General features: G+C 43.7%; 2 protein-coding genes across 8 annotated transcripts; both read left to right on the top strand.

Annotated features, from left to right (window-relative positions):
• Window positions 1-32,857: 32,857 nt before the first annotated feature.
• NDUFB8 (NADH:ubiquinone oxidoreductase subunit B8) lies at window positions 32,858-42,472 on the top strand. Its single transcript, XM_073681432.1, has 5 exons — window positions 32,858-33,039; window positions 39,892-40,018; window positions 40,621-40,720; window positions 40,877-41,032; window positions 42,306-42,472. Exons 1-5 carry the CDS (start codon window positions 32,922-32,924, stop codon window positions 42,399-42,401), a joined length of 597 nt encoding a protein of 198 aa, XP_073537533.1. The 5' UTR covers window positions 32,858-32,921; the 3' UTR covers window positions 42,402-42,472.
• A 3,945-nt stretch (window positions 42,473-46,417) lies between these two features.
• Window positions 46,418-129,322, top strand: SEC31B (SEC31 homolog B, COPII coat complex component). 7 transcript variants are annotated; one of them, XM_073685746.1, is made up of 27 exons: window positions 46,418-46,596; window positions 55,287-55,368; window positions 55,639-55,762; window positions 57,312-57,507; window positions 57,825-57,920; window positions 58,439-58,579; window positions 59,724-59,866; window positions 61,010-61,109; window positions 67,291-67,452; window positions 68,344-68,496; window positions 72,457-72,687; window positions 74,667-74,741; window positions 81,960-82,052; window positions 88,646-88,754; window positions 94,717-94,895; window positions 95,261-95,387; window positions 96,988-97,133; window positions 97,923-98,096; window positions 102,467-102,625; window positions 105,053-105,257; window positions 114,765-115,061; window positions 116,121-116,159; window positions 117,670-117,728; window positions 121,175-121,318; window positions 123,024-123,140; window positions 126,013-126,084; window positions 127,497-129,318. In XM_073685746.1, the coding sequence occupies exons 1-27, from the start codon at window positions 46,429-46,431 to the stop codon at window positions 127,674-127,676; spliced, it is 3,771 nt and encodes a 1,256-aa protein (XP_073541847.1). In that variant the 5' UTR covers window positions 46,418-46,428; the 3' UTR covers window positions 127,677-129,318. The 7 variants fall into 7 exon arrangements, with proteins under 7 accessions (XP_073541847.1, XP_073541846.1, XP_073541849.1 ...); XM_073685745.1 differs by having other exon boundaries at window positions 117,667-117,728; XM_073685750.1 differs by lacking the exon at window positions 46,418-46,596 and adding an exon at window positions 46,609-46,753 and having other exon boundaries at window positions 117,667-117,728; window positions 127,497-129,319.
• The last annotated feature ends 14,857 nt before the right edge of the window (window positions 129,323-144,179 follow it).

Below are 144,179 nucleotides of genomic sequence, written 5' to 3'. Positions count from 1 at the left end.
TACAACCGGCAGAGACAGGGAGATCTGTTATGAAGTCCATAGCTATATGCTGCCAGGGGGCAGCAGGTACTGGAAGAGGAAGGAGGCGACCGGCTGGCAGGTGTCTCGGAACCTTGTTGCGGGCGCAGGACACACAGGCAGAAACAAAGTCTATTACGTCCTTGTGCAGGGTAGGCCACCAGTAGTGCCGGGTGATAAGCTGGAGGGTCTTTTTCTGACCGGCATGGCCAGCAAGCTTAGACGAGTGACCCCAGTGTAGTATCTTCTCCCGATCAGGTACTGTTACGAACGTCTTACCGGGAGGGAGACGATTTAGACTCATGGGGGCCACCTGCATTACTCTGGCGGGATCGATGATGTGTTTAGCTTCCTCCTCAAGATCAGACACCAGGAAGGATCGGGACAAGGCGTCAGCTTTGATGTTTTTGTCAGCCGGGCGAAAATGAAGAACAAAATCAAAGCGAGCAAAAAACAAGGACCACCGGGCTTGGCACGGGTTAAGTCTCTGGGCACTCTGGAGGTAAGCCAAGTTCTTGTGGTCATTGTAAATTATTACCGGGTGAAGAGCCCCCTCGAGCAGGTAACGCCACTCCTCCAATGCCAGCTTAATGGCCAATAATTCTCGGTCTCCTATAGAATAGTTGCGCTCGGAAGAGGAGAAGAGTTTGGAGAAGCCGCAAGTTACCATTCTCCCGGAAGACGATTTTTGGGTAAGTACCGCTCCGGCTCCAGAGGAGGAGGCGTCAACTTCCAGGAAGAATTGCTTGTTGCCGTCCGGGCGATGCAGCACCGGGGCAGAAGAGAAGCCTGTTTTAAGGAAAGAAAGGCTTCCTCAGCTTCGGGCGGCCATTCTCTGGGATTAGTGCCCTTACGGGTGAGCGCAGAGATTGGGGCAGTCCGGGAAGAGAAGTGCGGTATGAAGAGGCGGTAGTAGTTGGCGAAGCCCAGGAACCGCTGAATAGCCTTCAACCTCTCTGGTCGAGGCCACTTCTCGATGGCAGACAGTTTCTCAGGATCTATTCGTAGGCCGGTCTGAGAAATTTTGTAGCCCAAAAACGGAAGCGAGGTCTGCTCAAAGAGGCACTTCTCATATTTAGCGTAGAGGTGGTTCTGCCTGAGCAGAACCTGACGAACATCCCTCCGGTGTGTGGGGAGATCCCGAGAGAAGACCAAGATGTCGTCCAGGTACACCACTACGCAGGAGTAGAGAAGGTCCCGGAAGATGTCATTGACCAACTCTTGAAAGACGGCGGGAGCGTTACAGAGACTGAAGGGCATTACCAGGTATTCATAGTGGCCGTCCCGGGTGTTGAATGCCGTCTTCCATTCATCCCCCTGACGGATACGGACCAGGTTATACGCCCCACGGAGGTCCAGCTTGGTGAAGATTCTAGCCCCCCTCAGACGGTCAAATAATTCCGGAATGAGCGGAAGGGGGTATTTATTCTTCACCGTGATCTGGTTAAGGCCTCTATAGTCTATACAGGGACGGAGTGAGCCATCCTTCTTTTTGACGAAGAAGAAGCCTGCTCCCGCCGGGGAAGTAGATTTCCGGATGAATCCCCGGGCCAGATTCTCCTCAATATATTCTGACATGGATCGGGTCTCAGCAGCGGACAAAGGGTAAATGCGCCCACGGGGAGGAGTAGCGCCGGGCATCAGGTCGATTGGGCAGTCGTATGGTCTATGAGGGGGTAATGTCTCTGCCTCCTTTTTATTAAAGACGTCCGCATACGACCAATAAGGAGCCGGAAGACCAGGTAGATTGGCTGGAGTAGGAGGAGGACGGACAGGATGGACGGGAACTAAACATGTCTTATGGCAGTCCTGTCCACAGCGAAGGACTTCTCCGGTCTGCCAATCAAGCACGGGTGCATGTTTCTGAAGCCAAGGTAGGCCTAGCAATAGGGCGTGAGAGAGTCCAGGCAGAACATGAAAGAAGATGCTCTCAGAGTGCAGCATTCCCACCTGCAGGGTTATGGATTCGGTGAGGAGTTGGATGGGATGTGGTAAGAGGCCCCCATCCACGGCAGCGACAGATAAGGGTACAGCTAGAGGTTTGGTGGGAATGCGGTATTTCTCTACCAGAGACTGAGAAATGAGATTTCCGGCAGCTCCAGAGTCAAGTTGGGCTAGTTCAAAATAACGGTTCTCCCCGCAGATGATAGAGACCGACAGCAACAGAGATGGAGAGGGTTTACTCTTGTCTAGGACGACCTCTCTGAGCAATCCTAGACACAGGCGTTTCCCGACCTCTCCGGGCAGGAACGGATCCGGTGCTCCTTACTGCCACAGTAGAAGCAGCTCCCCTCGGCACGGCGTAACTCTTGACGGGTTTTGACCATCTTGGCCTGGTCGACCTGCATAGGCTCGGGTGAGTGCGCCTGGGGAGTAGCAGCAGAAGGGACAGGTTTCTGAAAGGTAGGGGCTAGACATGGAAACCTCCTCTCACGGGTGACCTCTTTGGCGCGTTCCTGGAACCGGATGTCAATCCGGGTGGCAAGAGTTATTAAGTCGTCGAGAGTGGTAGGTATGTCCCGACCGGCGAGTTCATCTTTAATACGGCCGGACAGACCCTCCCAAAAGACAGACACCAGGGCGTCGTTATCCCAGGCCAGCTCCGAAGCAAGGGTACGGAACCGTATGGCATATTGGCCCACGGTGAGATTTCTTTGATGGAGACGTAGCAGAGATGATGCGGATGAGGTCTTCCGTCCGGGTTCGTCGAAGACTTTCCGGAAAGCCGTGAGAAAGGCTGGCAGGTTGGACACCAGGGGGTCTCCTCTCTCCCATAGAGGATTTAGCCAAGCCAGTGCCTCCCCCGTGAGATGGGACATGATGAAGGCTACTTTGGCCCGGTCGGAGATAAACTGGTGGGACAGGAGTTCAAAGTGCAGGGTGCACTGGTTTATGAAGCCCCGAGCTTGAGCGGGGTCGCCTCTGAAGCGAGGAGGTGCAGAAAGCCGGGGTTCGGGGCAGGATGCCATGGTATTGGTGGGCAGCGGCGCTGCCGGGCTGCGAGTCATGACACTAGCGGTGGTTGCTGTTGGAGCAGTCAGAGTGTCCAGGCGAGAGTTGACATTCCGCAGATGACTCAGGATGGACTCCTGTTGGGACCTCTGACGGGACAGTTCATGACAAAGGTCCGAGAGCGAGGTAGCTTGGGTGCCACCGGGTTCCATGGCCCGAGCAAACTGTAACGGGTCTGGGAGGCGGTACCTCTGAGCAACTATACAAGGGGGCAGTCCTTGTAAGGAAGCGGGTGGCTCCCAGGGAAGACGGGCAGGTAGTCACGGTAAGTGACAGGGACAGTCTCTGGGTAGAAGGGCAGGTAGTTGCGGCAAATGACAGGGACAGTCTCTGGGTAGAAGGGCAGGTAGTCACGGCAAGTGACAGGGACAGTCTCTGGGTAGAAGGGCGGGTACTCACGGCAAGTGACAGGGACAGTCTCTGGGTAGAAGGACAGCAGGCAGGTGGCTGGTGAGCGCTCCCAGGTGAGCGGGCGAGAGTCTTTGGACGGGCAGGTGGTCACGGCAAGTGACGGCAGAGACTCCAGGTAGGCTAGCAGGCAGGTAGCAGGTGAGTGCTCCCAGGTGAGCAGGCAAGAGTCTCTGGACAGGCAGGTGGTCAAGGCAAGTGACGGCGGAGCCTCCAGGTAGGCTAGCAGGCAGGTAGCAGATGAGAGCTCCCAGGTGAGCGGGCAGGCTGGTCCATAGACAGACTGACAGGTGTTGGAAGGCAGACCGTCGGACCGCAGGCTTGCAAGCAGGTAAACGGATATCAGGCAGGTATCAAGCAGGAATCTGACAGGTGACTGGCAGGTAACTGGTAACGGGACCTGAGGGCTGAAGCAGAGTGAAGGCTTTGCAACATTTCTCGGGCACCTCCATTTTGGAGGAGGTGCCTTATATATGGTGAGGTCCTCCAGCCATTGGCCGGGGACTCAAAGGGGCTGCGCGCGCCGTCCTAAGAAGAGAGGGGGAGCGCGCGCGCCCTAAGCACAGTGGCCGGGAAGCAGCGTGCGCTGCCAGCAGAGCGGGAGGACGCCGGGCACGGAGTGGAGAGGTGAGGGGAACAGCGTCCCTGCCTAGCAGGAGGCAGGGACGCCGACGCTACAGTCATCAGAAAGGACATAGGAAAAAAAAGTAGAATAGCAGATTGTGTGATTAGAGAATGGTAGGGAATTTTTAGAGAATGGTAGGGAATTTTTAACGCAAGTGTATTAGAAAATAGCTTAGATTATGGCACTAGATAGGGATGTAGGAGGAAAATTACTTTGCCTTTGGACCATCCCCTTTATATTTTCTAGGGGACAATTTTACCATCTAGAGGGCATAAAGAAGGCATTTTAGTTTAAAAGGGGCACAGTGATGAGCATTATTATGTGGGGTCAGTAAGACAAGCCCTGTTTTTGTGCTACATAGTAGAGGTGCAGCAATAGGGACACATACAGCAGCAGCGGCTCAGTATTGGGGTATCAGCAGGATGAGCAGTTTGTGCAGGTTGGGAATAGATGGGGATAGTGCTGGAAATGTGAGAAGTCTAATGTGTCTTTGTTGCAATCTCTGCAGATAAGTCACGGCTGGAGAAGTCGTGAAGGTCGTGGCCAGATGGAAAAAATGAGAAAACTGAAGGACCGAACAGACACTACTGGCTTATATGCAGATGATATGGTGGTCTTTATGAATAGAGTTGAGAAAACTCTACCACATGTTATCTCCACTATAGACAAGTTTATTTAATGTTCTGGATTATTTATTTTTATTTTATTGACCAGTGTGACACCATATACAGGTGCATCTCACAAAATTAGAATATCATCAAAAAGTTAATTTATTTCAGTTCTTCAATACAAAAAGTGAAACTCATATTATATAGAGTCATTACAGAGTGATCTATTTCAAGTGTTTATTTCTGTTAATGTCGATGACTATGGCTTACAGCCAATGAAAACACAAAAGTCATTATCTCAGTAAATTAGAATACTTTATAACAACAGCTTGAAAAATGCTTTTAAAATCCGAAATGTTGACCTACTGAAATGTATGTTCAGTAAATGCCCTCAATGCCCTCGTGGTGTTTCAGCGTGCTACTTTGTTTGTTAGTCGTGTGAAAAACAGTTTAGATTTGGAGTCCAAACGTTGTGTATATAACCTATGGGAGCATAACATTTCCAATCTATTCTCACTGGAGGTGTTAGACATATACGCACCTTTTCGATTTCCCTCAATTTAAGCTCAATATCGGTGCCTTCTTTAGATGTGACTCTTTTAATATATGAGATTGTTGAAGGCAGACAACCTCTAAGATATGCTTTTAGGGTATCGCAGAACAGATTGATATTTTGAGGTTCTCGGTGCAGAGACAGATTAAGAGTAGCCAGGGCCTTATACATTAATAGGGGATACTTTGTAATAAGAAACGGAGCTATATATAACAAGAGGACGCTATAGACTACAAGACAAGTGTGCACTGTTTAACCCCTTTCACTTCCAAAGCTGTTTGCACGTTAATGACATGGCCAATTTTTACAATTCTGACCACTGTCACTTTATGAGGCAATAACTCTATAACGCTTCAACGGATCCCCTGATTCTGAGATTGTTTTTTCGTGACATATTGTACTTCATGATAGAGATAAAATTTCTTTGATATCACTTGCGTTTATTTGTGAAAAAAACAGAAATTTGGCAAAATTTTTTACAATTTTGCAATTTTCAAAATTTGAATTCTTATGCCCTTAAATTGGAGAGATATGTCACACAAAATAGTTAATAAATAACATTTCCCACGTTTACTTTACATTAGTACAATTTTTTAAACTATTTTTTTTTTGTTAGCAAGTTAGAAGGGTTAAAAGTTGACCAGCGATTTCTCATTTTTCCAACAAAATTGACAAAACCATTTTTTTAGGGACCATATCACATATGAAGTGACTTTGAGGGGTCTATATGACAGAAAATACCCAAAAGTGACACCATTCTAAAAACTGTACCCCTCAAGGTACTCAAAATCACATTCAAGAAATTTATTAACCCTTCAGGTGCTTCACAGAAATTTTTGGAACGTGGAAGAAAAAAATAAACATTTAACTTTTTTTCACAAAATTTTACTTTAGACCCAATTTTTTTTATTTTTGCAAGGGTACCAGGAAAAAATGGACCTCAAAATTTGTTGTGCAATTTCTCCTGAGTACGCAGATACCACAAGTGGGGGAAAACTACTTCTTCTTTTCCAAGCTTTGCTGTGCACCCAAATAGTAGGAGAGCCATTTGATTTTTTGAATGCAAAATTTGCTGGAATAATTAGTGGACGCCATGTTGCATTTGGAGAGCCTTTGTTGTGCCTAAACAGTAGAAACCCCCCACAAATGACACAATTTTGGAAACTAGACCCCTCAAGGAATTTATCTAGATGTGTGGTGAGCACCTTGGACCTCCAGGTGCTTCACAGAAGTTTACAACATTGAGCCGTAAAAATAAACATTTCACATTTTTCCCACAAAAATGTTCTTTTAGCACCATTTTTTTTTCACAAGTGTAACAGGAAAGAATGGAACCCAACATTTGTTGTGCAATTTCTTCTGAGTACACAGATACCCCATATGTGGGGGGAAACCACTGTTTGGGCACATGGCAGAGCTGAGAAAAGAAGAAGTGGCGGTTTGGGACGCAGACTTTGATGGAATGGTTTGCGGGTGTCATGTCATGTTTGAAAAGCCCCTGATGTATCTAAACAGTGGAAAACCCCAACTGACCCCATTTTGGAAACTAGACTCCTCAATGAATTAATCTAGATATGTGGTGAATACCTTGAACCCACAGGTGCTTCACAGAATTTTACAATGTTGTTCTGTGAAAATGAAGAAAAATATATTTTTCCCATAAAATTGTTATTTTAGCCCCGATGTTTTTCATTTTTACAAGGATAGCAGGAGAAAATGGATGCCAAAATTTGTTGTGCAATTTCTCCTGAGTACGCCGGTACCTCATATGTGGTCGAAAACTACTTTTGATGCACAGTGCAAAGCTCAGAAAGGAAGAAGTGCCATATTGGAGTTCATTTTTTGCTGGACTGGTTTGACGATGCCATGTCACATTGGCAGAGCCTGTAAGGTGCCAGAACAGCAGAACCCCCCATAAGAGACTCCATTTTACAAACTACATCTCTCAATGAATTCATCTAGGGGTGCAGTGAGCATGTTGACACTACACCTCACAGAATTTTATACCATTGGACGGTGAAGAAATACTAAATTACATTTTTACCACCAAAGTTTTCTTTTAACCCCTGATTTTACATTTTCACACTGGAAAATGGGTAAAAATAGCACTAAGATTTGTCACAATTTCTGCTGAATGTAGAAATACTATATGTGGCTGTACAGTACTGCTTAGCCACACGGCGAGACTCGGGAGGGACGGAGCGTTATTTGCCTCCTGGAGTGCAGATTTTCCTAGAATAGTATACGGACTCCGTATACAGAGACCCTAAGTGCTAGAAGAGCAGAATCCCCCCCTGAAGTGACTAGATTTTGGAAATTTTACCTTTGGGATTTTATCTACAGATGTGGAGAGGATATAAACTATATGTTTTTTTTCCAGAAACAAGCAGCAGTGGATATTGCTGAATGAAAATTGCAAACTGATATTGTAGTGATCAGTACGTTGTAGTGACCAGTTTGTTATGCCCAGCTCATCCTTCTGGAGACATGCACCAGTAAGTTAGGCGGGCTCTTATCGCTATAGAAATGCCAAACATATGGATGCTAACTGCGGTTTAGGCACACTGTGGGGCTCAGAAGGGAGGTGGGCATTTGGATTTTGGAGCACAGAATTTGCTGAATTTCTTTTGGGGGGGCAAGGGCCATTTTGCTTTTCACTAAAGCCTTTGTGCTACTAGTAACGTGGAAGCCCCCTATATTTCCGTTGACAGACTTGCTTTTATTGTGATCCAAAATGTTATGTAAAATGTTCCTATTTATCCTGTGCTCAACGCTGAGCACTGATATCGGGGTTTCCATTTAAATCTCCAAGTGACGTAATTCAGATGAAACTCCCGAGGGATCCATTCACTATTATGAGGCAGCAGAGTTACTCTAGACTCTGTCTGACCTCTGTTCAGCGGTGTCTTTTTTTCCAGACGTTCACTAAACTGTGGCTGACAGCACTTTAATCCATGCCTAATAAAAAGACGGACACCGTTGGATCACCGGCCAGACGGTGTTGACGGTGCCTCCATCTGCCGGGGGTTCCATCTGAATCAAGTATTTCAGAGATTTACACGGAAACCCTGGTGTAACCGTTAAGAGCAAGTGCTCTCATTATGTATTCCTATCTCTGGCCTCTGACAGGTCACTGAGCTTTCAGTGACCTGCCTACTATTTTAAATAGTGCCTTTGTAATTTGTGTGGCAAGCATAAAATTTATATACAACAAAATGGCCCCTGCCGTCAACGAATGCGCAGTAGTATCTTTCGGTTGCCAAGAGATGCTACTGCGCATGTGTAGCGCCCCGAGGGTTCGGCCGCTACAGGGGTATTGCACCTCCGTCCAGAGGTGTGATATTCCACTCCCGGGTAAGGATGGAGTATGGACCAGGGCTCAGTTAGCTGCATACAGCACACACACCCCATTTCCGAGGGACAGCTCAACGGTGCTCCCACTAGACAGAAGTGCAGGCACAACAGCATCTGTCCCTGTCTGGAGTGGGGAGGGGGGTGGAACACCCAGTGCTGTAGGGGCAGATAGGAGCTCATTGGTTGCTGGTCACCTGGGCTCATGGTCAGAGGGAGGTATAAAAGGTGGGCACCATCTTAGAACAGTGTTCAGTCTGTGAGGAGAGGAGAGCTGACAGGGAGCAGCAGCTCAGGCTGAGTGCTGCTCCAGAGGCAGGCCTAGAGAAGAGGCCGGAGCCTGAGAGGAGAAAGAGAAGTGGGCCTGGAGAAGAGGCCAAGGGAAGGAGGAGAAGACAGAACAGGAAAGAAGGAGAAGAGAGAGAGAAACAGAAGGGCTCAGGAACAAGAAGGTGGAAGGGACCCTAAGAACCCACGAGAATCCAGGGTGAAGGGTCAGGCAGATTAAGGGTACCGGATCCCAAGTTGATGGAGGAGAAACTACCCTCAGCCAAAGACCGGTCGTCGTGATCATTTATTCATGCGACACCTCATCAAACCTGCTAGGAAGGCACCATATAGGACAGCGGAGGACGGGGCCCACGTTTACCCGCACAAGTCCGCAGCAGCTGGACAAAAGTGGGTCACTGGTGAGGCAGGCCAGAGAAAGGATTAAAGGGGGTCCTGTGCCATGCTCCTGAACTGCCTGGGAGTTGACCGAGCCCCTCACCTGGTGGACGCAGCACGGCTCGGGCAGTCATTCCCTGCAGAAGTGACTTGGATATTAACCGTGAGTAAAGACCCTGGACTGCAGTACGTTGTCTGTGTGCTTTTTCGCTCCTCCGGCACTACCGATACTGGGACTCTCACCACCATCACTCCCACCATCCACTACACTGCCCTGGGGCCGCACTCTTCCCGTGGGGAGTCACATCATCCCAGCTGCATACATCATCAGCCCCAGCGGTCTGCCCTGCAGCGGCGGTTCCTAACAACCGCAATCCACGGGTGGCGTAGTCGGACATAATCAATAGCACATAACGGACTACCACTGGCCTGACCACCCTGAGCCACGGAACCGGGTTGCCACTACTACTCCCATCGTTCCCTATTGCCCGGATCCGAGTGCCCCACGGCCCAGGGGGCGAGTCAGCTTTGGCGTAGTCGGCAGGATCGTTACCAACCCGCCACAAGCGGGTATTGCGCGCCTGAAAAAAGACTGTTTTATTGTACGAAAGATGGCGCCCGCCCCAGAAGAACGAGCGCCATAATGTGCACGCCAAAAGACAACAGGAAGCCACCTCCCATCGTGGGCCAGGTCCCAGAATGGCGCCAAAGAAAGAGCCCGCCCCCAACAGCCCTGAGCACGGCTGTGGAGATGTCCATCAAGGTGGGGGCGCTGCCCCTGAAAGTGATTGTCACCAAGTTGCCCCGGGACCACCCCCAATGGGGGTGGGAAGAGAAGAAAACTGTGGGGCAGGGTGCGGTATGGATCAGTCTGGCCAGGCCACACCCAAAGATAGAGACAGGAACCAGCTCCAGCACCCTGGCGCGTGGCCTGCTGCAGGCTGAATCCCCATGCAGCTTCACGGAGCTGCTAGCACACCTCCCCAAGGAAGACCCTGAGTGTGTGCGGGCTGCGCTGGAGGAGCTGGACCGGAGGATGGTCCGGGCGCAGCGGGACGTGATTGCCGGGTGGAAAGAAGAAATGGCCCGGCAGGCCGTGATCCTGCAGCAGGAGGCGCCATCGACATCCAGCGGCACACCAGCCACCGAGGGCAGTGAAAGCAGAGCGGAGGCCGAGGACGACGTCGCGGAGGAGGCCGCGACAGCAGAGGCAGGTAACGGAGACGCCCCTACCACGAACCCTGGGGCCGCCGACCTGCCCCTGCACCCTGTTGCGGAGCCCAACGTACCTGAACCCGCCATCGACACCGTGCCTCCACCGCTACCAACCGGTTCCCAGGCCATTGATACCACCAGCGAGCCCCGCCCCACGCCGTGCCCTCTGACCCCGGGCGTGATCAGCAGACCACAATCGCAGGCCCGGTCGCAAGGCCTAGCGCCCCCGTATGCCGCCCGTCGACGGGAGTACTGCCACCAACAGCTGGAGGTGTTCGAGAGGGAGCAGCGGGAGCGGTGCATGAAACAGGAGAAGCTGCAGGCCCAAAGTGCGGAGCAGAAGATGAAGGCCCGACGAGATCCCTGAGCTGCCCGCGGTCCCCGAGTCACCGGGACTGTCGTGAAATTTCACATGGAACATGGCTGCGGTTTCATCCGAGACCCTGAGACCATCAGCGATGTGTTCGTGACGAGGAGAGATGTGGAGAGCCACCTGCCGGAGGGTCATCGAGGGCGAGATCTGTTTCCAGGGGATGTGGTGTCTTACACCCGACACCAAGGCATGAAGGGATGGTACGCCCTCCACGTCCACAGAGTAGTAGAGGAGGAGGAGCAGCACTACTCGGACTCTGAGTACCAGGAGGGCCCGGACGGGCCTGAAGATCATGAGGAAGAAGGAGCATCAGGAGGACACAGTTACCAGTGAACGGTAAAGTGGAATTGTACATAGTTACCCGTCAGGGTACAGAGAACTGTGTGGGACTGTTTCAAATTGAGTGTGGTCCCCGTTGGGACTGATATAGGACTGTGTGAAAGTTATCCCCTACATCCCCTACCAGGCTGAGGACTGTGAGCAGCCATTTCCCTTCCCAAAACTGGCCGAGGACTGAGAGCGGCCACCCCTTTGTATATAGTTGCGCTTCTTAAAGCGCCCCCTACTGGTTTTATAAAAAAGACTGCAACGTCTACCTCAAGGCAAATTTGCTGGACTGTTGCACTTAGAAGAAGAAAGAACACCTGGTCGCAAGTTGCACCGCGGCCATGATCCAAGGATACAAGAATGTGTCTTATTTAAAAAATGTTTTATATGAAGAGTTTAATATGCTGCTAGAAAATGTTTTACATAATTTTGAGACCGTTTTATATGATAAGTGACAAAAGAGTTCCAGAAGTATTAGTATGTGTTTTATAATAGTGTGACAAGAAAAGAAAAGTGTGTCCCATAAAGGGAGTTGAACAATGTCGTCCGTTTCTAAATGTAAAAAGTTTTAAAAAGTTTTGCATGTCCTGTAATCGACTGTTTTTGCTCTTTTCCAGCCCGAGGGCGTGCTGTGCTTTACCAGGGGGGAATGTAGCGCCCCGAGGGTTCGGCCGCTACAGGGGTATTGCACCTCAGTCCAGAGGTGTGATATTCCACTCCCGGGTAAGGATGGAGTATGGACCAGGGCTCAGTTAGCTGCATACAGCACACACACCCCATTTCCGAGGGACAGCTCAACGGTGCTCCCACTAGACAGAAGTGCAGGCACGACAGCATCTGTCCCTGTCTGGAGTGGGGAGGGGGGTGGAACACCCAGTGCTGTAGGGCAGATAGGGGTTGGTTCCTGAGCGTAGATAGGAGCTCATTGGTTGCTGGTCACCTGGGCTCATGGTCAGAGGGAGGTATAAAAGGTGGGCACCATCTTAGAACAGTGTTCAGTCTGAGGAGAGGAGAGCTGACAGGGAGCAGCAGCTCAGGCTGAGTGCTGCTCCAGAGGCAGGCCTAGAGAAGAGGCCGGAGCCTGAGAGGAGAAGGAGAAGTGGGCCTGGAGAAGAGGCCAAGGGAAGGAGGAGAAGACAGAACAGGAAAGAAGGAGAAGAGAGAGAGAAACAGAAGGGCTCAGGAACAAGAAGGTGGAAGGGACCCTAAGAACCCACGAGAATGCAGGGTGAAGGGTCAGGCAGATTAAGGGTACTGGATCCCAAGTTGGTGGAGGAGAAACTACCCTCAGCCAAAGACTGGTCATCGTGATCATTTATTCGTGCGACACCTCATCAAACCTGCTAGGAAGGCACCATATAGGACAGCGGAGGACGGGGCCCACGTTTACCCGCACAAGTCCGCGGCAGCTGGACAAAAGTGGTTCACTGGTGAGGCAGGCCAGAGAAAGGATTAAAGGGGGTCCTGTGCCATGCTCCTGAACTGCCTGGGAGTTGACCGAGCCCCTCACCTGGTGGACGCAGCACGGCTCGGGCAGTCATTCCCTGCAGAAGTGACTTGGATATTAACCGTGAGTAAAGACCCTGGACTGCAGTACGTTGTCTGTGTGCTTTTTCGCTCCTCCGGCACTACCGATACTGGGACTCTCACCACCATCACTCCCACCATCCACTACACTGCCCTGGGGCCGCACTCTTCCCGTGGGAAGTCACATCATCCCAGCTGCATACATCATCAGCCCCAGCGGTCTGCCCTGCAGCGGCGGTTCCTAACAACCGCAATCCACGGGTGGCGTAGTCGGACATAATCAATAGCACATAACGGACTACCACTGGCCTGACCACCCTGAGCCACGGAACCGGGTTGCCACTACTACTCCCATCGTTCCCTATTGCCCGGATCCGAGTGCCCCACGGCCCAGGGGGCGAGTCACATGTGCGGGCGCCATTTTGCTTTTGGAAAAATAATTTGGGTGCAGCAATATGGCGCCGCGCATGCGCAGTAGCATCTCTCTGCAACCGAGAGCAGGATCGCTGCTATGCCTTATAGCAGCTCAATGACGAGCTGAGATCTCAAACTGCGCATACGCTGCCTCGGGCAGCCATCTTACTGAAGACTACCGCAGGGAGAGCAATGTGCAAAGTGGGGACTCCACTCCTGCCTTGCACCACAGTCATTTTTCTTGATACCCACCGCCGGGATGTCAGCACTAGAAGGACGATGTTATTTGTTCACTCCTCAGCAGTGTTCTGTGGTGTGTCAGTGTAGTATTCTATTTCCTCAACGGTGGATCAGTAGCACACTGACTGCAGGTCCAGCAATGAAAGTAGTGATCCAGGCAGGCTCTCCCTCCTCACTGTTCAGCACCTGAGTGTCCCCCCCAGCTCTCCCTCCTCACTATGCAGCTCCTGAGTCTTCTCTCCAGCTATCCCTCTTCATTGTGCAGCTCCTGAGTGTCCCCCACAGCTCTCCCTCCTCACTGTGCAGCACCTGAGTGTCCCCCACAGCTCTCTCTCCTCACTGTGCAGCACCTCAGTGTTCCTCCCAGCTCTCCCTCTTCACTGTGCAGCACCTGAGTGTCCACCCACAGCTCTCCCTCCTCACTGTGCAGCTCCTGAGTGTTCCTCCCAGCTCTCCCTCTTCACTGTGCAGCACCTGAGTGTCCCCCCACAGCTCTCCCTCCTCACTGTGCAGCTCCTGAGTGTTCCCCCAGCTTTTCCTGCTCACTGTGCAGCACCTGAGAGTGTCCCCCCAGCTCTCCCTCCTCACTGTGCAGCTCCTGACTGTTCCCCTCAGCTTTTCCTGCTCACTGTGCAGCACCTGAGTGTGTCCCCCCAGCTCTCCCTCCACACTGTAAAGCACCTGTGTCTTCCCCAGCTCTCCCTCCTCACAGTGAAGTGGTGGATTCTGCTCTCATCAGGAGCACTGTGGGGGAAGCTGAGGAGAGCTCTCTGCACCACTCAGGCTCTCCTAACAGTGCAGTGCAGGAAATCACATCCCCACACACCACAACAAAAGGCCTCCCCCCCCCCCAAACAAAAGGATTGACAGTCTGATATTGGATGTGCCAGATCCTAATCTCCACCAGCAATCATATGTTAGCCTAATGCATATGTGGCCATTGGGTTTGTATGGGATTTATAAAAATCTCACTGCTTTTTTTTTTAAGCTGTGTAGACTGACCTGCAGTGCGATTTTGAAATCTGCAATATGTCACTTTCTTTCTTGGTAAATATTTTATTTGTGGATTTTACCCATAAACTTGAATGAGATGAGGAAAATCAGCAGATAAAAAACGCTTTTTTTCCGCAGCGGAAATGCAATAAAAGTGTATATATCCTGCACATGACTTTATCGCCATCTAAGTTCAGATAGGGGTGAGACCGTTTACATGAATTCGTTGGAATCCTGGGGGAACCGTTACTCAGGGTGACCATAGGCTGCAGCTTCTCTCAGGCACACGATAGATTCAGTTTCTGACCAGACACATCTGACAAGAGTCTTTTTCAACAGTTTAACAGTGGAATTTAATCTGAAGCACGGCCAGTGCAATTCAGGAATATTACAGCAACAATCTTCATTACAGTACAGTCTCATAAAGCAGGCACAGTAACGTTAGTCTCTTCCGTAGCATAATTCACCACAGATAAGTTCTCTTGGCAGCACACTTCTATGCATAAACAGCAGGCTTTTTCTTTACAAGGACTCACTAGTACACAGCATTCTTTATCCTGCATGGAGATGGAGGGGGGAGGGTTTGATGAGGGAGAAGATCCCTATGACAGGCTTCCTTCCAGTCCTTATCTTCCTGGCTGATAATACTCCACACTGTTAGCTCAGGGAGTCTAACTGACCTTTGTTTAGCTTCCCTCTTGACCTGAATTCTGTTCTCTTGCCTTCTGTGAGATACAGATCATAAGCCTCCTTTCTCTTCTGCTCAGGCCAGACAGTAAACAACTTCCCCACAATCCCCCTGGGGCTCTGCTAAAACACTTCCCTTCTCCTGTGACTGTGTTAACCCCTCTAGTTGCTGGATGCTTCTGGAGCACAACACTTCCTGTCTCCTGTGCTTGTGTTACTTTTAATAGTTGCTGAATGCTCTTAAAGCAACAGCACTACTTCTGCATGTCACAGTCTTCCCTCCTTTTTGAATGTCGTCCTCGACATCCGTCTTAATTGGTCAATTGGCTCAATTCTGAGACAGTGGTGAAAGTGGAATAACTTTATATACAAATTGTCATTGTGAAATTGGTGTAACGTTCATAAACATTGATAACAACCTAATGTTATGACCTTTTTCTTGTAGGATTGTTACACACACGATGCTAGGTTCAGATAGTGGCGAGACAGGTTACATGAATTCTTTGGAATCCTGTGGGAACCGTTACTCAGGGCGACCATAGACCATGTGCCGCAGCTTCTCTCAGGCACAGACACGCAAGTTGTTTCACATGCTGACCAGACATACTTGACAAGAGTCCTCATAAACGGTAGAACAGTAGCATTTAATAAGAAGTCCCACAGCCAGTGCAAGTTAATTCTTATGAGCAACAGGCTCCAGTGACAAACAGTACAGTTTGCTTAGCAGCACAGCAGTTCCCAGTCTTCCCAGTAGTACAGGACAGCACAGTTCTAATGCAAAGGCACATTAATGAACACAGCATTCTTTACAGAACAGTGAGATGGAGGAGGGGGAGGGTTTGCTGAGGGAGATGATCCCTGTGACACCATTTCTTCCAGTCCTTATCTTTCTGCCTGACAATACTCTGCACTGCTAGTTCAGGAACTCTACCTGACCTGTGCTTAGCTTCACTCCTGACTTGAATCCTTTTCACTTGCAGGGGTGCTTCTGTGAGATACAGAACACACACACCACCTTTCTCTTTGGCTCCAGCCAGATAATAAACTTCCCCACAATCCACCTGGGGCACTGCTAAAACACTCCCCTTCTTCTGTGACTGTCAACCCCTCTAGTTGCTGGATGCTTCTGGAGCACAACACTTCCTGTGCTTGTGTTACTTCTAATAGTTACTGAATGCTTTTAAAGCAACAGCACTACTTCTGCATGTCACACTCTGCAACAGCACTACTTCTGCATGTCACAGGATGCCTGTAAGAAATAAACAATTAACAAAATTAAAACAATCAGCATCTCTTCAGCTGGAGCTTTTCGTACGTCTTCAACCAGCTCTCTCTCTATGCTTTAACAGTTCATTGTTTCTACAAAGTCTTTTAAGGAAAATCAAAGCATGAAAACAAGTCTTTCCACCAGGCAACATCTTCTATACTGCTCTCGGTGGTGAATTCCACTCAAGTGGGCTTACCTGGTCCGCAGGCAGAGATACCTGTTTTCAGTCGACAGTCCTTGGCACTTGACTCGATTCACCAAGAGTCTCATACGTCAGCATCACAGGCCTCCTCACTTCGAGTTGACATCCTCCTGGTGGGTTGTTCCTCAGAGACCACGGGTTGTTCGGTCACAGAAGTTTCTTCCGCCGCACTAATTTCCCGTGCTTCCTCAGATGCTCTTGGAGCTGCCTCTGTAAGTTCCTGTACTTCTCCAAAGTCGCTTGTTTCCGCACGGTCTCGTAATTCTGCTCCTCCTGAGTGTCGATCGATCTCTTCAGGGGCTGGTGTTCGATCATCAGATCTGAATTGGACGTCATCTGTACTCCTTGGTACGAACTCTGGAGCCTCAGGACTTAGTTCACTCTCCTGAGCATGGTACATCCCTCTCCTTGCCGGTCCAAGAAATACAACGGTGTGTTCTTCTCCATCGAAACTTTGAAGGTCACTATCCACCTCCGGAGCTTCAGTCTGTGGTGGTCCCTTAGTCGATCTCGGACGATGTCGGTCTACTTCTGGGACATCTTGTTATGGTGGGAGATAATCACAGGGTAGTAGTCAATTTTAATGGACTATTCTGGTTTTCTTGTCTCCCGTTTCCAATCAGATTTCATACACTGGGCTGTCATCAGCTTTCCTCCTTATGACCACATACACCTTGTCTTCCCAGTACAAACAAAGTTTTCCTGGACTGCCTTTCTCACATACGTTCTTGAGTAGCACCCGGCTTCCAATTCTGCTCCATAACATTTTCGATCATAGTACTCCTTACTCTTGCTTTGTCCTTGCGTAACCAGTTTGGACTCTATGTTGTATGTGTAACGGGTCTGGGAGGTGGAACCTCTGAGCAACTATACAAAGGGGCAGTCCTTGTAAGGAAGCGGGTGACTCCCAGGGAAGGCGGGCAGGCAGTCACGGCTAGTGATGGGGACAGTCTCTGGGTAAGAGGGCAGGAGGTCACGGCAAGTGACGGGGACAGTCTCTTGACAGGCGGGTGGTCACGGCAAGTGACGGGGACAGTCTCTTGACAGACGGGTGGTCACAGCAAGTGACGGCTGAGCCTTCAGGTAGGCTAGCAGGCAGGTAGCAGGTGGACGCTCCCAGGTGAGCGGGCGAGAGTCTCTGGACAGGCAGGTGGTCACAGCAAGTGACGGCTAAGCCTCCAGGTAGGCTAACAGGCAGGTAGCAGGTGGACGCTCCCAGGTGAGCGGGCAAGAGTCTCTGGACGGGCAGGTGGTCACAGCACGTGACGGCAGAGCCTCCAGGTAGGCTAACAGGCAGGTAGCAGATGGACGCTCCCAGGTGAGCGGGCAAGAGTCTCTGGACGGGCAGGTGGTCACAGCACGTGACGGCAGAGCCTCCAGGTAGGCTAGCAAGCAGGTAGCAGGTGAGCGCTCCCAGGTGAGCGGGTAAGAGTCTCTGGACGGGCAGGTGGTCACAGCACGTGACGGCAGAGCCTCCAGGTAGGCTAGCTGGCAGGTAGCAGGTGAGCGCTCCCAGGTGAGCGGGCAGACGGATCCATAGACAGACTGGCAGGGCTGGTAGGCAGACTGTCGGACCGCAGGAATGTCAGCAGATAGACACGTATCAGGCAGGTATCAAACAGGAAACTGGCAGGTAACCGGCACGTATCTGGTAACGGGACCTGAGGGCTGAAGCAGAGTGATAGGCTATGCAACAACATTGCTCGGGCACCTCCATTTTGGAGGAGGTGCCTTATATATGGAGAGGTCCTCCGGCCATTGGCCGGGGACTCCTTAGGACGGCGCGCGCGGCCCCTTTAAGAGAGGGGGAGCGCGCGCGCGCGCCCTAAGCACAGTGGCCAGAAAGGAGCGCTCGCTGCCAGCAGTGCGGGAGGAAGACGCCGGGCACGGAGCGGAGAGGTTAGGGGGAACAGCGTCCCTGCCTAGCAGGAGGCAGGGATGCCGACGCTACAGTATGCCTCTGCCATCCATTCCTTCCATTTCCGAATGTACTTACGTTCTGTAAATCTCTAACACCAGAGTATCGAACATGATGTTCCGTGTTGCTCCTAACCCGTTGCATCACTCTTTGTACAGTTATAGGCATGTACCACTTTTGACAGAGAACTCTTACAGTCTTTCTTCTCATCAGCTGTTAAAGTGTGCAACATCGACAATAATGTCCAGTTAAAACGTTCCACTTGTCCATTACCCTGTGGGTGATAGGGTGCTGTGTGGGATCTCTGAATCCTACAGTATTTTCCTAGCTTGGCAAAGAGCTGGCTCTCAAATTCTCTTCCTTGGTCGTGGTGTAACCTCGTAGGGAACCCAAACCTCAAAGCAAAATCATTGAAGATCTTCTCTGCCGCTGTTCGACCCGCTTTATTGGTGGTGGCATATGCTTGAGCAAATCAAGTGAAATGGTCCATCACCACCAAGATGTATTCATAACCACCCTTGCACGTCTCGAGATGTTGAAAGTCTATTGAGACCATCTCAAATGGATACGTGATTTGGATGTTGCCCATAGGTGCCTGGGTTAATGTGTTGGGATGTTTATCTTTCAGACACCCACACTCCCTGGTCAAGCACCTATCAATATCTCTCTGCATGAAACGTTAACGGATCAAGTTTGTGGTCCTTTCCACTCCCAGGTGTCCCATGTTTTCATGGAGTTCTTTGAAGACCAACCTACGGAATACTCTGGGTAGTACCAACTCCCGGTTTTGTCCTCCTTTACAATACAGGATACCTTCTTCACTAAGGTAGAGCTTCGTCCATTCTTTAATTAAAACAAATACTGCTGGTGACTCATTGTCTCTCTCCTGTTTACTTGGAAACCAATTTTGGTCCACATAAAGTAGTATTCTACCAATTATCTGATCTTCCCATTTGGTAGTTGTTGAATAGGGGTGATCTTGTTCTGTCGCTTTTATGGTGGTTTCCACCGTCAACAGACACCACAATGGTGTGTCTTCCTCCTGATAAGCTTGTATTGCTTGGGTAGTGCTCTCAATTTCTTCCAGACTGACTTCCTCCGAACATTCTTGCATGAACTCCTCAGGCTCTAGTAGCATTCTTGACAATCCGTCAGCATCCGCATTGCATTTTCCTGGCCTGTACTTGATGCTGAAATTGAAGTCAGCTAGTTCAGCGACCCATCTCTGACCCGTTGCATTCAGTTTGGCTGTAGTGAGGACATAGGTCAAAGGGTTGTTGTCAGTGTATACCTTGAACTCTTTGCTGTTGTAGAGATAATCTCTAAATCGTTCATAGACAGCCCATTTCAATGCCAGGAACTCGAATCTTCCAGAATCTAGATAGTAATTCTTCTCGGCGTTTGTCAACGTTCTTAAACCGTAACCGATGACTCTCATTTCTCCATCTTGATGCTGATACAGGGCAGCTCCCAGTCCAACTTGAGAAGCATCACAATGAAGAACAAACGGTAAATTTAAATCAGGATATCCCAAGATGTGTGGTTTTACCAGGTAGTCTACTAGTTCTTCCAATACCTCCTGGTGGTCTGCTGTCCAGAGAATGGGCTATTGGGACAAAACGGCATTGTTTCTTTTAAGCTCGGTCCTACCTGCGTTCTTCTTTTTCTCCGTGGGTGTTGTTGTCTCTGTCGCACCCCCCAAGAGGAGGTATAGTAGGGCGGCAATCCTGGAGAAGTTCCGAACGCAAGTACGATAGTAGGAGAGGAATTCTAATATCTGCCTCTGAACCTCCGTAGTATGCTAGAAATGAAAAGTTAATTGACCTTACAACAGCTGAAGATGATTTTAAAAGGGCACTATAAAGAAGAGTACTTCAGAATTGTCTCACCGACTCATTAACCTCACAGAAAAATAATGAATCACCCCAAAGTTTCTTGTTCAGAGCAATTGAACTGAAGGATAGACTGTTTGCATCCAGAGATGTAGAAGCGGAAGAGAAGTTTGATGCTGGACTAGTCCAGAAGAAGTTCTTGAGATCATTGAGAACGGGATTAATCAGCAAAGATATCAAGTTGCAGCTGAAACAGTACCTAGAAGATCTTGGCATTCTGGACAAAGTCCTAATTGAAAAAATGAATGAGGCCGCTAGTTTGGAGTCAGAGAGCGAACAGAAGTTAAAGAAAGGATCTGCTCCTAAAATCACCAAAATGAGTCAGCTGTAGTTGGAGACCCCGGGTGGCCAGTCCAAAGATCATCATAGAGACCCTCCAGTACCACCTCCGAGAGGGAACTTTAAATCACCAATAAAAGAGAGAACCGCCAGCACTGACTGGGAGGAAGTAATAGGAGAACTGCGAGCCGAATTAATTGAGGTGAAAAAGTTGATTAGTTCCAGGCCAGAACCGGTATCCCTCAGACCCAGGAGTGGGTTCCAAAACAGAAGATGTCCGGCTTGTGAAGCGTGCCATTCATCAAATTATAGTACAGTGTGTGTCCACTGTCTAAGATGTGGTGAGGAAGGACATTATGCCAAGGAATGCCAATGGTCATAGAAGTTTGGGTTAAAAAACAGGAGGTTGCAAGTGCGGGGCGACTGGTAACATGGAGGAGGCCCCAGAAGCAAATCCAAATCTCACCAAACCCCAGAACAGCACATGAGGTAAAACGGCTGCGTCAGTACTATCCCCAAGTGTGTTCCCGTCTACAACAGCTGCAAGAGAGACAGGGGCATCAATTACTTAATGCCCAGTGCGGACGTCAAACGATGTACTACCGGGAGGATGATTCCTCGGTCAGTAAATATAGCCTCATCAGCCTAATACGTGAAAGGTGCTTTATACAGTGCCAGCTAGATGGATTCCTAGTAAAAGCACTGTGGGACACAGGAGCCCAAGCGAGCCTTTTAAATGAAGAATGGAAAAGGCGCTACCTGCCACATACCTGCCTTCAGTCGCTAAAAGAACTCTTAGGACCAGTGGAACTCCACGGCAAAGCAGTCAACTAGACCGAAATCCCCTTCATAGGCTGGGTGGAAGTCACTTTCCAACTGAGGGCCTCGAAGAACAGCAACACCATTGAGCTTTTGGTACCTTTTCTCGTGACCAGTGATCAGAAAGTGGCAGAGGATCCTATCCTGGGTTATAATGTAATCAGTGAGGTCATCACGAAACACAAGGCAGGGGCACTGGTGGTGGATGCAATCGCCACATCGCTCGCCATACCCAACGCCGTGGCGGAAAATGTGATTCATAGAGTAAAGTACAGAATACATTGGACCTAAAAGAAGTCAAGGTAAGCTGGCACCCAACCATCATCCCTGCAAACCAAAAGGTGGGGGTGAGGTGTTGAGTCCGGGTAGAACCGGGAAGAAAAGTCCAGAAAAGACTGTATGTGCCAAAAGACTTCTCAGAACTTCCAGAAGGCCTAGTTCAAGGTGAGACTGTGCTTACAATTCCTACTGGTGGGTTTGCTCGAGTGACAGTACAGGTGAAGCATACTACGAAACATGAAATTAATCCAAAGACTGTGTTAGGTCACATTAAAACCGTTAAAACGGTATATCCAGCCAGTGTGAGACCCGCCCAGGGGTCTACCGTGAATTCAGTCTCCCCACCAAGGAACATGAGTTACCCAGGGGAGGAAATTGCACGACCCACCTCGGGGTCCTGGGATACCCCAGTACCTCTGGAACACTTGTGTGCTGAAGATCAAGCATTAGCAAAACAGATGCTGAGAGAAGAGCATCATGCATTCTCCAAAGATGACGCTGATATAGGCGGTATCCCGTCATTACAGTTGAAAATCAATTTGAAAGACATGACCTCAGTAACTAGAAGTTACATGTCTGTGCTGAAACCATTACACTGTGAAGTGAAAGAGTATTTACAAGACCTAAGCAACAGAGGTTGGGTACAAAAGTCGAAGTCGTCTTATTCCTCTCCTATTGTTTGTGTTAGAAAGAAGGATGGTACGTTGCGACTCTTCTGTGATTACTGGGAACTAAACCAAAAGTCAGTACCCGATACCAAAGATTCAAGATATGCTAGATAGCCTATCAGGAAGTACCTGGTTCTCTGTCCTCGATCAGGGTAAATCATACCATCAAGGGTTTGTTGGAGAATCCAGTACACCTTTGACAACATTCATCACACCGTTTGGGCTCAGTTCAGCTCCTACAGAAAGCCAGAGGAGCATGGAGACATGTTTAGAAGGATTGAGGGACGATATCTGCCAGCCATACTTGGATGACAATGTGGTACACAGCAAAACCTTCCGGGAGCATGTTGAACACGTGAGGACCGTATTACAGTGGTATCAAAAACATGAAGTTAAGTTGACCCCAAAGAAGTGTGAACTGTTCAAAAGGCAAGTCCGATTTCTAGGGAAAATTGTGTTCGGAGAAGGATATACCATGGACCCAGCAGAAATCGCTCCGGTACTGGCCTTAAAAGACAAGCGACCCTCTACTGTCGCGGAGTTGAGGCAGATATTAGAATTTCTCTCCTACTATTGTACTTACGTTCGGAACTTCTCAAGGATTGCCGCCCCACTGTGCCTCCTCTTGGGGGGGGACGACAGAGTCAACAACACCCACGGAGAAAAAGAAGAATGCGGGTAGGACTGGGTTTAAAAGAAACAACACCGTTTCGTCCCAACAGCCCATTCTCTGGACAGCAGACCACCACGAGGTATTGGAAGAGCTAGTAGACAATCTGGTAAAACCACACATCTTGGAATATCCAGATTTCAACTTACTGTTTGTTCTTTATTGTGACGCTTCTCAAGTTGGACTGGGAGCTGCCCCGTATCAGCATCAAGATGGAAAATTGAGAGTCATCGGTTATGGTTCTAGAACGTTGACAGACGCCGAGAAGAATTATCATCTACATTCCGGAAAATTTGAGTTCCTGGAGTTGAAATGGGCTATCTGTGAGCGATTTAGACATTATCTCTATTACAGCAAAGAATTTGAGGTATACACTGACAACAGCTCTTTGACCTATGTCCTCACTACAGGCAAACTGAATTCAACGGGTCAGAGATGGTCGCTGAACTAGTTGACTTCAATTTCAGCATCAAGTACAGGCCAGGAAAATGCAATGCGGATGCTAATGGATTGTCGAAAATGCCACTAGAACCTGAGGAGTTCATGCAAGAATGCTCGGAGGAAGTCAGTCTGGAAGCAATTGAGAGCACTACCCAAGCAGTACAAGCATAGCAAGAGGAAGACACACCATTGTGGTGTCCGTTGACGGTGGAAACCACCATAAAAGCGAGAGAACAAGATCACTCCCTGTCTATTCAACAACTACCAAAAGGAAAAATCCATAGAGCACAACGGGAATATCAGATAATTGGTAGAATACTACTTTATGTGGACCAAAATCGGTCTCCAAGTAAACGGGAGAGAGATAATGAGTCACCAGCAGTATCTGTTTTAGTTAAAGAATGGATGAAGCTCTACCTCAGTGAAGACGGTATCCTGTATCATAAAGGAGGTCAAAACCAGGAGTTGGTACTACCCAGAGTATTATTTCTTCAAAGAACTCCATGAAAACATGGGACATCTGGGAGTGGAAAGGACAACAAACTTGATCTGTGAACGTTTCTTCTGGCCGTACATGAAGAGAGATGTTGAGAGGGACTTGACCAGGGAGTGTGGGCGTCTGAAAGATAAACATCCCAACACATTAACCCAGGCACCTATGGGCAACATCCAAATCACGTATCCATTTGAGATGGTCTCAATAGACTTTCTACATCTCGAGACGTGCAAGGGTGGTTATGAATACATGCCTATAATTGTACAAAGAGTGATGCAACGGGTTACTCAACCTTCTTTCTATAGTATGGACGATCACCAAGACTGCCAATCGACATCATGTTTGATACTCCGGTGTTAGAGACTTACAGAACGTATCCGGAGTAGGTTCGGAAATGGAAGGAACAGATCGCAGAGGCATACAACATAGCATCCAAAGTGGTTACGCAAGGACAGAGCAAGAGCAAGGAGTACTATGATCAAAAATGTTATGGAGCAGAATTGGCACTGGGAAGCCGGGTCCTAGTCAAGAACATACATGACAAAGGCGGTCCAAGAAAACTTTGTTTGTACTGGGAAGACAAGGTGTATGTGGTCGTAAGGAGGAAAGCCGATGACAGCCCAGTGTATGAAATCTGATTGGAAACGGGAGACAAGAAAACCAAAATAGTCCATCGGAATTTACTACTACCCTGTGATTATCTCCCACCACAATTCCCAGTAGTAGACTGACTAAGGGACCACCATAGACTGAAGCTCCGAAGGTGGATAGTGACCTTGAAAGTTCAGATGAAGAAGGACACACCATTGTATTTCTCGGACCGTCAAGGAGAGGGATATACCATCCTCAGGAGAGTGAACTAAGTCCTGAGGCTCCAGAGTTTGTACCAAGGAGTACAGATGACGTCCAATTCAGATCTGATGATCGAACACCGGTCACTGAAGAGACCAATTGACACTTAGGAGTAGCAGAATTACCAGGCCAGGTGGAAAAGGACGATTCAAGAGAAGTACAGGAACTTACAGAGGCAGTTCCAAGATCATATGAGAAAGTATGAGAAATAAGTGTGGCAGAAGAAACTCCTGCAACTGAGGAACCCGTGGTATCTGTGAAACAACCTACCAGGAGGATGTCGACTCGAGAAGTGAGGAGGCCTGTGATGTTGACGTATGAGGCACTTGGTGAACCGAGCCAAGTGCCAAGGACTATCGATTGGAAACACATATCTCTGCCTATGGACCAGGTAAGCTCATTTGAGTGGTATTCACCACCGAAAGACAGTATGGACAATGTTACCTGGTGGAAAGACTTGTTTTAGTCTAGTGAGAGAGATGCCAATTGTTTTAATTGTGTATTTCTTACAGGTGCTCTACAAGCAAGAAGTCGTAAGAACAGGTTGTTATTGATGTTTTTAAATGTTATGTCAATTTGACAATGACAATTTGTATATAAAGTTATTCAACTTTTACCACTGTCTCAGAATTGGTCAGATTGATCAATTAAGACGAAGGTCTTGGACAACATTCAAAAAAGGAGGGAAGAGTTTGACATGCAGAAGTAGTGCAGTTGTTTCAAAAGCATCCAGCAACTATAAGAGTTAACACAGTCACAGGAGACAGGGAGTGGTTAGCAGAGCCCCAGGGGGATTGTAAGGGAGTTGTTTACTGTTCTGGCTGGAGCCCTAGAGAAAGGTGGTGTGTGATCTGTATCTCACAGAAGACAAGGGAACAGAATTCAGATCAGGAGGGAAGCTAAACACAGGTCAGATAGACTCCCTGAGCTAACAGTGTGGAGTATTATTGAGCAGAAAGATAAGGACTGGAAGGAATTGTGTCATAGGGATCATCTCCCTCATCAAACCCTCTCCCCCTTCATTTCCATGCAGGATAAAGAATGCTGTGGACTAGTGAGTCCTTAGGAAGGAAAAGCCTGCTGTTTATGCATAGAAGTGTGCTGCCAAGAGATCTAATCTGTGCTGAATTATACTACTGAAGAGACAGACGTTACTGTGCCTGCTTTATGAGACTGTACTGTAATGAAGATTGTTGCTGTAATATCTCTGAATTGCACTGGCCGTGCTTCAGATTAAATTTCACAGTTAAACTGTTGAAAAAGACTCTTGTCAGATGTGTCTGGTCAGCAAATGAATATATTGTGTGCCTGAGAGAAGCTGCAGCCTATGGTCGCCCTGAGTAACGGTTCCCCCAGGATTCCAACGAATTCATGAAACCCTCTCGCCGTATCTGAACCTAGCAGCATGCGTTAACACATGACATATCAAAAAGACAAAACCGCAGCTGAAAAGCGCGATAAAACACATGTAAGAAAATGCACTCAAAGGCACAAGTAACCTAATTTAGCTAATTGGTGCAGAAAAGCTGCAGAAAATCTGAAATGTTAAAGATTCACCAAATACTCATCGTCGGAGCTTAGGCTACATTCACACATCCAAGTTATTTTTCCTCGGACAGCACTTTGTCCCATAGAGTAGAATAGATGTTTTCACACATCCGTTAAAACCATTGATCTGATTTTGAGAATTGTGACACTGTGAGCAGGTCCTATTTCTATCATTTGCGGATCAGACTCGGCCATTCTAGTCTATGGCGATCCGTGAGGCATAGATGCAGATGAGAGGCTTCACATTTGCTTCCATTTTGCGTCAAAGATTTGTTGCTTTGTGATAAACTTGAATGAAAACATGTGATCTTCCCAAGGATTTTATTATTAGCTTGGAAGCAAGGTCACCTCCACACAACCAGAAACATCTAGGATACAAGTGGGACCTTAAAGGGGATATTCAGGATTATATCATTTTTTTTTACTATGAGCCTAAAAACTAACAGGCAAGCAGTTGCTAACAGCCTGTTCTACCCGGCGCCAATCTCTGCTTTCACAGAGAGGTCACAGATCATTAATGCCTGCGATTCTGCAGCTTCTGCTGACGTCATGTCGACAAAGCAGCTGCTTCTTTTCTGCTCTGTTAACGGGGCATGACCTGTCAATATCATGGTGATTGACAGCCGGCTCCCCACAGCCTAACTGCGGGAAGCCGATTGTTAATCAGCAAGACGTCAACAGAGCAACCCGGAAGAGGAAGAGCTGCTTTGCTGACTGCTCTGAACTGGCGTCAGATAGAACAAGCTGGTAGTTAGCAACTACCTGTTATGATCTGCTACAAGAACTAAGGAAAGATAGGAAAACTGTCCCTACAATAGGACTAAGCTGATTCCCTACGATGCAGCGGGCAATCTGTTCCTTGTGAACAGACCCGCCTTCGTCCTCAGCTAGTCTGAACGCAGACCTATAGATATAAGGGAGGGGTCCCTAAAAGTACTAAGGACTGGGACAAAATTGGACACCTCCTAGCAGAAGTTGTAGCGGAGCAAAAAGACAAAAATACTTAGAGGTCCAAGGACCAAGCAAACTATACAGTCATGGCCAAAAGTATTGAGAATGAGACAAATAGTAATTTTTCCAAAGTTTACTGCTTCATTTTTTGTAATGGTAATTTGCATATACTCCTGAATGTCAAAGAGTGATCAGCTTAACAGCAATTACTGTACTTGCAAAGTCAATATTTTCCCAGAAAATGAACTTTAACCCCCAAAACACATTTCAACATCATTGCAGTCCTGCCTTAAAAGGAGCAGCTAATATCGTTTTAGTGATTGATCCATTAACACAGGTGTGGGTGTTGATGAGGACAGGGCTGGCGATCAGTCAGACATGATTAAGTAAGAATGACATCACTGGACACTTTAAAAGGAGGCTGGTTCTTGGTAGCATTGTTTCTCTTCAGTTAACCATGGTTATCTCTAAAGAAACACGTGCAGCCATCATTGCACTGCACAAAAATGGCCTAACAGGGAAGAGTATCGCAGCTACAAAGATTGCACCTCAGTCAACAATCTATCGCATCATCAAGAACTTCAAGGAGAGAGCTTCCATTGTTGTCAAAAAGGCTCCAGGGCGCCCAAAAAAGACCAGCAAGCGCCAGGACCGTATCTTAAAACTGTTTCAGCTGCGGGATCGGACTACCAGCAGTGCCGAGCTTGCTCAGGAATGGCAGCAGGCTGGTGTGAGTGCTTCTGCACGCACTGTGAGGCAGAGATTCTTTGAGCAAGGGCTGGTTTGAAGGAGGGCAGCAAAGAAGCCACTTCTCTCCAGAAAAAACATCAGGGACCGACTGATATTCTGCAAAAGGTACAGGGAGTGGACTGCTGAGGACTGGGGCAAAGTCATTTTCTCTGATGAATCCCCTTTTCGATTGTTTGGGACATCTGGAAAACAGCTTATTCGGAGAAGAAGAGGTGAGCGCTACCACCAGTCTTGCCTCATGCCAACTGTAAAGCATCCTGAAACCATTCATGTGTGGGGTTGCTTCTCAGCCAAGGGAATCGGCTCACTCACAGTCTTGCCTAAAAACACAGCCATGAATAAAGAATGGTACCAGAATGTCCTCCAAGAGCAACTTCTCCCAACCGTCCAAGAGCAGTTTGGCGCCCAACAATGCCTTTTCCAGCATGATGGAGCACCTTGCCATAAAGCAAAGGTGATAACTAAATGGCTCATGGAACAAAACATAGAGATTTTGGGTCCATGGCCTGGAAACTCCCCAGATCTTAATCCCATTGAGAACTTGTGGTCAATCATCAAGAGACGGGTGGACAAACAAAAACCAACAAATTCTGGCAAAATGCAAGCATTGATTATGCAAGAATGGACTGCTATCAGTCAGGATTTGGTCCAAAAGTTGATTGAGAGCATGCCAGGGAGAATTACAGAGGTCTTGAAGAAGAAGGGGCAACACTGCAAATATTGACTTGCTGCATTAACTCATTCTAACTGTCAATATAACCTATTGGTACTCATAATATGATTGCAATTATATTTCTGTATGTGATATAAACATCAGACAAACACTAATAAAAACCAGAGGCCAGCAGATCATGTGAAAATATAATTTTGGTGTCATTCTCAAAACTTTTGGCCATGACTGTAGAGATAGGTACAAAGTACCTGGCTAGATTAAGAGTCAAAGTAACACTGAAGTCCAGCAAAGCCAGAAGGGCGGAGCTGGAATAAATAGGCAGCAGGTCACGTGACCACAAAATAGAAAAAAACTAACAGGAGGGTTCTAACAGTACCCCCTCTTCTATGAGGATCCTCCGGACCCTCCAGGCCCAGGCCTATCAGGAAACCTCCTGTGAAACGCTCTGATAAGTCTAGGAGCAGAGACATCATCTGCCCTTACCCAAGAGTTATCCTCAGGGCAGAAACCTTTCTAAGCGACGAGATACTGCAATCTCCCTCTATGCCTTCTGGAATTCAGGATACGAGAAATTTCATATTCACCGTCTTCCACCACCGGAGGAACTGTGACAGTGGCATCCCTATCCGATACATCAGCTTTTTTCAACAAGGAAACAAGAAACACCGGATTAATCTTCCAGGAGGAGGGAACCTCCAACCTAACAGCAGACTGGTTAACCACCTGAAGCACCTTAAATGGTCCCACAAACTTCGGACCCAATTTCTTAGAAGGAATCCTCAACCGCAGATTCTTTGAGGACAACCAAACCATGTCACCAACAGTAAACAAAACCTCTTGACGTTTCCTGTTAAAATACATCTTGGACTTTTTGTTAGCCTCTTGAAGGTTACAACGTACATCAGTCCAAACTCTCTCCAAATCACCGGAAAAATTCTCCTCCTCCGGCACAGCCGACACCAATTTGGAGAACGAACCAAACGACGGATGTCTCCCAGTACAACAAAAAAACAGAGAACACCCAGCAGAAGAGGATGTATGGTTGTTAAGAGCAAATTCAGCAAGTGGCAGAAACTCAGACCACCCCTCTTGATTGTCTGCCACAAAACAACGCAAAAACTGCTCAACATCCTGGTTCTTTCTTTCTGTCTGTCCATTAGACTCAGGATGATATCTGGATGAAAATGACAAATGGACTCCCAACCTGTCACAAAAGGCACGCCAAAAACGAGCCACGAACTGAGGTCCCCTATCAGAAACAATGTCGGTGGGAACGCCATGGAGCCTGACAATTTCCTTAACAAAAGCCTTAGCGAGTGTCTTAGCGCAGGGTAGTTTAATGAAAGGAACCAAGTGACACATCTTGCTAAAATGGTCCACGACCACCCAGATGACAGTGAAACCCTCGGACACAGGAAGGTCAGTAATAAAATCCATTGCAAGATGCGTCCAAGGTGCACTAGGAACCTCCAGAGGGCAAAGCAACCCCGCAGCAGGAGCATGTGAAGCCTTTGATCTAGCACACACAGTACATTGACACACCCATTTAATGATTTCCTTCTGCCACCCAGGCCACCAAAAACTGCGACCTACAAGTCTCTTAGTCTCAGAAATTCCTGGATGACCTGCCAACCGAGACTCATGATACTCCACAAACAAATCTTTCCTAAAGGTTCTAGGCACAAACAACCTCCCATGGGGAGTGTTAGATGGGGCATCCTCCTGGGCTTTCAGAATCCCATCTACCAAAACGGAGTCCAATGCTGCTATCACAACTCCTTCCTGTAAAATGCTCTCCTCCTCCTCCTCGGTACCAACCATGGGAGAAAAGCTGCGAGATAAAGCATCAGCTTTAACATTCTTAGTACCAGGGATGTAAGTAACAAAAATTAAACCGCGAAAAAAAAACAGTGCCCACCTAGCCTGACGGGCATTCAAGCGCTTGGCAGCATCTAGACAGATCAGATTCTTATGATCAGTGAAAACCTGAACGGGAAATTTAGCACCTTCCAAGAAATGACGCCAATGTTCGAATGCGAGTTTAAAAGCCAGCAATTCCCGATTACCAACATCGTAATTAAGTTCGGTTTCAGAAAATTTTTTCGAAAAAAAGGCACAGGGATGAACCCCATCCTTGTTCTCCTGAGACAAAACCGCACCGACCCCCACCGAAGAAGCATCAACCTCGACCAAAAAAGGGTTGGTATCATCAGGCTGCATAAGGATGGGGGCAGAACTGAACCTCTCCTTGAGATACACAAAAGCTTCAATGGCCTCAGAAGTCCACTGGACCGTATTCGCACCTTTAACTACTATCTAAAGGTATGTGCACTGTTAGGCCACGTTCAGTATTCGGTCAGTATTTCACATCAGTATTTGTAAGCCAAAATCAGGTGAGGAACAATCATAAGAAAACTGTAATAGAAATGTGTCACCACTTCTAGATTTTTCACCCACTACTGATTTTGGCTTACAAATACTAATATGAAATACTGACCAAATACTGAACGTGTGACCGCAGCCTTAGGCTATGTTCATACATCTTGTTTTTTTCAGCTTTTTTTGATGTTTTTTTTATGCAAATTTGCAGCTGGGTTTTACAGTACCAGCAAAGTCTATGAGATTCCAGAAATCTCATGCATACATCATGTTTTTTTTTTTTAAAAAAGCAAGAAAAATCTTGAACAAACCTCCTGGCAAGAGATCAGGTTTTGCTGCAGAAAAAAAAACACAGCAAAACCGCAATGTGTGAATATAGCCTTAAGCCCCCGTCACACTAAGCGAGATCGCTAGCGAGATCACTGCTGAGTCACAAGTTTTGTGATGCAACAGCGACCTCAGTAGCGATCTCGTTACGTTTGACACTTAGCAGCGACCAGGCCCCTGCTGTGAGATCGCTGGTCGTGTCGGAATGGTCTGGACATTTCTTTGATCGTTGAGGCCCCGCTGGGTATCATGCATCCGTGTGTTTGACACCTTACCAACGACCTTGTTAACGACCCAGACACAGAAACACATAGGCGTGCATCGTTATACAGATCGTTACGGGTCGCCGTATCGTTGCTGCGTCGTTGGGAAGATCTGACTGTTTGACATCTCACCAGCGACCACATAGCGACGCAGCAACGATCCCTGACAGGTCGTATCGTTGTCGGGATCGCTGTAGCGTCGCTTAGTGTGACGGGGCCTTTAGTCTGACTTACCAGTAGGGGGTTAATAAGCTGATTATTATTATTATTATATGGATGCTGAGGTGTCCATTGCTCGTTTTAAATCTATATTGAATTTTATTATTTCATTACTTTAAGGCACCTACAATAAAGACTAAGGGACCGATTCCATATTGAATCTGCATCTTATTTTGTCTTGTTTTCAGCTTGTCTTCATTTACGCCTTTTTTAAAGTCTATTTTATTCGTGCCCGTCTGCTTTTTTCTATTTGTCATTGTGGTTGAAGTTTGGGGCTTCCAGATGTTTCGGCCAATTCATCATTTGCAATTTCAATTTTTCTTTAAAGTTGTGAAGTTTTGGACACTACTGGAGTTTTTTTTTGGACGTCAGATATTTTTGCTTAAATTTGGCAACATTTTAGTGGATTATGTAACTTTTTGCGCTGAAAAGTCACAAAAAAAGACAATCTTTGATTTTGCGCAAAATTCATGAAGTGCAGGCGCCATTGTGAAGAATTGGGTGCAAAAAAAGGAAACGAACACAAGACCAAAAAAAAAAGAAGAAAAGGGACTTAAACCCCCACAAATGAGGAGTCGGGAGCCACAGTGTCCTCTGCAGGTGGTGTGACCGTCACCTGCATGGCGACTTTAACTCTTGCTGAGCATAGTTTTGCTTTTTTGTACATGTAATATTTCATTAATTGAAGCAAATACAGCTAAATATGGCAGCTGCCAGAAATACTATCAAATTCTCAAACAGTCAAACAAAAAAATATCCCCCACATAACAAAATTAAAAACAACAGTAGACTAATAATAATAATAATATTCACACCTAGAAAAGGAATTCCACACAATAAAAAGTGACACGCCTGGATATGAAGCAGTTAACACACTGTAAATCGCGATACTCTTCTTTTGGTCACACGCAGCCACCGTATTATTTAGCAGGCAGGTCTTTGGTGGAGATTGTCCTTCCGTGGGATCCGTTCTTTCTGCGCCTGCGCATTGGGCTGCGGCAGACTGTAATCATGGCGGCGCTCAGAGCCGGGTTCCTGGCCGCGGTGACCCGCAGGGCTGCCCTGGCATCTCTCGCTGGGCGGGGAGCCTGTGCCGGGCGGCTCCTGCACGGTTCAAGTGTTCGGGCAGGTAGGTGACATATAGTAAGAACCAGTGACCGTCCTCCGGGAGATGCAGGCGCTGGCTACGAGTCACCTTCACAGTGCAGGTGACAGTGACAGCTCCACGGCTGGTGGGTACTCCGTGTATAGTAGTGGGAGGGCACAGAGGTACACAGGAATCCACCATCTCTAGCATAGATCACTAATCCTTATCCCCCATTTATATTTCGCGTAGTACTGAGCGTACATTGTATACAAGGGTCCCATCTTGGGATCTCTCTGGCCTCTGGGCTCAGAGAACACCCCTCCAGCCATGTATGGACTCAACACAGAGCACTGGTGACCAGAGATGAGCAGCGCTGGTGTGGAGGAGGCTGGCTGACTTCATTATAGTAGCCAAGCCAGCCCAGCACAGAGGAAGGCATGGGTCACCTGAGATGAGCAGTGCTGGTGTGGAGGAGGCTGGCTGACTTCATTACAGTAGCCAAACCAGCCCAACACAGAGGAAGGCATGGGTCACCTGAGATGAGCAGTGCTGGTGTGGAGGAGGCTGGCTGACTTCATTACAGTAGCCAAGCCAGCCCAGCACAGAGGAAGGCATGGGTCACCTGAGATGAGCAGTGCTGGTGTGGAGGAGGCTGGCTGACTTCATTACAGTAGCCAAGCCAGCCCAACACAGAGGAAGGCATGGGTCACCTGAGATGAGCAGTGCTGGTGTGGAGGAGGCTGGCTGACTTCATTACAGTAGCCAAGCCAGCCCAACACAGAGGAAGGCATGGGTCACCTGAGATGAGCAGTGCTGGTGTGGAGGAGGCTGGCTGACTTCATTACAGTAGCCAAGCCAGCCCAACACAGAGGAAGGCATGGGTCACCTGAGATGAGCAGTGCTGGTGTGGAGGAGGCTGGCTGACTTCATTACAGTAGCCAAGCCAGCCCAACACAGAGGAAGGCATGGGTCACCTGAGATGAGCAGTGCTGGTGTGGAGGAGGCTGGCTGACTTCATTACAGTAGCCAAGCCAGCCCAACACAGAGGAAGGCATGGGTCACCTGAGATGAGCAGTGCTGGTGTGGAGGAGGCTGGCTGACTTCATTACAGTAGCCAAGCCAGCCCAACACAGAGGAAGGCATGGGGTCACCAGAGATGAGCAGTGCTGGTGTGGAGGAGGCTGGCTGACTTCATTACAGTAGCCAAGCCAGCCCAACACAGAGGAAGGCATGGGGTCACCAGAGATGAGCAGTGCTGGTGTGGAGGAGGCTGGCTGACTTCATTACAGTAGCCAAGCCAGCCCAACACAGAGGAAGGCATGGGGTCACCAGAGATGAGCAGTGCTGGTGTGGAGGAGGCTGGCTGACTTCATTACAGTAGCCAAGCCAGCCCAACACAGAGGAAGGCATGGGGTCACCAGAGATCAGCAGTGCTGGTGTGGAGGAGGCTGGCTGACTTCATTACAGTAGCGAAGCCAGCCCAACACATAGGAAGGCATGGGGTCACCAGAGATGAGCAGTGCTGGTGTGGAGGAGGCTGGCTGACTTCATTACAGTAGCCAAGCCAGCCCAACACAGAGGAAGGCATGGGTCACCAGGGATGAGCAGTGCTGGTGTGGAGGAGGCTGGCTGACTTCATTACAGTAGCCAAGCCAGCCCAACACAGAGGAAGGCATGGGTCACCTGAGATGAGCAGTGCTGGTGTGGAGGAGGCTGGCTGACTTCATTACAGTAGCCAAGCCAGCCCCCTTCTGTGACCAAAACAGGAGTTAGCCATGCCCCTACTCATAGCACTTTTTTTGTTTGTAGCATAGGCCTGTTGTCAAGACTGGAGAAGATATCTGCAGAGCTTGGCACCTGATAAAATAGTAGTTGTATGGCTACAGGCACATGATCAGTATGTGTAAGCCAAAACCAGGAGTGGGTGATAAATACAGAAGTGGTCACGTGTTTCTATTATACTTTTCCTCTGATTGTTCTCCTGGTTTTGGCTTACAAATACTGATGTAAAATACTGACCAAATACTGATAGTGGGGCCGTAGCCCATAACGTACTATTTTCAGCACATCTTAAAGAAGCACTCCAATCTATATATGTCTATATATTTTTCAATTAAATGTGTGTTGTGTAAGTGTATTAATATACTCGAAGAGAAGAATAAAGGTAGCACTCACCGATATATCTGAAGAAATCCTTTATTATCACCAGTAAAGCATGCTGGCCAGTGGCTTGGCCAGCATGCTTTACTTTTATGATATAGGCTGGGTCAGAAGCACAATTTAATGAATTCATACATTTAAATTCAGTTAACACACTAAGCCTGAAATTTACATCAACGTTTGGGGCCCATACTTTGGAATTTCTAGATGTGCGTATTTCCATTGAGACTAATAATAATATAATTACAGAATCGTTTCGTAAAAAAACAACAACGAACATGCTTTTACATCATAATAGCTATCATCCCGCACATATAAAACAAGGCATACCATACAGTCAATATTTAAGACTTAGAAATATCAATAATTCTGATGCTAAATGTAAAGAACAGACTCAAGAATTATCAGATAGATTGTTAGCTCGTGGGTATCCTACTCAAATTATTACATCAGCTTGTTCAAGAGCTTGCAAAAAAACGCAGGCTGAATTATTGAAAAAAAGTAAGTTGGACCATAAAAAAGAAGAAAGGTTTATTTTGAATTTTAAATTCAATTCCATCTCTAAAGCTATCAGAAATAACTGGCACTTACTAGAAAGTGACAAGGATCTCGCAGAAACAGCATTAAAAAAGCCTATTATCTCATACCGCCGCAGTCGAAATCTGGGCGACATGATTGTCCACAACAGATTCTCGGCAAACGAAGAAACCTGGTTAGAAAAAAATATCCCAAAAGGGAATTTTAAATGTGGACATTGCTCCTTCTGCACTTTTCACAATACTGACAAAATATTGAGAATAGGTGACTTAACACACATTGTGAAGGAATTAATCTCCTATAGATCCAATTACGTAGTGTATGTAATTACATGTCCCTGTCAATATTTTTATATCGGTAAAACGATTAGATCTCTTTTTGTGCGATTTAGGGAGCATTATAACTCAATTTTATCAAAAAAGGGTTCCCCTAAATTAACACTAGGACTACTGGACTCGTGACCCCGCCTAGAACTACTGAAAGGAGTCATTTTGACTCCTTGCTTGTTTTCGTTTATTTTTAGAGTTTCATTTGTGGTTATTTATTAATAATTATATTTTTTGTAATGTATTATTATTGTGAGATCCAACAGTAATGCTTTTGATTGTTTTTTTTCTGCTTTTCTTATTTTTCTACAGAAAATAACAATAATTATAATAGACGTTTTTCAAACATTTTTTTTTATTCAAGTGCACACATATAAACAACAACTGAAGAACAAAAAGCAGAGAAAATGTAGGTGGAGGAGCATAAAAATGAAAATATGGCGCAGAATTCACCTTCTAAACATTTGGTGTTTCGCATTTTAGGCATTGCCTTTGATTTATGGCAGTACATTGCCCACACAAAGACTTACCACAAGTCTTACAATTTCCGACAGATCTATTTTTCTTGCACTTTTCTTTGATCTGGCAAAATTTTGTTTGAACCATCACTTCTGAGCATGTAGAAACTTGGGACGTGGAACCCTTTTCCCTATCTGTGACATAAGGACCACTCAACTCTCTCACAAGCGTTTGCAAAAATGCCTTGCGTGACATTTTTTGGTGGGTAATCTCCTTGAATATTATCCATGCATTTATACCCGCAAAGTCTAAGGCATTTTCAAATGCATGAACAGGCCATCTCCTTGTGCATGTTCATGTGGTATATTTTCGTGCCATCTGATCCACTACATCTACTCCATATTTTGTTTCATTGTAAAACTTTACCGTTTCTGGAGTTTTTTTAGCGGAATCAGACGCAACAACAACATCTGGATGGACGGAACTCAAAATGACAACATTTTTGTTGGGCTTTCCTTGATATACCGTAAGTGTAAAATTGTCTTCATTTCTAAACACTTTAGTGTTGTACAATTCCTCTTTCATGGATTTTATTTCTTTAGGCACTTCTCGCCTTATCTTGTTCAGTGTTCCCACGATGGTTGTTCCTTTGCTTTTTAGCTGTTTAGCTAATTTTACTGAAGTAAAATAATTATCGGTTGTAACATTGCGACCTTTTTTCAAAAACGGGTCCAATAACTTCATTACCACATGGTCAGCTAAACGGTCCTCAGCACGGCGTGTATCATCTTTGCCTAGATAAGGGAAGCCATTTGCCAGATATTTGCTCCTCTTATCAACAGCTAGCCAATATTTGTGGCCATATTTATCTGGTTTGGAAGGCATGTACTGCGTGAATGGACACCTAGTTTTGCTTGGGAAAAGTTGCTCATCCACCATTATGTATGGGCCAGGTTTGTAACACGCAATACAATTTTCAATAAACCTGTCCCACACAGTAGAAAATAGAGCAAACTTGTCCGTTTGCAGTCTCTCCGATCGAGTAGATTTCTCATCAAATCTGAGAAACCTCATAATTTCAACAAAGCGGTCCCTAGACATTGTCGCTTTGCAAAACGGTATTCCCCAGTCATTACACCAAATACTGCTAATCGAGTGACGGTTCGTGCCAGATATTCCACGAGCATAGAATATCGCAATGAATGCATCTAGCTCCTCATCAGATAGAGTTTGTTCAGCATTACACAGTAATACAAGCAGGTAAAACACAAGGAAAATGTGAAAAGTTGACATGTAAATTGAACTACATCTATATGAACATCAGGGTAAATAAGACAGAGTGAAAAAATTATGCACAAAACTTTATAGCAACATTTAGTGACAAAAGGACCTCAAAATATAGTAGGGAGTCAAAATGACTCCCTTCAGTAGTTCTTGGTAAATTTTGAAAAAAAACGCGCAAATTTTTCACCAAAATTATTTATTCTCACAAAATCTTTTTTCACATCATATTTGAGGAAAAGTCACCGAGTTTCAAGCCGGAATTCTGAAAAATGTAGTCACAGAAGAGAAATAAAAAACGAAAGGAGTCAAAATGACTCCATCAGTAGTTCTAGTGTTAATACAACATATAGTTGATTGTCATAACGCAGATCCTAATGTGTTACGATTTGCAGGGCTAGAAATAGGAAAAGATCCCTTACAAGGAGATGACCGCAACAGATTACTGTTGCAACATGAGGCTAAATGGATTTTAAATTCTGATGCCCAAGGACCATTAGGTCTCAATGAAAAAATAGATCTTTCCGTTTTTCTATAATGGTCTATGCATTCTGCACTATGTTCTATAAATTCTTATTCTATTTCTGTCACCAAATATTATTGTTGCTAAATCGCAAAAAAATATGAAACTGTTTTTAATCGCGCTGATTGAAATGCACATTTTTTAACTTTTGTCTGTAATTTACTGCCTGTTAAAAAAAAGGCAGTAATCAGGTGTTCATCACACCTGGGACCCGTTGAAGAGCCGGAAGGCAGCGAAACGGCCGTTGTCCTCAGTCTCACCCCCCCCCGCACACCCCTCGGGGTTGCTATCCCAAGCCACTGGCCAGCATGCTTTACTGGTGATAATAAAGGATTTCTTCAGATATATCGGTGAGTGCTACCTTATTCTCCTCTTCAAGTTTGATGATTACTTAATTGGTAATGCACCACCGTTAATCTGGGAGCTTACATTCTAAAAGGTGAATCGAATTGGAATAGAGGTGGTGCCGCTTTTGCTTCTCTATGCATGTGTATTAATATACTCCCCTACCACTGATCTCTCCGGGATCCAGCACGGTTCTTCTCCTTTTCTCAGTGACGTCACTCCTCTGGAGACTCCCTGGGTCTCCCTGCGCTTTGCATTTTACAGTGTAAGCCAATGGAGCATAAGAACGAGGCTCTCATTGTAAAAGAGACCTCCGGCTCACACATAGAGCGTAGAGGGAGCCGGCTAGTTGCAATTGTGGTGATGACACTGAAAAGCGAAGTAGAGCGGTGCTGGATCCCGGAGAGAGCAGGGGTAGGCGAGTATATTAATACACTCACACTACATTACATACACATATGCACATTTAATGAAAAAAAAATCTAGCGCTTATTAAAGTATAACTGTGTTTAATTGGATAAACCTGATTGAAGGGTTCCACAGTGGGAATACTTTTTACAGAGCACAGTATTTGCATGACTATTGTTCTTATGCAGTAGAAGCCCAACATAAAGTTTCTTGCTTTCAGTGTGAACACACACCTATGCATTGAACTTATATCAACATGTGCTCTGGCTCATTTTTTTTTTTTTTCAATATCCATTACTATACACAAACTCCACATTTCATGGGGATATTCAGAGCATGATTATCCTCTCCCCTATATGCAGGGCTGACTGTAAAGCAGTGAGAGGGCCTGGGGGATATTTTATTAGACAGGTAAAAGTGTTTGTGCTCTTCTTAATTTAGGGTCTTTAAGTACAAGTGAAGCTGTTATTAGAGCAATCTTTAGCACAGCATAGCTGAATTGTGCCATGACCCTGTTATCAGACGTTTTATTACACAGGGTCATTAGTTGCACCCCAACATGCTCGACTGACAGCATTAGAACTGCTAGAGGTTAGAATCGGTGGCAATTGAGGGTAAAGAGAGTCCTGGGAGGACATGAAGGAGGGTTAATGGCTGCAAACCTTTGTTGATTTAAAAATGGTTATATTGGAGCACATGGCACTGGTTTCCCTGGATATGCTACAACTGTCTGCACAATAGTTGTCCTTACGTTGCGATAACTGCTGCTCATTGGAACAAGGGTTGTCACAATTGGAAGCATATGTGAACCACTCTCTAGTATTTTGGGTTCATCAATTGCATGTGTTTTTCCAGCATCTGACCTCCCAAAGCACCTCTTACCTGGACCCTACCCCAAGACTGAAGCAGAGAGGGCGGCTGCAGCCAAGAAGTATAACATGTTATTAGAGGACTACAAGCCTTACCCAGACGATGGAATGGGGTGAGAAGACTGTGTTTTCTTGCTGGTGATATTTTACTTTTCATCTGTCTATTTGCTTTTCAGTAAACTTGATTAATACATCGGGGAATCCCACCCAAACTAATTATGACTCCGTTGGTTATTCCTAGCTAGGGCATGCCATTACTTTGATTGGTAGGTGTGCTTACATGCTGTACCCCAACCAATCCTGAGAATGAAGTGGCCATACTGCTGGTTTAGCACTGAGTAACCTTTAAAATTTCCCTGACACAATGGTGATCCAGACCATCTGGCTGTGCAGGGAACATTGAGAAAGATGCATTCTCCGAATTGGCTCCAGTACCACACTTATATACGGATGATGTGCCCATGGTAACAATAAAGGGGATGCGATGCTCTCTTAAGTATCCCTTTAAATATGTTCCTGACAATCTCTGAAAGTTTCCATTGGTTTGTTTTTAGGCAAGATGTTGAATAGTTTTTTAGTTTTGCAAATTTTTTTGGGGATAAGTGGAGCACACCTGTCATAAATTTCCATGTAACTAGTTTCTAAAATGTATTTTACTGTATGTGCCACATATAAGCCATCATGTACTGAGATTTCCTTGTATATATTTTCATAGATATGGTGATTATCCAATGCTGCCTGATAAATCACAGGAAGAAAGAGATCCCTGGTACACATGGGACAATCCTGTTTCTAGGAGAAATTGGGGAGAGCCGGTAGGTGTCTAGTTGTGGGAGGAATATGTATATTGTAACCACAGTGGACCTGTCTGCATAGTATTTAGTATATAACGTGAGGACAGATCTACATAAATATCATATTTTGTCGAGCATTTCTGTATTTTACACAGCTATTTTTTCTGTTTCTGTTAGATGCACTGGGACTTTGACAAGTTCATTCGTGTCCGAGTTGATACGTCGCCCACCCCTGCACCGTTTAACCAAATGGTTAAAGTTTTGGTTATATTCCTGATCACAATGGGTGGCTTGTTCTACATCGGTCACGTGTTTCCCTCATACTCACCCGTTGTAAGTGTCTTATAGCCAGCAAGATTATGTACAATCAGTATACAGTATAAATGTAATATAGTGTAGATTGTAAGAAATGTATAATTCAAATAATCGCATCAATTTAAGGGCAGTGGTTGGCTATTCTGCAGTGCTGGGGTCCGGGATTCCAATCCCACCAAGGACAACGTCTACAAGGAGTTTTTATGTTCTCCCCATGTTTGTGTTTCTCTGTTTTCCTCCCACACCCCAAAGACAAACTGATAGGGAATGTAGACTGTGAGCTCCAGTGGGGACAGTGATGATAATGTCTGTAAAACACTGTGGAATTAATGGCTTAAAATAAGGGCTCCGACGTAGCACACCCTTAATAATAGAACAATACATGTAGGTGGGGTTTTAAAAAAAAAAAAAAATGCCATCTACATATAGCGGAAAAGAGCATGTTGTGGATTTCAGTTAAAGGGTTAATATTGACTTTTAGGATTACTCCAGCCAATTGAAAGGATTTTGTCCAGTCCAAATAGAAAAGTCTGCAGACTTTTCAACAAATCCCTCTCCCAGCGCATGCACTTTGCGCTGAGGGGATTCGCCGGTTTTTGAGTCGGGACGGGAGGGTGTGTATACGTTATGCATACTCCTGTCCAAAGAGTGTGGTCTCGCTCCATACACTTGTATGGAGTGAGGCCGCACCCTCTAGTTGGCCACATCACTAAACGGCCTCGGTCAATACAAGTGTATAGAGCGAGGCTGCTCCCACTAGATGTGCTCTTGCCAGGAGAATGTATAACAAATACCCTCTGATCCTGGCTCAGAAACCGGTGAATCCCTGCAGCACACAGTGTGTGCCCTGGGGGAATTCATAAGTCTGCAGTCACTCTGTGTGATTTGGACTGGACAACCCCTTTAAATATCCAGTAGAGCATGGCCTATAAGGAGAGATGTTGCCTCTTAAACATGCTGTTTCTTGCTTTGTACTGATGTTTGGTGGGGTGGGGGGGATGCTTCCACTGCTGCTCTATGAGCCCAGTGTGAATAATAATAAAAAATCTCTTGCTTTTCTGAGTATATTTTGAATTGATGTCCATCCTTTCCAGACATGCACAAGTTCAAGAAACGCTCAGATGTTTTTCTTCACCCATTGCTTTCTCCTACCTTGGGAGTATCTTGGGAGTGTGGACTGTCCATGTCAGACTGGTGCTTTCCTTTTAAAACCTCATTATAAGACTTTTAATGATCACTTTTAAATATATATTATTGATTACTAATCTTTTACATGTGTCATCCCTTCTAGGCTCCCAAACAATATCCTTACAACAATCTGTACTTGGAATATGGTGGCGATCCTGATAAAGCACCTCCAGAAGAGAAAAACTATACATTCAAATAAAGTAAAACCGTGGTTCACCGCTGTTCTTTATATAATAAAGTGGTATCCTAAACAAATATTTATTTACCTGACATGCATATGATTGTATTTGTTGCAACGCAAGAACATGTATGCTATTCATTAAAGAAAGGCAATAAAGGGGATGGGATTGTGGTAGTTGGATGAGAGACATTGATTTATTTATTTTTTTTCCCAAGCACCAAAGTTTGACTCCCCATTGATTTTAATGGGGTTTGAGTACAGTTGTCTTTTTTTTTTTTAACAGAACTTTTGACTAAAGTTCTTCTGGGTACCAGTACCCAAACTTTCACCGGTACGCTCATCCCTAGTTATTACCTACGACAATAGATCCAAAGAAGGACAACTAGCCATATAGTCAAGGGCTCCCGATCCTCAGTATACAAATGGGGCCCACCTGGTTTGAATCTACAGAAGAGCTACTGTATCACAGTTTCCCCCAAAGTATTGTTTGTGACGCACCAATCACTTCCACATCAGGTGTTACCAGAACATATTGCACACCAGGGTCAACCATCAGACATAATACGGTAAGTTCATAAGGGTATGTGCACTCGGCATCTTTTTCAGAGAGTTTATGGAGCATAACCCAATTCTTCTGATAGGTGCGGCATACCAAGCACTAAAAATTCGAACAAAATAATGAACATATTGCTTAATGACTTGATGTGCATCTGTTCAGTCTTTTGAGGTTCTTCTAAGGCTATGTGCACACTGTGTCTCTTAGATTCCATCGCAGCCACTTTTCCAAGTTTTCCAAGGCAAAGTCACTTCAGGAAAACGCCAGCGTTTTTTTTTCTGGAGTGGAATTGCCATAGACTGTGCCTTCTGAAGAATGAGCATGTTACTTCTTTTAACCACTTCAGGATTTGGAGAAGTGACATAAGATGACACAGGTGCAGAAGAATGTCATTTTGACACTGCTGCGCATAATGTAAATTTTAAGGGGAGCCTTTACAGCTCTTTAAGTTTTACAGCTATCTGCACATAGTCTAATTACTTTAGGTTTTCAAAGATGTAAAATGGTAAAAAGATTTGACCTGACCATTCTTCTATCAGCAACACTGTGCAAAAGATATAGGAAAATAATCACCGGTATTTATTGAAGCGTCTTCTGCTTGAGAAGCTCTGTGGGTTCACACACATGGAAAAGACGTTGTGTGCACAGACCCTAATACCTGCTGGCGATAGACTACACGTAGATGGCCAGGCATTGCTTATCTAGGGAGAAAACGGCATCAGGATCCACTACAGGATAGCACAAGCCAATGCCGGCTGTGGGCTGGGAATGTTGTTAGGAAACAGTTCTGACATGAAGCTAATGGTTCTTTAACATATTGCACTTACTTAAAATTGTTGCAGACTTGATTGCAATGGTTTTCCCTAATAGTAACGGCCTCTTTCAGCAGGATAACGCACCCTGCCATATAGCAAACATTGTGCGGAAATGGTTTGAGGAGCATGACAAAGAAATGAAGATGTTGATTTGGGCTCTAAATTCCCCAGATCCCATTCAAGTGTCTGTAGGATGGAAAACCGTATGATCTGTGGAGGCCCCTTCTCAAAACGTGCATAAATTCACAGATCTGCTGCTGCTATCGTGGTGCCAGATACTACAGAACAGCTTCAATGAGTCAGCATCAAGGAGACATACATAATAGTATACATATACACTGCTCAAAAAAATAAAGAGAACACTCAAATAACACATCCTAGATCTGAATGAATGAAATATTCTCATTGAATACTTTGTTCTGTACAAAGTTGAATGTGCTGACAACAAAATCACACAAAAATCATCAATGGAAATCAAATTTATTAACCAATGGAGGCCTGGATTTGGAGTCACCCCCAAAATTAAAGTGGAAAAACACACTACAGGCTGATCCAACTTTGATGTAATGTCCTTAAAACAAGTCAAAATGAGGCTCAGTATTGTGTGTGGCCTCCACGTGCCGGTATGACCTCCCTACAATGCCTGGGCATGCTCCTGATGAGGTTGTGGATGGTCTCCTGTGGGATCTCCTCCCAGACCTGGACTAAAGCATCCGCCAACTCCTGGACAGTCTGTGGTGCAACGTGACGTTGGTGGATGGAGCGAGACATGATGTCCCAGATGTGCTCAATCGGATTCAGGTCTGGGGAACGGGCGGGCCAGTCCATAGCTTCAATGCCTTCATCTCCCAGGAACTGCTGACACACTCCAGCCACATGAGGTCTGGCATTGTCCTGCATTAGGAGGAACCCAGGGCCAACCACACCAGCATATGGTCTCACAAGGGGTCTGAGGATCTCATCTCGGTACCTAATGGCAGTCAGGCTACCTCTGGGGAGCACATGGAGGGCTGTGCGGCCCTTCAAAGAAATGCCACCCCACACCATTACTGACCCACTGCCAAACCGGTCATGCTGAAGGATGTTGCAGGCAGCAGATCGCTCTCCACGGTGTCTCCAGACTCTGTCACGTCTGTCACATGAGCTCAGTGTGAACCTGCTTTCATCTGTGAAGAGCACAGGGCGCCAGTGGCGACTTTGCCAATCCTGGTGTTCTGTGGCAAATGCCAAGCGTCCTGCACGGTGTTGGGCTGTGAGCACAAACCCCATCTGTGGACGTTGGGTCTTCATACCACCCTCATGGAGTCGGTTTCTAACCGTTTGTGCAGACACATGCACATTTGTGGCCTGCTGGAGGTCATTTTGCAGGGCTCTGGCAGTGCTCCTCCTGTTCCTCCTTGCACAAAGGCGGAGGTAGCGGTACTGCTGCTGTGTTGTTGCCCTCCTACGGCCCCCTCCACGTCTCCTGGTAGCACCTCCAGCCTCTGGACACTACGCTGACAGACAAAGCAAACCTTCTTGCCACAGCTCGCATTGATGTGCCATCCTGGATGAGCTGCACTACCTGAGCAACTTCTGTGGGTTGTAGAGTCCGTCTCATGCTACCACGAGTGTGAAAGCACAACCAACATTCAAAAGTGACCAACACATCAGCCAGAAAGCATTGGTACTGAGATGTGGTCTGTGGTCCCCACCTGCAGAACCACTCCTTTATTGAGGGTGTCTTGATAATTGCCAATAATTTCCATCTATTGTCTATTCCATTTGCACAACAGAATGTGAAATTGATTGTCAATCAGTGTTGCTTCCTAAGTGGACAGGTTGATTTCACAGAAGTTTGATTTACTTGGAGTTATATTCTGTTGTTTAAGTGTTCCCTTTATTTTTTTGAGCAGTGTATATCCTGACTTCACAGCTCTGCTCAATACCCAGGTCTTGTGTGACATCATGCTTATTTTTAGGCTTTACTGCAGTGGAGCACCCTGAGCATACAGTACATGAGCATGTAACCCAATGTGTGCTGATCTTGTGGGGCAGATAGATTGGGCCCCACCTCATCTAAATCACATTAAATAGAGAGAGGGTAATACCTTTACATTGGTGCGATCCCCAAATAACCTGCAGAACAACCTCTATGTCTGTGTTTGCTACATCTCATATACAGTTCCCTGTGACATATCTGACAGCTGATCTCAGACGTCCCCCATGGTTTGACACCATTATTTCTGTTTTCAGTGATGCTCACTACATAGATGCCCATATTCAGGATCTATATGAGTACTAACATCGCTCTGCTTAGTGTGAAAACATTATCCTGTTTTTTTTTCCCATTATTGGAAAACCAAAACCAGTCCTGAATTACTTCCCAACACTTACACTACCTCACTTCTTTATAGGAACCCTTGAGAGCGCCCCCTGTTAGGATATGTTCACACACAGTTCTTTCATGTGGATTTTGAAGTGGATTCGCGACAAAATCATTGGACTGCACTCGGATGCAAAAAAAAAAAATCATCAAGAAACAATTTGGAAAGGAAAAAAACGCCACAGAAAAGAAGCGTTTCCTGGAGCGGTTTTCCCTAGCTCACAGGTCGCACCTCGGCTGCGTTATATACAGGGAGCGCAGGCTGCCGGGATGCGAGCTCTGCGTGCTGTGGAGCCTGGGAACCAGCAGATGGCAGCAGCTCCTCTTCCTCCTCCCTTGGCCTTGACCCGCCAGCCCCGGCAGACAGCGCGGACTGGGCAGCGGCTGGGTGCTGTGTGCTACTACGCGTTTTCCTCGGTGCGTCCCGTTCCGGCCGCCGTAAACACCCCAGTTTGGACAAGTGATTCACCGACACCGGTAAGCCGCAGCACCGGAGAGGAGGGCGGAGTGTGAGGATGACGGGAGTTGACACCGAGCTACTTCGGAGTTCTGCTGACCACAAGTGACGTATTCCGGGCCTGGCACTGGGCTGGTAGAGGAGGGCAGTGTCCTGTACTGGTCACGGCGGAGAGATGTGAGTGCAGTGAGCCCGGCGTGGAGGGCTGTGCCAGGCACAGGAGGGCAGCGCTGCCTCCTCGGTAGGTGGTAAACATGATGGCTGGCAGGGTGTAGACATGGCATGCTGCCTGTGGGTGAGGCTGTGTCCTCCATACATGGGCACCGCTGTGCCATCAGTGGCTATAAGAAGAGCTTCTGTGCTGCTGGTGACCAGCCCCTCCACCAGCCAGGACAGGAGAGAGACCTGCCATCTGATAGTCCGGAAAGTCTGAAAATCTGGCGCTGACTGCACCGTAAAGAGGAGCTAAACCGAACTGTGGCAGCGCAGACGTCCCAGCCGGAATGGGTGTATCACCTGTACACAGGAGACGTCATAAGTGTCTGATCACCGGGGCTCCACTTCTCGGACCCCCACTGATCACAACAATGGGGGTCCCTGGCCTGTTTTGGAGGAGTTTGGATGGTCACACACATGCACTTTCTATGTGGGTGCACCTCCACCGCAGCAGGGGCCCCGGACCCCATCTAGTGATCAGTGGGGGTCCACCCTGTGGAGAAATAACAGAAAACGTTCTCCGCGAGTATAAAGATTATATGACTGTGTACAGTGTACAGGACAACACACAACCAATGTGACCGGAGTAAGGCTGCGTTCACACTTCTTTATTGCATTTTAGGCGCAATCAGACGGAGTTTATGTCATAACCAGATTCATTAACTGCTGCAAGCAGAAGCCGAGGGGCCGACTGATTATTATGGGGTCTGTCTGGGCTTTATGTGTCCATTTTAAAGAACTGAAGAAAGTGTAACATGGAGAACTTTTTCTTCTGTTCTAAAGTGACGCGTAACCAAGCCCAGGCAGACCCCGTAATAGTCAGCGGGGCCCCTCGGCTTCTGCTTGCAGCAGTTATAGAACAGATCTATTTTTTTACATTAATTCTGTTTTGTCTGTTACTAAAACTGGAACAAACGTAATGTCAGAATGCAAAGTGTGAACGCCGCCTCGTCTGACCTTGCGGTCACAAAATATAGTACATTTATTGTCAGGAGTTCACTTCTCTGCTTCTGGGGCAATGACGAGGATGTGACCTAGTAATGACTGGTTCCTGTGTAACCGCACGGCGTTCTCACCACCCCGGGGACAGGCGAACAGTTATAGCAAACTACATAGTACACGTTTTTGAGTTTCTTTTTTTATTTCATATACTACAACTTTCTTATATGGATCACGGAGGACCCATGTAATTTCCTAGCTTGTCTTACAAAGATATATGAATTGTTATGGTGCTGTCAGGTCAGACTAGGAATTGCTCCTTCCCAGTTGGAGGAAACCCCATGTTGACTCTTGTTTTGGCTACAGGGACCAAAAATTAGTGAGCACCCAGCGCTTTCACTGGGCTCTGGCTCTAGAAAATCGAGGTTACCTTTTGAGGGCTCATGCCGTATAAGACTGCATTCACACTAGTGTTACATCTGCATTGGAAAAGCTGCCAACATAAATGTGGAGGAGATGGATGCATCAGATTCATTTGACTGGTCAAATGTGTTATTTTGGCCTCTGTTGTGCTGGTATATGTCTGTGTGTGTATATAATATATACAAGAAAAAAAAAAAAAGTATTCTGTGTCAAATACATTTTTATTTTAAACATGGGAGACAGGTGAGATGTCACTGTATCCAAGCATGACGGCTGACTGGTGATGTATAGGTTGGGCAAGTCTACTGGCACGTACATCCGCCATTCGGTGCAGACACATTGTGAATGTATCCTATCCTGATATGACCTATCTGCTCCTGTACATGCCTATATTATGGACACATTGTGCCTGGTAACTCTGTATTATGGCTGTATACTCCTCACTATAAAAGCAATGCTTGTATTATTATTATCATTATTATTTATATAGAATCATTGATTCCATGGTGCTGTACATGAGAAGGGGTTACATGCAAAATACAGATATCACTTACAGTAAATGACTAATAATGATAGACTGGTACAGAGGGAAGAGGATCTTGCCCTTGCAGGCTTACATTCTTATATGGGAGAATACCGCCACAATCCAGCATGTGAGTACCCTGCCGCCTCTGGAGGCACAGTGTGGGTACATCGCGCGAGAGAGCGATATTACTGATCAGTAACGCAGAACACATCTTAACGGCTCCTATTAATGGTTGTGTGAAGCAACCAAGTCCTTTGTGAATTTAGGCAGCTTTGAGGGGGGTCCCAAGCTTGATAACCACCCCCGTGCCGGACCCTATTACATCAGACTGAGGTTACCTTCCTGGTTTGCTGATTCTTCATTGTTGACTCTGTTATCGGAGATCATGTATCCTGTAGACGGTCGACCCCCAAATGAATGTGTCCTCTGCAGGTGACTTTCTTTGTCTGGCATATTGTCAGTATGGTGTACATTGTAGCGTTCCGATTGTCTGGCGTCACCTTGTGTTGTCACTCCCGTATTGCCCACAATACTCCGGCTAGGATCCTTTTTTTTTTTTTTTTTTTTAAAATGTGTCACGAATGCCAACTTCAGAAGCTGGCAACAGTGACAGAAGCGGACCTCTGATTCTGATGAGAGGTCCGTGACCGATGGACAAGGAGTCGGGTTCCCAGTGACGACTCCTACAACCAACTGGCTGGAATTGCAGCTGTCACTGGGGAAAAGCAACAAAACTTTAATGAAACTGTGGGATCAAAAAAATGTCAACTTCTAAAAATGTGTTTTATTTATTTATTTTTACTGGATAATGTTAATGGGAAATCTTTGTTAAAGGGGTTTTGCCCTTTCAGGAAAGTGAACCCTAAACACTCTAAAATAACAGAACTCCCTGCCACTGCTCGGGACTCGGTAACTCTTGTGGTGTCCATGCCCGGCAGGTCAGAATTACTTTGAAAGCAAGAGGGGGACCTGCATAAGACTAGGCAGGTGGTGTAGTAAATGCTATACCTGATCTGTGTATAGATGTATGGTATACGAATCCCTGCTCCACACCCTACATAGGAGGATCTCAGAGACAGCCAACATAACCATGGACCTCCTGCTGTTTAGGCACCCCCAACCCTCATGCAATCTGCTAGTTACCATATACTTGTCCCATCAGCCCTTTCCTCACTATCCAACCTGCCTGTCACTGCTTGTCCCACTTAATTTTTAGGAAAACTAGCACGCGTTCTTCCTATGGCCCTGATGTTGTGCAGTAGTATTTCCTGGATGCCCCTTGTACCTTACTGTAGATTTACCTCTGATCATGAGCTGAAGGATCACAAGGATTCACGGTCTTCTGTCTCCAGATACTGAAATCACTACTAGGTGAATGGGGGGGGTTCCTTTACTTAGATTACCCAAGGGTGGCAGCCTGCGATCTGGCACGAGAATGACATGTTATGTGAAGTCATTAACCATTTAAGGCAGCTTTACACGGACCGACAGTCTGGGAAGGCACGTGCTCAGTCGTCGGCCCGTGTAAACACGACTGCTGATTGGATCATTAATGCTGACATAAAAACCCTCGTTGTCGAAAGAACATCTTTCCATGTGAACAGAATGTGCTGCCGTCAAGATGAATGGTGTATTTGCACAGAACGATCATATTGACGATTGTTCTGTCCCAATACCGTTCTCTTGAGCTCAGAAAACCTCTTTAAATGCCTCATTATTGCTTATATATTAGATAAAGCACATCATCTATATAGTGCCAGAAGCTTCTTCCTAAAAAAAAAAAAAAAAAAAAAAAAAATATGTACGGTATATATTGGTAAACTTGCTTTTTTTTCTTTAATCGGTCCATTTACTTGCAGTAGCGGTTCTGATTGAGAGCTCGCCTATTCCATAACTCGCAATGAGGATGAAGCTTAGGATGGGAAGAGCAGAATAGAACACAGAAGTAAAAAAAATGAGTGTTAAGAACCACTATGCTCATTGTACATCACATTTCCTCCTTTTGAACATAATCTGTCATTTCCGTGATCAGAACTGATCCGCTCGCTGGCTATATTCTGCTTTCAGAGCCATTTACCAGCTGAGTAGTAACGTCTGCGACTGTTCGTGGGGGTAGTCTAGGTGGTAGAGAGTTTAAGCTCCATTACTGAATGTGCTCTTGTCTAGGTCAACATATTCTACATTATACTTATCTTCAGCAGGTCGGTGTACAGTCGTTTTCTTTTTATAGCATTTTCTCCCTAACCACACCACCACAGACATAAGATTAGTATTGTTACAGCCACTTGTACCCCTGAGGAGCGAATTACTCCTATCCATTTCCTTGAACCAATTGGCTGGGTTTAACCATCTTGGCCAACTGGGCCAGTGGGGGTTCCAGTTATCATGAAATCCCACTAATATGGACTATGAATAAGAATGGTCTCATTTAGGAATAGTCTAGTAGTCCCTGATTAGGATCTCTAGTGGGTGGTGGATAATTTGACTTGTAGGTTGGGTGGCTGAAGTAAATGTGGTTGCAGTTGTTCTGCAGTGCCTTGTCTGTGCTCTCTGCCCCGGGCCTACACCTACTTTCTGAGTCCCCTTATGTGTTTCAATATGGATGCTGAGTCAGGTATGGTCCCAATTAAAAAATAAAAACAATGTCAACAATATACTGCACTGACCTCCACCTGTAATAAATGAATCCTTTAGTATAGATAATGTAATCAACAGTGAAACCTCTTTAGAGGGGTTGTCCTGTTTTAACTTGTATTCTCCATAAAACTGAGCTTTTACTGACCCTGCCCATGTCCAGCGATGCCTCTCCTCCAGTCTTTGTTGATTGGCTGCAGCAGTGGCGTCACATCTACAGTGCTGGAACCCCTTAACTGGGCTCAGTGACTGGTGGTGCCATCTACATCAGAGCTGAGGAACCTAGTGACTGGTTGCAGCAGTTATAAGCGCTGTAGACCTGATATCACCTCTGCAGCTGATCAACAAAGACCGAAGTAGCGATGGACAGACATGACTGTACCGAGGGAGGGTAATTAAAAGCTTTCTTTTTTTTTCCTGGCTCTATGAAGTATAAGAGGATAACCTCTTTAAGGCTGGGGTCGTCATTTCTCATGCGAGAGAATCAGGCCAATTATGCTAATAACACTTGGATGAAACTCCACCAGAGTTTGATCTGAGTCACCTTAGTGTGATCCGATCCTCTCGCATGAGAATCATATTACAGGTACGGAGAACTTAATTTCTCCATTCTTTGCCTGCGGATGTCAGACTCTACTTGGATGACATCCGAGTGCAGTCCAATGTGTCACACGCACATAGACTTCTCTGGGTGCACGTGATCCGATCACCGGATGCGCTCACAGCATGCTGAATCTGCATGAGAAAATAATCTCAGATCTGCACTGCCCCATAGTATAACATTGGGCCGCGTGCAATCCAATAAATCATCAGATAGCACTCGGCCGTGTTATACGTGTGTGTGAGCGAGGCCTAAATACAAGAAAAGAATATAGAGCAGCTGATGCATTAGGGCTCATTCACACATCAGTGATTTTTCTGGTACTCGAAACTCAGTTTTTTTATCGTTGTTTTTGATCGTAAAGTCATCAGTTTTTTCAGTTTCACTTGGGTGAAAAAAAATAAGTGATGGCGTTTTCTTAAGCTTCTATCAAACAGTCCATGAAAAACTAATAGCATATAGATGGCATCCAAGTGATGTCTGATTTTTTTTTTTTTTAATAAAAAGTTTGAGTGGACACCAGAGTCCATATTGGACAAGCTACTGTACTTTTGTGCGGACCACTCTGTCCAAGGAAAAAATCTGAGATGTGAACGACCCCATAGACTGTCATAGGTATGAGTGCTGTCCTTTACAAAGCATGGATATCCCTTGTACGAGAAAAACTGACGTCTGAATGAGCCCTTACGATGGGATCTATAGAAGGGTAACTTTGCGGTAATTCATTAAGCCAGAAGTTGAATTATATTTAGTTGGGGCGAAAAAAAACAACTGAATAGAATTAGTTGGTAAAAAAAGAAGAACTTGAGGCTATAGCGTACCGGGACCCAGATACCAAGTCCTGATGTTTAGTGAGAATGTCAGGTCATCATCCGTCAGATGCAGATAAGATAAAGGCCATCTCTGACTGCTGCGGCTTCTTGGTACAAGCCAGAAAAAGCAGAAGAGGTTGTGCCCTTGGGTCGTCTTATGACAAACGTGATTTATTTGAACAATTCCCTCTCTGGGGCCTATGGCGTCCTGCCTCCCAATGTGCACAGTCTCCCCGTCCCAGGTATGAATGGTGTCTGTCATCTGTGGTGGAGGATCGCCGCAGCTGCACACAGCAAATGCCAAGTTCAATCTCCATCATCCCAGCTCTAGTTGGTGACTGATGTATAGAACTGACATCTTTCCATTTACGTTCTGTTACCTTACGGGAAAGGAAAGGTTCGATAGTTTTCTGCAGTAAACCACAATGTCTCTTCCGGGTCAGTGTCCGCAGATTCTGATGCACGGTTGTGCCATGTTGAGGACTGATGCACCTGATAATTGACTATTGCAATTCCCTGAGTGTTTACGGCAAAAATTAGCAAATCGCAGGGAAACGGGGGTCAGAGTAGCTCTGGCTATTTGTGACCCATCTTGATATACATCTGTTTGCATAATTGTTGAGATCAATTTTCTGTTTAAAGGTATATTTCCAAAATTGTAAATTATCGGACATGCTGTTTTTGCTTAGGATAGTACAAAACTTGCTGATGGCTTGGGGTCCAACCACTGGGGCCTCCAGCAATGGCAAAATCCCAAGCCCCCATGTTCTGTGGATTGGGTGTGGACATGCTTGACCTGTGCTCAGTTCATTGTTTATGGGACTTCCAGAGAAAGCAGAGTACAATGCTGGCAGTCCCGTAGACCTTAAATTGAGAAGAGGTTGAGCGTGTGCTCCTCTGCCCTCTTCTCATAACCAATGGGGGTCCCAGCGGTTGCTTCCACCTACCCTTTCCCCCCAGAGAGGAGTAAGTTACTCCCCAAGTCTTCTATCCCTGGTATGGAGAATAACAGTTTATAGGCTCATACTAATAATGGAAAATGTGTGATCTCGCGTATCCTCCCAGTGACTTCATATGCGTTGTGTCTAAGGCCGTGCACCTCCACCTTCACTGACTCATACAAGTTTTGACATTTCTTTATTTTCAGATTATAGAAGCAGGGAAGTCACGCTAGTGGTTAATGTATGTACACCCTCATTTAGTTTTATGGAGGAGGGACAGATGCTGCTTTTTTGCCAATCAAAAAAACTTTTGCTCTTCTGTAACTCTAGAAGTAAATGGTAAGTGGACAATGGAGAAACTTGCCCATATAGTTTGTCAGTCTGTAGAATTTTCTGCATGTGCCGCTAATAGTCTTGTAGAAGTCCTGCAGAGAACACAAGGAATCGTTTCTCATTTGTCTGGGTTGTCTGACATTTCTGTCTGTTGGGAGGTTTGTTATCTTCTATAGCAGAGGGGGAGGCTCCTGCTGCAGCCAGTTATCTACAGCCAGCCACAGGTTTCCAAGGAGAGAAATGTCTCATATTTCTGTAATTCTTTTCTTTTATATTTATATTTTTGCTAATTTGATGTTTTTGGTGTTTTCACACTACGTTTCGGCACCCGTTCGTTGCGTCTGTCTTCCCACCCCCCTCCCCTGAAAAACGGGGTTCGGATATGTGTACCGACGTGACGTGGCCATAGACTATACGTGTGACTAATCGCCATGTGGAAGTGCTCGTACCCTGCTCCTGCCATTGAAATCACCTGCATGCTTGGCTGAACACTTTATGCCTGTGTGTGGGGTATTCTCTGTCAGGCGAAAAGCTGTATAGTTTCTCATATATCTCATATATCGTATAGCGTAAGATTGTGATCATTCTATGCCTCACAAGGCATCTTCTCCTATCTGCCATTTTGACATCTTGCTGCCCTGATGTGCCTTCTAAGACGTCACACAGATATGTCCGGAGTCTACTACCTTACTGGCACCAGAAGTGAGGGCATTCAGTGCTGTATAAGAAAGTCACCAGTCTTTCCTTTTATTCTATTCCCGCTGCTCCCCTGAATATTCCGTCTTTTATTTTTCTTTCAAGTCAAATTAGTTGAGTGATAATTTTCATGTTCTTTACCAAGGGGGTGTGGCTCACAGGCTAATAATTCAAAGCGGTAGAAACAAAACCACACCGAGTCCTGTGAGCCACGCCCCTTTGTAAAGTTTAGAAAAAATGGCACTAAATAAAAAGCCCCATATCTATTGGAACCGTACTGCAGATTTTTTTTTTTTGGGGGGGGGGGCAGATTACTCAGTGGAGTAGTGGGAATAAATTAGATCAAAAACTGGCCAGGTTTAGACCTATTGATAGGTTCTCCGTAACCCCTTTCTTTACAGAGGCGTAGATATATTTGGTTCTGACTGTCATTATGGTGGCCAGTGATGTCCATTTACAGCTCTGTGATTGTGGGGCGCTGTGGTTGTGCCATGAAGTGGTGAGCGCACAGCAGCCCGGTCCCTGATGATGAGGCCGAGGGGCCGGATCAGTTCGACATAATAATGTACATTTCTTTCTTGTTCTACAGAAAATGAAGTTGAAAGAAATCGAACGATCTGCTGTTCAATCCTGGAGTCCGGCCAAACAATACCCCATCTACTTAGCTACAGGTATGCTACAATATGCATGGCATGAGAGATCTATATACAATTTGTCTGTTGGAACCAATTTTCTTTTAGAGGAATTGATAATAAATGTTCTTAAATGTAGGAATATTCTATCTGAAAAGATGTAGTTATTTAGTGCTGTGTATCTTTGTTTCTCCTGACATTATGTATAGGTAGCATGCATGCGGGAGCATAGAGCTGTCGTTGATTTGTATCTTACAAGCGCCATAGTTTCGCTCTGAGGTGTGCAGACTTGTCAATTACTTCTCTCAGGTACATCCGCACAACAGCTTGATGCCTCCTTTAACACTAGTGCAGCCCTTGAGATATTTGAGGTGGACTTTGGAGACCCTCATCCTGAAATGAAAAGAAAAGGCATCTTCTCAGCAGCCAACAGGTATAATAACTCTGTCTTCTTTCATGAGCTTCATATGTTGTCAACCGTGAATGATGTGAAAACTAGGAGTTATCGGTATTCTTATTTGTGTGAATGCAGATGGTTAGAGAGGGGTTGTGCCATTTTCTATAGTGGAGCAGTTCTATTAATTATAAGGACTGTTTTTTTCTTATGTGCATTTAGCTCTTTCAAACACAAGTCCATCAATACCTTTATGTGGCCAGTCCCCTCCTCTATTATTGAGAAATCAGCATTTCAGTTGATATGCAAATGACTCTGAAGGGCTATTTGTAGATCTGAATCCTCTGTCACTCCAGCTCTATTCCCTGCCCAGTCCGACTCTGGCTCCTCTATCTCTGTAGCACTACTGAGAGGTGTAGCTGTAAATCCAGTACTGGAGTGAAATAGAAAACTTAAAGGGGTACTCCCATCTCCAAGATCTTATCCCAATATGTAGTAGGTGTAATAATAGTAATATTAGCAACTATCTCCAATTTGAAATGTAGTATATTTTTTCTGATTTGCTATGTCTCTTTTCCTTATGTGCAGGCATCGCAGGACCTTGGGTATCCATGGTTACGTCCACTGATAAAGTCACAGTTAGCTAGTTGCTAGTGGTCGTAACCATGGATACCTAAGGTCCTGTGATGCCTGCACATGAGGTAAGAGAGATGGTGAATCAAAAATACTATACTACATTTCTAATTAGAGGTATTTGCTAATATTATTATTATTACACTACTACATATTGGGATAGGATCTTGGAGTTGGGAATACCCCTTTAACTGCTTTCACACAAGCATATTTTAGATTAGTGTTTCATCAGTTCTTCAGAGATAATGGGGGCGATACATTAAGATTGGCGTAGTACACACTGGTCTAATGAAGCGCTTGCTGGTGTACACTGACCTGATTCGTTACGCGGCTCAATGAATCACATATGCCTTCGGCAGAAATATACGCCAACTGGTGGCTGGCATTCATTTATGGGGTAAGCTGCACCACTTTAGCGGCATAACTTATGTAATTGACAGGCGGGTGTGACCATGCACATATCCCACCAACATGGTGCTCAATAGTTGGACGGGACTGGCATTTTGCAGATGGGGAAATCATTTAAGTGTGTGTTTTCTGATCTTTGTTTGTTTTTTAAATCTGGATATATCCATGTGTGATCTGTACTACGTCAGTATTTCATTCATTTTGGCTCTGTTGTTGGAAGTGTCTGTAACCTGATCCCGCAGCTGACAATCCCTTTTCTCTGTGTCCTGCATTCTGATACCACCAGTGAATTGAGAGGGCTTGATCTGTGCAGGAGACATCAGAGGAGAGGAGGAAAGAAGTCTGGGAGAAGGAGAAATTTAGTTGAAATGTTAGTTGCTCTTCAAATACAGACCAAGCTGCTCAGCTGTTACATACTACAATAACCTGAGGAGAATAAGTTCCTTAAATATTGTTTTGTGTCAAAATTACCCCAGATTGTCCAGAATCCGTGCTCCTCTCAGTTGGTTTTGGTTTAGTAAGCTGTAGTGCCAATTCTATTTTTCAGATTCCATAAGATCATCTGGGGCAGCTTTGACGGAGATTCAGTTGGGCCATCTGGAGTGATCGTAGGCGGTGGAGATAATGGAGAGATAACATTGTACAGTACTTCACAAATTTTGACATCTGGAAAAGAACCGATTATCACTAAAAATGGAAAACACACAGGGCCTGTCCGTGCACTTGACCTCAACCCATTTCAGGTACTACAATCCTTTGATGCAAATGGTATTATTTTCCTGGTTCTTTTTTCTGTTATTTTGGCCTCTAGACCTGACTCTTCAGGTCTGCAGTGAATAGTGGATGGACTTTAGCCCTTCTGCTTGGTGCCATTTCTGTTCAATCACTTCTTTGAGTGCTTGGCCATGTATAAGCCAACCTGGCTAGACTGGAATCAGAGCTTAACTTGTCTCCAGTGTTTACACAATGATTTATGAGCCAATAAACCTTTAGGATTTCCAGTCATAAGAAATATATATATATGGCCTCTTTTAACCATTCATATCCTTTCCTCTTACAGAATAATCTCCTAGCTTCTGGTGCCAATGATTCTGAAGTTTTCATTTGGGATCTAAATAATTTTAGTGTGCCAATGACCCCAGGAGCAAAATCCCAGGTAAGCCATTAATGACGAATAGGAACATGCCTTGTAAAGAAGTCCTTTATTACATTCACTTGTGGTTATGCAGAATATGAGCGAATCGTACAAGACTATTCCTAGTCATGTAATACACCACCGAAAATGTATTTATTGGGGATGCCTAGAGCCTTATGTTGTATTTGGCCCTGACTAATTTATTTTATGTTCTATGACTGGTAAATAACGTGTGAATACAAAAAAATGTGCATGTGTTCCTATGTTTCTGGCATCTCGTAGAGACTTGAGTGTTGAGATCCCCAGCTGGAAAGAAAGGGACGTGGAGCGTTGTGCCCAGAAGCCAGCACCACCAGGAGCACCGAGGCGGCTCTGCTTTTCCTGCACCATGTCCATTTAGGTTCTGTCAATCTAACTGATATGACAAAACTTAGAAAGTTTCTGCACGTCTATCTTTATGTTGGCTATACATACAGTATGTAAGACATTCTTTCTTTTTACTTCTTGTAATGACTTAAGTAACAATATTATATATTCAGCCCGTAGAAGACGTCAGCGCTGTTTCCTGGAACCAACAGGTTCAACACATATTATCGTCGGCTCATCCAAGTGGTAAAGCTGTGGTATGGGACCTCCGTAAGAACGAACCAGTAATCAAAGTCAGCGACCACAGTAACAGGGTAGGTGCACAAACAAATATTTAAAGGGTTTGTCCGTTCTGAAATAATAAGTCTGCAGTCACTCTGTGTGACTGCAGACTTATGAATCCCAGCAGTGCACGCTTTGTGCTCTGCGGGGATTCGCCTGGTTTCTGAGCCAGGACCGGCGGGTACATATGTGTTATACATACTCCCGGCCAGGGCCTGTCTTAGTGGGTGCGGCTTACTCCATACACTTGCATTGAGCAAGGCTGCGTCCCGTCTAGTGATGTGGCCATACAGTGGGTGCGACCTCGCTCAATACAAGTGTGAATCCTCTCTGCGCACAGGGCAAAGAGTGACTGCAGACTTAATATTTTAGAACGGACAACCCCTTTTAATGAAATACTTTTATTTTTAGTCTGTACTGTACATGTTCATACACACAATGTTTCTCTTTTTCGTTACATGATTATGGGGGTACCCATTTTACCTGCAACAGAAACCTAATTCCCAGCGGGCACATAAACGTCAGATATTGACTCATTGACTTGTATGGGAGATGGCTGTGGGCTCTCTCTAGGTATGGGAGATGGCTGTGGGCTCTCTCTAGGTATGGGAGATGGCTGTGGGCTCTCTCTAGGTATGGGAGATGGCTGTGGGCTCCCTCTCCTTCGGGCTCTCTCTATGGACATGATCATTGGGCAGGAGGTGTGCAGGGACTCCTGAGCTGTCTCCGTCACCTATTGTCAGTGCTATGATTCTGCCATCTTGCCCTTGGCTGGTAATGAGATGACTGGTGGCTAATATACTCCAAAGACATACTCATAGGGAATGTAGATTGTGAGCCTCAATGGGGACAGTGCTCATAATGTCTGTAAAGCTCTGTGGAATTAATAGCGCTATATAAGTGAGTAAAACAAATAAATAATATCAAAACCAGATCGCATCTAGATAATGGAAGAAGAGAAAATCAATGATGACATTTCTTTTTAAGTCATGCCTCTGTCTAACTGATCCAAATTTCTTCTCAAAGTCTAGGAGTACCAGGGGAGTGTTCAAAATTCATGTAATCAGACACCCTCTACGTGGATTAAAGGGGTTGTGAGGGACTTTTAATTTGTACCTTTTTCTGTCTGTACTCATGTGCTGAAGTTCAGAATTTTTCTTTCTTTCCTCCTTCTAGATGCACCTTTCAGGGATGTTGTGGCACCCGGAGATAGCGACTCAACTTGTCCTCTCATCTGAAGATGATCGTTTACCAGTTGTTCAAGTTTGGGATCTTCGATTTGCTAGTTCCCCGCTAAAAATATTGGAGAATCACACAAGGTAAAGATGAATTGTGTCCTCCTTCCTGACGGTTGTACAGTGCTTCAGTTTTCTCACTTGCTCAATTGCTGTTTCCTTGGTTAATGGGAACTTTTCACTAGATCCATACCGCCCAACCCACAGGCAGCACGAATGAGAAGTCTGGCTGAATGATTGCTGCTAGGGCTATTTTACTCTGAAACGCTCTGGTGTTTTAGAGACGACATTGCTTGAGGAGTGAGCCGGGGACCATAGGGACAGACTTGACTTCTCCAGCGCTGGTCCTGGCCGGCTTCTCTCCGCCCCACTCCAGGTGATTCACAGGTCTCTCTCATGTTTTTACATGGGAAGAGACCTGCCAGTGGTGCCGGAAGAAGCTGGCTGGAGGCAGCATTGGACTAGATTCCTCTTTATAGTCCCCGACCGTCTCTTTAAGCCTCTTCATTTCTCTGAAATGTCTCCATGTTTCAGAGAAAAACATACCTGGCTGCAGTCGTGCAACCAGGCTCTGATTTCATGCTGCCCGTGGTTTGGGCACCATGGATTGACTGACAGGTTCCTCTTAATGTTTGAAATGCAATCCTCTATTCCCTGGGCAGGAACGCCAGCTCTATCGGGAAGACCACTGATGGGTGAAATGAATAACATTGCTTATCTTGGTGCAATAACACTTGTGAAGGGGTAGGATATGTATTAGGCGGCAAGTGAACAGTCATTTCTTGAAGTTGATGTGCTGGAAACAGGTAAAGGGTAAGTGTTAGGATGTGAGCGACTTTTATAAGGTGATATTGTGGTGACCAGACAACTGGGACAAAGCAGGACTTGTGGGATGTTTCCAGTATACAGTGATTTGTGTTTATAAGAACTGGTCCACAGTGATCCAATGACTAGATCTATGTTTTTCAAGGCTCATTGGCATCCTTCAGGAATGAAGACTAACCCATTTGGCCAGAACCCGCAGATGACTACTTTGCCATAAATTGCTGAACACGTTATTAGTGGCTTTGATTGATAGAAAGGTGTCGGAGCATGAAGTGCTTCTCCACCTGCTGCGTAGCTGCAGACCTGTCAGGGGGTCCGTGCTGACCTCTTTCCACAGCCCATACCGTGGAGCGTTACATAAACTGCAGCTGTTTACATTGGTATCATATTTTCTCTCTATAGGGGTATTCTGTCCATTTCCTGGAGTAAAGATGACCCAGAATTACTTCTCAGCAGTTCTAAAGACCATCGCATACTTTGCTGGAATCCAAGCACTAGTGAGGTTGGTAAAGTTTCAATTCTACACCTTTATCTTATATAATTTCATGTAAGAGGGGATATTCCCTTCGAAGCTCATATTTTCAGTGTGGCACACAGAATAGGAAAGGTTTAATATAGGTGCCATTGTGTTTGTGGCTATACATAGAAACTAGATGTGAGAGATATAAACCCCCCCCCCCCCCCCCCCACAAAACTGCTCACCTGAAGCCTTCTACATATAAACCAATGCCTTACGTGACTTGTTGCAAGGAACACTTCAACTCTGATGGACAACGATGGGAAAATGTGTGCCCGCCAGCAGCTCCAGGTGACCACCGCGGTAATTTTGTTTCTAGAAAGCCTCTTTGAAACAGCCTTTTAAAGAGTAACTGAAATAGATAATTTTTTTATACTTATTATTTTGATATAATTATCATTCAGGCATTGCAAAGCTGTGAAATGTTATAATATACTTCATTACCATATTTGATCTCCTTCCAGGCCCAGATGCCATGCTGCAGTGCTGTTTTCTGAAATAAACTAATCTGAGCAAAGTCTTGTATGCATATAAATTAACAAATACAGCTGTCACTCGCCCTCCGAGGTCCAGCAATGCCCCTATGCTCCTGCTTCGGTCTTTACTGATTGCAGTGGCGACATCATGATCACAGCACATATCACCGCTGCAACCAATCGACAAGTTCAGCTGTTTGTTCTGGCTATATTGTCAGTCGCGGAGCTCAGTGACTGGTTGCAGAGATGATGTGTGCTATAGTCTAGATGTCACCGCTGCAATCAGTAAACCGGAGCAGGGTCAGAGAAGCATCGCTGGACCCAGAAGGGTGAGTAACAGCTGTATTTGTTACTCTTATATGTATACAAGCCTTTGCTGAGAAATAGTTTATCCAAGAAAACACTTCGGCTGGCTCCACAACGAGTAACTGTATATATTGGGTATGTTGTCCTTTGAATCGTATGGCAATATGTACTTTTACTTAAAGGGAACCTGTCACACTGTACATGCAGTCTGATCTGTGGACAGCACGGTATAGAGAAGGAGAAGCTGAGCTAAATGATATATAGGTTTGTGTGAAAAGCTTCAGTGTAACTCGTATTTTATTAAATGATCTTGCTGGTGTCCTTATACACGAGTCAATTGGGTGGTCCTACTAATGATTGACAGATATCTCTGTATGCACAGTCGTGCAGGGAAGACTGCCACTCACCAAATAGGACCACCCACTGGACTTGTATGCATACATACACCAGGGATTTCAGTGAATAAAATACAAGTTTTACTGAAACTTCTCCCACAATAATGTATAACAATCTGGCATGCTCCTTCTGCTATATAACATTCTGCCTGCAGATCTGATACCATTTTCATGTCAGGGTCCCTTTAGGCAATCTATTGCTCAAATACTGAAGAAAAAAAAAACTGTTTTATTCTGTATGCAGATTAGGCTGAAGTGCTTCTAGGTGTGATCGGAGCACTTCCTGAATCTCTCTGCCTTCTTAGCTCTCTTCCACACCTTCCTCGTGGTTTTAGGAAGAGGTTTGCCACACCCAAAGCTTTATTTGCATTTGAATTAAACGTCAGTTTTTTTCAGTAATGGAGCAATGAAGGCTTAATTAAGGGTACAGATTGACACGTGCTGATAGATCCCCTTATAACTACCCATTTAATACCCCCTGTTCCAGTGATGACAGCACCAGGACTCTCGACGTTTAAGTGACATTGCTTACAGCTCACGTGCGGCATAACAGTCAGTGGCTGCTATTGGGCTGCAGCACGAACACCTCCCTTGCACCTCTGAATTTCGTCCAAGGGAAGTGTGAGCGTTACAGCCCATTAGTGGCCTCTGATTGGGTGCAGCGCATATGTCTTTTAATAATGTCACGTGAGCGCCAGGTGTGGTCCGGTAGAGGAGACAATTTTTTTTAATTTTTTTTTATATTCCTTCCACTTTTACATGAATCAATTTGAAGAGGACCTGTCATTTGCTCCAAAAGGTTTGTTAAACCTTTAAAAAATCCCTGATCTCCCTTGATTTTGCCATTTTGTGCTCAGTCTCTGCATTGCAGAGATATTCATTCACATTTTGTTTATTTTGAAGTACAGTATGTGAAATCTCTGCTTTGCAGTCAAATTGGATGTTTCTTCAAAGTCTCTCAGTGGCCATCTCTTTCACCTCTCCCAGACGCTGCCAATAACAGCTTATCTAGCAGTCTCGTACTTTGCCGAGCTGTGATTGGCAATGTTTGAGAGGGAGGAGTGATGGTGCACACCCCCAGAGAAGACGCTGAATAAATGCCCAGTTGGCCTGTAAGCAGGGATTTCACATCACTTCACTTCTGAAGAAACAAATGTGAATAACGCAGCACAAAAGGAAAGAGCTACAGAATCGGGACCTCAGGGATGTAGTAAAGTGAGGGCAAAAGAAATAAAAACAAAGTGCCAGAATTGCATTTTTTTTTTTTTTAATTAGTTGTTCTGGCTCTGGGAAGAGGGTTGGGGGAGGGGGGGGAACTGAAGCTCAGAAATTGCTAGTCCTAAAGGGGTTAATTACTTTGAAAACCTACATATTAATATACACTGCTCCAAAAAATTAAGGGAGCACTTAATCACACATCAGCTGAGGTTTAGGAAAAGATACAAATTGTAAATCTGTGTAATTTATTGAGAATAAAATAACATTTTATTGGTCAATAGAAACAAAAATAATCAACCAATTGAGGTCTGAATTCAAAACTATTCTGAAAATCAAAAAAAAAAAAAAAGTAAAAAATTGAAATTGCCGGATCCAATTTGCTTTAATCCAATCAATGAAACCCATAATGTGACAATACTAATATAGTACCAGAATTTGGTATCGATAATTCACCATAATATACAAATAAAAACAGGCGAAATATATATAAAAAAAAATATTTATTAACGAAGAATTGAAACCAATATAACGTTAATGATAAGACTGCCAGCAATATGGTGGCATATGGTGGCATAAAGAAACTATAGAAATGTTGTAATAATATCACATGACCACTGGGGGCACAGTGCCAACATTGGAGCGTTGGCGCCAGTCTGGCTGGTAAGTATATTGTGGGGTTTTTTTTTTGAGTGATGAGGGGTTGTCCGGTAGTGGCATTCCTTAGAGGAGTATTGAGCAGAATCTCGATAAACTGATCCCCAGAAGACCTTTTGAACATAATCCCTGAATTGAAATTAAGAACAATTGAGTTGAAGCTCAAAAGGGCAAAAGTAAAAATTTGGATTATTATTATTATTTATTTATTTTTTTTAAACACGCAAAGAATTTAAATAGCTAGTAGGATATAACAATATGGGCACAAATCCAATTCAGTATCAGTAATGACTAAGGGAGCTGTATGAACTGTGGGATAATAATAATAATAGTTTATTTTTATAGCGCCAACATATTCCGCAGCACTTTGAAATCAGAAAGGAGATTCTGTAGTCTATATCCATCAGGCTGCGGAAGTTCCTTCCTTGATGGAATCTCCTTTCGGCTCGGGTTACTCACTGACATGTGTCGCTTGACAGCAATTCTCAGAATTTTCGCGCAACAAAAATTATCTGTGCAACCTGTCTGCGATTCTCTGTCGCACAACTATTTTAGGGCTGTGAAAAATAAAAAAGGGCCAAATTGCAGAGAAGTTGCATGTGCCTTGCTTTGCCGTCTGTGACAAATGAGACGCATGTGACTTGAGACTAGCGATGGTCCCAACATATTTGGAAATTTTTTTGTGACGCCATACAAAATTATTATGGGCAGCACGATGGCTCAGTGGTTAGCACAGCAGCCTTGCAGCACTGGGGTCCTGGGTTCAAATCCAACCAAGGACAACATCTGCAAGGAGTTTGTATGTTCTCCCCGTGTTCGCGTGGGTTTCCTCCGGGTTTTCCCGTTACCTCCCACACTCCAAAGACATACTGATAGGGAATGTAGATTGTGAGCCCCATTGGGGACAGTGATGAAAATGTTTGTAAAGCGCTGCGGAATATGTTGGCGCTATATAAAAATAAATATTATTATCATTAGATGCAATGTTGCAGTGCGACACTAGCCTACCTTACTATATGGCAAGAAGAGTTTCTAGATGGACCTATTTATAAAGAGCAGCTGTAATAGTCAAAAACACAAAGGTCCTTCAAGTTATATGGGGAGGTACTATTGGAAAATGTTTAACTCCTATTGAATGAGGTCCTAAGCAATGGTTCCTTTCCAGTTTTGATGTCAGAAACTGTGATTATGAAAGCTGTTAACAGCCCTGCAGTCATGTCGGCCGATATGCCTCATAATCACTGGTGTAAAACCAAGTTTTGAAATTTTTGCAGAGACCTTATCATGAGTCAGAGTCAATAGGCCATACAAATTGAAATGGTTTTATTCCGAGCTGGTCTTCAGCCCTCAGTATTTGAAGGTTTTTTTTTAAAGTGTGCAGACATGGGGCTGAGGGATTGTGAAGGCCACTGTTCACATAGTGCAGCAGTTTGACTTGTTTTCAGGTCTAGAAATTACCTGCCCCAAATCTCTCTCCTTTTTCCTTTGGAAACTGTGGTGAAACATGCACATTCTGAACTTGCCGCTATTGCAACAGTTTCAAATACATAGGGATCAATGTCTTTCAAGTAAGATTCAAGTAAGATCATTGAATAACCTGGCTTCGTCCTATGTAAATTGACTTTTTTTTTTTTTACTTGGAAAAAAAAAATGTTTAGACTGAAGACATTTTTACCTGATTGTAACAGAAAACATGGGGTTACTGTTCCAAAAATGAACAATGTCTCAGTGTCCGCCTCCAGTAGGCGTATACTCCCGAACATTATGCACGACAGAGCACACATTGACTCAGTCGGCGCCATTATAATCAATGGTCCTGTCGGTGCTTACCCCCGAATCTCGTTTTGTTGGTTGGGTTTGGACGAACAAATGAGGTGAAGAACGCAGTGTGAAAGGGCCCTTATCAGGATTTGGGGGTCATCTTTTATTTTTCCAAATTTGGTCTAATTCCAATACAAAAAAGTTTGGTGTGGGCAATGGCAGGAATGAGGAACTGTATATCTGCATGATAGTGTTCCAGGAAAATTTCAATGACAATGACCCAGGAGTTTTTTAAGGCAAAGTGGAATATTCTGCAATGGCTGAGTCAATCACTACATCTCAACCCCATCGAGCAGCTTTTCACATGCTTAAGGCGGAAAGACCTACAAACAAGCAACAACTGAAGTCTGCTGCAGTAAAGGCCTGGCAAAGCATCACAAAGGAAGAAGCCCAGCGTTTGGTGATGTCCATGGCTTCTAGACTTCAGGCAGTCACTGCCTGCAAAGGATTTATTTATATTATGCACTTATATAGCGCTATTAATTCCATAGTGCTTTCCAGACATCATCATCACTGTCCCCATTGGGGCTCACAATCTAAGTTCCCCATCAGTATGTCTTTGGAGTGTGGGAGGAAACCGAATAACCTGAAAGAAACACATTCAAACACAGGGAGAACATACAAACTCCTTGCAGATGTTGTCCTTGGTGGGACTTGAACCCAGGGCTTCAGCGCTGCAATGCTGCTGTGCTAACCACTGAGCCACCGTGCTGCCCTATTCTTTACAAAGTATTAAAAATGAACATTTTATGGTAAAGTTAATTTGTCTAATTACTCTTGAGCGTCTGGAATGAGGAGGCTTTGTAGAAAATTGTATATATAACATATATAATGTGTGTGTATGTAGATATGTACATCTGTATGTATAATATGTACACGTATATTTTTTTGCAAAGTTCGAAATGCATAGAAGCACAAAAAACAGTTTTCCAATGTATCCCTTAAGATGGGTGAGTGGTTGAATGTAGCATACGAACAGGTTTTTGTTCCCTTTCGATCTCTACTCCTCGCTTCCTCCACCCTGGGTCTTATTTGTTGGATGGGGGCTGAATGGTATTGGGTAATGGGAAACAAAAAAAAAAAAAATATAGGAAATGGAAAGTAAATGTACTATGTTTGTAATATTAATACCTATAAATGCTTAACAGACCTGGGTATTAATACAGTTTATGTAAGTAAGAATTCATAGAAATCTTAGTCTAATGCGGAGACTGTATACAGTAAGAACGTGGTGTCTTCATTTGTGACCTTTTATAGAATGTCAATTCTAAAACCTGATTTCCTTTGTAAATGTAGGTGGTATACGAACTGCCGGTCAAAAACCAGTGGTGCTTTGATGTCCAGTGGTGCCCCCGCAATCCATCTGTCTTCTCTGCTGCCTCTTTTGATGGTTGGGTCAGTGTGTACTCCGTCATGGGTGGAAGCCTAGAAGCTCAGCAGAGGAGCCAAGCTGAAAGGGTACGTCCGGAAGTGCTTCTAGAAGAATATAAAATGCCGTTTGTGACAATAGGTAGCCAACCGCTATATTGGTGCAATTGATTTGCAGTAGCCTGCCCAGCTGTTTCATCAGTAATCTGTGGCTGTTGGATAGGAGGACCTGAGGACCGCCTCCTACTCCCTGGCATCTGTGGTTTTTCTTTTGATTAGCTCTCCATCGCCAGACCGGTTAATGAAAAGAACAGCCATGCATACTAGACATAGTGTAGTATGTATGTAGTAATGTAATGTAGTGTAGTGTCAGTGTATTAATATGCTCATCAGTTTCCAGTGCCACTGCGAGCCTCTTCTGAGTCGCGTGACTTCTATTCTGACCAGCCGGATCACACTGCGCTCTGTGAGAGCTGGAAGTCACGTTTCCAATGTCAGCCTATGGAGTCACATTCTGACGCTCCATTGACTTACCTTATAAAAGCCACTTTTGGATCACGCACAGAGCACAGGGTAATCCAGCTAGTCCAAAGAGAAGTCCCATGAGTGAGAAGAGGACTGCAACAGTGAGCGAAACCTGGGAAGACTGCAATCTGTGAGAATATTACCGCACTTAAACCACCCTACACAAAAGTATTCACAGGTTTAGAGAATGAAATAAAAATAATGGTAGTGCTTCTTTAACTCTAAAGGGGGGGACTGATTTTTCTCATGAAGAGAAAGCGTAATGGGGATAAAAATTTCCAGTTGTGACAATCGGTGCTGGTCCCAGCGACAGCCCTCTGATCAACAAGAGATATAGATAGATTGTATCTATCTCTTCTTTACATGGCCAGTTTTGCCTACCATGACAACCCTTTGAAAATACAGGTGGAATGTCAGATCTTGCCTTTACTTCTTGCCTATAATTTTTTACCCTAGATATCATCTTCTTTCAACAACCTGGATCCTTTTGGGACTGGACAACCTCTACCTCCTCTCCAAGTGCCACAGCAGGCCACACAGACCACTGTTATTCCACCCCTGAAAAAGCCCCCTCGCTGGATTAGAAGACCAGTTGGCGTTTCCTTTGCGGTGAGCTGGTGTCCTCATACAGCAATAGTTTTAGAATTATTTGCTGTCCGGTCACTGTACTTTGTACTACGCAGGTTTTATAATCCCTCGTGATCATTGAGGTTTGATCTGTTTCTATGTGAAAGTAGCGGCATTCTTTATTTATTTTGGGCATATCTTTTGCAGAATTTTCGAGTCCTATGTGGTCTTTGGACTTGCTATAGAGCCACAATAATAAAATATACTTAGCTTTTAAGAGGGTGTTATGCACTTGTGATAATTTAACTAACTAGTTAATTAAATTATTTAGCATTTGATAGTTGCCTGCTTGCCTGCGATCTTCCCCTGACTCCTTTCATACACTGGGCTCAGCTGAACACTCCTGTGCCCCTTCATGAGAGAGACGCTGCCAGGCATCTGACTGCAACTTATGACCAGGAGAAAACAAGATTCTGCCTTTGTAATTCAGCAGGCCATATTCCTTCTCTCCCACACGCCCGGCCTCCCAATGTCTTCTATGGGGGAAAGGAGTTGGGAGTCCCCCCCTCCACATTAGTCTGTCGGCCAATACACGAGGGGTTGCCTAGACTTTTTAGTCTAATGTGTATGGGGTCTTTAGACCTTTATCCACTAATTTGTATACCACAGTGTATAAAGAGATCTAAAAAAAAAAACACATGAAAGAGACACATGAGGGACTGATAGTGCTGTGGAGGGCTGAGCCGACTGACTGAACTTTTGATGATTATTATTATATATTTCTTTTTGTCACTTAATATTGAGAAGAATTGCATATGTTGACCAGCTGCTACTGTTAGTAAATGTTACTACAAGGCTTATTGTTCCATGGACTTGTAGCTGATAATCCAAACTATAAAGTGTATAAAAGGCAGTAAACTTAATTCAGCCCCTGTTCCATAATCAACAGCTACCTCTATACAGTAAGGTGCACCCATGGCACCCCACACTGTATGAGGTATAACACAGTTCCCCACCAACTACTGACTGATAAAAAATAAATAAAACTACTCCCCTCATCCAATGCAGTGCTCTGGTCTGGGCAGCGTGAGGACTGAGGCTCCGCACAGCAGGCTCGATCTAGTGACATCATCGCGCCTTCTTTGCTGAGATACTCAGTCGCACAGACTGAATGGTGCACTAGGGATTCATTCATCCACTCTCAGTATTACCATTGTATTCACCTGTATCTGCGTCCTGAGGATGCAGAAACCACTGCAATGTAGACTCTGGGCAGGGGTAGGTCGCTTGGTGCGGTACACCACTGTTTCTGGCCTTTGGCTGTCCCAGGCCGGATAGGAACAGCCATAGGGCTGGATATGGCCCGAGGGAGAGCGGCTCTCCATCCATTTATTTGTAAAACCAACTGATAACAAACTTTTACTGTACTTCAGTAGCCAATCTATCAGAGTTAGCAGAATTGTTTCCAATAATTCCCAAAAGCAGGTCTGTTTGAAAAAAATATGTGACCCAGGGCTATCCATGTGAAATATTGGGTAAAGCCGTAACCCAACAACCACTGAGACAAGTCAGCTACCAGTCGTCCATACATGACACCCGAGGCAGATGAGGTGGACTGCATCTATATTTCTGGATTTAGAATAGCTATCTGAATGAACTTCCCTTACCAAAAATCTCACTCAGTATGTCATGTTTTGCACAATCTTGCATATTTAGATGTTGGATGTGTTACCTACTTTCTATAAATTATGTGCATATATTCCCTCCTCATGGAGATATTTTCCTATTCAATCCTTACACAACCATTTAACGGTTCTAAACTTAGGCCGTATGGGCCCAGGGAATGTATGGAGCGAGCTTGGGAACTGGGCCCGTAGAATGGCCGGTTGTTTCTGGCTGTGTTGTACAGCCGGTATCTGCCTGTAACAGCAGTGACCAAATCTAGCTCCGATCTCTGCTGTTTATACTTTTAAATGCTGCTGTCCGACAGTGTCAGAGACATTTCAATGACTGGTTTACTGTGTGTGTGCACCGACTCCCATCTTCCCCTTCCACAATGCTATCTCTGGGTGCTGATGGGTTGTCACTGCAGACGGGGGTGCTTTGAGGCTGCCATGTTGGTAATTCTTTTGAAGCTCAGCCTTTGGCTGGACTTTGCAGGAGAATGCTGATTTAACTCTCTACTGCAGGGATGTCACACTCAAATACACAGAGGGCCAACATTAAAAGCTTGGACAAAGTCGTGGGCCAACTTTGATATTTATTAAAAAAAATGTCTACAATTGAGGAAGTTTTACTTTATCAAATATAACGATGAACCTTTTCATATGGAAACCAACTTAAAGGGTTGTCCCACAAACAAAGTACATTTTAATTAATAGATCTTAGCATATTGGAATAATATATGTTATGTAAGTGCAGTAAAAAACATATGGCCTAATTTAAATAAGTGATAACAAAGGATATAAAATCTTGAATAATGAAGTGTGATGCAAACAAAAGTTCCTCCTTAGTACCCTCCACACGCACGATATGATGACACTACTGTTCCCCCCTCAACCTCCCCGGCAAAGGATAGTGACCCATCACAGTATGATTCCCCAACTGTTGTTATCCCCTCACAGTATAATGGACCCCACATAGTGCGCCATACAGTATAATAGGCCCTGCATTGCCTTCCATACTGTATAATGGGGCCCACATGGTCTCCATACAGTATAATGGGCCCCACATAGTCCTCCATACAGTATAATGGGCCCCACATAGTCCTCCATACAGAATAATGGGCCCCACATAGTCCTCCATACAGTATAATGGGCCCCACATAGTCCTCCATACAGTATAATGGGCCCCACATAGTCCTCCATACAGTATAATGGGTCTGCATTGCCTTCCATACAGTATAATGGGCCCCACGTAGTCCTCCATACAGTATAATGGGCCCCACGTAGTCCTCCATACAGTATAATGGGCCCCACGTAGTCCTCCATACAGTATAATGGGCACCACGTAGTGCCCCATGCATTATAATGGGCCCCACGTTGTGCTCCATACAGTATAATGGCCTCACATAGTGCTCCATACATTATAATGGGCCCCACGTTGTGCTCCATACAATATAATGGCCTCACATAGTGCTCCATACAGTATAATGGGCCTGCATTGCCTTCCATACAGTATAATGGCCCCACATAGTGCTCCATAAAGTATAATGGCCCCGCATGGCCTTCCATACAGTATAATGGCCCCACGTAGTGCTCCATACAGTATAATGGCCCCACGTAGTGCTCCATACAGTATAATAAGCCCATTGCCTTCCATACAGTATAATGGCCTCATATTACAGTATAATATATATATATATCAGTATAATGGGTATGCATTGCCTTTTATATAGTATAATGGGCCCCACATAAAAAATAAATACTCGCCTGTCCTTGTTCCCCTGCAGCGCCGGTCTCTACAGTGCATCTTCTGATCCTCTGCACTCTTCGGCACAGTGGGCGAGTAGTAATGACGTCATCGTGCCCGCTGCACCGAGACTTCAGACACAGAGGGAGAATGATGGCGAAGTTAGTGTCAGCTGACGTGCCCTCCTCAATCATTGCTTTTAACTGTATTGACATCCAGTTTGCTGATACAGTTGAAAGTGCAAAGCCTGGTGGGGGGATATCATTGCGGGCCCTGCCCAGTGTCTTGGGCCACATATACTCACTAGATTTAGCCCGCGGGCCAGAGTTTGACATGTGTGGTGTAAGTGATCAAATGATCGGATGGCAGGTTAAAGTCTTCTAAGGGGATTGAAAAAGTAAAAATAAAGAAAATGAATGTATTAAAAATATTGTAGACGTATATAAAATTTTGTGTCCTTAGACTTGATATTGGATCTTTTTGGTTAATAATATTGTATTGTTTCACAATCACTGAGTAATGAGTAATTCAAATATAAATATTTTCAGCAAAAGCTAAACGTATGATCTTCTTTTTCTTTCTTCCTGTCAGTTTGGGGGAAAGTTGGTTACTTTTGACTCTCCCACAGCTGTTGCACAGCAGACACATGAGCCCACTCCTCGCCAAGTGTGCATCAGTCAGGTGACCACGGAGAAGGAGTTCTTACTGCGATCTGATGAGTTACAAGCTGCGCTGCTGTCCGGCAATCTCCTGGGCTTTTGCCAAAGTAAAGTTCAAAGCTCTTCACACGCTTTCGACAAAAGTATCTGGAATTTCCTCAAGGTATTGCATTTAATATTTGCCATCAACAAAACAAATGTATGGGTGTCTCTGTATGTTCTGATTCTTATATGATAACGGGCCTCTGTAAGTCAGAACATCAGTGAGATACCCCAACAAGCGAGCATAATTGTAGACCTCAATAAGCCCCTGGGTCTGTGCAGCCACCGGGAACATCGCATAACCTGGTCATCCAGCTGTGCTGGACCCTCGGTAAGCAGCCATGGTCAGAGAGTGTCTTTAATTTTTTTTTTTCTGGTAGGAGTAATAGTGCATTCAAAGTGTCATGCATGTTCTTCTATACAGTATAAAAGCTGGTATGCTGACACGTCACTGCCCCGTGTAAGCCAAAAGGACACTTGTATTCAGTCTTCTTATGTTGGTCGCTTGTGTTTATCAGGTAGCAGTAATGCTTCTTGCATATTAGATTGTACATCCAGATAAAACGAAGCATCACACTACCCAAAGGGTTTTTTCCAAAAACAAGTTCGCCCCTATCCATAGCATAGGGGATAACTTTCTGATCGCTGGGGGTCCAACTGTCTGGATTCCCATCAATTCCAAGTTTAAGAGCGACATCCACTCCATTCATTGCCATTGGGAGTTGCTGGAGAGAGTGGAGTACAGCGCTCTGCTTCCCCTGGCAGTCCTGTAGGCAATGAGTGCAGTGGAGGTCGAGCCAGTGCATCTCCGCTCCATTCAAAAGAGCCCCATTTTTGGGATTCTAGAGCCCCCATCACTGGAAGTTCCATTGGTCAGACACCTAGCAATCAGTAAGTTATTACATATCCTCAGTGTAGGGGATACATTTTTTTGGGGAGGGGAGAAAAACCCATTAATTTTTCCAGTCTACAGATGTTTGGTGTGAATTCATAGCTTTGTGTACTTTTGCTGTCCTGAGACATGGCATTGCTGATTCTATACTTCATCTTTTCCACCGCCTATAGAGAACAGCAGCGCTGTCCAATCCTCCAACGTTCTCAGATCTGCAGGCTTTTAGTCTGCACTGTCATTCAGGGGTTTTTAGCTTTTGGGCTGACTCGTAAAGAACATCCACATTTTCTAATTAGTTTTTAATTGCATGGCACTGTCAAAATAAAAAAAAAACAAAAAAACATTCCATTTATATTAATTACAAAATAAAAAACCCATATGTGCCGGAAGTATTCCTTTTGAATGATGAGAATATGTAATAAACTCAATAAAAATGGTAATTTTGTTCTAGGCATAGTTAGATAGCATTTATCATGCAATGCCTGAAGTCAAAGGTCTGTATCTTAGCTGTGTAAGTAGTTTCTCCGATTATGTTGTAGTGTGTGAATTCCTTACAAGATGCAGCACTGATAACTGTACCGTAATTGTTATGAACTTTGTACGGACTGGATCACGTGAGTAAGACAGATTTGTATCCACTTGCCGTAAGCTATAACGTTTCCATTGAATGAGTACTATAAAATATCTTAAACTGTAAGGAAGTAAGACCAAAGTATATTGCAAAATTCACCCCTTTAAAAGTTACCCCTGACTCCTTTCATCGATGAAAAAATAAAAAGATCTTTGAAGAAGAGGAGGAAGAACAATGTTTGCTGAAATTATGATATACTTTTAAGGGCCTGTGCACACGTTGCGGTTTTGTCACTTTTTTTCTGCGCAGATTTGTCACAATACCTGAAGGGTTTCCTGATGTCAGCATAGTGAATGAGATTCCTGAAGTCTCATGCACACGTTGCTTATTTTTGACCTGCAGATTTTTATTTGCGGCATGTCCATTCTTTCAGCGTTTTTGCTGCAGATTTTACCCATAGTAGAGTGGGGAAAAATCTGCAGCAAAAACGCACCTATTTTACACTGCTATTTTCCTGCCAAGAGATGCAGAAATTTCAGCACCGCATCCTTAACTTGTGCACATACCCAATAGTTTGTGGATATACTTATGACATCAACTTATCATTAACTCATCCTGACGACTTGTTTCATTACAGGTTAACTTTGAACAGGATGCAAGGGAAAAATTCTTGAAATTGCTTGGCTATAGCAAGGAAGAGCTGCATAAGAAGGTCAGGTTTACTATGTCAGACAGATGATGACCACAGTAATTCTTATGTTTATTCTATTGGAAAGAAGTTTAGAAAATCTGCTAATGCCTAGATGTTGGTCATTAGGCCAATAGCGATCCCTCAAAATTGATTTGTAAACTCTCAAACTTAAAGGGGACAATAAATTAAAGTGTTTTCTCTAGAAAATTGTCATTTAAATAGTTTGAAAAGTCAGCAAAACTTTTTTGCCACTTTTGGCATTTTCACACTAGTTTGAATCAACTGGGGATGTGCCGGGGCAGGGCATGGCTATGACGGCTTGTCAAATTCATTAAAAGCTGAGACGTTCCTGAGTTTAGTAGCATTTCTGGCGAGCCACATGCCACTGAGTAGATATACCGAATTCAGTGTGGCGTACGCCTTTTTAATGAATTCAGCGCATCATACTCCTGCAAGCCCTTTATTAAGACTGACGTGCACAATGCCAGTCTTCATCAATCGCCCCCATAGTGTCTGAAAGTTTATTAATTGACATTTTAAGATCCAAAAATCCTCATTTTCTCCAACAGCAGACGTGTAGGCACAGTCTGGCAACCTCTGTGTACATTAGGCGGCAGACAACTACAGTTGTGCTCAAAAGTTTACATACCCCGGCAGAATGTTCCCATTCTTGGCCTTGTTTCAGAGAATATGAATGCTAACAAAAAAAACTTTTTCTCCACACATGGTTATTGATTGGGTGAAGCCATTTACTGTCAAACTACTGTTTTCTCTTTTTAAATCTTAATGACAACCAAAAACATCCAAATGACCTTGATCAAAAGTTCACATACCCCAGTTCTTAATACCGTGTATTGCCCCATCTAACATCAATGACAGCTTGAAGTCTATTGTGGTAGTTTACCATTTCTCAGATGGTAAAGCTGGCCATTCTTCTTGGCAAAAACCCTCCAGTTCCTGTAAATTTCTGGGCTGTCTAGTATGAACTGAGCACTTGAGGTCTCCCCAGAGTGGCTCAATGATATTGTGGTCAGGAGACTGAGATGGCCACTCCAGAACCTTCACTTTGTTCCGCTGTAGCCAATGACAGGTCAACTTGGCCTTGTGTTTTGGATCGTTGTCATGTTGGAACGTCCAAATACGTCCCATGCGCAGCTTCCGGGCTGATGAGTGCAAATTTGCCTCCAGTATTTGCTGATAACGTGCTGCATTCATCTTTCCTTCAACTTTTACCAAGTTTTCTGTGCCTTTGTAGCTCACACATCCACAAAACATCAGAGATCCACCTCCGTGCTTTACTGTAGGAATGGTGTTCCTTTCATCATAGGCCTTGTTGACTTCTCTCCAAATGTAACTTTTATGGTTGTGGCTAAAAAGTTCAGTATTGGTCTCATCACTCCAAATTACCTTGTACCAGAAGTTTTGAGGCTTGTCTCTGTGCTGTTTGGCGTATTGTAGGCGAGATAATTTGTGGCATTTGCGCAGTAATGTCTTTCTTCTGGTGACTCGACCATGCAGCCCATTTTTCTTCAAGTGCCTCCTTATTGTGCATCTTGAAACAGCCACACCGCTAGTTTTCAGAGAGTCCTGAATTTCAGCTGATGTTATTTGTGGGTTTCTCTTTGCATCCAGAACAATTTTCCTGGCAGTTGTGGCCGAAATTTTTGTTGGTCTACCTGACCGTGGTTTTGTTTTTACAGAGCCCCTGATTTTCCATTTGTTAATCACAGTTTGAACGCTGCTGACTGGCATTATCAATTCCATGGATATTTTTTTGTATCCCTTTCCTATGTTATACAGTTCAACTACCTTTTCCTTTAGATCCATTGACAATTCTTTTGCTTTCTCCATGATCACAATCCAGAAACATCAGTGGCTGGATGAAAGATGCAAGAGTCTGTCTGGATCTCAGAAACTCACTCAGCTTTTATGCACACACACTGATTACAAGAAAACAGGTCACAGGTGAGGATGTTACCTTTAGTAGCCATTCAAACCCATTTGAACCCAAATTCTGTGCATGTTATCAGGCCAAAATCACCAGGGTATGTGAACTTTTGATCAGGGTCATTTGGATGTCTTTGGTTGTCATTAAGATTTAAAAAGAGAAAACACAGTAGTTTGACAATAAATGGATTCGCTCAACCAATAACCATGAGTGGAGAAAAAGTTTTTTGTTATCATTCATATTCTCTGAAACAAAGCCAAGAAAGGAAAATTTCTGCCGGGGTATGTAAACTTTTGAGCACAACTGTATGTATATTGTACACACCACTGCATGCGTGAATAGAACGGGTTACTAAACAAGAATTTTGCTGAGACTTTTTCTACGGTGATTGGTGGATCCTGCGTAATCAGCTGTGTATAGAGGTCTTATCTGTCATTGTAATCCTGCTTGTGATAATTGTAAATTTTTGTTGTTTTTTTTTAATACAGAATGTAATATGAAAAAAAAATACATCTAACAGAAAAACCTGATTTAAACGGTCATTTTCTCATGATTCATTCCCTTTAAAATCTCCTTTTATCCGTGCCCGCTCCCATAACCATGCATGCTTGGTAAAGCATTCATGTGTTTTCATCATGGAGAAGAGACCAAACCTCTGGCAGCTACAAAAACAAGGGATTTGGTGTAGTGAGATACAACATGCCGATCCTTCATTCCCCAGAACATCTGCCATTGGGAGAATCACCAAAACCAGTTAGCGTCTCCTACTCTAATATGCATGGGTCCATTTACTGGCTGGAGTGTTGCATTGACATATGTTTATTGCCTTCTGAATGCTTTTCCATATTATGACCCCCATACACATTATGACAACTATCTCTCCCAACTCCCCCTTACCTAGGAATGGTCGCTTGGTCGTGCATTCCTTTGTTCTCTATGAGAGAGCTGCTGTCAGAAATCTGTGTGGCTGCATTTTGTGTCTTTACCAAAATACAGGATTGAATGTCGTAAATCCAACAGGCCGGATCCCCCCATCCTTATGGGACTGTCAGACAACATTTGTGGGTTCGGCTGATTTTAGTCCTAAGTGTATATCGGTCTCTACCCTATACTGTATGTCTTGCTCAGTGATGGCTATATTTTGTGTAGCTATAGCGGTGTAATGGGATCACTTTCTGTAGTTTATTGCTGTCACTAACCAGGTCAGGACTGTCTGTTTCATTCATATCACTGTCAAATTGGGGAAGAGTATGCCTGTGCAACTGTTTTGAATCTCATACTTTGCACTGATGAGGGGTAACTTCCTGAAACACACTGCTTGCAAATTGAGATTCTGGTTTGGCTTTTATCCTATTGCAAGGTTTGTCAAAGAGTCAATATTGACTTTTAGAATCACTACTTCCAATAGGTGGAACTCATTCTAGTCCTCTTCACACTGAAGAGACAATTTGCATATTTATTTTCCCAGAGGAGCATGCATAGCTTATAAGTCTCCTCACTCTGACATGCCAGGCCTGGCTTGTCACTCTCCACAAGGAGAACCTTACCCCTTAGACCCAAGAATAAAGGACAGAATTAATCATGGTTTATTAGGAATTAGATGATACCAACATTAATTTTGAATAATTTGCACACTAGAGCCTTTATCATGGGAATGTTTTATAAGAAAATAATTTGGTGTCAATTCAAGTTACTTTTTTTCCCCATATCACTATCCATATAAAGAATATATAATCTTGCAATTTTCACACTAGCCACTGTGACTATTGATAATCTTTTCTGTAGAGATCACTTTCCAGTAGTCATCTCATTGTCATCACAGGCTAGATTAATTTATAGAGAGAGATCACACAGAATCCACCACTCAGAATAAGTAATGGTCAGAGCTCTCTCCTCTTCTGTCACTGCACAAAGACCTCTGCACAGATCACAGAGCATGCCTAGAAAGCTGTGCTCTAGAAGTCAATCTCCGGGATCTGTGTGCCTGCAGTAAGGCTCACCTCTGAAGGCTATTACCAGATGCTCAGTCAGGGCAACTGCAGCTTAATTGTGTATGTAAGATAGGGTAAAAAACTGATTAGGAAATATGTATAACCATTTTGTTTTAATTATTTAAAAAGGGAACGTTCGCCTATAAGATTTTATTTCTTTTAAGACTTTTTTTTTTTTATGGCAGTAAAAATTGTCATTTGGTGTATTGGATTTAAATCTTCCTCTACATTGACGCCTGTATTCTTCAACATTGACAGCTTGAACCCACTGGGATATACATATCAGTGTCCTGAGGAGACCACAAAGGACAAAAATAGGCCCATAAATTCTTTAGCCTGGTCACACGGCTAAGTTGCTTTCTAGCACAGCATCATCTATGAATGAGAGAAGGAAACCCAGTACTGCTGCTATTCATCAGCACAGCACTTTCCTTGCATGACCGTCCAATGTGACTGAATATAGGTGCAGCTGAAATGTAGGGACTGAATGTATGTGGATTCCTCTAGGCTTTAAAACATCATTGACTGCCTGGTTGACTCAAATAGTAATGGATGCTTAAAGGGATTGCAGCACTTTTTCCATAATGATTGAATATCCTTGGGATAGGTCATCAATAACAGACTGGCACCCAGCACCCCCATGATCGGCAATTATCACCGTACAAGGTGTAATGGATGCTGTCAGTGTTGCAGACCAACCTCAATTGAAAAGAATAGGAGCTGTTCCGTAGCATCAGTTGGTGGCAGTAACTCCATTAAAGAAGTTGTCCACTACTTTATTCCCCCACCCCAATGTATCCACCGGGGCCCCTAAGACTTCTTGTAAATACTGTCTGTTGCTGATAATGCCTTTGAGCAGCGCTATCGGTGGCCGTTCACAGGCATCACGTGACCCCGCGCTGACGTCACGACAAGTGAGGCGTGACTCAGCGCTCGGGTCCCCGCGGTGGCTGCTGGGTTGTGGGAGGGGTTACCCTCCGCGTCACACCCAGCATCCACCGCTCACTTTCCCAATGAATGGGGAGAGGCAGAGTGCGCGGTGGATGCTGGGTGTGACACTGGGGGAGTATCCTCGCCCACAGCCTGGCATCCACCGTGGAACCAGGAAGATTGTGACCTCCGGCTGCTGCCAGCAGTTGTCGTGACATCAGCGGATGTCAGAGTCGGCTGAAGCCGGGGGTCATGTGATGCCTGTGAGTGGCCAGTGATGGCGCCGCTCACAGGTATTATCAGCAATAGAAGGTACAGTGCCGGCAAAAAAAATCTTTACAAGTTCAATGAAACCACAAGATCTTAATATTCAAGTGGATTCAAGTGTTTTATTGTGGATATTTTATTACAATTAGTATTTTGTCATGTCACCCTTACATTTTATCACCATCTGCAGTCGTTTAGGCATGGACTCAGCAAGGTTGGCTAAGTATGTGGAGTCCATGTTTACCCACAGTGTCTTCAGCACCTCCTTTAGATTGTTGATGTTGCTGGGTCGTGTCTCTTGAACCTTGTTTTTCATTAAATTCCAGGCATTTTCTATGGGGTTAAGGTCAGGGGAATTACCTGGCCACTCTAAAATGTTAATGTTATGGTCACTGAGAAACTTTCTCACGGCCTTGGCTTTGTGGACAGGGGCTCCATCATGCATAAAGTAATCACACTGATGTATGACCCAAAAAGTAAGCATGTGTTCTTCCAAAACAGTAATATAATTGCTTGCTTTCATAGTTACAATCTTGGGTAGGAAGTACAAACCTGCCCTGCCCATGCTTCCAGTGAATGCACCCCACACCATCACACTGTCAGGGTGTTTAACAGTCTTAACTGTATATTTTGGGTCATACCGTGACACGGTACTCGGACGACGCACAAGCTTTGAGCCTCCCCTGACCAGCCTGAAATTGCTCTCATCACTAAACATCACTTTCTTCCACTCTTCAGATGTCCAATCTTGATATTTCTTACAAAAGGCAAGCCTTTTCTTCTTCATTGCTGCTGTGAGCAGGGGCTTCTTTGCGGCACGGCAACTTGGTAGACCCAGGTCCTTCTGCAGGCGGTGACGAATTGTCCTAGTTGCGATGTTCTGGAGGAGCATAGGGTACTTGTTTTTTAGTTCAACGGCAGTTATAGAAGGATGTGACATCACTTCACGCTTCAGAAGCTTATCAGTCCTTGGTGAAGTCTTCCTAGGTGCGCCAGAGCCTGACTTCCTCTGCGGTACCATCCCAGGAGGCAATGATGCCACCGACTGCTTCAGTTGATAAATTGCTTCTCTTGACACTCCCAGATCTCTAGCTACAGCAATCACCGAATCCCCCTTCTCGAGCAGAGTCAAGGCACGGGATTTCTCTTCCATTTTAAGCTTCTTTCGACCCATTGTGGGAGATAATAAAAGACTACCTAATATCAAAACTGGCTGAGCTGCACATAACAACCAATCAGAGTGCAGCTTTCGCTTTACCAGAGAAGTGAAAACTGAGCGTTGATTGGTTGATATTTGCAACAAAGCCAGCTTTAATATTAGACAGTTTTTTATTATCTCCCCCAATGTGTACACTTAGAAAATCCACATCATAATTTCACTGCGCAAGTGTAAAGATTTTTTTTGCCGGCACTGTATTTACAAGAAGTCTTAGGGGCCCCAGGGGGATACATGGGGGGGGGGTGGGGGGGAATATAAAGTAATGGACAACCCCTTTTAATATAAAGTAATGGACAACCCCTTTTAATATAAAGTAATGGACAGCCCCTTTTAATATAAAGTAGTGGACAGCCCCTTTTAAGTGTTAATTTTTTATTTATTTTTTTCAAATAAAGATCAGGATTTAAAACATATTTTTTAAAAATACATTTAATAGAAAAAACGGAATAAAAGGTTATCCACGACTTTTACATTGATGGACTAACCTTAGGATAAGCCACCAATATCTTATTAGTGGGGTTGTGACACTGAGCAGCTCAGTGATCTCGATGATGCAGTACCCGGCAGTGGCCACTATATAGCTGATGGCGCTGTGCCGCTCCACAACTGAGCACTTCAGGAGGGCACTGGGAACAGCTGATCGGCTGGAGTGCCAGGTATTGCACCCTTACCTGTTCGGTATTATTGCTTATCCCAAGTATAAGTCATGAATGTAAGTCTTTTGACCACCCCTTTTAAGCAGCAGGTCATTTTCTAATGGCACGCTACCTGAATTACGATATTGTCTGTCTGCTAAATAGCAATTTTCTGTATAAAAGTTTTATCTACTGTAGTATCCAGATGTGCCTATTGTGCAGCGGCTTGAAGTGACTACTTTATTTCAGATATCCATTGCTTTGGGGGATGGTTGGCAAAACAAAATTAGCCCATCAGATGGAGAGGATCTTATACAGAGTATCCAGTCTGTGTCTAGCCAGGTAAGATCCCTTTACTATAGCATACAGCGAAGACTTTTTCCGATAACAAAAAATGAATGATGGCTTGCTATGTGTTTTGCATTTATAGTTACATTTTGTAAGACCGCTATTTTTGAGACTTAAAGGGTTTTTCCCACGAACAAAAGTTAATTTTAATCAATAGATCTTGGAATAATAATAATTTCCACAATTGGATGTTTAAATAAAATGTTCCTGTGCTGAGATAATCTTATAAATGTGCCCCTGCTGTGTACTGTGTAATGGCTGTGTCTGACCATACAGGGACATGGTCTGATTATACCACATCTCCTGGGCAGGGGAGGAAGGAAAAGAGAGAACACAGACATTACAGCACGGGATCACAAATGATTCCTTCTTTGAAGTAAAACATTGTTTAAAAACAGGCAGGGAAATATTTTACCTCACAAAAATAATCAGCTGTGATCCCATGCTTTCCTGACTGTATCCTCTTTTTCTCTCCCCCCCCCCCCCCCCCCCCCCCCTGCCCAGGAGCTGTGGTATGATCAGACTATATTACTGCACGGTCAGACACAGCCATTACACAGTACACAGCAGGGGCACATTTATAAGATTACCTCAGCACAGGAACATTTTATTTAAACACATCAATTTGTGGAAGTTGTTATTATTATTCCAAGATCTATTGATTAAAATGAACTTTTGTCCATAGGAAAACCCCTTTTAAGGATATGTTCACGCAGCGCATTTTTGCACTATATTTTTTCTTTCTCAAAGGAAAAACTTGGTGTATATTTCAAACATTTTTTTATGCTTTTTTTTTTGTTTGTTTTGTTTTACTTTCATTTTTTTAAAGTATTTATTAGTGTTGAGCGAGCACTAAAATGCTCGGGTGCTCGAAGCTCGGGCCGAGCTCACCGTGATACTCGGGTGCTCGACCCGAGCAACGAGCCCAATGTTAGTCTATGGAAGACATGAGCGTTTTTGCGGCGGTACCCCCGGCAGTCTGTAGAAAGCCTAAAAAGTGCCCAAAACGATAGTGACAGTGCTCAAATGACATGGGGACAGCATGGGGATCGCCCCAGGAAGCATGTCTGACCCCCAGGTCACTGCTGTCAACAAGGTGGTCAGAGGTATTAAGCTCACAATAAAACGTTCAAAAACGAAACTGAAACGGTTTTCCTGTGAAATATGTTAAGGAACATCCTTTCCAGGGTAAAGACTTGTGTATAAGGTAAAATAAATAACCAAAAGCGAAAATACTCCTCCACACCTTGGGCTATGTTCACAAGTAGCATTTTTTATGCGTTTTTGTACTTTTGTACTTCTTTCAACCGTGACAAATGCATTCACCGGGAAATGTCATTTTAACATTTTACAACCTTATCTGGCCATGTGCTGTGTGACACATGCATACAGTGCTGAAAAGACATGGGAACAGCATGGGGAAGACCACTGGAAGCATCTCTGACACCCAGGTAACTGCCTAAAAGTGTGCCCATCAGAAGTGATCCTAGCCGCATCCGAAGATGGAGACTTGCAACTATCCCCGTGCAAGTCCTTGTCCTAGGGCAGTGTTCAATTGTACCTCCCCCATTCCTTGCAATGCAAGCGCAAGTATGCAGCCTGCCACCCACCCACCCCCAGGCTGCAATACCGTACTGCTTGCTTGCACTTGAAATTGGGCCTTTTAGGCATGTGGAGGCGGAATCTGGCCACCACGTCATGGCTGCGTCGGCGGCCTGGTATCCATACTCAGTCCCCATCTGCCCGGCGGCTGGGTGTCCACGCTTGGTCCCCAGCCGCCAGGGGGTGGCCGGGTGTCCACACTCGGTCCCCAGCCGCCAGGGGGTGGCCGGGTGTCCACACTCGGTCCCCAGCCGCCAGGGGGTGGCCGGGTGTCCACACTCGGTCCCCAGCCGCCAGGGGGTGGCCGGGTGTCCACACTCGGTCCCCAGCCGCCAGGGGGTGGCCGGGTGTCCACACTCGGCCCCCAGCCGCCAAGGCGCGGCCGGGTGTCCATAAACGGTCCCCAGCCGCCCCTATTTGTCCCGGTAACCTTCCCCACACTTTACTTAGCCTGGCCTGCTTTAGGGCAGCATTGGCCGAGCCCACCAGACAACCAGACTCCTCCCGTGGGCCCAGGCTTCTCCATCAGGGGAGTTGAGGGTGCCAAGGTGAGGAGCATGATGATGATGATAGAAGTTAGCATCTGCTTTGTTTTCTTGGAATGCAAGCGTAAGTGTGCAGCCTGTGACCCACCCACCCCCAGGCTGCAATACCATACTGCTAGCTTGCTTACACTTGAAATTGGGCCTTTTAGGCATGTGGAGGCGGAATCTGGCCACCACGTCATGACTGCGTCGGCGGCCTGGTATCCATACTCAGTCCCCAGCCGCTCGGCGGCCGGGTGTCCACGCTTGGTCCCCAGCTGCCAGGGGGCGGCCGGGTGTCCATAAATGATCCCCAGCCGCCCCTATTTGAAGGACAGCCTAACCACAAACACGTGGACAAGTGAATGTGGCCAGGTATGGTCCATCTCACTGACGCCTTCACACTGGGTTAATATTGTGGAAGCCGGGACACAGTGGGACACTGGGATGCAACAGGTCCTCCAGACATAGAGGATTGCGGGTCCTGGGTCAATCAGGCTTCAACACAAAGTTCAGAAGGTAGACAGCAGCAGTGGTCAGCCTCCTACACAACGAGTAAATTATTCATGATCATGAGACCATCCATCTCCTTAGCTTTCTGTTCCTTGGAATGCAAGCGCATGTATGTAGTAGCGGCCAGGCCTGAGGTGGTCAGCGTTTTGGCGCATATCCTACCTCCTCCGAGGATTGCTGGATGTTTTCCTGCTACTATCCCAGTTCTATGACTCCCGTTAAAACAAAGCTTCAGGTGATGAATGATGGATGAGGTGGTGGCAAAGGAGAAAGAGCAGGAGGAACAGGGACCATTCACATCAATATCAGGCCAGTCAACCACACATGTCTTGTAGGATATGTTTCTGTACCAAAAGGAGCGGTTCGGCTACACAGTTATAGGGCATACAGTGAGTGCAATGCCTACCAAAAATTTCGAGGCACTCCAATGCCCCTTGGAAGTGACATGGAGGTCAGAGGGCCTTAACTAAACCGTTTTTTCCATTTATAGCAACTGGGTCTCCTGTACATTGTTGGCCTAAGCAGTTAATGGAAGGCTTTCCAAAAATTATGAGGAACTGGAATGCCCCTTGAAACAGACGTGGATTACAGCGTACTAAAAACCTTCTACCCATTATTGGGGAGTGGGTCTCCCTTAGTGTTCGCCTATGCATTGAAAAGCAAAAGCTGACTAAAATTAGGAGGCAATGCAATGCCCGTTGGAAGAGTCGTGGAGGTTAGAGGTAATTTAAAACAACATTTCAGTGCCCTTTGGAAGAGCTGTGGAGTTCAGAGTGGTTTAACAAGACGGTTTTAATGCCCCTTGGAAGAGTGGTGGAGGTCGCAGTGGAATTAAAAGACAATATCAATGCCTCTTGGAAGAGTGGTGGAGGTCGCAATAGCTTAACAAGACAGTTTTAATGCCCCTTACAAGAGCCATGCAGTACAGCATATTAAAAACATTATTCCCATTATTGGGAAGTGGGTCTCCCATAGTCTTTGCCTATGCCTTCCAAGCAAAAGCTGCCAAAAATTAGGATGGAGGAACTTGCAATGCTGGCAACATGGACTACAGTCACCCTGGTGGTATAGTGGTGGTGGAGGCTGAGGATAAGGAGAAGAGCAAAAAACAGCCGAAATGAGGAAGCGTATACCCATGTGTGGGTGTGAAGCGATGCATGGGAATACACCTCCCGAAATAACACCGTGGATTTGACTTTGTTACTCTGCTGTCATTTGGTGGTGATGAGAAGTCTGGCCCAATCCAGCCCTTGTTCATTTTGATAAGGGTCAACTTGTCAGCATTGTTAGTTGACAGGCGAGTGCGCTTATCAGTTATAGTTCCCCCAGTGGCACTAAAAACACGCTCCGATAACACGCTAGCGGCAGGGCTGGCCAGGACCTCCAAGGCGTACAGAGAGAGTTCATTCCAAGTATCCAGCTTGGATACCCAATAATTAAAAGGCACAGAGGAATCACTGAGGACGCTAGTACGGTCGGCAAGGTACTCCCTCACCATCTTTTGAAACTTTCCACTCCTTGTGAGAGTACCCCGCGCCTCAAGGCCGGTAAGCTGGGCGGGTCTGAGAAAACTGTCCCAGAATGTTGACAGTGTTCCCCTGCCTCTGCTGGATTGGAGTTGCGTCTCTCTCGCTTGTACGCCTTGGTTGGTCAACGAACTGTGACCTCTGCCGCTAGCGTGTTCAGATGGGAATTTTTTTTAACAGTTCTGCAGCAAGGGCCTTCTGGTACTGCTCCATTTTTGTAGACCTCTCCACCTCAGGAATAAGAGAGTGAAAGTTCTCCTTGTAGCGGGGGTCTAAAAGTGTCACCAACCAGTAATGACAGTCACCCAACATTTTGACAACGCGAGGGTCACGGTTAAGGCAGCGTAACATAAAGTCAGCCATGCGTGACAGACTGGTAACGGACGAGACTTCCGTGTCCTCACCAAGGTGACGACTGACCATGCTCTCCTCCCTCCCTTCCTTCCTTCCTTCCTTCCTCCTTCCCTCCCTTCCTCCTTCCCTCCCTCCCTCCCTCCCTTGGTGTTACGGGGAACTGTTGCCCGCCTTCTGTGTGCGGCCACCACACTGCTTCTTCCTGCCTGTTGGGGTGCTCTGCCTCCCTCCCCCTGTGTGCTGCTGGCCTCGCTCTGCGTGTCCTCCTGCCACGTTGGGTCAGTTACTAGATCATCCACCACCTCCTCCTCTTCCACTTGCGCACCACGATCCTCCTCACTTCGTGGCAATTGTGTCTCGTCATTGTCCACCTCTTGTGACAAAATGCCAGCGTCGACTTCCTGTGGCCGTGGCATCGCTACATGGGATCTCCTCTTCCACCACTTCAAGCGGAGCAGGCAAGGGGCCCAAATATGGAAATGGACCAGTGAACAGCTCTTCAGAGTGTCCAAGTGTGGGATCACTTGCTGTCTGACAACACTTGGCATGGTGGGAGGAAGGAGCATCAGGGTGAGGAGGAGTATGCGGTCGAGACTCATGGCTACTAAGAGTTGACCGTGTGGAAGACAGACCGGAGGTGGTGGTGCCCAGGTAACTGGAAGTATTATCTGCTATCCAATTAATAACCTGTTCACACTGATCAGTTCGCAATACTGGTGTTGTTCTGTGCTTCCCTAGTGATTCGGTCAAGACGTGGGAGCGAGAAGATGTGGCTGTTGGTTGTGGCACATTTTCACCTTGGCCACGGCCCCGTCCTCTACACGCACCGTCACCAGAACGTCCAGTTCCACTTCCCTTGCCATGCGCCTTGCCCATTGTAAATGAAGTAAAATAGCTTACACTCGCACTATCAATGGAAAAAGGGTAATAAAAAGGAGATTAGAACCGTGGAATAGGAAAACCACAGTTCTCTTTCTCTGGCCTACACCAGAATCTTTTAAACAGATATATTTGTGACTGAACAGTCAGGGAGACACTTATTACTTTTTTTTATATAAAAAAGGGCAAAAGCTGGATAATAATGAGATTTGAACTGTGCAGCTGCAAAACCAAACTTCTAGGTATCTGGCCTACACCAGACTCTTTTAAACAGATATGTTGGTGTCTGAACAGTCACAGACACACTCAGTTTTTGTTTTTTGTTTTTTTTTGGGGGGGGGGGGGGGAATACCAAAAGGTTAATAAGACGCGTATTTGTACAGTCTGACTGAGGGAAAAAAAAAAAGTACAGGTTTAGATGAAAAAAAAAAAAGTTTTTTTCCTGGCTCCTGAGACCGGAGGATAAGTCTAGCAATTTGACCAGCAGGAGCACACAGGACTGTAATGCAGTTTTTGCTGGTTTAACCACCGCATCTCCTATACAGCCTGCCTGCCTGATATCTGGGATGGATATTTAGTCCTGAGAAGGACTGTTTGTTTGATCAGGCAGGCTTTAGAGACCCTACACTACCTATTTCGCACTATATATCTCTCCCTAACTCAGCAGCACTGACCCTACACTGTCTGATCCGGAGCGACTGTTTCCAAGATGGCGGCGCCCGGTTTTAAATACTCGAGGTGACGCTGTGCGGCCAGCCAATCACTGTAATGCCCACAAACAACATGGCTGCGGCATTACAGTGACTGGCTGGGCGGAGACCCGAGCTCCCGCCCGAGTAACCCGGAAATGCTCGGTGCTCGCCGAACATCCCGAGTAGCGAGATGCTCGGGCGAGTACCGATCAGTGTCGAGCATGCTCGCTCAACACTAGTATTTATTTGAATGGCTAAAATCCGCTGTTAGAATTGACATGCTACGTTTTCGCAAAAAATGCAGCAGGTCTCCAAATACATGCAAAATTAAAGGAAGGGATTTTAAAAATGTCATTGATTTTGCTGATCTTTTATAAACAGCATTTTTTACCCACAATACATTGCATAAAATACAGTTTGCGCCATGAGTCAACATACTCTTAGTTAATGAAAAAAAAAACTAAATTTGTCATATTATTTATATATTGTTGGTTTAGGCATCAAGCAGTTTTACTGGGCAAACTGGGTCCTCCTCTTCCTCCTCCATGGAGTTTTTTAATCTCCCTCCTCAGGAGGCCACCAAGTTTGATATCCCTGTAACATCAGGTATGTACAAATGTTACCATTCTTCGTTTTGTACCAGTTTTAGTGCAGATAAATACTTCTAGTCATTGAATGACTTGTCTAAAATGAGATAAAACGGTTTGCTTCTCTTTACGCAGAAACTATATCACATGTGACAATGGCTATAATTCTGGTATTGCTGGTTAGCCCGATTCATTTAAATGGACTGGAGTACTGTTTTGTTCTGTGAGGACAAAGGACTTTATATACTATGTATTCAATATGGATGGCTTGAGTATTAAAAAATTAAAGCCTCTATATATGGCTGTTATCAGCTATAAAATAACAGTTTTTTTTAATGGGACTGTCCAATTAATTCACATGTCTCTAGTTTATATGGCAAGATTTGGAAAATTAAATTGGTGAAATTGTGAAAAATAAGCAAGTTGCGTTGCTACTTGATAGTACCATGGTATAGGTTATCTCCAGGTCACAGCAGTCGCTCACCATTCAGAAGGACCGGGTGGACAGCAGTGTGAGCACTTCTTACCTCAGAAACCCTTGTATTTCCAGTTTAAGATGAAGGGGACAAGGTAGACTGCAGTGTGAGCAGCCTCTTCTTCTTACTTAAAAACTCCTGGTATCTCCAGTAATAGATCACATAGACAGGGTGGTCAGCAGTTTTAAACAGGCTGGACAACAATGTGAGAAGCCTCTTCTTACTTTAAAACTCCTGGTATCTCCAGTATTAGATCAGATGGGGTGAATGGCAGCACAAGCATAACATTGACAATTAAATTTTATTCTGAACAATAATGCAAAAGCCCTTAAATTTTATCAACGCAGGTGCTCAAACTGTTTTCCATTACAATTTGCACAGCTTTGAAGTCTGCCTCTTACGCTTCGACAAACTTTTTTGCACAAGTCTCTTTGGGTATTAATTTCTTGAAATGCATCTCTTATGTAATTTTTCAAATCGCTGACACTTTTTGGTTTTCGACTATAAACTTTGTCCTTGAGTACTCCCCAAAAGTAAAAATCCATGGGGGTCAAGTCTGGTGAACGTGCAGGCCAATCAAGTGGGCCTCTTCGGTCAATCCATTTATTAGGAAATGTTTCATCAAGATACTCGCGGACTACTCTTGAATAATGTGGAGGGGCCCCATCTTGTTGGAAATAAAGGTCATGTGAATTAGGCAGTTGCTGTAACTGGGGAACAACTTGATTCATTAGAATTTCGAGATACTTACCTCCTGTGACTGTTCCATCAAAAAATATTGGTCCTAAAACACCAAAACTTGAAATACCACCCCAAACATTGACACCAGGCTCATTTAGTTGTTGCTCTAATGTTAAATGCATGTTCTCATTATACCAGTAAATACAATTATGTCTGTTAATATGGCCGGATAATTTGAAAGAAGCTTCATCACTCCACATAATGTTATCTAAAATTACTGGATTTTCTCCAATTTCGTTAAGCATAATCTCACTAAATTGCAGCCGCCTGTCTGGATCATCCTCCAATAAACCATGAATTAGACGTGGGCGATAAGCTTTCCACCCAATAGTTTTCAGGATTCGCATGATAGAAGCTCGTGAAATTCCCAATTCCAAAGAAACGCTTCTGGTGGACTTTTTTTTGGATTTGGATTTTTTAAAATTATTTGCCATTATGTGTTATCTGAATTATCTGAAAAGAAAACAGATTTGGGGGAGATCTATCTGTGAAAACTAGATCTGTGAAACTGGCTCAGTTGCCCTTAGCAACCAATCAGATTCCACCTTTCATTTTCCAAAGAGTCTGTGAGGAATAAAAAGTGGAATCTGATTGGTTGCTAAGAGCAATTGAGCCAGTTTCACTTTACACCATGTTTGATAAATCTCCCCCTTCATAACCTTATTACACTTTCTGTCCACCTACTTTTGGACCACCCTGTATAATAATCATCAGCTAACATTGGGGTCATAGTTGCCTCTGTGCCACGAATTGCCTTGAGTTACTTACAAATCTGCTGCTGCTGTTGTTGGCTCTGTTGCTGGCGCTGTTGAAGCTGTTGCATCAGCAGCTTACTTGTCTCCTGTTGTGCCAGCTGTTGCTGCTGCCGGCTCTGGACCAGGTGCTTGATTAGCTCCTCCATTTTGTCTGACTGCTGTTCTATCTTTAAAGCCGCCTTCACCCAGGACATGCAGTCTGTCCACAGCCATCACACTTGCTTCCTTCCTTGGGATCTTACCTGCACTTCTAGCACCAACTGTGGTAGATCGGCTCACTCAGCTGCATATAAAGGTAGACACAGGAACACTGTCTCTTTAAATCTGGAGCTAACAATTTCAGTGTTACACATCTTCCCTCCAGTACTTTGCTGATGGATAGATAGATATAGACTCACATATATGTGTGTGTGTGTGTGTGTGTGTATGTATATATATATATGTGTATATATATATGTATATATATATAATATATATTACGCGCACACACACACACACACACACACACACACACACACACACACACACACACACACACACACACACACACACACACACACACACAGTTGTATAGTGTATAACATGTATGCATTTACATAGGTTTATCCAATACAAATGTTCATGGGAGTGCATCTTTAACCCCTTTTAAGCCCAAGGCGTATTAATACTCGTCTGCGCCCTGGGCTTTAAGAGCCTGACCCGTATTAATACGTCATTGCGATCGCGCACGCACACAGGCTGTGCGGGCGCTATCGCCGCCGGGTGTCAGCTGATTATCACTGCTGACACCCGGTGCTATGTGCTGGGAGCGTTCCCGCACCGCTCCCGGCACATTAACCCCCACAATGTTGCGATCGAAGTCAATCGCAGCATTGCGGTGGCAAGGGGAGGTGATCTCAATACTCACCTCCTCTTCTGGCCTCCAGCGCTGTCTGCCGCGGCTTCCCGGATGTTGCCATGACGACCCAAATAAAAATATAATGTACCCATCAATAAATATTATTATGAAAAAAACAAAAAAAAACAATAAAGGTACACATATTTGGTATCACCGCGTCCGGAACGACCTTGCCTATAAAACTGTCCCACTAGTTAACCCCTTTAGTGAACACCGTAAAAAAAAACAAAAACAAAGCAAAAACCAATGCTTTATCATACCGCCAAACAAAAAATAGAATAACACGCGATCAAAAAGACGGATATAAATAAAAATGGTACCGCTGAAAACATCATCTTGTCCCGCAAAAAACAAGCCACCATACAGCTCCATCAGCCGAAAAATAAAAAAGTTATAGCTCTCAGGATAAAGCAAGGCAAAAAAATATTTTTTTGTATAAAATAGCTTTTATTGTGTAAAAGCGCCAAAACATAGAAAAACGATATAAATGTGGTACCGCTGTAAACGTACGGACCCGAAGAATAAAGCTACCTTATAAATTTTACCACACGCGGAACAGCATAAAAAAAATTAATAAAAAAAAACAATTCCTGAATTGTTGTTTTTTGTTTATTCTGACTCCCAAAAATCATACTAGAAAGCGATCAAAAAATGTCACGTGCCTGAAAATGGCACCAATAAAAACTCCTCCCGCAAAAAACAAGCCATCACATGACTGTCGGCCAAAATATGGAAAAATTATAGCTCTCAAAATATGACGATGCAAAAACTAGATTTTACAAAAAAAATGTGTCTTTTAGTGTGTGACAGCTGTCAATCATAAAAACACAATATGAATCTGGTATTGCTGTAATCGCACTGACCCGAAGAATAAAGTCGTCTAATCACTTATACCGCACGAGGAATGGCGTAAAAAATACTGGGTTAGGTTTAAGGTTGTGTTGGGGCTAGGGTTGGTTTGGGATTTTTTTTCAAAAGTCCAAAAAAAAATGACGATATGGCGACTAGTGTTGAGCGCAAGTGCTCGCTACTTGAGTTTGCATCGGGTGCTCTGGTATGCACTGGGTATCGTGGGTGCTCGAGTGACTTGCTCGAGTCTCAGCCCCATATGCTTTGTGGGCAAAAAAACCTCGCGGGGATTGCCTGCCATGCACGAGCAATCCCCCCATGTTTTTTTTTGGGTGTCTAATAACCGTGAAACATGCGGGCGGGGACTTGAGCATGTCACTCGAGCATGCACTATACATGGTGCATACCTGAGTACCCGATGCACACTCAAGTAGCGAGCACTTGCGCTCAACAGTAATGACAACTTATTCAATATGATGACCTAATGTTATCAAATTCTGTGTCGTACCTCTGGATTCAAAATGTTCACTATACCCCTTGATAAAATCCTTGAGGGGTCTAGTTTCCAAAATGGGGTCACTTGTGGGGGGTTTCCACTATTTAGATGTATCAGGGGCTCTCCAAACGCGACATGGCGTCCGCTCTCGATTCCAGCCAATTTTGCGTTCAAAAAGTCACACAGAGCTCCTTCCCTTCTGAACTCTGCCGTGCACCCAAACACTGTATTTTCCTCACATATGTATAGGCGTGCTCAGGAGAAATTGCACAAAAGTTTTTGGGGTCCATTTTCTCCTCTTACCCTTGTGAAAATAAAAAAAATTGGGGCTAAAACATAATTTTTGTGGAAAAAGTTTGATTTTTTTTTATTTCCACGGCTCCATGTTATAAACTTCTGTGAAGCACTTGGGGGTTCAGGGTGCTCACCACACATCTAGATAAGTTCCCTGGGGAGGTCTAGTTTCCAAAATGGGGTCACTTGTGGGGGGGTTTCCACTGTTTAGACACGTCAGGGGCTCTCCAAACGCAACATGGCGTCCGCTAATTATTCAAGCAAATTTTACATTCAAAAAGTCAAATTCATTACATTCAAAGCTCCTTCCCTTCCGAGCCCTGTCGTGCGCCCAAACAGTGTTTTTTTTTCCCACATATGGGGTATCTGCGTGCTCAGGGGAAATTCCACAACAAATTTTGGGGTCCATTTTTTTCCTGTTACCCCTGCGAAAATAAAAAAAAATTGAGTCTAAAGTAACATTTTTGTGAAAAAAGTTAAATGTTCATTTTTTTTTCTTCCACATTCCAAAAATTCCTGTGAAGCACCTTAAGGGTTAATAAAGTTGTTGATTGTGGTTTTGAGCACCTTGAGGGGTGCAGTTTTTAGAATGGTGTCACTTTGGGGTATTTTCTGCCATAAGGACCCCTCAAAGTGACTTCAAATGTGATGTGGTCCCTAAATAAAAAAATAAAAAAAATAAAAAAATGATTTTGTAAATTTTGTTGGAAAAATGAGTAATCGCTGGTCAACTTTTAACCCTTATGGCTTTATGAAAAAAAAATAAATTTGGTTCCAAAATTGTGCTGATGTAAAGTAGACATGTGGGAAATGATTTAAGGGCATAAAAATAAAAATTTTGAAAATTGCAAAATTTTCAATATTTTTGCCAAATTTCAGTTTTTTTTCACAAATAAACGCAAGTGATATCGAAGAAATTTTACCACTATCATGAAGTACAATATGTTACGAAAAAACAGTCTCAGAATCAGGGGGATCCGTTGAAGCGTTCCAGAGTAATTACCTCATAAAGTGACAGTGGTCAGAATTGTAAAAATTGGCCTGGTCATTAACGTGCAAACCACCTTGGGTTGTAAAGGGGTTAAAGTGAATCCGTCAGCAGGTTTTTGCTATGGAATCTGATAGCAGCGTGTCACTTACTGGGCTGCTTGCTGTAGTTTTGACATAGCTTTGACAGAATCTCTGCTGTAGATGTAGCTTTGATCAAATTGCTGTTTGGCATTGTGGCACAGTGTACAGGAAGCTGCAAATGAGTGGTGGGGGCGGGGGTTACACAGATTAGCCTGACTGCTGTGCACATGAGACCTAGTCAGGCAGTGATAATCCCTGGAATCAGGGTCTCAACGCCTACATTTTGCTGCTCTCAGATTAAATGGCAAAAACCTGCTGACAGATTCCCTTTCACTATATTTGGAAAGTTCTTTATAATCACGTCTTTCTTTCAGCTGCATTCTATTCTGTTACTCTTTCAGACACCGATGGCCTGATAACTCACGCACTGTTATTGGGAAATTTTGAGGCCGCTGTGGACTTGTGCTTGAAGGATGGTCGTTACGCTGATGCCATCATATTGGCTAATGCTGGAGGGGAGGATTTGCTGAGAGAGACCCAGCAATGGTACTTTGCTCGTCAGAAGAATAAGATCACTACAGTAAGTAGACTATCTCGCCTTATAATAGATAATAACATTCCTGCAGTGAATTAATGTTCGCTCCTGTCATCACATGCCACAAAGCCCAAAGGCTTCTATATGTAACTGACAGCAGATGATATCTAAGTCCTAACTGGATGACAAAAATGCTAGATAGCCGCCTCCATGCAGGAGAAGTAGAGTCCCAGTTACTGATGGTCTTTTATTTGTGGGTTCTACATAATCAAGTGGGAGAGATGCAATGTATCCTAATCGGAGTTTTGCTCTTTAGTCGCAGTAACGTTACCCTAGTAATAACTACTCCATATTATGCAGAATTATTAAGGAAAGGCTGACTTACATAATGCGGTCTTGTCTGTCCGCAGCTCCTCTCGTCAGTAGTCCAGCACAAGTGGAAGGATGTGGTTCTCAGCTGTAACCTGCAGAGCTGGAGAGAAGCATTAGCTTTACTGCTGACATATTCCAAGCCAGAAGAATATGCTGAGCTTTGTGGTAAGCGGCGGGATTGCTGCAGTTCTTCATTGCTTTGCCTGCATTGAACTTTCTAAAATCTAAAACTGGCCAAATATTAATAAGTTATTACTGTGAGGATGAGATGCATCATCATATCCAATTAACATACTGATATATTGGACTTTTTTTTTCTATTTTTTTTTTTGTGGCAGCTACATTAGTAAAGGTGACAAGAAGTGCAGCCATAATGGTTGTCACCTCTTTACTGGCTTCTCCAGATGTCATTTCTAGTGTGCTAGTTATCTCTGCAGTGTAGGGAAGAAGTCATCTTTACTATACCTTCATCCTTGAAAGCTTATTGGGGCTATTCTATGATGAAATCTGGGCTGTGGAGTCAGTAAGCCAAACCTCCGACTCCTCAATTTCCCTGACTCCCAGCTCCACAGCACTGGTCACTACTGAGCGTGTACATAAAGTGCAGCACAGATTCATCTCAACTAAAACCGAGATCCTTAGATCAGGAACAGAACAGACATTTATAGGGCATTTCATAACTTTCCCAAATTCTCATGAAAAAATATTGAGCACATCCTGCATTGTACTACTGTACCTAATCTATATATATAATCGTCTTATCCCGTCTGTCTGTCTGTCCAGGAAATCCCGCGTCGCTCATTGGTCCGGCCGTGTCCAATCAGCGACGCGGGATTTGAGAAAAAGATGGCGGCCGTTAGCGGCTCATCTGCAGGACGGAGGTCAGCGGCGATGCAGCCGGGAGATGAGGCGCTCATCTCCCGGCCGCTAGCAGCAGAAGTATCCCGACCGGCGGCGGCGCCGCCGCTGACCTCCATGCGGCTAGGGTGTCAAGGGAGGACCTGGGAGCGGCGGTTGCCGGCGGCGACCAATCAGCGATATTGGCGCCAAATTTAAACACCCCTCTGCTGATTGGTCGCGGCCGGCAGTCACGACCAATCTGCATTATTGGCGCCAAATTTAAACACCGCTCTGCTGATTGGTCGCGGTTGCCGTTAGAATCGGGCCACCATCAAGTTAATTATATATTTTAGGAGTCTGAGTCTGTCCAGTTTATACCGACTCAGACTCCTCAGCCTTGGATGAAATGGTTATTTAGGTGGTTAGAGCAAAGAAAGCAGCAGTGACTATTACCGTCCCAAGCAACTCTCACTTTTCTGACAGGTGTGCATGATCCACAGGTGTCAGCACATGACTCTGATGCGAAAATGACAGCTCTGGACTGTGTCTGATAACCCCTTTAATATTCTTATTACGGCGCCCCCTGCTTTCTTTTGAATGCCTTTCGTGACGTCCACTTACATCAACCTCCTCTTCCACGTTTTATTGTCAAGTCTCCAGGAACCGTTCCATGCCTGTGATCCAAGTGTTGAGGCATGTGTGACCACCAGCACTGGACACATTAGTAGATGGTCTAAGAGTAGAAAGAACAGATCAAATATAGCAAATATATAACAGCAATGTCTAGACACCGGAGCATTTTATAACCATTATTCCAACTGAAAACTTGGTATGCTTTGCCGTGCGCAAGTCACAGTAAAATTTAAGTTTCCAAAGATGTGAACTTGTGCCGAGTCTATGAACTATGTCAATTCTTTGCTTATAGATGCTCTTGGAAACCGCTTGGAGTCAGAAGGAGAAGGGAAGATGTCCTCGCAAGCTTGCTTGTGCTACATATCCTCGGGTAATGTGGACCGGCTGACGGAGTGCTGGGTCCGAAGCCATGAAACCTCAACACCTCTTGCACTACAGGTAAGAGAACTGGCTTTTAGTTGTCAGAATTAACATTTGTTTATGTGAGGATACAGTAATGGTTTTATCTGGAGATGTGGCGTAAAGGCATGGGCACATACCCGTATGTGCCGCTAGTTTGATCGCGTGCCTGTGGTGTGATGTCCACATATGAAGTTTCGCTTTTTTTTTTATACCTTCTGTACATAATGAATGACATCCGTATTGTACATCATTCAAAAAATTTGACAACAAAGCTCATTTACAATAGACATTCACCCAAAGTGCTCATGTTGGCTTTATGCAGTATTTCTCAATCAAGTTCAGATGGAGACGCTTCTGGGAGCAAATCCAACACACACCTACTGATTTGTTTACGGGGCACACCCTCGTCAAGGAAATTTCAGGCATGAAATTTGATGCATGGACATTTTGGGCTTTTGAGAATTATAAGGGTTAATGAGAGACCCCATTGGACACACCTTGGCCCCGAAGTTCATTTTTAAGAAACTTTTAATATTGACCACTTGCCTGTGTGCACAGCACCGAAATGAAGTTTCTGCAGAAAATAATGCCCCTTGGTATAAATGTGTGTAGCTGATTGAATCGAGTAGATTTAATACAGGCCAAATTGCTAATTTCAGCTTTCGCGAAAACCTATTGACATTTAATTAAACAATAATGAATATAAAAAGAGGAATTAAATCTAAAGTCACTCTGGTTATTCTGCTGGTAAGATAACACAGCTATTAAAATGAAGAAGTGACATTTTTGATCACTTAATTCTCTGCCTGCTGCTTCTTTTTGTAGGATCTAGTGGAGAAGGCCATGGTACTAAAGAAATCTATTGAGCTCCTCAGAGGGTCTGTACTGCCACCACAAGGGCCTGTGTTGGCAGAGAAGGTCGCACAATATGCCAGTCTTCTGGCATCTCAGGGGAACCTTCCTGCTGCCATGAGCTACTTGCCCAGTGACACGGAGGAGGTATGTTAATATCTTATATGGATGACTTGGTGAATAGATTGTTAATTTTTTCATCATGTTACAATTGTTGTTCTACCAGGAGAACTCCTGTGGACATAATATTGGGGGTCCCCTGCTTGGAGAGCCTCTAACAGGTTATCACTTGCATTGGCTGGCCACAGATTCTGTATACTAAAGGATTTCTTGTTGTGAAACATCCCCTTAATCACTATATGTTGATTTTGTTTCCTGCACTATTGTACATAACAGGCATTACTTAAAGAGAACCTGTCAGTCTATTCCTGCTGCCTAAACCACCGGCTGCATGGATCAGAGCCTAGCTGTGTCATTGCAGCCACATTGTTTTTTTCTTTTCTGAAGTGCTCCACGTGCTTTAAAAGAGAAAATAATTTGAAGAATCCGCTGGAGGCTATAAGGAGAGATGAGACTAGTTCAGCGCAGCTCTGGTTGGCTTCTTCCCGTACTGCTCTAGTTGGCTTCTCCCCGCACAGCTCTGGTTGGCTTCTCCCCACACTGCTCTAGTTGATTGACAGGTCTCTCCCCGTGTATACACACTGGAGATCTGTCTCCAGAGAACTCAGCATCAGCAGGGAGAGGGGCCACTGAGGAGCTGTCATTCAAGCTAGGTGGGTGATGATTGAGCCTAAGTTTTTACAATGAATTTTACATTCATGCTAATATGGATTTTTAAATTACCTTATTTTTTGGACTATAAGATGCACCTAGGTTTTAGAGCAGGAACATAGAAAAAAAATGTAAGCAAAAAATGTGGCCATGATGCCCTGTTAAGGGGGAGGGGGTCTGCTGCTGACACTGTTATAGGGGTAATGTCCCCCAATTCTGTTAACATCCCCAATCCTTGTATATATGGCCCCCTCCTTCCTGTTATACGTGGCCCTCATCCCCATCCTGATATGCATGGCACCCCTCATCCCCATCCTGGTATGCATGGCACCCCTCATCCCCATCCTGGTATGCATGGCACCCCTCATCCCCATCCTGGTATGCATGGCACCCCTCATCCCCATCCTGGTATGCATGGCACCCCTCATCCCCATCCTGGTATGCATGGCACCCCTCATCCACATCCTGGTATGCATGGCACCCCTCATCCCCATCCTGGTATGCATGGCACCCCTCATCCCCATCCTGGTATGCATGGCACCCCTCATCCCCATCCTGGTATGCATGGTAACTTCATCCCTCTTCCTGGTGTGTATGGTACCTTCATCCCTCTTCCTGGTGTGTATGGTACCTTCATCCCTCTTCCTGGTGTGTATGGTAACTTCATCCCTCTTCCTGGTGTGTATGGTACCTTCATCCCTCTTCCTGGTGTGTATGGTACCTTCATCCCTCTTCCTGGTATGTATGGTACCTTCATCCCTCTTCCTGGTATGTATGGTACCTTCATTCCTCTTCCTGGTATGTATGGTACCTTCATCCCTCTTCCTGGTATGTATGGCCCAACTCATGCCTCATCCCTGTATATATGGCCCCCTCTGGTATGCTTGCCACCCTCTGATCCCCGTCACGCTGCACAGAAAAAAACCCAAACAATTATACTCACCTCCTCTCTCCTCCAGCGCTGTGTTCCGCTCTGTGCCGGAATAGTCACTGCTTCCCACGCCGGGACTGCATGGGGAGCAGTGACCATTCATTCTCCCTAATAGCGCGCACGCTGTAGCCGCAGCGCGGCTTCTGCTGCGCTTGACGGTCAGTGTGCCTGCTATTAAAGGCCATGAATATTCACCACACCCATGGGCATGGGGAGTTGTGAATATTCATTTTCTTTAGTAGCGGGCACAGTGTAGGCTGCAGCAGGCGACTGCTGCCTCCTGTGCACCGCTACTCCGCCACTGTCTCTTCCCTTACATCCCCAACCACCCACAGCCACAGTATCTATGTACAGTACAGACCGAAAGTTTGGACACACCATCTCATTTAAAGATTTTTCTGTATTTTCATGACTTTGCACACTCTTGGCATTGTCTTGATGAGCTTCAAGAGGTAGTCACCGGAAATGGTTTTCACTTCACAGGTGTGCCCTGTCAGGTTTAATAAGTGGGATTTCTTGCCTTATAAATGGGGTGGGATCATCAGTTGTGTTGTGCAGAAGTCAGGTGGATACACAGCTGATAGTCCTACTGAATAGACTGTTAGAATTTGTATTATGGCAAGAAAAAAGCATAAAAACGAGTGGCCATCATTGCTTTAAGAAATGAAGGTCAGTCAGTCCGAAAAATTGGGCAAACCAGTTGCAAAAACCATCAAGCGCTACAAAGAAACTGTCTCACCTGAGGACCGCCCCAGGAAAGGAAGACCAAGAGTCACCTCTGCTTCTGAGGATAAGTTTATCCGAGTCACCAGTCTCAGAAATCGCAGGTTAACAGCAGCTCAGATTAGAGACCAGGTCAATGCCACACAGAGTTCTAGCAGCAGACACATCTCTTCAACAACTGTTAAGAGGAGACTTTGTGCAGCAGGCCTTCATGGTAAAATAGCTGCTAGGAAACCACTGCTAAGGACAGGCAACAAGCAGAAGAAACTTGTTTGGGCTAAAGAACACAAGGAATGGACATTAGACCAGTGGAAATCTGTGCTTTGGTCTGATGAGTCCAAATTTGAGATCTTTGGTTCCAACCACCGTGTCTTGGTGCGACGCAGAAAAGGTGAACGGATGGACTCTACATGCCTGGTTCCCACCGTGAAGCATGGAGGAGGAGGTGTGATGGTGTGGGGGTGCTTTGCTGGTGACACTGTTGGGGATTTATTCAAAATTGAAGGCATACTGAACCAGCATGGCTACCATAGCATCTTGCAGCGGCATGCTATTCCATCCAGTTTGCGTTTAGTTGGACCATCATTTATTTTTCAACAGGACAATGACCCCAAACACACCTCCAGGCTGTGTAAGGGCTATTTGACCAAGAAGGAGAGTGATGGGGTGCTACGCCAGATGACCTGGCCTCCACAGTCACCAGACCTGAACCCAGTCGAGATGGTTTGGGGTGAGCTGGACCGCAGAGTGAAGGCAAAAGGGCCAACAAGTGCTAAGCATCTCTGGGAACTCCTTCAAGATTGTTGGAAGACCATTTCCGGTGACTACCTCTTGAAGCTCATCAAGAGAATGCCAAGAGTATGCAAAGCAGTCATCAAAGCAAAAGGTGGCTACTTTGAAGAACCTAGAACATAAGACATATTTTCAGTTGTTTCACACTTTTTTGTTAAGTATATAATTCCACATGTGTTAATTTATAGTTTAATGCCTTCAGTGTGAATGTACAATTTTCATAGTCAAGAAAATACAGAAAAATCTTTAAATGAGAAGGTGTGTCCAAACTTTTGGTCTGTACTGTATATTGGTCTATAATACGCACCCCCCATTCTCCTCCAAAATTTTAGCGAAAAAAATTGCTTTTTATAGTCCGAAAAATACAGTAAACATCATCAGGTTTAAGATTTATTTAATAATGTATTTAGTTTGTATTGTGAAAACTTGTGATAGATCTCCTTTAATTAGTCACTGGCCTACAATGTCTAGTTCCCCTTACCATGGCTGCAGGATTATTATTTACTCAATTTATTGTTTTTTCTGTGCAGCGTGACAGGGATCAGGGGGTGCCAAGCATACCAGGATGAGGGGGGCCATATATACAGGGATGAGGCATGAGGGGGGCCATACATACAGGGATGAAGGGTGCCCATACATACAGGGATAAGGGGGGCCATACATACCAGGAAGAGGAATGAAGGTACCATCAGTTTGGTAGAATTGAAGTGTTCGAACGGCAAAACCGTAGCACTTAGAGTTGCTATGGCTCCATAATATTGAAGGCAAGTTGTGTGATATGTCATCCAATGCTGCATGCTGTGATTTTATTTTAATCCAAGGTATACAGACATATCATAGGGCCGGCCCATAGTCGTTGCTCTATTGTGACTCCATTCCAATTGTTTGTCTTCATACTAATCTTTCTTTAATAAATGCACTTTAGTGTAAAGCAAACAATATCAATCTATATCAATGTGCCTGTAGACATATAATGGCCAGAAGCCAAAAAAGTGTCACATGTATTTTAACTGTACTTCAAAGCATAGTTGATGATGTACTCAAGTACCGTTCCCAGCACAATAGGTGGTCTGGAAAATAGCACTGTACCCCCCACCACCATACTCCATTCTACTTATTGCTGGAGGTCCGAGCCACTTAATCCTAGCGATATGCCATTACTTACGATGGTGGGAAGACCCCTTACTTGTGATAATCCCTTATTCCCAAGGTGGCTCAAAGGATTTGGGTCGCAAAGGACGTTCTTTACAATTGCTGCTGTTTAGCAATCTTACATTTTCTCATACGTTTATCGTTTCAGAGTTCGGTGCGTGAACTACGAGATCGTTTATTGAATGCTCAGGGACAGGCTGCAAATGGGCAGCGATACCCTTCAAAGACATCCAGTAGCTATCCATCACCTACAGTCAAACCAATTAGAGCATCGGAAGGCTTCTCCTATAAAGAAGGAAGCAAACAGGTTTGTGTGGGATCCCATCTGAATCCTTATACCATAGATGTTCATTTTTATTTATTTTTTTAAAGCCGTAAGTGAAGTAGGGCATGAAAAAAAGTATAAAAAACTAATTGTGCTACAACGATTCCTGCAGCAGGTGGCAGTACAGGCCACGTCACGCTTCACCCATTTTTCTTACTGAGACGTTTCATATATAGTATGAACTTGCATCCAAAGTACTTGTACAGCTAATTAGGCCTTGAAAACCTCACGTAGCGTTCTGAGAAAGCGAAATTTAGAAATTAAACTCAAGTCCTTTTTATTGGATTACACAAAATTATATTTTATTTTTGTTTTTATTGTTTCTGTCTACAACTGTAAATGCATAGATTCAGCAACTAAAGCTTAAGGCCCCGTCACACATAACGAGATCGCTAATGAGTCACGGTTTTGGTGACGCAATAACGATCTCACTAGCGATCTCGTTATGTCTGACAGGCAGCAACGATCAGGCCCCTGCTGTGAGATCGCTGATCGTTACAAAGCTTCCTGGACCATTCCTGGGTCGTTGCTCTCCCGATGGGCAGTGTGCATCGCTGTATTTGACACCTTATCAACGACCTCGTTAGCGATTGAGAACTGAGACACGTAGGCGTGCATAAATTGGACTTTTCTGCGCTCCTCGTCCCCGATTGGTGGTCACTACTGCGTCCTTGTTTTTTTAGATCCCACCAGCGTTCTCCGGCTGTGACTCCACTTTGAAGAAATCAGGCATCTTTAGCGACGTAGGTATTGTTTAGGGTCTCAAATGAGTTTCCATTTTTAATGTAGAGATCCCATCTGACCGGAGGCGCAGTGTTAAACCATGGCCACCCAATCAGAACGTAGTAGCGCCCACCAATTGGAGATGAGGGGGGCGCGGAGAAGTAATTTTATGCATGCCTTTCTGACACAGTACAGTTCCTATCAAGGTGTGGATCGTTGAAATAGCTGCTGTGTGAAAGCGTCCCAACGACCGCCGAGATCGTTGGTTAGATCGCTGGGGCGGCCGAGATCGTTGGAAAGTTCTGCATGTTTGACATCTCCCCAGCGATCCCAAAACCATGACGCAATAACGATCTCGCTAGCGATCTCGTTATGTGTGACAGGGCCTTTACTCTGTCTATATAATGACTAATTGTGTATATACTATTTCTTCCCTTATCAATTCTACCGTTTTCCATATCTCTGCTTGCTGCTGTTTAATACAGTAGGGTCAATATGATCATCGTTACGGTGTTGTAACAAGAATATCCTTTATTTGCTGAAACCTAATACACTTTTTTTCTGCATAAAATATAAAACAATAGGTAATAAATACACAGCGTATGTATATATCTGTACAGTACTGTACAAAGTTTTTAGGCAGGTTTGAACAAATGCTGCAGAGTAAGAATGCTTTAAAAAATAGAAGTGTCAATGGTTAATTTTTATCAGTTAACTAAATGCAAAGTGAATGAACAGAAGAGAAATCAAAATCAAATCAGTATTTGGTGTGACCAGCCGATTCCTTCTAAATAGCATCAATTCTTCTAGGTACACTTGTACACTGTTTTTGAAGTATCTGGGGAAGGAGGTTGTTCCAAACATCTTGGAGAACTAACCACAGATCTTCTGTGGATGTCGCTTGTGCAAATCCTTTTCTTTCTTCATGCAACCCCACACAGACTTGATGATGTGGACATCATAATTGATGCTGTTTTGAAGGCAACTAGTGATCACACCACATATTGATTTCAGATTTCTCTTTTATGACATTCACTTTGTATTTTGTTAATTGATTAATATTGACACCTCTATATATTTTTTTTTAAAGAATTTTTACTATGCAGCATTTTTTCCTCACTTGTCTAAAACTTTTGCCCAGGGCTGTATGCACTATATACACTTCTATTGTATATAAAGTTGCAAAATTATTTAAGCCACATTGCACATTAGGTTTAATTTGCATTATTTAGAAAACTTTTTGCCGTTTGCAATTAACCAACCAACCAAGAACAACTTATATACCGCAACACAAATAATATAACAAGCCTTTTCTCCCAATTCAACTGAGAAATGCCACTTTTAATGATTACTGCAGTCTCAGAATATGGGATCAATGATTACACTATCTGGCCTGGGCAGAAAGAAGAAGCTGTCACCAGATTCCTGAGGAGGCAGGGGGGACAAACTCTGCAGGTTTCACGTTGTATGCAAAGTGCATACTAAGCACTGAAGGTCTCCGTGCCCAATATCCAAGACATACATCTCTTCTGACCTAAAAGCACAAGAAAAGTCTGCTCCAAAATGCTCAAAAATAATGTAAATAAAATTAAATAAGGCACAGAGTTTTGGAGATTATGTATGTATGTATGTATGTTTTTTTTTTTTCAGAATAACATTGACTATTATTATTTTTAATATTTGTAGGCTTTATCCCAAACTCCAATTAGCACTGTACTTCCACCCCCGCCTTCAGTGCCTTCACCATTCATACCTCAGCCAATGCCCGCTACAGTGCCGCCCCCTCCATCCATCCCATTCCAACCTTCCTCTGGCCAGTCTTCTACTATCCATCACAGATATGGAGGCTGGCAGCCTTATCCAGGATCACAGCCCCCGTCAGCTGTGCCAGGTGAGTGCAGTGACCGCAAAAAGATGAAACTATACCAAGTAACTTATTGTTGTATTAGGTTATTGAGCGTGTGTGTGTGTGATATACAGTGGGGAAAATAAGTATTTGATACACTGACGATTTTGCAAGTTTTCCCACCCACATAGAATGGAGAGAGCTGTAATTTTTATCGTAGGTACGCTTTACCTGTAAGAGACAGAATCTTACAAAAATCCAGAAAATCTCATTGTAAGAATTTTACCTAATTAATTTGCATTTTATTGCATGAAATAAGTATTTGATGCAATAGAAAAGCAGTGCTTAATATTTGGTACAGAAACCTTTGTTTGCAATTACAGAGATCAGATGTTTCCTATAGTTCTTGACCAAATTTGCACACACTGCTGCAGGGATTTTGGCCCACTCCTCCATAGAGATCTTCTCCAGATCTTTCAGGTTTTGGGCTGTCGCTCCTTCCAAAGATTTTCTATTGGGTTCAGGTCTGGAGACTGGCTAGGCCACTCCGGGACCTTGAAATGCTTCTTACGGAGCCACTCCTTAGCTACCCTGGCTGTGTGTTTCAGGACATTTTCATGCTGGAAGGCCCAGCCACAACCCATTTTCAATGCTCTTACTGAGAGAAGGAGGTTGTTGGCCAAAATCTCACAATACATGACCCCATCCTCCTTTCAATACAGTGCAGTCGTCCTGTCTCCTTTGTAGAAATGAACCCCCAAAGTATGATGTTTCCCCCACCATGCTTCACGGTTGGGACGATGTTCTTGGGATTGTGCTCATACTTCTTCCTCCAAACACGGCGAGTGGAGTTGATACCAAAAACTTCTATTTTGGTCTCCTCTGACCACATGACCTTCTCCTATGCCTTCTCTGGATCATCCAGATGGTCATTGGCGAACTTCAAATGGACCTGGACATGTGCTGGCGTGAGCAAGGGGGCCTTGCGTGCCCTGCAGGATATTAATCCATGACGGTGTAGTGTGTTACTGACGGTAATGTTTGAGACTGTGCTCCCAGCTCTCTTCAGGTCATTGACCAGGTCCTCCCATGTAGTTCTGGGCTGATTCCTGACCTCTCTCAAAATCATTTTTACCCCACGAGGAGAGATCCTGCATGAAGCCCCATACCGAGGAAGATAGACAGCCATCTTGTGTTTCTTCCATTTTCTAATAATTGTGCCAATAGTTGTTGCCTTCTCACCAGGTTTTCTATTGTCCTGTAACTCATCCCAGCCTTGTACAGGTCTACAATTTTGTCCCTGGTGTCCTTAGACAGCTCTTTGGTCAGAGTAGGTGGGCTTCTTTAAAGAAAAACTAACCAGTCTGTGAGAGCCAGAATTCTTGCTGGTTGGTAGGTGATCAAATACTTATTTCATGCAATAAAATGCAATTTAATTATGTAAAAATCATACAATGTGATTTTTCAGGTTGTTTTTTTAACCACTTTACAGCCTGTGGCGTATTAGTACGCACAGACTGTAATCCCCCGGTTCAGTGAGGGCTCTGGCGCGGAGCCCGCACTGAACCGGGCACATGTCAGCTGATTATTACTGCTGACATGTGCCCGCAACAGCCGCGGGTGGATCACGATCCACCCGCGGCTGTTAACATGTTAAATGCCGCTGTCAATTTCTGACATCTGCATTTAACAGCGCCGCGCTGGAAGCGCGTCACTTACCCTGCCCGTCCACTGATAAAGTCACAGTTAGTTAGCTAGCTGCTAGTGGTCCTAACCATGGATACCTAAGGTCCTGCGATGCCTGCGCATGAGGAAAGAGACATAGCGAATCAAAAATACTATACTACAATTCTAATTGGAGATATTTGCTAATATTAGTATTATTACACCTACTACATATTGGGATAGGATCTTGGAGATGGGAATACCCCTTTAACACAATTTGATTACCTTACTCACATAGACCATTACAAGCTGTCCTTGTCTGTTATAAAGTCTTGTGATTACTGCAGCATCGGCACAGATTCATACAGACAGTATTTCACTGCTGTTAGAGAAGGGAGGATGGTGTATTCTGTATGGAGGACTATGTGGGGCCCATTATCCTGTATGGAGGACTATTGTGGGACCCATTATTCTGTATGGAGGACTATTGTGGGGCCCATTATTCTGTATGGAGGACTATGTGGGGCCCATTATCCTGTATGGAGGACTATTGTGGGGCCCATTATTCTGTATGGAGGACTATGTGGGGCCATTATTCTGTATGGAGGACTATGTGGGGCCCAATATTCTGTATGGAGGACTATGTGGGGCCCATTATTCTTTATGGAGGACTATGTGGGGCCCAATATTCTGTGTGGAGGACTATGTGGGGCCTGTTAATACTGTGTGGAGGACTATGTGGGTCCTGTTAATACTGTGTGGAGGACTATGTGGGGCCCTTTAATACTGTGTGGAGGACTATGTGGGGCCCGTTAATACTGTGTGGAGGACTATGTGGGGCCCGTTAATACTGTGTGGAGGACTATGTGGCAGGGCTGTAGAGTCTGAGTCGAAGCCCATTTTGGTGGAGTCGGTATAAAATGGACCTACTCCGACTCCTAAAATATATAATATATTGGGTACAGTAGTTCAATGCAGTATATGCTGTACATTTTTTTTATAAGAATTTGGAAAAGTTATGAAATGTCCTATAAATGTCTGACCTATTCCTGATCTAAGGGTCTAGACTTTTAGCTGAGATGAATCTGTGCTACAGTAAATTTATCACTTAAACATGAGCCATTTATGATGGAGTCGCGGAGTCTGTGTCATGGACATTGAGGAGTCTGAGTCGGAGGTTTGGCTTACCGACTCCACTGCCCTGCTATGTGGGACCCATTATAAGATAAGATAAGATATACTTTATTTATCCCGGAGGAAATTGCGGTATCACAGCAGCAGAACACAGATCTCGAACATGACACATATGATAACATAACATTTGGAATGCTTTAGACATTGCTTTCAGACATTTGTTAAACACCCCCATAGCTGTTGGAACAAACGATTTCCTGTATTTTTCCTTTTTACACCTTAGTTGTATTAGGCGATTGCTGAATGTGCTCTTCTGTTTCGCAAACAGTTCATAAAGCGGGTGTGTGTTGTTGCCCATTATAGCTCTGCACTTCTTCTTAATCCTATCCTCTACCACCTCTTCAAAAGTCCCAAGCTGTAGGCCCACCGTCGCGCTAGCCTTCTTGATAAGTTTGTTGAGCTTGTTGGCGTCAGCAACACGCACACTGTTACCCCAGCAAATTATTGCCGCAAAGGTGGCACTAGCCACAATGGATTGGTAGAACACCTCAAGCATTTTGCCACACACATTAAACGACCTTAACTTCCTTAGGAAGTACAATCTACTCATCCCCTTCTTGTAGACCTTCTCCATGTGGCACTTCCAGTCTAGCTTGCTATCCAGGTAAACCCCCAAATATTTGAAACTGTCCACCATCTCCACATCCTGACCGTCAATGGTAACAGGTAGGCATACCTTCTTGCACCTTCCATAGCTCATCACCAACTCCCTGGTTTTCTTAACATTTAGTTCTAGATGGTTAGCCTGGCACCATACTACAAAGTCTGCAACCACCCTTCTATATTCCTCTTCATCCTGGTCCTTCCCAATACCGCCAACTATCACAGAGTCATCCGAGTACTTCTGGAGGTGACAACGGTCTGATTTATACTGAAAGTCAGCTGTGTACAATGTAAAGAGGAAAGGCGACAGCACTGTTCCCTGCGGGGCTCCGACACTGCTCAGTACACTATCTGATGTAACCGTCCCCCACCTAACAAACTGTGGCCTATCCGACAGGTAGTCAATTATCCAATTCACAAGTCCCTCATCCACCGCCATTTTAATCAACTTTCCACGCAGTAAGAGTGGCTGTAATGTGTTGAACGCACTAGAGAAATCCAAGAACAAAGCACGCACTGTGGTTCCATCATTGTCCAAAAAGGAATGTACTGTTTGTAGCAGAGACGCTACAGCATCGTCCACCCCCAGTCCCTGCCGGTACGCAAACTGAAGAGCATCAGTATGCGCCATCACCCTCGGACACAAGTGAGCAAGTACTATTCTCACCAAGGACTTCATCGCATGCGATGTTAAGGCCACCGGTCTATAGTCCCCCGGGGAAGCCGGGAAGGTAGTCTTGGGAACCGGCACCAGGCAGGAAGTCTTCCATAGCACTGGTACTCTCTTTGATTGTAAGCTCTGGTTAAAGAGATGCTGGAAGACAGTACACAACTCATTTGCACACACTCTGAGGACACGTGGACTGAGACAGTCAGGCCCTGCTGCTTTGCCAATGGCCAGCTTACTAAACTGGTCCCTCACGTCATTTTTGGAGACCGAGAAATTATCTATTTCACCCCCTGTTAATTTAGCTAGTTGTTCCCCGGCCTCCTCCCCCTTCCCTGCTGCTACCGCACCTTTATTGCTGAATCTATTGAAGAACGCATTCATTTCATTATACTGTATGGAGGACTATGTGGGGCCCTTTATTTTGTATAGAAAACTGTATGGAGCCCATTATACTGTATACTGGTTGGCCCGCGACTTTGTCCAAGTTTTTAATTTTGGCCCTCTGTGTGTTTTGAGTTTGACATCCCTGTCCTAGACACAGTGGAGCTGCCGGCCGGTCTGGGTAAAGTCACACGTAATGTGCATATTGTCACTTCACAGAAGAAGAGGACTTGAATTCTGGTGCCACCTATCGGAAGTCTTAGCCTCACATCCAGCCAAATCAGATCTCATCCTTTGCACTGATGAGGGGCAATACCCCAAAACACCATGTCTACAAATTGAGATTCTGATTTGACTCTTATCTTAACTCATATTGCAAGGCTCGTTAATGGGTCAATATTGACATGTAGGATTGCTACTTCCAATAGGTGGCACTAGAGTTCAAGTCCTCTTCCTCTCTGAAGAGACAATTTCCATATTTAATTTCCCAGAGGAGCATGCAAGGTGTTTACGTCTCCTCATACTGGCGTGCCAGACCTGGCATGTCACTCTCCATAAGGAGAAAATGTACCCTTTGGTCCCCTGAGGATGCAAATCCATGGCAGTTCTGCCTCAAAATCTGGATGTGTTAAATTCTGATAGTGCTGCTATTTTCTCCCCTATGTTATGAAGGGACAACATCCGTGGGGAAAATCTCCTGCATGTCCACAACATAAGGAGCGTGCTGCAGATTTTCACAGCATGCGTTTGTCTTGCAGAAACTTTCAGGTACATGTGGATGTTTTTATATTTTTTTTAAACTTCCAAAATATGTATTGGACAGATTTGCTGCAAATATTCCACCGTTTTGTTTTATTTACATATGGACCCAGTTTTCTATCCAATAAAACAAAATAAATTTCACATACTCTCGCGCCGCTCCTCTGTTCTGCTGGCCGGGTACCCGCTGCTCTCTTCTTTTCCTGCCTGTCAGCACCTGACCGCTGCAGCTATTTTTTTTAATTTAATAACTCATTGGGATTCTACGAAAATTAAAATAAAGGGATGGAAAACCCTGTAATGTGGCCTAACCTGGCAGACAGTGATAACTTCTGGTGCAGAAAGGCTGAGCTGTAACAGTAGAGACTCTCAATGGTGGTGTGCATGAGGATTTAATAGCACGGAGACGTTTTTATTTGTACTGGTGGTTTGCTGTAACAATTTTTCCTTTTGGCCACCTTCATCTTTTTCCTGCTTTTGCCTTGATTTTCTATATGAAAATAAAAGTAATCCTAGGAAGAGATCCCTTCTACATTCCCTAAAAAATTATTAATTTGCCTGTGAAGGACTTTGGATTTATGTGTGCTACCTTATATAATACGGATAGCAATTTATGACCAAACTAGGAAAAATGTATTTTATTTTTTTTTCAAACACATGATCAGAACATGATCTTGTTGACACTGTTGATCATAAATCTAGGTTTATTCTCCAGCATTACTGAATATGGACACTGAATACAAAATGTATATCCCCTGGTGTAAACCACAGCTCATCCACTTTGAAGTGATGCCATTCTTGACTATTTGTTGCATGAAGCGAACACTTGAGGTGCATTCTTGCTGCCCAATTTTCAGGAACTCATGTACAGTGTAAACAGGCTGCCAATCACCCCAAAGTACATCAAATTTCTTGGCTGTGCATTGCCCTGTGTAACCAGGACTTACGTTGTTCTCGGCGGTGCATTGTCCTGTGTAACCAGGACAAACATTGTTCTCGGCGGTGCATTGCCCTGTGTAACCAGGACTCGCATTGTTATCAGCGGTGCATTGCCCTGTGTAACCAGGACTTACATAGTTCTCGGCGGTGCATTGCCCTGTGTAACCAGGACTTGCGTTGTTCTCGGCGGTGCATTGCCCTGTGTAACCAGGACTTACATTGTTCTCGGCGGTGCATTGCCCTGTGTAACCAGGACTCGCATTGTTCTCAGCGGTGCATTGCCCTGTGTAACCAGGACTTACATAGTTCTCGGCGGTGCATTGCCCTGTGTAACCAGGACTTGTATTATTCTCGGCGGTGCGTTGCCCTGTGTAACCAGGACTTGTTCTCAGCAGTGTATGTGCACTGAGCAATCTATTGCAGATCTAGCTCATTTCGGATCTGAAGTGGGCTTGTGTAAACAGGCTATTAATTAACTGCCGACTGGCAAACTTTGATCAGTGGTGGTTTACTACTGTGCATTGGCAAGAGCCTTTAGAGTAAGTTTACATAAAAAGATCAAACTTAGTTTTTTTCCCAATATTATTTATTTTATAATGCCTTTTATTTCCAAGGTGCTGTACGCACAAAAACACATTTGCATTACATTGCTATCATTTAGCAAGGTGCAAACAAATTTACAGAGTAACCAACGTTTTACTTTTTTCTCATAAATCTATAGTACACCGGAAAATAAGAAACTTTATAATACGTCTTATTAAAGGAATCTGCTTCTTTCTCCTCCTGGACTCTTCATTCATTAATAGTCTGTATTGACAAAATCTGTCTTCAGTGAACATGGTTTCCCAATACTGAGAGAGGAGATTTGTGTTGGTGCTCGTAAAGTTCTATGGAGAGCTGTAACTTTCTGGAGAACTTGCAGCAGAATGTCTGTGTCGTCCTCTAGCTCCTCCCTCCTTTGCCCATAGAATTTTAAAAGCATCAACTGTCATCTCCTATCTCATCTCAATAATGGGAAAGTCTGTCTTCTCTCAATACAAATTTTATAGATTTTACCTCTGAATTGATAGTGAAAAATCAATATGGAAGGTGAAAAAAGCAATTTCTCTTAACTATAAGATCTATTATAAAGTTGCTTATTTACATGCGAACAAATGAATTAAAAATTAAAACGCTGGTTACTTTTTAACTAGGTATGGTTAAGCAACAGATGGGTACAATGGAAGTGAGAACTCTGCCCATGAGGGCTTTCAATCTACAATCTACTTTGTAGCAATTTGAGAAAAAAAAGTGGCAAAAATGCATAACTTTTCTATATTTTTTCAAAATTGTGCCCAAACATACCATAATTTGACGGCCGTGGATGCACGCTGCCTATTTAGGGCCACACGGTGGCTCAGTGGTTAGCACTGCAGCCTTGCAGCACTGGGGTCCTGGGTTCAAATCCCACCAAGGACAACATCTGCAAGGAGTTTGTATGTTCTCCCCATGTTTGCATGGGTTTCCTCCGGGTTCTCTGGTTTCCTCCCACCCTCCAAAGACGTACAGATGGGGAATGTAGATTGTGAGCCCCAATGGGGACAGCGACGATAATGTTTGTAAAGCGTTGTGGAATTAATGGTGCTATATAAGCATAATCCATAATAATACATATTTCTATAATCATCACTTCAGCTGAACCTTAGACAGAACAGTCTGAAATTGTGACAAAGTTATCACATCAGGTCACGCCAGATGCTAAATTTGGTGCCTCTTTAGACACTTTTGTCCACACCTTTTCCTGCTAAGTCCCACGCACTTGTCAAGTGATTTTCAAAAAGTCCCTGAACCACATGCTAAATGTGCTGCAGGGCAAGATAGCTAAATAGCCCATAATATATTTTAGAAAATTGCAGAACTCCTCATTTTTCCTCTAAATATTTTTTTTCTGTTCCCAGAGAACCACTTTTAAGTAATGCATTTACACGGTTATTTTAGCTTTTATGTGACTTATTCTAAATTTAATGGAGTACTCAAAGTTGTGAGGAGGTCTGACAAGACGATTAGGTGGGCACATGTAAGGATGGAGTTTATCCCTTCTGTATGTGCAGCACTATGGCACATACTCCTCTGAAAAGGTTTGCTTCGGCTTTTTGTCACTAAAGATTAGTCCGTGACTTGTATTTGCAGGTGCCACTTCTTTTATGTTCAATGTAACACTGAAAGAATATTTTTAAAGTTGTATTAAAGTCTGGCTTAGGAGAATGTAGGTTTTAATCCTTTAAATTTCTCTGCTCAGGCAACCTGGGCTCCTTTTTTTCGTTTAATGCTCACATAATTGCTTTTACTTGCTGGACATAGAATCATTTTGATTCTAGACTTCTGCATGAAGTCTGTCACTCTTTGTCTGCAATCCATTTAGATCGTTGAAAGACTGGTGGCCGGTGGGCGGTTACTGGTCACATCTCAAGTGCTTAATCCGCCAACTGTTGCCAAACACTCCAGTGGCTGTGGGAGATTTCTGCGGCTCCTTCATGCTGTTTTGTTCTAATACAATTCTCCAGTGTTGGCTCTTTGTGGCCTTCTCTTTACAAGGGGCCGGGGATATAATGGCAATGGGGAAATAAGTTTCTCCTGGCCTGTGACTTTCAGGCTGTTGACAAGTGTATTAGTAAGGGAATTTTTCCGTATTTCTGGATTTGACTCCCATAAAGATTTATAGTTCAACTGCATGGCCTGTAATAAACAGCATATAGCAACTAGGAGAACTGCTGTATAGTACAAGGGAAAGCTGTCATACAGGAAGTCATGTTTGCAGGTGTCCCTTCCCTACACTTTATAAAGGCTTTTAAACTACCTGTTTAGTGTTAGAGTCTGCAAATTTGATGGATTTGTTTTTTTTGCTCAACTAATTAATGTAGTTATCAAAGTCCTAAAAAAAAAACATTGGCGACCCCAGACTTCCTGATGGAGCCTGACTGATATATTTGCTATAGGGTTCCCTGTTCTCTATAAGCCTCCATATAGTTATTTCCACTGTAATGGATTATATAGAAATTCTTTAAAACAGCTGAACATTTCTAATTTTAGGTGCATAATTCATATTAAGCTGAAAGGAGAAGAAACTGAAGTGTTTTCTCTTAGTGGGTCTTTGGCTAACTTGTGATGGAGCTTAGTAGAAATCAGTGAAGTCTTCAAGATGATGGAGATGGTTGTAGTTTGCTCAGTAAATGCAGATGAATAAGCTCTGTGATAAGTTGGTAATCATTATCTACAGTATGAAACACAATTTTATTACTTTCTATTACTAAAGGAATATTGTTTTAAGTGTATAATATTCCTATGAATTCTTTACTTTTCAGGAGTCCTTCAGCCTCCTCCATTGAAACCACCTCCCCCTATGTCAACCCATATGCCATTTCCTCCAGCTTCTCTTGATGTTCCTATGAATGTACCTGGAGTATCTAATGCATACCCGCGAGCCTTGGTTCCTCCTTTACACCCTCCTAGTTATCATCCTGCGACACGACCAGGCATTAATCAACCTCCAACACCACCCACCATGACTGCATCCCACGCTCCTTTTAACTATCCAACTGACATGGGATTTCGAGAAGGAGGACCTGGAGCACCGACCGTCCTGCCACCACCTCCAACTGGTAATTTTCTTTCTTTCCACTTGCTTCTACCATCATTTCCTGATATAATTTTAAACTACTCCACAACTTTGTGATGGTCAGACAACTGGATCAGATTGATATGGAAATCTGCTCAAGTAGCAAAGATCCGATCTTCACAGGTAATTTGAATAAAAAAGAAATTTATTTTGACTGAGTTACAATTAAGGAGGGATAAAGATGCGAGATTAAAAGAACATACATGAGATCCCTGTGACTATGGGAGCGAGATCAGACCTGCTGCAAAAGGGTGCAGTATTCTAGAAAAAACTGTCACCCACCAGTAATAATTAAACTGCATTAGCAAAATATGAACAATCATTCATTTTCAAGGATCATTATTTCTAGAAAAAAAACACTTGAGGTGTTTGGTTTCTGTGAATACATCTTCTCTAGGGAACATCATCTTGCGTAATATTCTAAGACTATCTGCAGGCTTAGCCTTGTATAGCTGAAGCAAAACATGATTTTATAAAACTGGCATGTACCATATTGGCAAATTTATAGATAATGGCCATATAGATTAATTTCTTTATCAAGAATGTCTCCAAAATGGCAGGTATTGTAAAGTGTATGCTACCAAAAGTGTTCCAAGGAAGGATAACCAATGAACTAGCGATGGAGTCAATGGCGCAACAGGCTCATTGATGCGTGTGAGGAGGCTGAAGTGTAGAGTAGTTAACAGGACGACAACCTTAGGGTAAGGTGTGAAGGGGGTAGTCAATTACTGTGGCACAGGTGAGCGAAAAGAATATGGGGGCAGTGGGTTGGGAAAACGGAGACCTGTAAGATGAGAATATATTGCCATGGATAATTTTTACCTTTCTGCCAATAGGTAATATAGTATCTATAGAATTGGGTTGGTCTGTGGAGTCAATCTTGTCACTAGCTGTGTATATTCTTGTACAGAAAAGTATTTTATGTCTCCAATTCCTGGTACTTCTGGAATGGAATCCAAATTGCAAGTTTAAGACGTTAAGCATGGCCCACACTTTTCTATCAGGGTGGACTTGACTTGTTTGAATGACCGGTTATTTCTAGGTTCCTTTCCCTGGCTGCAGAACAGACATGATGGTGCAGGTAAAGATTGGGAAGTGCTTTGTAGTATCTACATTTTGAGGGAGATTTACTAAGGAAGTTGCACCAAAAATGTGGAATACATGAATATGCTATTTACACTTGTTATATATATATAATTTATATTTTTGGTTAGTGCTTAATAAATTGGATACGGATACCGATAATGACTTGCTTCATACTTTTTAAAAAATGTAATCAACTTTTTTTGGTGGAAAATATTAGTGTACAGCCTACAGGCATGCATCTTACAACACTATTAATAAATCTCCCCTTCTGAGTTGCTTTTTGTCTAGTGATTAGCTTTATGCAAAGTTTGTATTGTGTGTCTTTGTAACTAATGCAGGGGCATTACTTGATGTGCTTTGGCTGTGTTTGGCAGAAATACTTTTCAGTGTTACATGTTTTTGGCATATGTAACCCAGACTGTATTTGCATTCCTGAAGGGAGGATCCTTGAGATGTGACCTCTGTATAAAGAAAGATCCTTTTCCTAGCATGCCCAATAATATAAATCCATAAAATTATACCCCAGATGAAATATTATGTAACAAGAAATCTATAGTCACAATCATCCAGAATATACTAAGCATAAATTAAGGAGAATTTCCATTTTTGGAAAACAAGTCTTTTGGCTGCAGTTTTTCTTATTTTTTTTTTAAACTGTGCTTTACTCACCCTCCCCAGTCCGGCACTGAGTCTTCCCTGCTGCTCTCTGTATCTATTATCTGCAGCATGGATGTTGATAGAGCTGCAGCTATATACTGAGCCTAATGGCTGTGCCAGAGTTGACCGCACGTGCCACTCAGAGCCGCTGAACTCTGTTATTAGCTGAAGCACTATCAACCTGATGTCAGTGCTGAAGACCATAACAGACATCGGGAGCACTATTGGAGATTCTGCTCTGGACCCAGGGAGGGTGACTAAAGCATTTGTTTTATTTATTCTTTTAAGCAAGCTGCGTCTGGGGACACAGGTTTTTCTGATACCGAAAAACTTCTTTAAAGGAGGAGTTTGGCTTTAGGGTACAACTTGTAAATCCTCACTTTGTGCGCACGGTGCGCTGTGAGGATTCTCCTGTACGGGACCTGGAAGTGGTGGGCGCATGTCCACAAGTATGGTGTTTGCATATTTGTGGTCACCTGACAACTTTAAGTGGGCAGCCTCGTTCATTGCAAGTGTATTGAGCAAGGCTGGACATGTCTAATCAGAATGTAGCCGGAAGCTTTCAAATTGCATACTTGTGGTCACATGACTGCCGGCACCGGAGAATCCTCACACTGAGCACACATAGCGTAACTGCAGACTTGTACCCCAAGGCCAGACAACCCTTTTAACTATTAAGTGTATATCAATTATATGAAATACAGGTGATTACTCAAAAAAAATCCTTTACACTCTACAAATATTTTTTTTTTCAGCAGAAAAGGTACCCTAGTGCTTTTAGATCAAAAGAATTGCATAAAGGTTGTGTGCTCATTTTGCTCATTTTGTATATTGGATGTTCTTAGCAGGTGAACAAGAAGGTTGGACAGATTCTTTCTCTATGAAATCTAGTATGCAACGGAAAAAGGTAATCTAATGATCCCATGAAAAATGTTACTCAAATCTTTTAAGAACCTAATTAATGTGTGTGTGTGTGTGTGTGTGTGTGTGTGTGTATATAGATAGATATAGAATATATCTCTCTGCTCTGCACCGATGACATAGATCAGTGTCACAGGAGGGGAGACAGCAGCCCTCTGTGATCAGGGAGGATGAAGTGTCAGCGTTCTCCTCTATCACAGGAAGCTGTCTCTGGACTATAAGACTCGCACACTTTATGACAAGAGTCTTTCTTGTTAAAAAATGCATCTTATAGTTGGGAAAATATGGTAAATAGAAAGTCTGAGCCAGTACTCCTCTCTGCACAAGCTCATAGACTTTCTGCTGAGCCCATACACTTCTTTTTTTAACAGGCTGCATATTTCATATCGTTCTTTTGAGCTATTCATGTAGGTCTCATGACCCAAACTGTCACCGATCTGTAGGATATGTCAGGTAGTCCTGTACCTATCATTAAAAAAAAAAAAATGTAAATTATATGTATTCTTTCTTGCTTATAATCAAAAGCTGGCAACCGAATGATCACAGTAACTGGTAAAATACATGGACTGTTATATAATCGATACAAATAACTACAAATAAACAGGTTTTCCCATTATAGACATTTATGGTATGTACCGTATATCCATGGACAGTTGTTTTCCTTACTGAAAAACGTAGAATTCCCGCAGCATTAAACCGAGACCAGCTCCTGCCTGCTTTATTATCAATTACTGTGGTGTTCCAGAAAAAACCTAGTTGAAAGCACGGCATGGATGAGATGACTGGTTAGAGGCAAGTACCTGCCTACTTTCCCCCGCTCAACTTGACTGACAGATCTCTCCGTATGTGTGACCTGTCAGTGTAGCTGAGCAGACTGGGAGAATCCTACGGGAACCTGGTACTGGGCACCTCGTCCCTAGTTGTTCATTCAACTGTTTTTTTTCTGAAACACCGCTGTATTCAGAGTAAAGGCTTGTGCAGATGAGCATATAAATCGGACATGGGCTGCCCAATTTTTTAATCCCACCGCACAGTGACCCATGTTATTCAGTATTAAGGGTTCCCTTCAAGTGAAGCTTATCACCCCCAAAACTCAAATTAAACCATTTATATAGTCACACAGGGTATAAAAACATCAGTCCTTTAGTACAGGTTTCACAACTTTAGTTTTTTACATTAAAGAAGTTGTCCACCACTTTTACTACTTTTTCAATTGAATGGGAGGCGGATGTGCAGTACACCGCGGCGGCCACTACCACTTGACGGCGGAGCCCCGCAAGTGAGCACTTCTGACTGGTGGCCGCCGCCGGCACCGATGACAGGTGATCGGCGGGGGTGCCGCGTGCGGGACTCCGGCCGATCATACATTGATGCCCTATCCGTAGGATAGGGCGTCAGTGTAAAAGTAGTGGACAACCCCTTTAAACCTGTATTATAACATATGTAAATGAGGGGTTTTCTATGCACCCTTGATATGGCCAAGGGCTCAGGGCACCGTTCCAACCCCTCAATCAAAGGTGCAGATTTCTGTGTTACTATTATATTACAGGGTGATTTGTTTTGCTTTTGTGTGTTGTAAGAAAATGAGGTGTCACATATATTATAGGGAAACATTTCTCCTAGCGGAGAGTGATATGTTAAGCATGTCATGGTGAGGCGACTTTTAAGCAGCAATGCTCCTCTGGGAAATATGCAAATTGTCGCTTCAGGGAGGAAAAGAACTAGAATTCTAGTGCCACTTATAGAAAGTAGCAATCCTAAAATTCAATATCAACCCTTTAACGAGCCTTGTCACATGACTTAGGATAATAGCCAAAATCTCTATTTGCAGTCACTGTGTTTCGGGGTACTGCCCCTCGTCAGTGTGAGATATGGTTTGGCTGGGTGAGAGGCAAATGTTACCCCTTGGATACCGGTCAGACGCCTCTTACCCAGCCCAAACCATATCTCATACTTTGCACTGATGAGGGGCAGTACCCTGAAACACAGTGTCTGCAAATTGAGATTTTGGTTTTGGCTATTATCCTAAGTCATGTGACAAGGCTCTTTAAAGGGTCACTATTGACTTTTAGGATTGCTACTTCCTATTGGTGACACTAGAGTTCTAGTCCTCTTCCTCTCTGAAGAGACAATTTGCATATGTTAATTATACACACACTTCCCTCCTACAGTCATTATTGGTAGGAATTGTCCCCAGCGTGAGTTTCTTTCCTTATTATGGCAGAAAAAAACATATCAAAAAATGGCATGCGCATTTATCCAAGAATATAAGAGGTTCTAATAAAATCCTAGTCTTATGCAATTTTTGAGTTAGTAAGTAGCCCACATAAGTGGTACTGCTGAAGGTATATAGTGTCCTTCCAGTATGGTGTGCATGTTCCTGGGCCTCGTACCTAGACCTCTTGGCTGTCTCTAGAAGGCCTGGCTGGGAATCGGCTGCAGGCTGTGCTCACTACAACAGGATTAGCTTCTCGTTAAAACCATCTCCTTTTGATGTGGCCTTATTGGAGAGAATCTTCTTTAACTATGTGGCTTAGCCAGACCAGAATAATACTCTCACCTCTCAATCTCACATGTATTTATGGGTTTAAATCCTCCCACGGCATCCAGAAAGCTGACATTATAAGGCAATTTACTAGTCCTGATTAGCTTCACTCAGGCTCAGCCGCCTGTTAAACTGCAGCGTGAGTCATGTGTTCTTGCCTCAGAGGTGGCTGATGCCCTCGCCTCCAGGAGTAACACAACACCCCTATTACACCCCTTACAGGGAGAGGACTTATCTCAGTGCAAATAAGGCCACAAGTATGATTGCCTACTGCAAGTAAGATTATTTTGAGTATACAGTGATTTTGTCACTAATACCTTGCAGATGCTGGAATATCTAATTTAATGAAAATGCATCTTAAGATTGTAGACTCTTTCTATAGTCTGGACATCGCATTATAGTCTGCTCTGTGTATGGCATTCCTAAAATGCAACGCTCTGCAGGGAAGTTGCCAGGAATTTGAAAATCCCTACAACCATAAATGTTACTTTCAGTATGTGCCAATAGCTGAAAGAACGGATTCTAGGAATGCCAGCATTTCTTGGAGTTGTTGTTTAAGCAGTTTCCTACAGTTATCTCACCTGAGTATTTACCAGTTGACTCAACTCCTTTTAATATTTGACTTTTCAATAAAATTGTGTAACCGTGTCGAGGTGTAAATTTTTTGCATTAGAAAAATAACTGTTCCATTCTTCTAATTAGGGATGTTTTTTGCAACAAAGCGCATAGATTTCTTTAAGCTACATTCAGGCGACCGAGACAGTCACAAGATTTCTGCAAAACATCACATCTTTTGCATATTGAATTGGAAAGATCATACAAATGGTTACAAAATACTTTGAAAAAATAGTTTTTCAACCCCTCTAATATCTGTGATGTTATTTCAGCCAAACCCTATGATCCCTCCAGCACCCATTACAACTCCAGTGATGAAGCTGCCTTCTGAGCCAGAAAACCTCCAGCCGCATCCAAGCAGCAACCTGGATCCTATACAGACTCCCCCTGGAGCCCCCAAAGAAGGAAGCATGCAGGTATACAGAAATATTAAAGGGAATATGTCAGTAGGATCAACCTTCCTGAGCCATCTATGTGGGCATGTGCATCATAGGAAGGATGAATTAAATGATACCTTGATATCTGCGATCCAATGTCTTGTTCCATAGAAATCCAAATTGTTCTCATATGTAAATGTGCTAAAATTTATGGGCAGAACACAGATCTGCATGAGAATCTGCCTCCAGGGCTTATTTTTAATAAAAGGGGATATTGACAGTGTGAGACATGTAACTAACACAAAACAGTAGAACTGAACTTTGCCTCCCTACAAACCCATTTCTCTGCGGTATTGCAGCATTGACTGCCTGTGAGGTGGAAGCTGAAGCTTTGATAGAAACCTGCAGATGTGTTTTAATGCTGTCCTGTGTCAGTTATAATCTCACAGAGTTCCTCTTAGAGCAGCCATTGCACATCACACTGAAGTCTAAGAGGTAACGCCTCTACTTGTGGAGAATGACATACCAATGTAAGGAGACTTATAGGCCGTACAATGCTCCTTTTGGAAATTAAAATTTTCAAATTGCCTCTTCAGAGAGGAAGATGACTTGAACTCTAGTGCCACCTATTGGAAATGGCAATCTTAAAAGTCAGTATCGACCCTTTAACTAGCCTTGCCATGTAAATCACAATTTGCAGACACGTGTTTCAGGGTGTTGCCCCTGGTCATTACAAATCATGAGATCTAATTTGGCTGTATGGGAGGCCTCTGACTTACGTCTAATGGGTAATGTCTCTCCTTGTGTAAGGAGACTTCTAGGCTATGCAATGCTCCTCTGGCAAATTTAAATTTGCATATCACACTTGTAACGGCTTCTTTTATTTAAAATAAAGTTTGGAGGCGGATTCTCAGGGAGAACAGCGATCCATCCGCGGCTGTTCACATGTTAAATGCCGCTGTTAATCTCTGATAGCGGCATTTAACTTGGCCGTGGCGGAAGGATGTCCCTAGTCCCCCCCATCCGCGCCCGTGTCACATGACCGCGGGTCGCCGATGGATTGGCATGACCCCTCGGTTGTCATTGCCGAGATGCTATGAGTGCTGAGGCCCTGTGTGTAGCACAGGCGATCAGAAGATTGCAGCTTCTAGCCTCCCATGGAGACTATTGAAGCCAGTGAAAAGTTACCAAAAAAAAGCTATTAAAAAATATAGAAGTTCAAATCACCCCTTTCACTCCATTCAAAATAAAACCATGAAAAAAAAATAATATATACATATTTGGTATCGCCTCATTCAGAATCGCCTGATCTATCAACGTATAAAAAGAATCCGATCGGTAAACTTCGTAATGAGGAAAAAAAAATCCAAAAAGCAAAATTACATTTTTTCGGTCGCTTCAACATTGCAATAACGGGCAATCAAAACGTCATATCTACACCAAAATGGTGTCAATAAAAACATCAGCTCAACGTGCAAAAAATAACCCCTCACCTAGCTCCAGAACCTGAAAAATGGAAACGCTACGGGTCTCGGAAAATGGCGACTTTTTTTGTGAGCACACCTGATAGTGGTCTTCCCTAGATACACTTGGAATAACGTATCTACTGTTATCTAGGTAGGTGCCCTGTAATAGAGGGCACCTACTATGCAATTATACTGACCATAATGCTTTTCTTTTTTGTGTATGTTTGTTCCACATTTTATCATAGCTAATACAAGCTTATACAATTTTATGTTTACAGTACCACCGGATGCCAGTTGAAAAAATAGAGAAAAAAGAGTTGCCCGCAGAACATCTACCACTACAAAGAGCATTCAATGGTCTAGTCCAACGCTGCTCTATAGTGGCATCTGACCCAGTATGTTCAATTGTTTGACAAAAATAAGTGTGTAACAATGCATTTTTAGCAATTGGCAAACTAAAGAGAAATCTAAATCAAATTAATATTTGGTGTGACCACCCTTTGCCTCCAAAACAGCATCAAAACATCAATTCTTCTACTTAAACTTGCAAATATATTTTGAAGTTAATCAGCAGGAAAGTCATTCCAAACATCTTGCATCTTCTGTAGATGTAGGCTTGTGCAAATCCTGACGTTTCATGTAATCACAGACAGGCTCATTTATATTCAGATCAGGGGTCCACATCATCACTTTCAGGATGCATTGTTCTTATTTACACTGAAGATGGTTCATAGATTGGCTGTATGTTTGGGGTCGTTGTCCTGCTGCAGAATACATTTGAAGTCGTTTCCTTGATGGTGTTGCATGATGGATATGTTTCTGCCTGTATTTCTCAGCACTGAGGACTCCAACAGATGGGTATTGTTGAGGACCGCAGACACAGTGGTTGACCTGCAAATTGATATATATATATCCAGCCTTCAGCTCTGATCTGGCAGCAACCATTGGGACCAAGCTACACCCATGTAGTGTTCAAAAACGTTTGATCAGAAGTGGTCTCCATGGAAGAGTTGAGGCCAAAATCCAAACCTTTGACATGAAAACAAGGTCAAGTTACTCAACTATGCAAGAAGACATAGAAACTAGGTTTCAGAGATATTCTAGCAGGTGCTCTGCACTAATGAGGCACAATATGAAATATTTGGCTTTAACAGAAGGCAGTTTGATCACTGAAGGGCTGGAGAGCAGTACAATAATGAGTGACTGCAGAATCAGTGAAGCATGGTGGAGGTTCCTTGCATTTTTGGGCTGTATTTTGACTTTGGTTGTTTGGTCAAGATTAATGGTGGATCAATGCTGAGAAATACAGGTCTGGGAAATTATATGGCCCCCACAGAGCCCCGATCTCAATATCTTAGTTTGTCTGTGATTATGTGAACAGCTAGAAGGATTTGCACAAGTGACATCCACAGAAGATCTGTGGTTGGATCTCCAAGATGTTTGTAACAACTTCCCTGCCAAGTGCCTTCAAAAACTGTGTGCAAGTGTACCTAAAAAATTAGATGATGTATTGAACCAAATAGTGATTTGATTTAGGTTTCTCTTGTTCATTCACTTTGTATTTTGCTAATTGATAAAATTCAGCTATTAACACTTACTTTTTTTTTTTAAAGCTTTCTTACGTTGCAGTTTTTTTTCCCCACAGTGATTTGTATATATAATTGTATGTGTGTAAATATATATGTATACATTTATTTGCCTTTTTACTCTACATTCATCTCACAACAGGGTAATTTCCCTGAATTGACATGGTCATCTAGCGAGCTGCATAACAAGATTAGTGACAGCTCTCCCTTGGTAATAAGAGCCGTGGATTGCGGCCGTGCTCGATTGGGCACAGACTGATTGTTGGGCAGTTGTAAAAGAATGTTTTTACTTAAAAAAAGAAATGTGAAATGGAATGAGTAGAAGAGAAGGAGCCATTAGGCTGGCTGATCTACAGCGATGCCTGAGGGGAGGCCGTCTAGGTGAAGCAGCAGGAAGGATGAGGCTCAGCAGGGTGAATAATTCTTTCCCAGCACGGAAAATTGCTTGTATGAGATCCTAAATGGATGTGGAGACAAAAGACAGCAGTGAATACATATATTGAGTTTTTTCTCTATGGGCCTCTATGTAGAGTCTAAAGATTGAATATAAGATGCAGCTCTTCCATTCACATACATCTGTGTCATGGAGGAGATTGGGAAAATAATAAGTCTTAAGATTACATATTTTGCATTTGTCTCTGTTTTATATATATTTTTTTACATTTTCTATTGCATACTATTCAGTTTCAGTATACTCAAGCACCTAGCCACCTTTACAACATTGTGCTGTTCTCACAGAATAAAGTCACAGAGTTTTTTCCTGACTTTTTGATGACCTGTCACATGACCCTTATGTTCCAGTGTGCAGCCCCCTCATTTAATATCCAGTGTGAAATTGTAAGTTTGTAGAGTGCATGCTTCAGACAATGGATTCAGACCATATGCCCTTGATAGAATATAGGTATATCATTAAATACATTTATTACAAAGCGGCCAGCCCCTTTAAGCATTTCACAATGCCCATTCTAATCAATAGGTTTCCTGTGTAATGCCGCTCCTCCAGACCTAGAGACGCTCTATGGAGCCTCTCTGCTATCTGGCTAAGCGTTGAAGACCCTGATTCGTTAAACAGTTTTCACCAGAATTTTGGCATAAAACTCCTTGAAATGTCGAAAAACTTTTGGTGAACTCTTAGTTGTGTAAAAAAAAAAAATTGGGAATTTCTGCATTTTTTCACCACTTCCAGCCAGCTCCACCATCTTTTTGAAAATTAGTCAGAGCTTAGCCTGGTGAGGTATGGTCAAACACAGAAGGCAAATTCATAGTAATGTAGACCACAAAAGTGGCCTGGAGTACAATTCAGCTGATAGATGCACCAAATTATTTTAAGAGGCTCATCTTACTCCAGCTCATCCTTCATTTAGAATGGCGTACAAAACACCAATCCGTGGCCTAAGGTTTCCCTGATAGGGTTTATCCAAATGTTTGATTTTGAAACTTGCCAGCTACTTGAATAAAGTCTTGTAAAATAGAGACTAGGTATTGCACGTTACAGTTTTGCTTCTGGACTCATGGAATTCAATGTCATCTGTCAGATCATGAATAGACCACCTAAAATCTATTGCAAATAAAATACAAACACATATGAACACATATTGCAAAAAAAATAAATGCATTTGCTTGGATATTTTGGGATGAAATAAAGTGTCATTTATTTCTTGTATGCTTTATGTGCCTGCAGAAAACTAAAAGGAAGCTTGAGGATTCATTGCAGAGGTTGGAATGCCTGTATGAGAAGCTGAGAGAGAATACCGTGAGTATATGTTACCGATACTCAGATTGCACACTGATGAGCCATTTAGTCTTTCATGTCAATAAAATTCTGAAGTAATGAAAAAATGTAGATTTTTTTTTTTTTAATACCGTTTTTATTCTCATTGGTTACCATAATCCCTGGATCAGTGCTTTGTGCTTTGAAGTGTATGATCCCATAAACCATTACTCCTTTCTAACCTTTGTTTGAAATAAAACAGTCTGTGCCCTAGAAAGATGTTGTAAGAATAATTTCTCATATATGGCATTCATTCAAGTGAACGGAAGACAATGTAATACGGAGTCACATCAAGGTCATTCCTCATACCAGCTCTCCACTCTGGCTGACAGCCAAAAGCAGTACTATCACAGCTTTTTTCCCTCCATAGTCTGATAAATTAGCTAATATATACAGTGATGGTCACTGGACTGTTACCTCCATTATAACTGTATGTCAGGAGCTGTCTAGTTATAATCATTATCTCTGATAGGAGCTTCTGTCTTTACCACTGAAGTTCTCCAGAGGAAAATGTACATAAAATTGCATTATACAGTAACTTCTGTTAATTGAGAATGTTAGTTCCCCTCCCCCTCTTCAGAGAACCTAACGCTATGTATTGCCTAGGGGTTCTTCATCAGATCACATGACTTGAATTTCCAGGTATAAAGAAACCAAACAAAGATATAAGAATATTACTGACAGTATGAATTGAAAAAAATTATTGGACTGCTACTTTAAAGGCATTGTCCAGTTTAGAAACCCACCTTCATAAACCCTATTATTCAGTTGCTGGAGAGGGGCCGTGGGTGAAGCTCTTTTTATCTGTCAGCATAAGTAGATAGCAATAAGAATACATGGTCTGGAGGACCTGACCTGTGTTAAGGCCCATATAAACATTAGGCTAGTGTCGATATCGGCATGTTCAGCTGACATGTACTGACGATTGAATTGTTCTTCCAAAGATAAGCCACCGGCTGACATGTCAACTGCTTTCTCATAGAGAACACAGGAGCGCTCGACCAAACGAGTGCGCCCTCGTATGGAAGAGTTGGCTGTGGTGACTATCTGACGAATGATCAGCCAAAGCATTATTTGGCTGACAGCCATCTAATGTGTATGGCCAGCTTTGGCCAACCTCACATAGGAATACTTGGTGGTCAGCTGGCCATACCCAGAAGATAACTGGCAGCTGCTTGGTTGACTACATCTTTTTCCAACAACGTGAAAAGTTCATGTTCTGAATTTTCAACATTATATGATGACGGGATTTTGAATGCAAAGAATTTAGCTGTGAAATAAAGTAAGCTATATTTATTTTGTATTGTAATTATTACTTGTAATATAAATGATTTCTTTTTACATAGTTCTGATTTGTATATTAAGTAGTCATTCAATCATTTTTTTTTCTTCAGCTATCTCTGCATATTCTGGCTGGGCTACATGACATTGCCTGTTGTATGGAGAGTCGCAATTACCAGCAAGGTCTTGCTGTACACACACACGTGGTCAGTGGAAGCAACTTCAGTGAAGTCTCCGGATTCATGCCCATTTTAAAGGTCCTTATGACGATTGCCAGCAAATTGGGGGTGTAGCACTAAAAACTGATGCGGACATTACAACTGTACAATGGGAGCTGGCAGCATAAAACCTTTCTATACTGTGGAATGAGTAATCACATTGCACCATACTGGTGCAGATTTATCAGCAATTGGATACTTTCTAATATACAAACAGTACACGCGGAAGCAGTGCAATATTTTCTTCTTTAGATTGCTGAACAAATAAAACGTAGATCTAGTGGGACGCCATCTTGAGATTTGTGCAGAATTAAAGGTTAAACTTAGTGCTAGGTTCTTCTTGGTCCAGAATGGAAGAAAGAAAGCCTAAAGTACAATATTTAGCCCAGTACTGAATGACGTCACAAATTCAAGATGGCTCCAGTTTACAGATGGAGTGGTTTATGTTCAGGACAAAATTCCTAGAAATCAACACATTTGGCGAAAAAGCTGCAACTGTGCAGGGGAGCACACAGCACACATCTGCCTCCAAAGACAATCTGGAGTACAGTACTGTTTAAAGGGAATCTGTCGCCATTTTCTGAAGGCAAAAAAGTGATCTTTTCTGTAAAATCGCTGATTATTAGCAGCAGTGACGCCAAGTGCTGGAGTCCTCTGTGATGTGTACGTGGATCGGAGGCCTCGATATCTATGAACTGCTCTTCTGGCGTTTCACCACTGATCATCGGCTTTGTCCCTCTGCACAGTGTAAGGGCAGTGCTGTCAGTCAGCTGTGGGAGGGTTGGGGCTAGTCCTCCGGCAGTGCTGTAAGTCAGCTGTAGGGGGGTTGGGGCTGGTCCTGCAGCAGTGCTGTCAGTCAGCTTTGGGAGGGTTGGGGCTAGTCCTCCGGCAGTGCTGTAAGTCAGCTGTAGGAGGGTTGGGGCTGGTCCTGCAGCAGTGCTGTCAGTCAGCTTTGGGAGGGTTGGGGCTAGTCCTCCACTTATGAATTATTGCTTTCACTGCAGCAGATAACTTGTGACTTAATAAAAAGTGCTACAAGAAAAAAGTAACTTACCCAGTGATGGAATCTGGGTGTCTGACACTACTTTTATGCTGCCCTCAATACCTGGCAGCAGAATCCCTTTAATTGTATGTTATAGACCTTTTGTGCTTAGAATTAATTTTTAAAAATGTTAGGAGAAAATGAATATCTGCTCATTGCCTGCTTTTTGCGCCCATCAGCGGGGCTTCTGTTTGCTTTGATTCTATTATTGACTTATTCTGGCTTTAATAGAGATGCTGGACTAACAGAAGTTCCCTGGTCTCAGACTATGTATTAAAGGAATTGTACTAGTATATATAATACAGGAATTACAACCAGCAGTGTGGACAATGTATGCCTCATTCTTACTGAAGAATATGGCGTGCTTGTAATATAAAGGAAACACTCAGGTCGCTACTGCAGTGTCTATCATTTTAAGTTATTGCGTTATTTAAAATCTGTTTATAAAAGCACAAATATGCTGAATAAATCATCTGACATGACTCTTACTTCTTAATTGGTAAAAGGGGTTGCAAAGCGCTAACCAACAAAGAAGCCTCAGCTCTCATGACACATCGGTTTTAGGGCGTAACCCATAAAACAACCATTCTGGAGCATATCTTCTTATATTTTTGCTTTGTGCTTTTCTGTTATTGCTACTAGACATTTATGAATAAATTGGCAGCTGTTTGTTACCAGTTGTGTGGATGTATGTGTTCTCTATAATCAGTGCCGATATTGTAGGGACACAAGGGGAATGGTGGCACCTAGTTACAAATTTTTCGTGCATTTCTAGGAGTAACAAAGAAATGGCACAATATGGAAAGCTCTAAAAAATGTTCCAGAATTGTTGTTCTTAGGCCCATACTATATACAGATGCAGCACAATTGGCACACATCACGTACCCAGTCATTTAAATGTAGGAGTTTGGTTCACGTTGAAGATGGCACACAGATGTGTGGATAAGCCAAGACCATCACGTCAGGAGTCTCATTAAAGGCACCAAATATTATGCTCTGCCATCCGCTCCATTGAGTTATTATTCTACGATTTGGAAATTAATTATATATGCACAGCATTAATACTGGTTACAACTGATGTCCGAATGGGCTGGACAAAGCCAAAACAAAATTCCTGTGGATATTAAACTGCAAATACAAAGTGTTAATTTAAATAAACACAAAAGATAGAAGTCAGATCTCATAGATGTACACCGCCTAGTAATCATGGACACTCTAAGGGATGGGGAAGAAGAAAAGATGTGAAGAAAGTAAAAAAAAATGTTGATCTTTATTAGAAAAAATTATTAAAATGGATAACTGTAAAATATACAAATCACATGCATCTACAGATGCATATAAAGGTTATCGTCAATGACGATAACACACAAAAAATCCCGGTGCATAGAAATGAGAGAAAGATGTTAATGGGAATACCTAACCCAGTCCCTTTATGATAAATGGGTTATGGCTGTAATTATACACATCGATTTTCCCCAAATATAAATAATGGCTGTATAAAATTTGATCTTCCATCAGAGATATTAGATAAGCACTTTAATATCTTGTCCCATCAGACAAACAAAACCTCCCATGTGCAGTCCAAATGTGTTATATACATGGAATATTAATGTCTTGTTTGTCACAGATTGTCACATTGGTAAGACCCTTTATTAACTAGACAGTTCAGCAATATAGTATGGTCGCACTTATTTCAGAGAGCAGAACCATATAATCACTAATGTAGTCAGTATATATCTTCTTCCCCTTCCCTTAATTTAAATAAAAAAAATAGATATATTATAGTGTAATCTGTAAACAGTGTTTGAAAATTGGACAGACTTTCTTTGAGACATCCCCCCCCCCCCCCCCCCTTAAAGGTTTATTCCCATTTCTGGGTAATATTGCAAATAAACTGTAAAAAGAAGCAATCAAGCAGGTGAAAACAAGAAGTAGGGAGCAGTGCACTCCTTTTTATTCATTTTTTTTTTTACAAATTAAATCCAGCTAGTGAAACGCTTTCCTTTTTTCTAATCTTGTTTTTATTTTCTGATGGTAGATTTTTATTATATGACTTCTTGGAAAAGGCATCTGCTTGAGTTGAAACTTGCAACATTCGAAAATGCAATTTAATGACCACATGGACCACAGACCACTAAAGTCTGGAGATATTTGTTTACTTTGATGGTAGAGTTTTCTAGGCATGATCTGTGCAGAGGTCATTGTGCAAGGAGTGGGAGGAAGTGAGAAGTGAATGGTGGATTCTGTGTCATTTCTCATTTTCTCTCGCTCATCCTGTGTGATGATCATGAAATGACTTGCCTGCCGAAAAGTGATCTCTACAGAAAAAGAAGTCTCAGTCTTATATTTGGCCTTCTTTTCAGAGTGAAAATTGCAAGATTTCAGGAATGTTTTAATGTAGTAATATTGAAAATGGAAAAAAAAAACACCAAAAATGATAGGCCACGCTATTGTGTCCAACGTTTCATATTTTACACTCCCTTTGCACCATTCAAATGAATGGATATGTCAGCAGTACATCTTCATAAACAACACCCCAATGGAAAGCTCAATGAAGAACATAATGGACGGTACAGGTAGACTGAAATATATATCAATAAACTTTATGGCTGTGTAAGGGGATGAAGAGAAATTGGAGATATTTATGGGGGGGGGATGGAATTCTATACCCATATTAAGAAGAAATTATTGAAAAGCAGTGTAAATGCGATCTCTTGGTATAGGGGTCAGGGTTGCCAATTTTGACTTTTATTTTTTCTGGACAGCTTATCAAACAATCATGGACAGACAATATTTTGTATGAACACATTTGAAAACCATAATAAATCATTATGATTATAAGTGATAGATATCTACAGCCAATAGTTCTGATATGAAGACATCAGCTGCATTCACTGTGAACTGCAAAATGATGATAATTACAGTCAAAATAATCTGTATAAGTTTCTTCAGCTTCAAGACAATCATGGGCGCCTTACATTTTTTTTTATGGACTACGCAAAAAAAGTGCCCTATTTTTACGGACTGTCCTGGAATTTCTGGACAGTTGGTGGCCCAGATAGGGGTTCCAGTCGATTCTTATCTGATTGTCTTTATCAGGATTAAACTGTTTTAACTATTTTTAGGAGATTCTCTGTGTCTGCCACCATTTTGTGTATCATGGATGGGCAATGATGATCCATCATTTTTTACTCTGAAGTTGTGTTTTCCAGCCAAGCCAAGGATGTACAGCTTTACCTGTATATGGAATTAGGAAATGATTTACAGTAATTTACTGCATATTCTGTCAGTGAGTGGTAAACTGCTAACTTACAGCTCATAGCACCTAGTACAACTATCGGTATAATATGGACCAATGTTACTATTTTCCTCTTTCATTTTGCAGTTTACATCTTTATTTCCATGTTATGTAAGCTGTAGGAGTTACCTATGTATTGAAGGAAAATGTATATTGTTTTAGATATTGTGCCCGTAATTACACAAACGCAAATCAATTTAGTTTGTGCACAACCTGTTCTGGTCCAAAGGCCGCATTGTCAGCTTAAATCAAATCTAGTGCCATAGTAAAACCCAAAGGGGTCAGACATTCAGGGGATTTCTGATGTATTCACCATAAATGCCTGATAAGTGGATGTTCCATATTGAATCGAGACTTGTCAAAAGAATTCTGTAACTTTCTCTCCTGTTTGCACTTTGCAAGGTTAATGACCAGACCAAATTTTTTAAATTTGACCACTGTCACTTTATGAGGTAATCACTCTGGAACCCCTCAACAGATCCCACTGATTCTGAGATTATTTTTTCGTGACATATTGTACTTCATGATAGGGGTAAAAGTTTTTCGATAAGACGTGCATTTATTTGCGAAAAAATCGGAAATTTTGCAAAAATTGTGACATTTTCACAATTATCAAACTTTGAATTTTTATGCCCTTAAATAAGAGTGACATGTCATGCAAAATAGTTAATAACATTTCCCACATGTCTACTTTACATCAGCACAATTTTTGAAACATCATTTTTTTGTTAGGAAGTTATAAGGGTTAAAAGTTGACTAGTGATTTCTCATTTTTCCAACAAAATTTACAAAACCATTTTTTTTAGGGACCACATCACATTTGAAGTGACTTTGAGGGGTCTATATGGCAGAAAATACCCAAAACTGAAGCCATTCTAAAAACTGCACCCCTCGAGGTGCTCAAAACCACATTTAAGAAGTTTATTAACCCTTCAGGTACTTCACGGGAATTAATGCAATGTGGAAGGAAAAAATAAACATTTTTTTCACAATTTTACTTTAGACCCAATTTTTTTTAATTTCACAGTGGTATCAGGAGAAAATGGACACCCAAATTTGTTGTGCAATTTCTCCTGAGTACGCAGATACCCCATATGTGAAGGAAAACCACTGTTTGGGTGCACGGCAGGACTTGGAAGGAAAGGTGCACTGTTTAACTTTTGAATGCAAAACTGGCTGGAATCAAGAGTGGACGCAATGTCGCGTTTCGAGTGCCCCTGATGTGCCTAAACAGTGGAAACTCCCCACAAGTGACTCCATTTTGTAAACTAGACCCCTCAAATAATGTATTTTAGATGTGTGGTGAGCACCTTGAACCCTCGGGTGCTTCACAGAAGTTTATAATGTAGAACTGTGAAAATAAAAAAAATCAAATTTTTTCCACAAATTATCTTTTAGCCCCAAATGTTTTATTTTTACAAGGGTAACAGGAGAAAATGGACATCAAAATTTGTTGTGCAATTTCTCCTGGGTTCGCCAATACCCCATGTGTGGTCGAAAACTACTTTTGAGGCACAGTGCAAAGCTCAGAAGGGAAGAAGTGCCATATTGGAGTTCAAATTTTGCTGGAATGGTTTGAGGGTTACATGTTTGTAGAGCTCCTGAGGTTCCAGAACAGCAGAATCTCCCATAAGTGACCCCATTTTACAAACTAGAGTTCTCATTGAATTAATCTAGGGGTGCAGTAATCATATTGACACCACAGGTGTGTCACAGAATTTTATACCATTGGGCAGTGAAGAAAAAAATTAATTACATTTTTACCACAAAAATTTTGTTTAAGCCCCAGATTTCACATTTTCACATGGGACAATTGGTAAAAATTGGCTCCAAAATGTGTCACACAGTTTCTGCTGAACGTGGCAATACCCCAAATGTGGCTGTACAGTACTGCTTAGCCACACAGTGAGACTCGGGAGGGAGGGAGCGCTATTTGCCTGCTGGAGTGTAAATTTTCCTAGAATAGTTTGCGGACTCCATATACACAGCCCCCAAGTGCTAAAAGAGCAGAATCCCCCCTCAAGTGACCCCATTTTGGAAATTATACCCATGCCAAAATGTGGACACTAAGACACACTGTGGTGCTAAGAAAGGAGGGGGAATTTGGATTTGCTGAATTTCTTTGGGGGTGGGACCATTTCGCTTTTGTACTACCAGTAACGTGGAAGCCCCCCATATTTCCATTAACAGATGATGGACCAGAGTGGGGGCGTTTTATGTGAAGCTTTTATTAAGATCTTACAGGAAGGTGTATACTTGGCCATACTCAAGGACAAACTTTATGAATATTTATTGGTTGAGTTTTCTATTTGTCCAATTTTCCATGCATTGCCCAAGACTCACAAATCACAGTTTCTTTCATCTCTACATCTGATTGTTGCTGGTATTGGTTCTATCAGTGAACATCTTTCCACTTGGCTGGATAATTTGTTGCAGCCACTAGTCCAACATAATGTAGGTTATACAGTGGTGTGAAAAAGTGTTTTTCCCCTTCCTGATTTCTTATTCTTTTTCATGTTTGTCACATTTAAATGTTTCAGCTCACAAAACAAATTTAAATATTAGACAAAGATAACACAAGTAATCACAAAATGCAGTTTTTTAAATGAAGGTCTTTATTATTAAGGGAAAATGAAATCCAAACCTACAGGCCCTGTGTGAAAAAGTGATTGCCCCCCCCCCCCACCTTAATTTATATTTTAACTGTGGTTTATCGCATCTTTGGGAAGCTGAGTTCAATTTCCCTAGCCACACACAGGCCTGATTACTACCACACCTGTTCTCAATCAAGAAATCACTTAAATAGAACCTGATGAAGTGAAGTAGACCAAAAGATCCTCAAAAGCTAGACATCATGCTGAGACCCAAAGAAATTCAGGAACAAATGAGAAACAAAGCAATAGAGATCTATCAGTCTGGAAAAGGTTATAAAGCCATTTCTAAAGTTTGGGACTCCAGTGAACCACAGTGAGAGCCATTATCCACATATGGCGAAAACATGGAACGGTGGTGAACCTTCCTAGGAGTGGCTGGCAGACCAAAATTACCCCAAGAACGCAGCGACGACTCATCCAAGAGGTCAAAAAAAAACAACTTACAACAACCTCCAAACAACTGCAGGCCTTCCTTGCCTCAGTGAAGGTCATTGTTCATTACTCCATCATAATAAAGAGACTGGGCAAAAATAGCATGCATGGCAGAGTACCAAGACGAAAACCACTGCTGAGCAAAAAGAACATTAAGTAATACATCCAAGAAAATTTAAGAAAAGCAGCACTCACCAGGTATGCGATTCAAACAGTCCTTTATTTCCAATTCATTGGGGCAGGATCTAACTGAGTGGAAGGCAGGGAATGTTCAGGAGAAGGGAAGAGTAAAATGGCCATTTTGCGCAGCTGCGCTTCAACAGGTTCCCATGACCTCAAGCTGAAGCGCACTTGCGTTATGCAGCAGGACAATGATCCGAAACACACCAGCAAGTCCACCTCTGAATGGCTTAAGAAAAACAAAATTAAGACTTTGGACTTGCCTAGTCAAAGTCCTGACCTTAATCCTATTGAGATGATGTGGCATGACATTAAAAAGGCAGTTCACGCTCGGAAAACCTCCAATCTGGCTGAATTACAACAATTTTGCAAAGATGAGTGGGTCAAAATTTCTCCACAGTGTTGTAAAAGACTCCTTGACAGTTATCGTGAATGCTTGATAGCAGTTGTTGCTGCTAAGGGTGGCCCAACCAGTTATTAGGTTTAGGGGGCAATCGCTTTTTCACACAGGGCCCTGTAGGTTTGAATTTCTTTTTCCCTTAAGTAAACACAAAGTGCAGTTTCTAAATGAAGGTTTTTATTATGTTATATTTGTCTAATATTTTAAATTTGTTTTGTGATCTGAAACATTTAAGTGTGACAAACATGCAAAAGAATAAGAAATCAGGAAGGGGGCAAACACTTTTTTACACCACTGTATACGAGACACTAAACATCATCTATCCAACCTACAACAGATTAAATGGACTGAGAATTAAATCTGGGTAACATCTGATGTTTCCTCTCTTTATTCTTCCATACCTCACAATTTGTCATTGGAAGCATTATCTTTCCATCTTACCAGACTCTGCAAAAATTCATTTGATTTATATTAGCACATACACTCTTTCTGATTTTTGTTGAAGAAGAATTATTTTTGTTTCAATGGTATGTTTTCCTATCAGGTCTGTGGTTGTGCAATGGGTGCGAGCTTCTCACCTTCTTTGGCCAACCACTATATGTCTTGGTGGGAGACCAAATTTATACACATTTACAATAATCCTTTTTTGTCCTCAGTCAGATGGTATGGGAGATACATAGACGACCTACTCAATTTGCTGGGTTGACCATGATATCTCCCATACGAATTCTTTGGAAGTGTTTGAAAAATATCTGAACCACAATTAGATAAATCTGCGTTTTACGGTTGACAAATATACAAATTGGGCTCCATTTTTAGATGTCACCTTACAGGTAAATGCATCTGATGGCAATATTCATACTACTCTATATAGGAAACCTCTTAGTGGCAATTCTATTTTGCATGCCACAAGCTGCCATCCCCCACATATTATTTGCAATTTGCCCATTGGGGACTTTACCAGAGCTCACCGGGCCAGTTACACAATGAATACCAAAAAGTGTGTTACAAAATAAAAAAAACGTGTTTTAAAACTGGGATACAAGCACTCAACCCTTAATAGAGTTTTAACTATCACTGCCCGCAAATTTTTGAGAACTTGTTACTAGATCATAAAACTGATCCCAAACGAACACAAAAGGGGTTACATACTGTACCTTTCTACTCCGTATAGTACCGACTACTCACAAATAGTTAAATAAACATTTGCCCATATTATACCAGGATGAAACCCTTTTTAAAATTCTTACTGGGGGTATCAGGTGTATTAGCTTGGAAAGCCACTAATATAGGCAACTTGGTTCCTCCTAGCTTTTATTACAGTAATACTGGTCACATTAATGCCTGGTTAAATACTAAGTGCTCATACAGATGTAGAGGTAACAAATGCATTCTTTGCAGATTCATGTTAAAAACAAATTTTTCTGGTAATTCCAACATGGTTTATCGTATCAATTCGTATATCAATTGTTACGTGGTGTATTTAGCTATCTGTACTACATCAAAAATATTATGTGGGATGCACAATACGCAAGTTTAAGAGAAGAATAACAGAACATGTAGCGACGTCTTCAACTGATAACACCCACTTTAATCGCTCATCTTCAGGGTTATCCAAACACTTTTTTGAGACACCTCTACCCTCAGGGTAATTGGCATCAGACGGGTTCACAAACCACAGGAAGGAGGTGACTGGCATAAGGTTTTACTTACGAGAGAGCGCATTGGATTTTACAATTAAATGCACAATTTCCTTTGGCCTTAAATTATCACTCAGATTCAATGTATTTTTTTTTTAGGATACCTATGTTATATGCATATAATGCTGCATTTTTCATTTAACCTCTTTTCTAATTAAACTTCTGGGGAATTGAATGTGACTATATTATTATTATTTATTATTATAGCGCCATTTATTCCATGGCGCTTTACATGTGAAAAAGGGGTATACATACAAGAACAGTTACAATAATCTTGAACAAAACGTGACGGCGACTGGTACAGGAGGAGCGAGGACCCTGCCCGCGAGGGCTCAGTCTACATCACAAATTTATCTCCATTCCTACTGGTCCAAAATGTGCAAGACATTTATTGGGGTTTGTACCCCTTCCTCTCCCCCTCTTTTCTTAATGTACATATTTGTTGTTTTTTTTCTTGCATTTTTATCAATAGCAATAAAATAGATTTTTTATATATTTTTGTTTGGTGCCGGATTACCACCTGTTTTTTGTCTACTTTTGGCCAACCCCTTTTAAGATGACTTTGACAAGTTGCGATTTGTGATGGCTTGATGACTGAGGCAGAGTTTGGTCTTGTGGGATGTTTCCGATATGCAGTGCTTGGTACCTACAAAAAGGCTAAGGAAGTCACAACAGGGCCATCAGTGCCAGAGGCTTATTGATGGATGTGGGTAATGCAGGCTAGCTCATCATGACCAGAAATGCTACTGCAGCATAAATTCCTTATCCTAATTATGATAGAAGTGCGGCCGACCGCTTAGTGCATTACATCTTGCTGCTTATGGTACAACTGAGTCAGAATGTCCATTTTGACCTCTGTCCGTCACTGAAAGCATGTGCATCACTTACCAGTAATAGAGATGGCTTCAAGATGCTGAATGGGAAGAAGACAATTTGACAGACAGCGTGACTCTATTGGCAATGTTTTGTTGAAAACCTTGGGTCCTGACATTCACCTTCTTTTGGAAAATCTTGGGTCCTGACATTTATCTTTAATAGTTTGATATGTACCACCTGCCTACACATTCTTACAGGCAATAGCATGCTGCAAAAATAGTTCAGGAATGGGTTTATGAAGAACTGTTGTTTCAGCCCACGATCTATTTGATCACGCATATATGCTTATGAAACAAGTCTGATCCATGGCTGGTCCCACCTTGCAACTTATAGGATTTACATTTTTTTTTTTACCAAGTTTTGAAGTCCATGGGTATTGCGGGGGAGCCACGAGTTAGACTCCCCTCTATCACTAAGGTATCTCCCATCTTATGCAGTAGGGGATAAGATAATTATGCAGTAGAGGATAATTTCACATTTCATATGATTTTTTCAGGTATGTAACTAATGATACATGCCGCATGTCTGTTGTGGTATGAAATAGTAATTGGTTTATATTCTATCACATTGAGAAATATGCAATATTAAGCAATAAGATGATATAAAGTGTGGATTTCAAGATTTCTAGTCAAGTTCTTCATATGAACCTACATTAACCCCTTTACCCCCAAGGGTGGTTTGCACGTTGTAGTGCCGGCGTCCCTGCCCTCTGCTAGGCAGGGACGCTGTTCCCCTCACCGCTCTGCTCCGTGCCCGGCGTCCCTCTCCCGCTCTGCTGGCAGCGCGCGCTCCTTCCCGGCCACTGTGCTTAGGGCGCGCGCGCGCGCCCTCCCTCCCTCTTAAAGGGGCCGCGCGCGCCGTCCTAAGGAGTCCCCGGCCAATGGCCGGAGGACTTTACCATATATAAGGCACCTCCTCCAAAATGGAGGTGCCCGAGCAATGTTGTTGCACCGTTCTACTCTGCTTCAGCCCTCAGGTCCCGTTGCCAGTTACCTGCCAGATTCCTGCCAGCTTGCTGTCCTAATCCTGCCTGATTTCCTGTTACCTGCCTGCCTGCCTGAGGTCCGACGGTCTGCCTTACAACTCCGGTCAGTCTGTCTAAGGACCAACTTGCCCGCTCACCTGGGAGCGCACATCAGCTACCTGCCTGCTTGCCTGAGGTCCGACGGTCTGCCTTACAACTCCGGTCAGTCTGTCTATGGACCAGCTTGCCCGCTCACCTGGGAGCGCTTCTCCGCTACCTGCCTGCTTGCCTGCCCGGAGGCTCCGCTGTCACGTGCTGTGACCACCAGCTATTCCAGAGACTCTTGCCCGCTCACCTGGGAGCGCTTCTCCGCTACCTGCCTGCTTGCCTACCTGGAGGCTCCGCCGTCACGTGCTGTGACCACCTGCTATTCCAGAGACTCTCGCTTGCTCACCTGGGAGCACACATCCTCCATCTGCCTTGCTAGCCTACCTGGAGGTTCAGCCATCACAGGTCGTACCTACCCTTTACCTAGAGACTGCCCCGGTCACTTGCCGTGACCTCCAGCCCGTTCTTCCAGAGACTGCCCCGGTCACTTGCCGTGACCTCCAGCCCGTTCTTCCAGAGACTGCCCTGATCACTTGCCGTGACCTCCTGCCCGTACACCCAGAGACTGTCCCGGTCACCTGCTGTGACTGCCTGCCTGGTCGCCACCCGCTCCCTTACAAGGACCGCTCCCTTGTATAGTAGCCCAGAGGTTCCGCCTCCCAGACCCGTTACACACGTTAATGACCAGGCCAATTTTTACAATTCTGACCACTGTCACTTTATGAGGTAATTACTCTGGAACGCTTCAACGGATCCCCCTGATTCTGAGAATGTTTTTTCGTGACATATTGTACTTCATGATAGTGGTAAAATTTCTTCGATATCACTTGCGTTTATTTGTGAAAAAAGCTGAAATTTGGCGAAAATTTTGCAATTTTCACAATTTTCAAAATTGTAATTTTTATGCCCTTAAATCAGAGAGATATGTTACACAAAATAGTTAATAACATTTCCCACATGTCTACTTTACATCAGCACAATTTTGGGACCAAATTTTTTTTTTAGTAGGGAGCTATAAGGGTTAAAAGTTGACCAGCGATTTCTCATTTTTACAACAAAATTTACAAAACCATTTTTTTAGAGACCACATCACATTTGAGGTGACTTTGAGGGGTCTTTGTGACAGAAAATACCCCAAAGTGACACCATTCTAAAAACTGCACCCCTCAAGGTGTTCAAAACCACATTCAAGAAGTTTATTAACCCTTCAGGTGCTTCACAGGAATTTTTGGAATGTGGAAGAAAAAAATGAACATTTAACTTTTTTCACAAAAATGTTACTTTAGACCCAAATTTTTTTATTTTCGCAGGGGTAACAGGAAAAAATGGACCCCAAAATGTGTTGTGCAATTTTCCCTGAGCAAGCAGATACCCCATATGTGAGGAAAAACCACTGTTTGGGCGCAAGGCAGGGCTCGGAAGGGAAGGAGCGCCATTTGACTTTTTGAATGTAAAATTTGCTTGAATAATTAGCGGACACCATGTTGCGTTTGGGGAGCCCCTGATGTGCCTAAACAGTGGAAACCCCCCACAAGTGACACCATTTTGGAAACTAGACCCCTTAGGGAACTTATCTAGATGTGTGGTGAGCACCTTGAACCCCCAGATGCTTCACAGAAGTTTATAACATTGAGCTGTAAAAATAAAATTTTCACATTTTTCCACAAAAAAAGTTTTTTTAGCCCCCAATTTTGCATTTTCACAAGGGTAACAGGAGAAATTGCACCATGCAATTTGTTGTGCAATTTCTCCTGAGTAAGCCGATACCCCATATGTGGGGGAAAACCACTGTTTGGGCGCACGGCAGGGTTCAGAAGGGAAGGAGCGCCATTTGACTTTTTGAATGTAAAATTTGCTTGAATAATTAACGGATGCCATGTTGCGTTTGGGGAGCCCCTGATGTGCCTAAACAGTGGAAACCACCCCCCTCCCCCCAGTGACTCCATTTTGGAAACTATACCCCTTCAGGATTTTATCAAGGGGTATAGGGAACATTTTGAACCCAGAGGTACGACACTGAATTTGACAACATTAGGTCATCATATTGAATAAGTTGTCATTAGTCTTGAGTGCAAGTGCTCGCTATTTGCGTTTGCATCTGGTGCTCAAGTGACATGCTCGAGTCCCTGCCCCGCATGGTTCACGGTTATTAGACACCCAAAAAAAAACATGCGGGGATCGCTCGTGCATGGCAAACAATCCCCGCAAGGTTTTTTTGGCTGTATAACAGCTGCAAAACATTTGGGGCGGAGACTCGAGCATGTCACTCGAGCACCCGCTATACTCAATGCATGATGGATATCCATCTCTTTAAAGACATGAAATAAAGATTGCTAAATTTTATCAGCCGCTAAGATTCCATTTTTTTCTCCAGTTCCTTTTTTGCTTCATTACGGTGGTCAACGGATTGGAATCAGGCTGCAATCATTTGCAGCAACTAAACTACAATACACATGGTGAGGCTTTCTTCCTCTTTTTTTCTTAATAGCAATTACGGTTCTCAGATTTTTGCTGCATCAGCAAATACATCCTGCCGGCAAGCCAGGACGCATTGGATAAAGACACCGGGGGCCATCAGAAGGTAAGTATAATATATATTTTTTATTTTATTCTTTTTTTTACAGGTTCTATGATACCTGGGTCCGGAGGAGAGTGTCCTCTTCTCCAGACCCGGGTACCATCCGCACATTGAAACGCATGGATTCCGCATGTACAGATGGAGTGATGCGGATTCCATGCGTTCCAATGCAAGTCAATTGTTGTGAAAACGCTGCTTTTCCGCAAAATAATTGGTAGTGCTGCAATGATAATCCGCAGCGGAAATTTCCGCAGCATGTGCACAGCACATGCGGATTATCATTGGGGAACATGGCAGACCTTCTACCAAGCGTTTTTTAAGCGTTTCTGCAGTGGAATTGCCGCTGCAGAAACGCTTAAAAAATGCATAGTGGGCACACAGCCTTGTAGTAATTTTTTTGCCATGCAAAGAGCAAGAAAACCTCTGCAATTGTTTGGGGCAATTTGCCTTGCTGAACAATATATATTCTCTCATTGGATTTTTTTTTATTTCGTACATTTTTAAATGTACATGACGGACATGGTTTTTGTGCATTAACTCTGCATATGTATTGCATATTTAAATAAGGACACATGATCTTGTGACAGTTACTTGTGTCCCCAAGCATCCGGATGCAACAGAGCTAGGCCAGCATTTATTGCATTCAGGAGTGGGATTTGTTATGACAAAAGGCACAGAGAGGTGACAGTGTTAGTTGGCAGATCCACCACATTGAGAGATCAGGCCTCTAATTCTGTTTTAGATAACATCATGTCTGGGGGCTAGAATGTTTTTGTGTCCATGTGTGTGTTTGGGAGGGTAGAGGGGATTGTTGGGCTGTATTTGTTTGTAAAGCCACTTGCTCTGTGAATAATACTTGCACTAACTTCTATAGAAGGAGTTCTACGAAACTCTGCAAAGTCCTTTCCCAAAGTGTCTTTGAAGCAAGGAGACCATTGAAAGACGTAAAGGAAGGGAGAGGGGATTAGTGTGTTCAGCAGCTGTGAATTTCGGTGGGAGGTTGATGAACTCTGAAGTCTTTGTTTCAATACAAGTTGAGAAAAAAAAGTTATCCATCTCTGTTGGACTCAGACACATACAGGAACTGCAAACTTAACTCCATAAGAAACAGTCTGCTGAGTGCCTGTGCATTTCCTTTATACATTTTTGGAATATGCAAAGATACAGCTTCAGTATACTTTAAAGCGTACTTTCAAAAGAAAAATTATTATAATGTAGGACTTAGCAGTATTATCGTTTTTCTAAATCCCATTATTACGGGATGTTGTTGTTCACCCACAGCACGGACCATCTGAAATCCATTCTGCGGACTGCACTAAACTAGGCCGCATCCTGCTTGCTGCTATTAGCTACCGCCTTAATGTGGAAGTAAGCAGTGTAAGACCCCATGACACTCGCTCCCACACGAAGACTAACCTAGCAGAATGATGCCTAGTTTAGTGCAGCAGGGACCTCGGGTGGTCCGTGTTGTGGGTAAAAAGCAATATTCTCTAATAAAGTACAGTATAAGCGTTTTTCTAAATCCGTCCTGCACTACAATCACTTTTCTTCTGAAAGTGGAGGTACACTTTAAGTATAGTTGTGAAAAATATCTTGCATTAATAAGGTTGTGTGCCCACGATGCGTTTTTTAAGCTTTTCCGCAGCAGCAAAAACGCTGCAGAAACACTTAAAAAACGCATGGTAGAAGGCCTGCCATGTTCCCCAATGATAATCCGCATGTGCTGTGCACATGCTGCGGAAATTTACGCTGCGGATTATCATTGTGGAAAAAAACGCAGCACTACCAATTATTTTGCGGAAGTGCTGCGTTTTCGCCGCCATTGACTTGCATTAGATCGCATGGATTACGCATCACTGTATATGTAGATGCGCAATCCACGCGTTCCAATGTGCTTATGGTACCCAGGTCTAGAGAAGAGGAGACTCTCCTCCGGACCTGGGTACCATAGAAAACTGTAAAAAAAAGAATAAAATAAAAAATAAATATATACTTACCTTCTGGCGGCCCCCGCTGCACTCCTCCTCCCATACCGGCAACTCGCGATGTACTGAAGGACCTGCACTGACGTCATAGTCATGTGACGGGTCACGCGACGCTGACGTCGGCTGGTCCTTCAGTGTACCGCTGGCGGCATGGGAGAACGGAGGGAAGAAAGACACCGGGGGCCATCGGAGGGTAAGTATATATTTTATTTTTTGACATTCTCTCGGGTCACACTATTTAAATCCATGCCGGTTGCATGGATTGATATAGTGTGACCAAGTTGACAAGCACTTTCCAAGTGATGCTAAAATCGCTTGGAAAGCGCTTGTCAACCCGCATTTGGAAATGCATGTGAAGAAC

The sequence above is a fragment of the Phyllobates terribilis genome, unplaced genomic scaffold (assembly GCF_046119375.1).
Source record: "Phyllobates terribilis strain yellow unplaced genomic scaffold, ASM4611937v1 Scaffold_5__5_contigs__length_657084704, whole genome shotgun sequence".
Classification (NCBI taxonomy): Eukaryota; Metazoa; Chordata; class Amphibia; order Anura; family Dendrobatidae; genus Phyllobates; species Phyllobates terribilis.
Note: the sequence above shows the minus strand (reverse complement) of the source record. Positions and strands in the feature narration are given on the sequence as shown.

Excerpts from the sequence above, each read along its gene's own strand:
- NDUFB8 (XM_073681432.1), top strand. The coding sequence starts at position 32,922 with ATGGCGGCGCTCAGAGCCGGGTTCCTGGCCGCGGTGACCCGCAGGGCT. Across the intron at positions 33,040-39,891 it reads CGGTTCAAGTGTTCGGGCAG|CATCTGACCTCCCAAAGCAC; the intron begins GTAGGTGACATA and ends GTGTTTTTCCAG. Across the intron at positions 40,721-40,876 it reads GGAGAAATTGGGGAGAGCCG|ATGCACTGGGACTTTGACAA; the intron begins GTAGGTGTCTAG and ends TGTTTCTGTTAG.
- SEC31B (XM_073685745.1), top strand. The coding sequence starts at position 46,429 with ATGGCAGCAGCTCCTCTTCCTCCTCCCTTGGCCTTGACCCGCCAGCCC. Across the intron at positions 46,597-55,286 it reads CAAGTGATTCACCGACACCG|AAAATGAAGTTGAAAGAAAT; the intron begins GTAAGCCGCAGC and ends CTTGTTCTACAG. Across the intron at positions 72,688-74,666 it reads GTATCTGGAATTTCCTCAAG|GTTAACTTTGAACAGGATGC; the intron begins GTATTGCATTTA and ends GTTTCATTACAG.